The 144,179-nt window shown below is 37.3% G+C and overlaps 5 protein-coding genes across 8 annotated transcripts in view; 4 read left to right on the top strand and 1 right to left on the bottom strand.

The window, feature by feature from the left end:
* Positions 1-22,327: 22,327 nt before the first annotated feature.
* LOC135744627 (TANK-binding kinase 1-binding protein 1) lies at positions 22,328-83,217 on the bottom strand. Of its 2 annotated transcripts, none has more exons than XM_073815422.1 (10): positions 83,060-83,217; positions 54,223-54,464; positions 49,194-49,319; positions 43,069-43,173; positions 40,352-40,496; positions 35,105-35,304; positions 33,971-34,032; positions 29,582-29,697; positions 26,142-26,926; positions 22,328-24,930 (listed from the first exon to the last, which is right to left on the bottom strand). In XM_073815422.1, exons 2-10 carry the CDS (start codon positions 54,445-54,447, stop codon positions 24,799-24,801), a joined length of 1,896 nt encoding a protein of 631 aa, XP_073671523.1. In that variant the 5' UTR covers positions 54,448-54,464; positions 83,060-83,217; the 3' UTR covers positions 22,328-24,798. The 2 variants fall into 2 exon arrangements, with proteins under 2 accessions (XP_073671523.1, XP_073671521.1); XM_073815420.1 differs by having other exon boundaries at positions 33,971-34,035.
* On the top strand, positions 56,514-64,166 carry LOC135753889 (uncharacterized). Of its 2 annotated transcripts, none has more exons than XR_010533851.2 (2): positions 56,514-63,903; positions 64,063-64,166. XR_010533851.2 is itself a non-coding variant. In XM_065271699.2 (2 exons), exon 2 carries the CDS (start codon positions 57,511-57,513, stop codon positions 63,418-63,420), a length of 5,910 nt encoding a protein of 1,969 aa, XP_065127771.2. In that variant the 5' UTR covers positions 56,514-56,739; positions 56,899-57,510; the 3' UTR covers positions 63,421-64,166. The 2 variants fall into 2 exon arrangements, 1 of the variants encoding a protein (XP_065127771.2); XM_065271699.2 differs by having other exon boundaries at positions 56,514-56,739; positions 56,899-64,166.
* Positions 83,218-89,959: 6,742 nt separating the features above from the next.
* pdk2a (pyruvate dehydrogenase kinase 2a) lies at positions 89,960-96,196 on the top strand. The gene is made up of 11 exons (XM_065262928.2): positions 89,960-90,216; positions 90,704-90,845; positions 91,617-91,688; positions 92,189-92,373; positions 92,460-92,549; positions 92,714-92,791; positions 93,003-93,079; positions 93,163-93,261; positions 94,134-94,244; positions 94,516-94,629; positions 94,738-96,196. The coding sequence occupies exons 1-11, from the start codon at positions 90,099-90,101 to the stop codon at positions 94,879-94,881; spliced, it is 1,230 nt and encodes a 409-aa protein (XP_065119000.2). The 5' UTR covers positions 89,960-90,098; the 3' UTR covers positions 94,882-96,196.
* A 7,387-nt stretch (positions 96,197-103,583) lies between these two features.
* On the top strand, positions 103,584-107,257 carry LOC135744466 (uncharacterized). 2 transcript variants are annotated; one of them, XM_073816256.1, is made up of 8 exons: positions 103,584-103,827; positions 104,083-104,157; positions 104,278-104,343; positions 104,428-104,490; positions 104,624-104,693; positions 105,274-105,720; positions 105,808-105,903; positions 106,001-107,257. In XM_073816256.1, the coding sequence occupies exons 2-8, from the start codon at positions 104,083-104,085 to the stop codon at positions 106,402-106,404; spliced, it is 1,221 nt and encodes a 406-aa protein (XP_073672357.1). In that variant the 5' UTR covers positions 103,584-103,827; the 3' UTR covers positions 106,405-107,257. The 2 variants fall into 2 exon arrangements, with proteins under 2 accessions (XP_073672357.1, XP_065118685.1); XM_065262613.2 differs by having other exon boundaries at positions 103,600-103,827; positions 104,624-104,702.
* A 442-nt stretch (positions 107,258-107,699) lies between these two features.
* myo1d (myosin 1D) overlaps positions 107,700-144,179 on the top strand; it is a 79,570-nt gene continuing 43,090 nt past the window's right edge. The window contains exons 1-15 of the mRNA XM_065262970.2: positions 107,700-108,185; positions 121,013-121,221; positions 122,214-122,307; positions 124,652-124,817; positions 124,993-125,046; positions 125,372-125,467; positions 127,774-127,890; positions 128,056-128,259; positions 128,556-128,701; positions 128,795-128,909; positions 129,063-129,233; positions 139,520-139,590; positions 143,130-143,204; positions 143,296-143,428; positions 143,532-143,698. Coding sequence (XP_065119042.2) covers positions 108,091-108,185; positions 121,013-121,221; positions 122,214-122,307; positions 124,652-124,817; positions 124,993-125,046; positions 125,372-125,467; positions 127,774-127,890; positions 128,056-128,259; positions 128,556-128,701; positions 128,795-128,909; positions 129,063-129,233; positions 139,520-139,590; positions 143,130-143,204; positions 143,296-143,428; positions 143,532-143,698 — 1,913 coding nt within the window. The 5' untranslated portion in view covers positions 107,700-108,090. The remainder of the gene's footprint in view (positions 108,186-121,012; positions 121,222-122,213; positions 122,308-124,651; positions 124,818-124,992; positions 125,047-125,371; positions 125,468-127,773; positions 127,891-128,055; positions 128,260-128,555; positions 128,702-128,794; positions 128,910-129,062; positions 129,234-139,519; positions 139,591-143,129; positions 143,205-143,295; positions 143,429-143,531; positions 143,699-144,179) is intronic.

Raw genomic sequence — 144,179 nt, forward strand, 5'->3', positions numbered from 1 at the left:
GGGAGCTAGGTTAGGTTAGGTACTGATATCTAGTGTCCTCATGTCATTTCAAAAATGTTTTATTTCTTTATCGAATACAACAGTGGCATGTAATATAATGTTGTTTATTGTATATGATAGTGGTTGACATGCAATGTTCTCGCATTTCTTGCGATGCAGGGATCAGGAGGTTAAAATGCTTGAAGCTGCAGACTGTTTGGCAGCGTGTGTAAATTAAGAGGGTCAAGACCCTGTTAAGGGGTCCTTCAGGGTGGTTCTAAGCACAGGCACGTTGGGTTAATATTGTGTGTGGCGAAGCTTGAATGTTCAGGTCAACCGGTCCGGTTTTACCCTGTGTTACGCTACAGAGCAGGCTCTCCCAAGAACTGGACTGTCGTTCATGAGAATAAAGGTTATGCAATCATGGAATAATCTTTGCGGTGTAATGCTAATGGATGGAATACTCAGAAGTAGCCTACCATCAGACAGAATAAACTCTGATGTCAGACCAATGACAGGTTTGGCCAGTAATTATCTAAGACAGTGTTATCAAGATGCACACAACGTTCTGATCTGTTACAATTGACCTTCTAGGAAGGCACACACATACTGCATTGCATGAACATCACACTCACCTAAAGGATTATTAGGAACACCTGTTCAATTTCTCATTAATGCAATTATCTAATCAACCAATCTAAACACATGGCAGTTGCTTTAATGCATTTATGGGTGTTCCTGGTCAAGACAATCTCCTAAACTCCAATCTTAAAGTAACACTAAAGAGTTATTGCTCTTTGCTCCCCCTACAGGTTAGACGTGTAATTGTTCATTAGCACTGTCGTAAATACTGCAGCATAGCTGGCTCTGATTGGATTGTAGGTCTGCCGTAAAGCAAGTTTTTGTAGTTTTAACTAGAACTACAGGACCACTACCCGACGGTTGGAAACTTCTTTAGTGCGGTTTTGGCCGATAGAGGGCTGCAAAGCGAATGTGAAAGTGCCATTCACCCTGTTTTGAGTGGATGAACCACTGAAACTTTTTTGGAAACGTTATTTTAAGGTAAAAAAAAAACTCTTTGGTGTTGCTTTAATGTCAGAATAGGAAAGAAAGGTGATTTAAGCAATTTTGAGCGTGGCATGGTTGTTGGTGCCAGACAAGCCGGTATGAGTATTTCACAATCTGCTCAGTTACTGGGATTTTCACGCACAACCATTTCTAGGGTTTACAAAGAATGGTGTGAAAAGGCAAAAACATCCAGTATGCAGCAGTCCTGTGGGCGAAAATGCCTTGTTGATGCTAGAGGTAAGAGGAGAATGGGCCAACTGATTTAAGCTGATAGAAGAGCAACTTTGACTGAAATAACCGAGGTATGCAGCAAAGCATTTGTGAAGCCACAACACGCACAACCTTGAGGCGGATGGGCTACAATTTGCACAAGCTCACCAACATTGGACAGTTGAAAACGGGAAACATTTTGCCTGGTCTGATGAGTCTCGATTTCTGTTGAGACATTCAGATGGTAGAGTCAGAATTTGACGTAAACAGAATGAGAACATGGATCCATCATGCCTTGTTACCACTGTGCAGGCTGGTGGTGGTGGTGTAGTGGTGTGGGGGATGTTTTCTTGGCACACTTTAGGCCCTTAGTGCCAATTGGGAATCGTTTAAATGCCACAGCCTACCTGAGCATTGTTTCTGACCATGTCCATTCCTTTATGACCACAATGTACCCATCCTCTGATGGCTACTTCCAGCAGGATAATGCACCATGTCACAAAGTTCAAATCATTTCAAATTGGTTTCTTGAACATGACATTGAGTTCACTGTACTAAAATGGCCCCCACAGTCACCAGATCTCAACCCAATAGAGCATCTTTGGGATGTGGTAGAATGGGAGCTTCGTGCCCTGGATGTGCATCCCACAAATCTCCATCAACTGCAAGATGCTTTCCTATCAATATGGTCCAACATTTCTAAAGAATGCTTTCAGCACCTTGTTGAATCAATGCCACGTAGAATTAAGGCAGTTCTGAAGGCGGAAGGGGGTTAAACACAATATTAGTATGGTGTTCCTTATAATCCTTTAGGTGAGTGTACACTAATATGTTTACACACAAGACCCCAAATGCAATTCAATCAAATGCCTTCAACATTTCTGAGATCTCTACTGTATGTTTTTTGAGACAGTGAAATCATGGGGCTGTTGAATGCTTTATTTTGATAGGTTGAAAATGTTTCCATCAGTGTTGATTATTTTTCTGTGAAACACACACCTAACCTGCAAATTTCTTAAAATAACCACCATATCATGTCTTAGCAATTTCTGTGGTATAACCGCAGTGGAATAATTGATTCTGGTCTAAGGTGTAACCCACATTGGGTGTGCATTATATTTGAATAAGTCAACGGCGGTCATAAATTATTCTTTATGTAGTATGCAGACTACTTTGGAAGTCACATTTATTTTTATACTACAGCTTGAAAGGAGTTTTGATGTTGGTTTTGAAATCAAATGAGGGTGAGTGCATACATTTTTGGAAGAACTATCCCTTTAACGCAAATTCAAGATATGTTTTCGGAATGTCGTGTGTGTTGCTTGTGTTTTCAAAGTATGTGTTTGTTGCATCATGTGAACCATGTGCATCACTTGTTTTGTCAAAATAAGTGCCTGCTGCAAACACGTAAAATCTGTTTGTGATAAAAGAGACGCTCACGTTCACAAAATACACGCGGTATAGTAAACTCTGATTATGCATGAGATTATGTGAGTATCTGGCAAACGCGAGCGTCTCTTTTTTTCATAAACCCTTTAGATGCGTTTTATTTTGACAAGACATGTGATGCACATTGGTTCACTCGTTGGTTCACTCAATGCGCCATACACATATTTTGAAATTACGAACCACACACATGAGGAGGTACATACATGTTGTTACGAACTTCGCGTTGTGCGCCCTCGAAAAAAGAAGTCACCGGCCGCCACTGGTATTTATGTAAGCAACAAGGTATGAGGGTGCTACAAGTCCACTCCGTGTCATGCCTAACACGCCCTTCAGCTTCACGATTCCCTAGCCTCCAGGACCTTATTTTACAGTACCTTTGGCTAGATCAGTTTACGCATTTTCCAAGAATAAAAAAAACATTCCAATCATAAGCCGTTTGAGCTACGGCAACACGGATTTTGTTGTGTTATTTCAAATGATGTCTTGAATATGCACTGGTGAGATCTCCGTTTATCACCATGCACAACAAAACCAAGTTTATAATAAACAAGGTCGATTTTTAGTTATGCCTATGAGGCCTAGTCACGTAATGAATGAAGTGTTGTGTTGCTGTTTTTGACAAGAAATATTTACATATCCTCATGAGAATTCTGATAGAAACGTGTTTCATAGCACCTCAGATGTAAAGCACACCTGAAGACAGCTTTGCTTCCTTCTGCTTAACACGTAGCAGCTGTGCAGAGGGAAGGTGAGGAAAGACTGCGCTAATTTGGGGGCTGTTAGTTTTCATGTGACCAGACGGCAAGATTCATGTTCAAAGAAACTTCTGACAAAGGCATTTTGACGTCTGACTTATGCTTTAGTATGGACACCGGTGAAAAGTTTAAATGCACCTGAATGAACTTTTGTTTCTTGAGACCTTAACATTTTCTGGTTTTGGTTTAAATGTTTGAAATTAGCTTGTAGCATATACACTGCACATATGAATTGTGCCTTTATGTAAAAAGTCACATAAAAAGTGGAATGATAGTGAAAGAAAAGCAACAACAAAATGTTCAGTATATTATACGTAGCAACATACGATCCTCATTAAGTTGGTTATAGCTGTACTCTAAAAATAGCTGGACTTTTTTTTAACTATATTGGGTAAATATTGGACAGAACACACCGCTGGGTTAAAATTGACCCAATGCTGGGTTGTTTTAAAGGGGACATTTCCCAAGACTTTTTTAAGATTTAAAATAAGTATTTGGTGTCCCCAGAGTGTGTATGTGAAGTTCTACCTCAAATTCCATATAAATAATTTATTAAAATATAACATGTTAAAATTGCACTTTGTAGGTGTGAGCAAAAATGTGCCGTTTTTGGGTGTGTCCTTTAAAATGCAAATGAGCTGATCTCTGCACAAAAAGCAGTGTCGTGGTTGGATAGTGCAGATTGATTAAGGGCCGGATTATCCCCTTCTGACATCACAAGGGGAGCCAAATTTGAATGACCTATTTTTTCCACATGCTTGGAGAGAATGGTTTACCAAAACTAAGTTACTGGGTTGATCTTTTTCACATTTTCTAGGTTAATACAAGCTCTGGGGACCCAATTTTAGCACTTAAACATTCAGATTTTCATGATATGTCTCCTTTAACCCAACTGCTGGGATAACCCATGGTTGCATAACAAAAACCCAACATTGGGTCATTTTTAACCCAGCATGTGTTTTGTCCAATATTTTCCCATTATGGGTCAAAAATAACCCAGCCATTTTTTTGTGTGTGTGTGCAATCCGGAACTTTTGCCTGACTATCTATCCCCATCTCCATCTAAACATAAAATTACAAGTTACTTTACATACTTATCTCTGCGTTTGTTGAAAAAACTTAAATTTTCTACGAAATCTGAACCGATATAACAACTTATAAATCATTAATATAAACAAAGTATTGTGAATCATGGTAAGTCAACGAGACACAATATTTTTAAGAGCGCAATTGTTTAATGTCCAATTATTGCCAGTTTAAAGAATCTTAAATATAAAGTTTATTTAACATTTTTGGTGTCATTACAACAATTTATAATTTTCCGGCACTTTAAATGACTGTGGTTGAGCTTGTGTGTCCGATGTGTCCAGTGTATGTTTTCAGTACTGTGTGCATATAAGTGTGTGTGTGTGTGTGTGTGCCTGTCGGCTCAGGTTATGTTAATGTTGAGTACCCGCTCCTCGAGGGACCGTTGGCCTGCAGGGCGGCCCTTCTCTAATCAGCAGCATTAGGGTCCGGTGTATGATGGGTGCTGACCCCTGGAAGGGCCATAATCAACCTAAGATTTCCTTCTGCCACCAGCACTCACATGCTGGCACCAGTCACTCATGCTGTGCGCTATATAGACAATGCGCAGGCTCCTTTTAGCGCTGTCCTGTTGCTGAATGTGTTGCTAATCTGAATTAAAGAAAAAAATTCTATACTTCCACCAAAACATCACCAAAACATTCACAAAAAATGCTGAAAGGAGGAAGATTGATTCATGTGGTCCAGCAAGTAACTGTGTTTCCATATAATTTTTTTTACTTTGAACACTTTGACCAGCTTTCCCTACCTGTGCTGGGCCAAAGGTGGGACTGAGGCCTGTTGGCAGATTGACCCTTACCATAAAACAACAGTAAGACAAGGAAAGCCTGGATATGTGAAGTGACAAATGGTGCCCTTTGTGTATGAACTGATGGGGCGGAGGGCTGACAAGGTGCTCCCTCTAGGGGTTAACCTTCCAGTGTGGATCAACTGCTAAATCTAGGTCAAAAAGAAGGGTGGGGGAATGTGCTGGAGGGTCAGAGAGAACAGAGGGATATGTTGGGGAAACAGTAAAAAGAGGAGGGAAATAATAAGAGGTTGTAACAATCTTTAAGGGTTATATGAAAAAAAAATATTAATTACACTGTAAATACAATTGCTGTAGTTATGCAGCTGTTTGCCAGTAACTTACTGTAGATTTACATTTATGTTATTTACCTGCAACAGTTTGTTTAAAGTTAAATGCATATTAAACACTATCAAGTCTTTATCTTTACAGAATAAATCTAAAATTAAAGCCTCATGCAAAGCATTCTGGAAACCAGAAATCCTCATAAAATTTTCCTTCAGATTTTGGTTTTGCAGAATGCTTTGCATGAGGCTTTTATTTTAGATTTATTTTGTAAAGATTAAGACTTGTTAGTGTTTAATGTTCATTTTGAAGAAAACCATTAAATAACATACATTTAAATCTACAGTAAGTTACTGGCAAACAGCTGCCAGTAATACTGTAATTTAAACACTGTTAGTGTTTAACAGTGTCCATTTAGGGTGTGAGTTGTGCACATGGGGTCACAAATGGATGCAAATGGATGTCTAGGGTAACCAGGTGCATGAGGGGTTGACTATAGGCTGTAGTTTTGTTTTGCCAGACTTTTAACAGCATTGTAAAAAGTCTGATCCACCTCTGTGTCTTATTCTGGACAAGAACCGCCCACTTGGATAAAGAGCTGTCTGACTGATATGTTAAATGACCACAGTTTGTTTTTATATGCTGTTTAGGAGTGGGTTTGTCAGACATAGCCTACCACAGCAGTAGAATGTGGAAAAATGTATTTAAATAATGACACAGCATTCTTTGGCAAAGTTTGTACAGTAAATGCATTTCAAATAATGGGGAGACTTTATAATAAGGATCCATTAGTTATTGCATTAACATTCATTAACAATGAGCACAGCATTTATTAATTTTTATTAATATATAACTTAATACCAATACAATTGTACATTGTTTGTTTGTGTTAATCCATTGGGCATTAACTATGTTAACAGATACATTAAAGAATGTATTAGTAAATGTTGTAAATGTTAACATCAACAAAAGTTAATAAATGCAACAGATGGGTGATTCTTGCAAAATTAGACTTATGAGGTGTCATGAAACATTTTGATTAAAAAGTAAATGCGAAGTAAGAGTATTAAAAAAAGAGAGTTACAAACATCTCTTCATGTACTATTTTGCACATGATTTCAAATAACATCATACAAACCAATTTTGTTGTTTTTTCCACATTTAAGGGGAAATTTTTCATTACCGCAACTTGCATGACTGGATTTGGACTCTTTGACATGGAAATATTTATAATTAAAAAATCTAAAAAATAAAAAGCTTCAGTGCATGTTATACTATAAACATTTACAGTAAAGAAACATGTGGTATTTGGTGATCATTGGGAAATGTAGAGACAATAATAAGGAGTATAAATGTGAACAAGACCAATTTTCTCATCCTCCGCAACAATTTTCAATCATTATTCAAGCCCTAAAGCTTGAAAAAAAATTGAAAAAAAGTTCTTATTTTTCCTCTCCAGATAAAAGTTTACATTTTGTTTGTCATAGTAGTCAACTTTTTAGGTCTCATTACCGAAACATGGATCTGTAAATGCATATATTTAATGTAATATCATGTTGCGGTAATGATAATTTTTGATAATCTAAAAAATGTAAATAATTCTATAGGAAATATTTTTTAAATCCTCTAAAAATAATGGTTATAGTGAGTTCAGAACTTAATCTTATATGTGCAAAAATGGCTTTGAGGGCTTTTTAAAAATTCTGATGCTGGACACCTTCTAAATCTGGATTTCGTGAGAATCACCGTCATACATTGTTCACTGTTAGTTCACAAAACTAAACTAATGTTAGCAAATGCAACCTTATTGTAAAGTGTTGCCAAAAAAGCTATGGACATTACATAGAGACAATGGTAAGTGATTGGTCTAAAGTGAGTGGATGTGCTATCTAAAAACTATTTTGGAACTTGTTATCTAGAATTGATCAAGAAAGCTTGGGGTGTAGGTAAGTACTAAATAAAGCTTTTCTCCAGAAACTTTTATTTAGTGGTAATAATATCACAGTACATTCCAAAGCTCTGTCTGTTTAATTGGCAGTGGGTGTAACGCATCCATCTAAGCTCCACAAAACCCCTCAGAGCATTGAGGCTCATACTGAGAAAACAAATGAGGTTCGAGACAAAACAATACAGCTATTAAGGGCACTATTTGCAATCATGTAGATTGAAGTCATGTCAGGCCACAGCTGGGTTTCTCTACACACACACACAGAAAGAGAGAGAGAGATAGTCAGCAGGCTCTTACTGCACCATTACACTGACTTGATCTTCACATTCATCACACAGGTTTTATGAGCTGAAGGAGATGAAATGGAAAACAAGCCAATATGCTTAAAGGGATAGTTAAAAAATGACAACTTGGTCAAGATCTTTTTATGATCTCAGTGTCTTTCAAATTTGACGATGCATTCTATCTTGCCTGTTTAATAAAACCCATGTAAACCAATGATATTTGGCATTAAATAAACAAGCAAAATACATAACTATAACTAAGCTAAAAGACATAAACTAGGCCAAAAGCTGTGAAAATATCTCCTTTGATATTTATTAAATTCTGTAAAGAATGCATGCACTCTGAAAAATGCTGGGTTGTGTCAAGCCATGGTTGGGTAAAATATGGACAAACCCAACCATTGGTTTAAATTTTTATAATACTTAGGGTTAAATTAATCCAAACAGTTTGTTTGTCCATATTTACCCAACCATTGGCTGAAACCCACCGTTTTTAGAGTGTTTTAAACCAAAATGTGTAGTTAAATAATCACAAAACTTTAATTTTGGGGTAAACTGTTCCTTTACGGTCCACATGATATACACTCACCTAAAGGATTATAAGGAACAGCTGTTCAATTTCTAATTAATGCAATTATCTAATCAACCAATCACATGGCAGTTGCTTCAATGCATTTAGGGGTGTGGTCAAGACAATCTCCTTAACTCCAAACTGAAGCTTGGCATGGTTGTTGGTGTCAGACGGGCCGGTCTGAGTATTTTACGATCTGCTCAGTTACTGAGATTTTTATGCACAACCATTTCTAGGGTTTATAAAGAATGGTGTGGAAAGGGAAAACATCCAGTATGTGGCAGTCCTGTGGGCGAAAATGCCTTGTTGATGCCAGAGGTCAGAGGAGAATGGGCAGACTGATTCAAGCTGATAGAAGAGCAATTTTGACTGAAATAACCACTCGTTACAACCGAGGTATGCAGCAAAGCATTTGTGAAGCCACAACATGCACAACCTTGAGGTGGATGGGCTACAAGAGCAGAAGACCCCACCAAGGCATGTGCAGGCTGCTGGTGGTTATGTAATGGTGTGGGGGATGTTTTCTTGGCACACTTTAGGCCCCTTAGTGCCAACTGGGCATCGTTTAAATGCCACGGCCTACCTGAGCATTGTTTGTGACCATGTCCATCCCTTTATGACCACCATGTACTCATCCTCTGATGGCTACTTCCAGCAGGATAATGCACTATGTCACAAAGCTCGAATCATTTCCAATTGGTTTCTTGAACATGACAATGAGTTCACTGTACTAAAATGACCAGATCTCAACCCAATAGAGCATCTTTGGGATGTGGTGGAACAGGAGCTTTGTGCCCTGGATGTGCATCCCACAAATCATATACACTCTAAAAATGCTCGGTTGTTTAAACCTAAAGTTTGGTCAAATATGGACAAACCCAACCATTGGGTTAAAATTAACCTATCACTGTAAAAAAAATGCTGTAATTATGCAGCTGGTTTGCCGGTAACTTACTGTAGAAGATAAATATTGAAAATGTCTCATGTTCATTTGAACAAAATGTTGCCAGTAAATAACATAAATGTAAAATTTACAGTAAGTTACTGGCAGCTAGTTGCCAGTAATACCCAATAATACAGTGAAATAATACAGTGTGGGTTTGTCCACATATGACCCAGTCATGGGTTGAAACAACCAGCATTTTTGAGAGCATAGAGAAGTTGTTTAAGCAGCTAGTTGAGGTAATCATCAACAGGTTTTACTGTAACTTCTGTAGACAAGTAGTCACAAGCTCCTAGACTGATGTATTATATTTTCCGTTGTGGGCAGTTTTGATGGTGATTGTTGGTGTTGTGGTTTACCTCTTGGTAATTTGTTTGCAATGCTCTCCACTTGCGCTTTAGCACAAACTGACCCTTACGTTTCATTAATTAAAATTTGCATCCCCTTAGCATTGACTTGTTACGTCAACTAGAATCAACTTTGTGCCAGCAGGCCCGGGGGTCTCAGACCCTAACAAGCCCAAGATCCTAATTAGGGACAGATGACTGAAAGAGAGCGAGGAGGGGGGCAGAGGGACAGAGAGGGTCCTGCTGAGATGAGTGTGACCACGGGGCATGCGGTATTTATACTTCATGCACCTATGGTACACATGGTGCGGGTGAGACCAAAATGAAACTGGACCGGGGCAGCGCCTCACGACCCAGCCATCAAGACCACTATCAGTCCAGATGGGATGATGGTGTGAGCATGAGAGAAAATGAGCGTGAGAGAACTGTGGGAGGAGTTTTACGATGAGAACAAAGAATGAGACAGTGGGGACGAAGAGGAAGTGAGAGAGATGGACATACCGCAGGTTGCCTATATATATTAATACGATCATGCTTATGGGAAATTTCACATGTAGACCAAGGGTTAGTGGCTTATAGTGTCTTTTGATAGCTCTGTGAAAGGGTAATGAAGATCTGATCTACTATATCTGTTCAAACAAAATATTTTTGGCATGAGTGTTTCAGCCACAGTAAATACAAAATAATACTCATCTCATATTCCTCATATCATTCAAGATATTTTACATGCTTTTATTGTTAGGATTTCACCAAGACGATCTCATGTTATTATGAGGTAATTTGTATTAATTCTTATGACCACATTCGTTTATTTTTGTACAATATGCGCTTGCCCCTATAACGTTGGGGTTAGGGGCGGGGTTTGAGGTATAGGGTTTCATTATTGTTTTTTTATAGTAATCGTACGTACTTGTACGATATCCGTACGAATTTACACAAATTAGCCAGCTTGTAAAATATGCAGTGGCGGCTCGTGACTGCTCATCCGAGGGTGTGTGTGCTTGCGTTTTCAAAATATGTGTTTGTTGCGTCATGTAAACCATGTGCATCACGTGTTTTGTCAAAATAAGTGCCTGCTGCACACGTGTCAGAACCGTTTATGATAAAAGAGACGCTCACGTTCACAAAATACATGCAAGACACTCCCTTAACACTAAACTCTGATTACGCATGAGATTATGCGAGTATCTGGCAAACGCGAGCGTCTCTTTTATCATAAACCTTTAGACGTGTCTGCAGCAGGCACTTAATTTGACAAGAAACGTGATGCTCACACGATCTCTCGATGCGCAGAACACATATTTTGAAAAGAGGAACCACACACATGACGGGCTACATACACGTTTTGACGAACTTCCCATCGAGTGCCCTCGAAACAAGAAGTCACCGGCCGCCACTGAAAATACGTATGAATTCTTGTAAGATCAGTCTAAGTATAAGATTTATTTAGAAGTGATTTATGCTTATTCATGTATACTAGTATCTCATTCCTCTGTGTAACACTATCTGTTACAGCAACTGAAATCTCAGTTATATCATCTTTTTTTATACATGCAGTTGAGTGTTAACTTTGAATGTGATGCATCGTTTTGCTCCAGCTAAGCTGAGCGTGGTGATGTGGATGCGTCCAACATGAGCAGACGGGCCAGATAAACCAGTATATATGAGCCAGGACCTGAAAAGACATGTGTCAGTAACACAGAGGGTGACATGGCCTGACACCCTCTGGTTCAAGTGGATGTTAAACCTGTTTGAAGGTCTCAGCCTGGATGGATGATGCTTCTGGTTTGAGGCTGACGGATCTTTGGACATTTCAGTTGATAGCTGAAGACATCTCCAGATCTTCACCGCTGGTGTCTTCTGACTCAATCAGGCATGTATGAAGCACATCCGTGAACTGGGTTTGGTGAGGAGGGTGGCATGGAGGTGGAGGATAGAGGAGCGTTGTCAACCACAATGAACTGCATCTCTTCATTGTCTCTATTTTCGGCATACACTTTAATCACCTTTCCTGTTTATTTTATATAACTTCTTTCCTACTCTATCACCTCTCACTTTTATGCTTGTTTATTTTGACTTTTTTACATGTTTTTATACACAGTAAGTACACTCTCAATATTAAGGTACTAAACTGTAACTGGGGCAGTACCCATTAAAAAGGTCATAATATGTACCATTTAGGTACAAATATGTACCTTTAAACTGCCAATATGTACCTTTTGAAGTACTAATATGCACTCCTTTTTGAAAGTGTACTCTCCCAGTGACAACTTTGTACCTTTAATTCTGAGAGTGTATACACTTTATTGTGTAAACAAAAATCTGTAAAAAAGTCCCTAGGTGTCACTGGGCTGGTACCCTTTTTAAAAAGTACACATTTGCATCTAAAGAGCACATATGAGTACCTCAAAAGTACATTTTGGCTCCAAATCTGTACCCAAATGGTACATATTAAGACTTTTTATAGGGTCCTGGGACTGCTTGAGACCATTTTTTGCCCACTTTGTCTGACAGTGTGTATAGCATTGTCTTTATGTGCACTGTAAAAAATGTCTGTAGAAATTACAGTATTACTGGGTATATACAACTAGTTGCCAGTAGATTTTACATTTATGTTATTTACTGGCAACAGTTTGTTCAAAGTTAAATGAACATGAAACATTTTCAGTCTTTATCTTCTACAGTAAGTTACTAGCAACCAGCTGCATAATTACAGCATTTTTTATAGTGTACTTTCTATCTCTTTGTATACCTTTAATAACTTCATAACTTTTATATAATAATAGTTCATGTCAGTATTATCTTTATTATCTTTTGTTCTGTGCTTTTAAAATACAACCCGATTAGATTTAGCCCCAGCAAAGGTTAAAAATAAAATATATGTGCATGGTAGTGACAGAAATGGAACATTGCCTGTTGAATCAGTCATTTTTAAAGTTTCATTTGTCATACAATATCGGTTTGGGAGGAAAGTGGAGGAAGATGCATACAGGGGGTCACCATGATTTTCTAGACCCTAGTTGGTGGAGGCGGTGCAAAATCACCTTTTTGTGGTGACTGAACCCCACTCCGAAACACATCCCTCACCCCCAGCTCAATGTTTCCGAGGTCAAACCCACTCTTCCTGTCATAAATGGATTAGTATTGTTTTTCTTTGTTTCAAAAGAATAAGCAGATCAGAGATTACTGATATTCAAAGACTTTCTTGAGGTATGTCAAATATAATAAAAATAAATGTTGTGCTTTCACACAAGGAGGTGTGTTAAAAAGTGTGAACATTTTGGGACGTCCTCAATGAGAGAAATGACTCATACCCTTAAAATGAGATGGTGCTTTTTTAATTCTTCTGTAGAAAAATGTAAACATTTTTTTATGGTATCTATTTTATCATAATTATAAAAAACAACACAAATATATGACATGCCATCATTTGTGTGTCTGGCCTGTCTTACTGCCTGCGTAGCTGCTTGGACCTCGTGTTTGCCAGCCAGATCTCTCAATATAAGAGCTCTAATTGCTCAGAAAATTACATGTAATGCTGATTGCAGATGACATGGCCTGACGGTACAGAGACATTATGACGCCTTATGTCTTCCCCCCTCCTTTTCTCCTAACCATCTCTTCCCTCCTATAGCCCCCTCCCGTACACCGTGTCATCCTCCGCTGACCGCAGCGCTGCCCCTGGTGACCGCCCATTGCCCTCTTCTCGTTGAAGCTGTCGAGTGCAGAAATGTCCCAAAGTTCAATCTTGTCATACTCAGGCATCGCTTTCTGCCACCCCCTATCCATCAACCGAGCTGTTTATGAACCATTACGATATGTGTGTGAGTATCCATCTCTACGTGCATACAACATGCGCCCTGCCTTCCGGTACATCTAGCAGCTGCATGGCTCACCTGCAAATAGAGACAGTCTGATTTTTGTTCCCATTTCTGCATGAGTTTAAGACTTTGTCCTGTGAACTTGTTGGTTTTGGAAAATTTAAGGAAATGAATGGAAAATGGGGTTATAATTTTTGATATGGGAGCTGTACTGTGAGATGGATTTTTATAGCAGGCTGAAATCAACTGGAATTGACCTTTTGAAGCCTTGAGGGCATGTACAAATATATTTATTACTCCCAAATTAAGTAAAATTTTTATGAATAGTTTGTTTAATTACATTTATTTTTTAGTATTGCATATACTTTCCAACCAAACATGAAAATTGTGACGGTTCTTATAAATGCAATGCTCTTGAACATATACTAAAAGCTAAATGTAATGAAAAAGCTGGAAAGCAAAAATGAATTCAAAAGAAACAGAAAATTTTAACTCTACACTCATTAAGTGAAAACTAAATAAAAAGTCAATTAAAAAATGTTAAACTAGATTAACACTGGATTGCATATTCACATTTGTGTGTTAATAAACGTGTGTGGTGTGTGGGTCATGCGCTACCTCCCTCGCGGGTTGGGACGTGTCACCCTGTTGTCTCATCACTGTTAATATGAACTTGAGCAGCCAGGCGTGGAGCTGTCACAGATCAGCTCACAACCCTGCCCCCTCACGCTTCTGCTCCCAGCATGTATTCATCCCTGCTACCTCACTTTATCTTAAATTAATTTCAGGTCAAAAAACCAACCTATCCATGGCACCTGTCTATGATACCTCACCAGCCACACACCTGCCTACTGGGCACCACTGTAGTTCAGTAGAATTGTAGACGTCAGAATAACAAGGTAGCACATTGTGGTAAATTTTGGGATGGTTTATGAGGTTTATTTATGAGGCCTAATTGGTTAAAACTGTAAAATGCATGTGCAATGCTAAATATTTGTGTATTGGCTCGAATGGTGTTAGATGCACTGCAAAAAATGACTTTCTTACTTAGTTTTGTCTTGTTTTCGGTAAAAATATCTAATTTTTTTTTAAATTAAGATGTATTTTCTTGATGAACAAAATTACTTAGGAAAATAAGTTTAGTTTTTAGACAAAAATTATAAAATGTAAGCAAATTTTTGCTTAAAGGGAAATTTGTGAACTGGAAAATGAGCATCTTTTCAAAAAAGTGGAATATCCCTTTAAAACAAGCTAAAAAATTGTGTTTATGAAAAAAGTAAACTTTTTTCAGAAAATGTTTCTTATTCCATTGGCAAATTATTATTTTTTTGCTTGTTTTAAGCACTAATTTACTTAAAGTTTATATTTTTTTGTCTAAAAACTAGACTTATTTTCCTAGGTCATTTTGCTCATAAAGAAAATGCATCTTAATTTAAGATTTCTTTGGATATTTTTACTGAAAACAAGACAAAAACACTAAGTAAGAAAGTCATTTTTTGCAGTGTGAATAAGTTATTTGTCATTTTTCTTTCTCTTGACTGTAAAAGTTAACAGTTAACTTAACTCAAACCATTTTAATTAAGTAATCTGGTTGCATTAGACCATTTAAGTTTTAAAACACATACATTTAAGTACTGTGAACTTGAGTCATGTGCAATTATGCACTTATATTTAAGTAGTGTGAACTTAAATATAAGTGCATAACTGCATATGAGTCAATTTGTTTAAGTTCACAGTACTCAAATGTATGTGTTTTAAAACTAATGCAACTGGTTTACTTAAATAGTTTGAGTTGAGTTGACTTTTAGGTTTTACAGTGTAATATTGCATGAGAACCTGGAGTGTTTCTGCTCCGTAATAGTTGAGGATTAAACCTAGGATACTGAGATTAGGATCTGTAAACTCACTGGCAGGCACTTAACCTTTTCACAACATTGTCTCAGACGTAAACTGTAGTGAAGCTCCATGCGTTGGTTGGTGTTAACACAAATTATTTAAAATGATTTATTGACAATGTTATAGTTTTAACACTTTTGAATACACCCTCAATTGTACATTGCTTTGGATGAAAGTGTCTACTAAATTAATGAATGTAAATGTTAACTAATAATACAGGTTTAATCTACAGATTACTTTTGGGGCATTTCTGTGTTACTTTCAACCCAGCATTGGGTCAAAAACTGATGAATCCAACCTTTTGGGTTGTAATTTAACCTATGCTTATATATTTATGTTTCTGGTAAAATGCGTTGTTTTAACCCATTGTTAGGTCAAATATAAACATTTTCTGAGTTCATTCAACCAAACTGCTTGTCCCTTTTTCATCCAGCCCTGTTTTGAAAATGACCCTGCATTTTTATAGAGGATACATTACAGTATCTCTTTAAAAAAGGAAACTTGAATAAGGTGAATAAGAAAGTGTGTATGAAAATGAATCAGGATTGGTATGTATTGTGTTTATAGCTGTCTGCCTGGGCAGTTGATGTCGAGCTGATGTGGAGTGACAGTGAGCCCCCTGTCTGGCAAGCCTAGAGTGCGGGCCACCATATTGCCCGACTCCCCGGGGACGATAGATCAGCATGCCTGCCTTGCCAAAAAGTGCTAATAGGCGCAACACGTCTTACTTTCACACATTAAGGCGAGCAAAGGGTGACAGATCAGAGCTGTGATACTGCCGCATGGAAAAAAGGGCTGCGGCACCCGTTTGCCATGCGGCAACGGCTAATGATGAGCGCTGCTAAGTTGCGGTACATGTCTGCAGAACACTGGGCAAAAATGCATCCTGACAGATGAACACTGCCTCAATACCAGTTGCAAGAGCAAATGAAGCCAACATTTTAAAGATTCGCAAAAATACCTGGGAAATAGCTGAGAGGTTCTTAAAATGTGAGCAAACGTTGGTGAAAGTGTCAATTTATGTGCCTTGTATATAATATTATTTATAATTTTGGTTTTAACATGAATTGGGCGTGTGAGTGGAAACTAACCTGTGGTCACACAACTCCCTGCTTAAGTGTACAACCAATGTGCTACTAAAATAGGAGGGTTTGAATATAAACCACAAGCTCTACCACAAAGCATAATGAAAACATGCATTGTTTGCCACAGTTATGGATGCAACCAATGGACCTCCAACAAATTGAATTTGTTGCTTTTTAGTTAAAATGCCCAAGTTAGGCGTTCAAAGTCAAGCAATTATGCATTGACCCATGCCTGTGAAACAATGCCACTGACAACATATTTTGCGGATATCAGAGTCACACACACACTGAAATTTCAACCCTCAAATCTCTTTGATGAGGTCAAATTGCTCTCAGAAAAATGGGGTCACCTGGGCAAAGGTTCCACCATGAAGAAGCAGGCGTTTCACGGAAGGCTTTGCAGTGACATACTTTAAAATAAGTATGTTGTGCAATATTCGTAGCATTTTTGCTGTAACATACTAAAGAAACGAAAATGGTGTCATTATTCAGTCATCCTCATATTGTAAATCTGCTGACGAAAGACCCAGATATTCTTTTAAGAAAATCACGAACAATATAATTTTTTTTTTCAAATGAAGAAGGTTCTGCAGGAAACTATATTGTAAGGGTGAAAAATGACTTCATCTTTTACTTTAATGACTGCCCAGTGCCCAATAGGCCACATGACTAACACATAAAGCAACCAATTAATTTTTTTTTTTAAATAAAGTACATTTTTAAGTACATTTGAAGTTTTTCTAACTCTATTCTTTACAGTATTATAACAGACCGGTGTGCCACCATCATTTTCCAACGTCTCGAAAGTTTATACTGTAACAATTGCAAACACATTAAAGGAGACATTTTTCCTATAATTTTTTAAGATGTAAAATAAATCTTTGGTGTCCCCAGAGTACGCATGTGAAATTTTAGTCATATAGATTATTTATAATAGCAAGTAAAAATTGCCACTTTGTAGGTGTGTGCAAAAATGTGACTTTTTTGAGTGTGTCCTTTTAAATGCAAATGAGCTGATGAAATGCAAACACTGATCGCCATAATGGTGCTTTGTTGAAATTGAAACTCAATTGTGCTGTCAATTATTTCCTTTCTCTCTCTCGCTCTCTGCACTAAATGGCAGTGCCGTGGTTGGATATTGCAGATTAAGGGACGGTATTATCCCCTTCTGACATCACAAGGGGAGCCAAATTTCAATGACCTATTGTTTCACATGCTTGCAGAGAATGGTTTACCAAAACTAAGTTACTGGGTTGATCTTTTACGCATTTTGTAGGCTGATAGAAGCACTGGGTACCCAATTATAGCACTTAAACAAGGAAAAAGTCAGGTTTTCATGAAATGTCCCCTTAAAAATTTTAACTGATTGCTTTAGCAAAACTCTTGGACGACTTTGTTGTGAACATCGCATATTTTTAAAAATGCACTGTTTATTCAGTGTTGATTGAAATTGTAGAGAAATCAATGATTGAAATCAAACTTTGATGCTCCTAATATGATGCTCCATAATTTGATTATGAGACTTCAGTCTGGATTTCACAGATAGGGTCTAACGTTTTGTTATTACTGTGATTGTAAACCTGAAAAGAACCAACAGCATTCATTTTTATTACCCCTATTATAGTACCACCGGATGTTTAGTTGTGTGATTGGGGTCAAGGGACATCAGTGATGGATGAATAACTGAGCCTAAAAATAACTGACACATTGCTAGAATGATTGTCAATAATATTGTACTCCATGTCATTAATTCTACACACCATTGTCATTTACTAAAAGGCTTTTGCTGATATTTCCTATGATCACAGAAGTATACATAATTGTATACTATGAGTACAGCATGATTTTTATTTCAAGTTAACTCTCAATAATTATCTCATTGTAAAATCCTGCTAATTGTACTCAGTTTACATTTTACTGCCCTCCTTGTCCCTCTTGCCCAGGGTCACGCTGTGCTTGCTGAAGCGTTGTTTTGTAAGTGTGGACTGGAGAGCATGTCCCATCATCAATAGGGGTGAGTTAAACAGGTCAGCGGTTCAAATGCAGGTCATACAAGTTGATGCATCGAGCTGCCCTGATTGGCTTATTGTGTCAGCTTGACTGTTTACAGATCAGGTTCACTCTTGCACTCTGTTTGATCCCTGCCTTGTTTTATTTTATTATTTTACCTGCACTGGCATTTTAAAGGCAAATCTGACCAAAGTGGGACAAAATCATGGTCCACGTGGGATTGTTAGGGAAAACACAGCATCCGAAAATGGTCCTATGCTGTCACTGGGGCAGAGTCCACCGGGACCGAAGTTGCCCATCCCTGCCATAAGGCGAAGGTCGGAAATTGCCTTGGACCCACAAGTTATCGTCTCCAACGTAAATCTCTTTCTTGGACTACAACAAACACACAGATTGTAGGCAACAGTTTACTTCCAGGGATTGGTGATGTAGACAAGACCGACATTATCATAATTCCTCCCGCTTGGACTATAAACCACACACACACACATTGTATTATACCAAATACACAAAATAATGTTGTTTTTAGCAATGAAATAGGTGCACTTTAAACTGTGAACCCAGAACAAGTGTATTTTTCATATACTGTAGCTGTATAAATGCGGATGATATGTAAGGTAAATAAGTAGGCCTATATGGCAGGTCATGTATTTAAATGTGTTGCCAAAACAGTGAATTAATAGTTTCAATGTTATCTACTATGTTAACATTTGTGTTGTTTTATGAATTTTTAGTATTTTATAAAATAAGTCGATTTGTGCATTTCTTGACAGACACGATATTACCGAAAACCAGCCACGAAGCCGCATTGGTTTAGCACTGTTAAGCTGCACAGGCAGTAAGTTGTTGTGTATGACAGCAATGGATGATGAAGTCTTTACTGTGATCTCCCTGGCCATCTAGTGGAAAATGTAGGATACACGTGGATACTAAGGCAAGTGGGATTTAATGTAAAAAGTGAAATGCTGATATAAAATTCTGTGCTAATTGTGTTAAGACAAAAGTGATGTTTCTGGCTGTAGTTTAAGGCATATTATAGATTCTGGGATTTGGATCTTGGAGGTTTTGAACACAAATGGCCTCCAGCAGGTACAGTATTAAACTAAGGTTTGAACAAAACCCTAATTTGTTTTTTATAAAAAGCCAAACTAGTTAAGTAATAAGTAATATGGCATTATTATATATGTATATTACATTTACACTTAACAAACTCTCTGACGTTAAATAACTTTCTGCCATTTACCAAAATAAGTCCTCTTTGACTAAACTTAAACCACAGATATACCTGATATGTATGATATTTGCATGATGATATGATGTTTTAGATGATCGTCCAACCCAGTGCACTAAGGTAAATGAGACAATCACTTATTTCACAGTTTTACCCAGAAGCGATTTGTTGAAGGGTGGATAATGTGCAAAAACCATCTCAATTGGACACTAGGGTTTGGTTTATCAGGGTCAAGAGTGATGCTGGTATGAGGTGTTCGTCTTTTCTATTTTTATTCCTTTATGTTGATAAAGGCGAAATCAGGTTTCTGGCTTTACTTGCACTACTTGACAGGCATATCTTGTGTTCAGTTAGTCATCCAGTGTGACAGTAATGCATTGGCAGATTCACCCTCACAGTTGTGAAATTTTGAGAGCTCTTATGATTTTGACTGAGGCCAAAACAAATGTGTGAAGATGCCACTCGCAGCACATCAGGAAAGAGAAGAAGGTGTCAACCACTAACACTTTTTGCTCTTATCTGGTTGTTACTATAGTATTTTCCCAGGAACATTACAGCTACTGACGTCAGAAAGTTATTTAGTTGAAAGTGTCAGTTAATATACCAGTTAACACTATTTGCAGTAGTTCTCTAGTGAAACTGAAATGAACATTAAAAATAATGATCTTGAAAGAGTTACAATTTGTACTTAATGCTTCAGTTGTAATAAAAAAAGTAGAGCTGGGCATAGATTAATCTAGATTAATATATTATTGTGTAATTATTATGTATATATAAATACACACACATTTATGTATGTATTTAAGAAACATTTACATGTGTATATATATTTATTTATATTTTATATATTCTATATTATATACATTTTTTTATATAAATAAAACATTTCTTAAATGTGTGTATATATATATATATATATATATATATATATGTATGTATGTATGTATGTATGTATGTATGTATGTATGTATGTGTGTGTGTGTGTGTGTGTGTGTGTGTGTGTGTGTGTGTGTGTGTGTGTGTTTAAATATAAATACTATTTACACACAGCACAAACTCATATATTATGCAAAAAATTACTTTTATTTTGTATGAGATTAATCTAGATTAATCTATGTCCAGCACTATAAATAATATAATTTTTTTTATAAATTAATAAAAGTCTTATTCAGTATAAGTTACAGTTTATTTAAAAAAATAATAAATACATATATTTTTATTTATTTATTTATTTATTAATCTCTTATTCAGCATAAGTTAAATAAATAAATAAATATATATTGTTGGTAACGCATGTACAGTATGTGTTGAAACATAATCAAATGTTAATAAAATGTGACATTCTGTACTTTTGCCTTATATTCATATATATGTATATATTTATTTATTTATTTAAACAAATTTAAATAATTGTAAGATGAATATAAGGCAAAAGTACAGAATGTCACATTTTATTAACATTTGATTATGTGTGTTGTCCTTTCACTAAATGCAAGACTCAGAATGCAGAAGCAATTGATCAAACTGATACAACACATTCTCTGTTTTTTTTATGAGTAAACTATTGCTCGGAGGCACAGCTCATCACTTAACAACACTTGTCAGCCAGTTGTCTGAATAGGATCACAAGATAGAAATATAAAAATCTAAATGTATTGTTCCAGTAAGTTGATAAATTGTATATTTTACAACAGGTGAAAAACAAAATGTGACATTCTGTACTTTTTGTCTCACATTCACCTTCTACTGTTTAAACATTTCTTGACTCCACATCAAATAAATTTTCCATTATTGTTCCAATATATATATGAAATCTATGCACGAATGTATGTTTGCACTAATAAACATGCACAAATAAGCACCTTTATTAAAGTATTATTTATCAGATAAAGTCATTGAACAGCTTTAAATAGCTTCACTTTAACTTGGCCTATGCTAAATTGCCAATTGCCTGTTAGTATGTATGTTTTCGTGTCTGTGTAGAGAAAGAAGAGGGATAAACCGAGAGAAGAGCAGAAAGAAAAAAAGACGAAAGTATGAGCACTTGATGAAGAGCATGTGGTTTGGAACGGATGGGCGGGTCATCCTGTGAACTTGAGAAGTGTATCTCTCAGTCAGTGTGTGTGTGTGTGTGTGTGTGTGTGTGTGTGTGTGTGTGAATGTGGCAGAGAAATGACACAAAGGATCGGAAGTGGGGTGGGGGTATTAGAGGAAAACATAAGAGAGCTTTTAAACAGTACTTTAACAAAACACTCTATTATTTCTTACATTCAAAGAATACAGCATGATTGGTTTCGGAAAAAAAAATCTTGGTTTAGAAGATCTTAGATATTCCAGATTATGTAGAAATGCCAGTTATAGTTTTATAAATACGCATAAAAAGGCTTTGAAAAATGAGTTCTGAGAAATAGCATGATTTGTTTGCTGTTGCACTTGCTCTGTATGCAACAATGTGTGTGTGTGTGTGTGTGTGTGTGTGTGTGTTCTCTATTCATCCCTGCACATGAATTATTCTAATGTGAGATTAAGTTTCCCATATGTTAAAGTCCATCTACAAAAATATGACAAACGATCAGTGCATGTTCCAGTTTATTTCACATAGTATTTACAGAAGAAAATCGTTGACACAATATGCATTCATTATTCAGTGTTCATAAATCCCTTTTTCTTTAAAATACCTTGTTGCTATCACAAAATACCATATCTCCCCAAATACAGTACAACCACCCAATATGTCCTCTTGGCTCTTTAGGAGATTTGGCGAGTTGTCATGTTGTCCCTGTGGAGGTTAGTCGTGTATGGTCAAGGAGCCATATTCACAAAGTTTTATCCCCTGAGTTATTTAAGAATATCACAAAAGGTCACACACCAAACTACAGGGCAAATGAGAGACCATATATAGAGCATCCAGAAAAGCACTCGGTCGATAATTTGCCATTGCATGAGAAAAACATGAGCGAGAAACAGCGGTAGCTCTTTAAATAACTCCTGAGGAAACTCTTTGTGAATAGTGGCTTACTTTCTCTTTGCTTCTGCTCTGCAAGTTTGTGGACAAAGGTGCTAGACAAGTTAGATTAGGAAAGGTGTTGTGCACACATCTGTGTGATTATGCAGAAATGGTAGCTTTTCTACATTTTGCATTTAAAAGTACGCATTTCCAATCGTACCATCGATTCTTAAGTGGTACCTGGTCAGCATCCTAAAAAGTAAAAGAAGAAACAAGCAGGCTTTGTCTTTGGTTGATTAGATGGTTTCTGGTTGACTTCAGTATATCCACATCTGTTGTAAGTCTTGTATTGTATATTTAATGATGCTTAAACGGTTCTTCACAGAAAAGCCATAGAAGAATCAGTTTTGGTTCTTCAAAAGATGCCTAGAAGATACATTTCTTTCATATCTTTTTATAATCTAAACAACCTGCTGTTTTTCCGTAGGTTACCATTCAGACAAAATGGTTCTTCTATGGCATCGTGAAGAACCTTTATTTTTAAGAGTGTATGTTGTATGCCATTAGACTATAACCAGATACCACATGTAACTAGACAACCGACTGGATGAATCTTCCACTCATTATTTGACAGACAGCATATCCTCCCATTAGCTCTTGCTATATTTGGATGGCTAATTTTGGACCGCTTTTCTGGCCACTTTCCCATTATAGCTCCTTGGTACCTGGGTTAGTAGCATATCCAGTGCTCTCACTGTCACAAAGTCTGCAGAATCGGGAAACATAAGAAGACTTAGTATAGCACATAGTATAGGGTACACCTGAAAGGGAATAGGTTAGTTAGCTAATCAACCCCTCAACTGATGCCATTTATACTCGGATTATAGTAGTACAAAAAGTTGTATTCGGCAATCCATTTTTGTTCTTATGTGAGCTTGCAAAATGCATATCTATATATGATGTAGCTGATTTTACATATTAATACAGATAATTGGCTTTAAATACAGTTATACATTTACAATACTTACATTTTACAAAAGCTTTAAACTGATCGAGCTCTGTATTGTGATCGAGAGAATACATGGTATATTATTTTGTCCAAGAAATTTTGATAGATAACCTGGTTGATCAAAAACCATCCACGAAACCAAAGCTGTCAACTCGAAGTAATAGTACTGAGATCAACAAGCTTAACAAATAAACTGTCGAAATTGACTATAGAAATCACAGTATTACTGTCTTGAGAAACAACACAGTAACTGCCGTTTTGTCAGTGATCGTCTCAAACCTTTTGCACAGAGCTTCGTTCATTTGTACTGTATATAAGTCTTTAAGAACATATTTATGAAAAATCTTCCCTTTTTGTACATCCAAACACCCCGGAAGACCGACAAAATAAGCGTAGTTGTAAATAATTATGTTAAAGGGACGTCCTATCAAATGAAGATATTTAAGGGAGAGTATTAAAAAATAAATAACATCTGTAAGTTGTTCCTTTTTTGCCTCAGTGTTAGTAATATTGGTAAAGGTAAACTGGATATTAAGTGCTTATATAAAGTGCTGATTTCATAGGATATTTATTGACCTAGAAATTGGCTGTGTGTATAATGATCTCTTGATATTTCAGAATAATGCCACATCCTGCATGAAACCTAAATCATTTACGCAGCTCTTCTAATAATGCCCGCTGACCGAATGGCCCGCAAGGCATTGTGTGGCCACGCCAAAGCGTGAATGCAAAAGATTATGGGAACTGTGACTGAAAGCACAAATGACAGTCTTAATATTGCACTTTGCCTCCTTTAGAGAGTCAGTTTGGCTTAGTGTATATAATTAAAAATGAATGTAATAAAAAGGTACAGTCTGTGTTTAAAGGAAACCTGATGGAGATATTTTGTGGATGCTTATAAACCTTCCATGGCCTCTCTTTGGGATTCTTGACATGTATGTGTTTTTGTAGTGAAGGTAAATTGATCTTTTTCAGACCGGCCACAAGTTCGCCTACATTCTTTTTGAAGGCACCCAGCTTAAAATAGTGGGAGCTCTGAAAACATGTTCCTGTGGAACAACAGAAGGTCATGGTGTAAATGTGGGTGTCAGATCTTGCTATTCTCCAGGTGCGAGTCAATGTGCTTGATCAAGGCATCATCAGGGTAACCGACAGGAAAGATAAGTTGGCATAGTGGACAGCTCCGGACGTCGCCCTCTTCATCTGTCTCCATCCACAGCTGTGAAGAAGTTATTGTTAGTCTTTCATGGCAAAAAAGATCATCATTAAGCTATTTACAAATTTTCATAGTCTATACCAGGGTTCCCCAAATCTTACCTTGGAGGGCCGGAGCACTACAGAGTTTAGGTCCAACCCTAATTAAACTTTTCCACCTGTAATTTTCATGAAGACCTTAGCCGTTTCTCAATATGCGTTCTTGTCTGTACTTGTGTTCTTGTGGACTTGTGAAACGTCATCAGTCGCGGCCCAAGTATTGTTCCAATTCAAAGTTTGCATCAAGCCCAAGTTCACATAAAATCCCCAGATGTGTTGTTGCAACATGATCTCACAAAGTTCCGTGGGATAGTCACGGAATTTTTTGCTCATTTTTCCGTGGCATTCTCACGGATCTCCGCATATTTCCGTGGCCCTGCCATGGACTTTCTTTTCCGTGGCATTCTCACGGATTGGTTACTCAACTGCTTTTTCCTATTTTCAAACCATTGTCGCTTCGGTTTAGGGTTAGATTTGGTGTTTGCGTTAGTATTTCACTTTAAGTATTGGTTTATACTATTTTTTCTGATGTATTCTTTTATATTTTCTAAACTTTAATCAATTGTCGCCTGGCGTTGGGGTTAGAGTTGGGTTTGGGTAGTGATGTCATTTTATGTAAATCTAACCCTAAACCGAAGCGACAATGGTAAGAAAATAGGACAAAACAGTTGAGTAACCAATCCGTGAGAATGCCACGGAAAAGAAAGTCCGTGGCATGGCCACGGAAATATGCGGAGATCCGTGAGAATGCCACGGAAAAATGAGCCAAAAATTCCGTGACTATGCCACGGAAATTCGTGAGATCAGGTTGGTTCTTGATCCGCCCATTTTATCGAGGATGCATCAGAGGAGACTTGTGTGGACTTATGACAGCGAAGTTTCCCAGAATGCATTTCGCGTCAGGAGTTCATTCTTCCGAGTCTGAACTTGCAAGTTCGAACTACGAAGGACACAAGTCCGAGTTCGGCATACTTGGTTTTGAGAAACGGCTCTTGATTAGCTTGCTCAGGTGTGTTTGATCAGGGTTGGAGCTAAACTCTGCAATGCTCCGGCCCTCCAGGGTAAGATTTGGGGAACCTTGGTCTATTCCAATGCCAGTTCCTGATCACCATGCCATTAATTTAGGTGCCAATATATTGAAATCTAGAATAACTTTGAGCAACAGTTGCTACTCACGTTAATCGACGGCCAAGACTGGGCATGCTCTGCGTGCAGGTATCCAGGTGGGTGGCAGCTAAGGGTGTTGGGGCGTGGTGGAATGGGGAATGCGGAACAAGAGGCAGGGCCTCTGGCACTAGGCGAAGGACTAGACACACCCAGCGTTCGGGAAGGACTGATGGGATGAGGGCATGACCACTCCTCCTCATCCTCTGAGGACTGAGGGGGCTGTGGAGACGGGTGCAGCGATTTCGGGCTGGGCTGAGGCTCAAAGTGCAGGTGGGACACGTCAGAGTGGTGGAAAGACAGCTCCCTGGACAGTCGTGGAGTTTCCGACAGGCCCCCGTCTCCTCCCACCCCCTGAGAGCCCTGTCTTTGGAGTAACATGTGCTGGCTTCCCCCGTGTTGCTGCTGCTGCTGTTGTTGTTGCTGCTGTTGCTGCTTGTGGTAGCTGTCCACATACGGCCGAGGTTTCGGCAGGGTCGACACCGGATCCAGAGTGAATCGCGGCGGCCGTTGGTAAGCCGAAGGATCGGCCACTTCGGAGTAACTTCGTCTGCCCTGGAAACTTGCCCTCAGGTGGTGGGATGTGGGCCTGCAGGAATACGATGCGGGACCGTCGCTCAGCTCAGGCAGAGGTGAACGGCGGTGCATGTCAGGTGACAGACGCTGCAGCACAGGGGAGCGGCGCTGGGGCACAGGAGAATGACGCTGTTGTATTGGGGAATGCCGTTGTTGGATAGGGGAATGTCGCTGGGGAACGGGAGAATGCCTCTGATGAGGGACGGGTGAGTGGCGTTGAACTGTCAAACAAACACATAGGAGATAAGCGAAAAAAGAAAATTTCTTTAAAGTTATTTTATAGTCTGTCAAACCTTTTTCTAACAGCCCATATTATGCAAAATCCACATTTACAAGGTGTTTGGACAATAATGTGTGTTGGCAGTGTGTAAATAGATCCGCCCTACAATAAAAAAATGAGACTGTTCTCCAAAAAATAATGACCTCATACTGTAAGTAGTTTGTGCAAGCACCTTATTAAGACGTAAAGTGACGTATTAAGGCATTAGTGTCCTCTAGCGGCAGTAACTTATAAATACAACCTGATGTTACGTTTTGAGTTTTTTGCCTAATAGATCAGATTAGACACATTTAATTTTATGAATTTGTAAATGTAGAAATGGTTTCATGAACATTTATGGTTTTAAAGATATTTTGGAGAATCTTACCCCACCCCCACCCTCACCCTTACCCTAAACCCAACCACTTCTCAACCATATAAAACACAACACACAAGTAAAAGTACAGTCAGGTATTTATTGCATAAAACAGTATAAAAGTATTACAAACCATTCTTGTTGCAAACCTTGCGAACTGAACCATACGACTACTTTATATGAAGAACTCATTCAAACATAAACCAGAATGACGTAGTCGGTCACAAGAGCCAATAGCACTTCACATTCTTAGCTAACGTAATGATGCGATTGGTCACGAGACACACAAGAGCCAATGCCCTTTTCACAATCATAGATGACGTTGCATTGCTTCTTCTGGTGGCAGTTTTTGAATCAGTCGGATCTGATATTTACAGCGGATTGTCATCACTTTTGCATCTTTTCTTCAAATAAATCGATCGTTTGACATCGGTACACTTGGTATATTTTAAGTACATTTTTAAAAAGTTGTGACTGTTTTGTATGCTGTGTTTATATCATAAAATAAATAAATGGGTACGTTATTCCCCTAAATGCCTGAATAATGTAATGTGTAAAATACAATTAATCCTGGAAAATGTTATCACATATTTCATCATAGCAAAATTATACCTCAAAATATCATTTTATACCCTAATATATTAAGTTTCACCTGCTGCAGGTAGAGGCGCTAATTTAGGAAACGCATCTATTGGTCGTATTTGGTAAAATGGACAAATGACCAAAGCAATCGTATGGGTTGGAAGATATGTTGAAAAAAATCCACCCACTCTTTTTAATCCCCATTAAACCAAAGTCTCATTAGACATGCTGTTTTGATACTCTTGTTAATGTGATGTCACACCAACAAAGCCCCGCCCACAGCCACTGACTGACTCGTTAACTTTACCCAAAAGCTTTTCTAAATGTGCTTCTTAGCATGTTGTAGCAGTAAAACGGCTAAAGATACTAGCCCTTCAAATGTCCTATATTTATTTAATGCACTGTACAAATGATTGAGTATTCTCAAAAGAGCAACATGATATTTGATCTTACTGCTGTACCAGAGGAATAGCTTGAAAGGAATATGACAAAAAAATATATACGTGCGAATGAAACCCACCATGACTTTAAGTACAAAGTCTATAATCACTTCCCCCTTTTCTCCTCCTGTTTCCTCTTTAAGATATTTGTATTTACTTTTTTGTGCATTCACCCTCACCATCTGTGCAACATGCACTTCCATTTTTGACTGCTCCCCTATAGGGCATGCAGAACCTTGCATTTGCCTCCCTCTATTAAGACTAACGTGCATATGATGAACTTCCTGCAATGGTGAGATTGCAATCAGCTATTTAGAGAAATCAGTCCCTCTATCTATGAATCAGTAAGTTTTTTTCCCCTACATCTCCGCTTCTGGTCTGGTTTCCTATATTAAATAGCTTGTGTGGTTAAGTGCAGGGTGCTAAAACGATAAGGAGGAAGGTTGTTTATGTTCTCAAAGTCTAAAGAAGAAACTTGTGGCGTGACAGGCAGAATCATGTCAGCAAAAATAATCCTTGTGGAATTTAACGAAATGCAAACAAGCGCACAACGCTCAAAAGCATGTGAATGTTGTGAGTTTTATGTAAATGATCTGTTCTGTAAAAAAGGCTCATTAAAGTACAAAAACACTTTATTACTTCCTAAAGCCTGCATTTTGTAGGCAGCCGGGTGAGTTACCAATTTGCGTAATATTTGTTTAACAGTAAAATAAATAAACAAAATCCTGACAGGCAATAATTAAAACCTCAAGTATTACTTTGAGATAACTACATGAATAATGTTTTTAAAATTTGTTCAAGTGCTAAAGATCAAGAGATGCAAAATCAATAGGCCTTTTGGTCTCCAACTGGCCCTAATGTTTATTATTTTATATATATATATATATATATATATATATATATATATATATATATATATATATATATATATATATATATATATATATATATATATATATATATATATATATATATATATATATATATATATATATATATATAATTATCAAAATTCTTTGTGTTAAGTCTTGGGTACTGTATTTTTATGTTAAAAACTGTTTAAAGTATAAAAAAGCTAAAACACCCCCTGAAAAGTTCAAGACCTCAGCATAAGGTTTTCCCCTCACGCCTCCAACTGAAGACTTGAACATCAAGCAGTGATATTTGTGTTTCAATAATGTAAAATATAGATAATAGAGATGAATGTTAAGGCTGGTACCTTGGCTTGCCGGCTCCTGTGAGGCCTTCTGCAATATCTCAGTCTGTTTGGCGGTCAAAGTCTGTAACTTGCCCAACTCCTCTGTTAGTTCAGTGTAGGCCAAAGCCAAATTTACCCTGAGGTAGAGTGGGTGAGAGACAGCGAGCAGAAGTGAGAAAGAGAGAGAGACAGACAATGTTGACTGCATGTACTGTTTTAAAGTTTAGCACATTGCTGTACGACTGACAAAGACTAAAATATCACCATCATATCCTGTAATCACATAAGTTCGTAGCTGTAAAAGCAAAAATAAGGCGATACACTTACTGTACCCGGCTAAAGTTATTGTTTTGTGATAGTGTTTTCTACATAAGATCCTCATACATAAAGAACATTTTGTGGAAATATAACTTTAATATCTTTAATATTGACTGAGTAAGGTCATGATTGAAATGAATGATGTCAAACTTTAGCCGCCATCTTCCATCTTTCAGCAAGCTACATGAGATGTCTAGCAGTATTAGCCAAATAATTGATTACAGAACATTGTACTCATTCACCACAGCAACCAGGGAGTTAAAAGTAATCATTTGCATGTTTCGTATAAGCTATTACCACAAAAACTCATAACCTACAGTACCTTCCGTCTTCTGCTTATATTAAAAACTATACTCTTGACTTTAACTACACTATTAAATGATGGGTTGTTTTTAATCTATCATTTCAATCAGACAAACCTCGTTGTGCTTAAATGAACCTATCAACCCAAAATTCTGGGTTGTTTTAACTTTTAATTGGATGAAATATGGAAATTTTTAGGTTTTTAACAACCCAGCAGTGATTTAATGTCGCACAATAATTTTTAGATATGATCAGGGCATACATCCTAAATCAAATAAATGACATACATGAGTAAGTTTGCCACAGATAAGGGACATATTTTTGTTAGTTACTAAGTTTTAGTAACAGTGAAATCATGCCAGCTCACCTTGATGCAGTAAAACAGAAACTCTGACTTCTGATGCACTTTATCTGATGTACGTGCACAGAATTTACAAAAACCTCCAAATGTCTTATTATAAAAACAGTCATCGCATTTAAGATGGTGAAAGATAAATCAGGACATGTATTTCAGTTTTACTTGGAATGTGGGCACGTGAGACCGCTTGTTTTTTAAACTTGCATACGTTGACATGAATCTGAGAGCCACAGAGGGGCCACTTGTTACTGTATAGTTAAAATATAACTGTGAAGCAAGTTAAGACTACGATAATCACAACTGGCACAGTTTTCAGATATTGTATAATACTATATGCAATAAAGCACAAATGTAAACGAAAAGTAGTAATTATATACACATTATAAAACAACAAGTACCATTTTAGTTATTCTCATGTTCTTTATATTGCAAATTACTGACTAAATGTGGTGAAACATGTAAAGGGACATAAAACACAAGATGCTGACAAACTTAACAATAAAGTTTCAATAAAAAAGAGTTTATATGAGTCACCACACAACAAGCGTTCTGTCTCTTTTTCAACCCCCCACACATGCAAATCACCACACAGCCCCAATAAACCTGCATTAGAGACAGCTGAATAATTGAAAACCTGCTGAACAGTTGCATAACCGTACCTTCTGTTCATTTTAATTGAGACTAGTTACTGTAATACTAACATTTGATTCTATACAGGCAATCTTTATTTCAGCCTTGGTTTGTATTTATAGAATAGACGTCAAATCAAGCCACTGGTCAGTCATTACCAGCTTACAGTATCCTGCTATTTTCTGCTTTGTTGAGCCATACAGTAGCAGGCATCCTTACCGTACTGCTTAATGCGTCCTTCACTTGCCGTCCAGCGACCGGCTTAAACAGCCGCAGTACTGAACGAGAGTCAGAAGTAATGAGCTGCCTTTGTCATAATCAAACACTGAAGTCTCAACTCTCATTTGATAGAGACTTTCTATCAAAGAGGTATTCACATCAGATTTAGGCGATGTGTGACAATTTTTTTTCTCACCTTCACACGCACACGTAAACACACGACTATAAACTTATAAAGCGATTTGCATCACTTCTTGCACTGAGCAGAGACGCTCAAATGTGTGAACATCTTTCGATGCATATTAATCATGGGTCAAAACACAACACATCATTGTCAGATGAGAAACGAATGACCAAGCGATTTGTGGTGTGTTGGTAACGTGGACAAATGACACCTCAAGTTTGTGCTCTTTTTCAAAGTACAGTACTGCTGTTTTCATCATCAATATATGGTGTCTCATTTAGTAATAAAATACGAGATTTAATTTCGCATTTGCATTTTTCAATTGAAAAAGGAGTTTGTGATTTACGATCCACGAACTTTCTTGCAACATCACCTGCAATACAGGACACAAATCAGGTTCATTTTTGTCATCTGACACCTTGCCTTTTGGGGTTTCTTTATTTTACCAAAGGTAAAATATCAGCCCTTGAAGTTTGAAAAAGTGATTTTGGTGAGCAGATGTAGAAGGAGAACAAAATGTAACAAAAGCATGTGTGGGAGGATGTGTGTTTTCTTTTATGTGAATATTAATAGTGATGTAGTGTGCGTGCGTGTGTAGGTATGGGGGAGGAACGGTGTGTGGGTTTGCTAAGCGATGTCCGACCTTTGCTCTGAAACTCGAATATATAATAATATTTGCTTTTTTCCAATGTTAGCTTTGGGGCTTCATGAATTTATCTTCCATTTCTCTGTAAACCATTGTCATAAAACCTCTAACTAACTTAATCAGCACATCCCACACTGCACATTATAAATGTCACAAAGAAATATGAAATAAATATCCCGGAGAGAATTATAATAATAAAATCCTTCTTAGTTATTCAAATTAAAAAGATTGAAACAAATATGGTAGGATTTTAAACATCAAACCAAATAGCCTGTGGATGCATGTCAAAAATACATGCTAGCTATCTTTAACACCTCAAAGGCCCCTTTGCGTGTCAAGGGTTTCGCCGTACTTCGCAGTAACTACCCTGGGTGTAAACTTTTAAATAAGGCAATTGCTATATATACGCTGCTAAAATTAATATAATCATTTCCTTGCTGCTTAGAAGGGCCACAAAGTCAAACGATGCATCACCAGTCTTTCGGGTTTATGACTGATATGTCATGTCAACAACTTTATACACAAGATAAACAGAATATCTGATCACAGTTATGCTTTAAATATGAATCAGCATAGCATATTTAATCGATGGTGAGTTACTGGCAGTAAATAACTTGCAGGTTATTCAGATTCATCAGTAGGTGTCGAAAATGCTATGATTTTTGTTTTTGTCTTGGGCGGTGTGACTTTCTCTACTCTATCTAAAACTATTTAAAACATCATTTAGCAAATTCTTTTAAAGATAATATGCATTGAGCTTTTATGATCTCATAATATTTGGAATTCATTTAAAATTCACGTTTATGGGGCAATGAATCATTTCTAATAAAAATGCTGCTATAATCTTTACTAACTTTATTTGTGTTGGCCGTTTAAGATTTTCAAAAATGTCTCATTATTATATATTAATATTAGATATAAAAAATATATTAAACATTTAGGGGTGCCATATGCAATCTGAAAACAAATTAGGCGTCGCGGAAACAGATCTGTCAAACTGCACATTATTTTCATCTATCAATGTTTTTAGAGACTGTATATGAAAATGAAAGCAAATTGAACTATTTTCCTAATAGCCTACCCATCAGAAAAAAGACAAAAACTACCAAAGTATCTGAGTAACGGCATGGTAAGTTTTGGCCTTTTTCTGTTAAATCACGGCTTTTACAAGAATGAGCAATTCAAACAGAGAGGGGGAGTGAAGTGTGAAACTGTGAGGTGCAGGGAAACGCAAGCATTACTGCGACCTTCCTCTCCAATACTCCCCATTTCACTTAAACACAGGCTACTTTCAGTTCACCTGTATTCTCTTCATCTTCAGTTAGACCTTGACGTGTCATTGAGATAGGGGAAGTGGGTTGGAGGCTTGCCAATAGTTATACTGCCCTCTACTGGCTGATATTTTTCCCTTAACAACATCTAAAGAAAACTGAAAACCTTTATACTTTGTTATTGATCTGTACATCTGAATATCACGCAGTCTTAATAGTTAAATTATTATCAAAATTTACCTTAATTTTTGAATCATATTTAATCTAATTTAATCTAATCACCTATACCCTGGATACAACTGAATGGATGGGCAACTTTTTGTTAGACCTATTTATATTGTTGAGCACCTTACTGGGTTTCACATTTACACCCCTCTTCAATATATTTTGTGTAAAAACTAAACATAGCTAAACGATTTTAGGCTGTACAGCTCACGTTCTGTAAAGTGGTTCTCTTGAAATCAAGGAAGTAGACACTTACTGTTCATCTCCAACTTTCTTTATCCATTCCACATCACACTGTCCACATATGGAGCTCACCACCTCCTGTGCAAAAAAGAGACATGTGATGTATTAAACCTACTTTAAGCAGTGAACAGGTAAATTACAGTGAAACCCCAGAGGATGTTATGTCTGGCGGCATCTGGAAATTACAGTAACTTCCAGAAACACAGGACAAAAAAGGTACAAAATTGTAACTTTTGGGTGGTACCCTCAAAGGTTCATTTTTGTACCTTTATGGGTATATAACAAAATGAATGTTTTATCTTTTGGGGTACAATATTATATCCTATGGACTTTAAAGGGACTTTCCATTTTTTCTGAAAATATGCTCATAAGTTAAACATTTGACTTTTACTGTTTTGGAATCCATTCAGCCGATCTCCGGGTCTGGCATTACCACTTTTAGCATAGCTTAGCATTATCCATTAAATCTAATTAGACCATTAGCATCGCGCTTAAAAACAAGCAAAGAGTTTCAATATTTTTCCCATTTAAAACTTGTCTCTTTTGTTTCGTTACATCGTGTACTAAGATGAAAAAGTGTCAAATTAAAAGTTGCGATATGGCTAGGAACTATACAGTACTCTCATTCTGGTGTTATAATCAAGGGCTTTGCTGTCATACCATGACTGCAGGAGGCGCAATGATATTTCGCAGCACCCGAAAATAGTCCCACTGGTAACTTTCAATAGCTTTCAATGGATTATGCTAATCTATGTTAAAAGTGGTACCGCCAGACCCGGAGATCAGCTGAATGGATTTCAAAAAGGTAAAAATCAAATGTTTAACTCTAGGGGAGCTGGAAAATGAGCATATTTTCAAAAAAGTGGAGTGTCCCTTGAAGGAACAATTTTGTACCAGTTAAATAATTTTAAAACATGTAACTGTACCTTTAAAGGCACACAATAGATCTAGAAGGTATAGTAATGTACCCAGTCTGGTACAACTTTGTATTATGTTTAGCATACCTGTAACGGATCCTTAGGGTAACCCCAGCAACAGAATTAATTGTTTACAGTTTTGTACTTTTTTTCTTGTGTTTATATGACACAGTCATATGTTTATTTGCACCTGTGTGTGCTTTTGTTTATAAGATGTTTGTGTCACTGACCCGCTGTCTATGATTGCTTTGCAATTCTCTGAGCTCTTCCCGTAACCTCTCGCATTCAGCCTTTAGCTCCTCCTCTCTCTGACACGCACCTTGAGCCTCATGCCGCACCCCCTCTAACTCCGCCTCCAGGCGTTGTAATTTTAGGTCAGAGAGGGTGTCCAGGCTTCGGGAGCTCTGTAGGGTCATGGGGCAGTCAAGCACTGGGAATGGACAGTAATTATTATGAGATTATGTTAAAATAAAGGGCATCAGAAAATAAACACGTTTGTCATAGTCATAATAATATTAAGGGGTGGGTTCCTGGACAGGGATTAGCTTAAACCAGGACTAGGCCTTAGTTTAAATACGAAATATAAAACATTACTTGTGTGCATTTTGATGCAAAACAAAGGGCACTGATGTATTTTAATATATATCAGTGCAAATTGTTTTCAGTTTTGACAGCTCTTACATTTATTTTAGTCTAGGACTAGTCTAATCCCTGTCTGGGAAACCGCCCCTAAGACAAAATAAATAATGCTTGATTAAATCTCAATTATTTGCAAAAAAAAAATGTTACATTTAAGGAATATCAACATTGTAATGCCTTGAAAAATATAGAAAATATATTATATATATATATATATATATATATATATATATATATATATATATATATATATATATATATATATATTAGGGGTGTAACGTTACGTGTATTCGAACCGGACCGTTTCGGTTCAGGGCTTTCGGCACGGTGCGCACGTGCACCGAAAGGCCGAATGCATTTTGTGTGCGCCTGTGCGGAACATAATACGTGCGTTTCCGCACGAACATATTAAGTGGCGGAAGTCTCCGCGTTCAGCGCAAGTCTTCTGTCAAACATATAACATAATTCGGCCCGCAGAAAGATTTTTATTTTACTTAGTTGTATATCCGTTTGATTATTGATGTAAACGTTTACGTGTCGTATCTAAAAGCGCATGTTAAACGCGTGTCAACGCGCTGCTTTGTTCTTTCAAAAGTGCATGAGAGGATGCACGTCTTTCGTTGCTACGCATCCATGAAACGCGCTTTCTGTGACAGCAAGAATAAGGAATGCGTGATCAGATTTTTCATCTGCATATCACGTCAATCATATCATTGTCACAATGCGATCAGCTGGTCGGGACAGAGAAGAGCTGTAACCCGGGCTTACTCAGCTGTTACTCAGCTGCGGAGGGGTTCGTAAGTAAAGTCACAGCTTACATTGATGACACAAGCAAAGATTAGGAGAAACATGCAAAAGATCAAAGATGGCTATGTATGCAGCTCACTAATCTCAAAATGAGTGTATAATAAGTATATCATCATGTTGCTTGGTATGCAGTTACACATAGAGCAGTAATATTATTTTTATACAGAGATGGTACATAGCCAATTCAATTCTGTGAGTTAAACAATCCAAAATAAATCAAAACAGAAAATTTTTAGTGGCAAAAATGTAGGCTAATAGTTCATAAATGTATTCAGGAATTGAATTTGTTAGTTCAAGGTTTTAGTCGAAAAAGTTTAAGAGAAGGTTAAGATAAGAGTTACCTTCTGTTATAAAATAATGTAAAAAATAACTTTGCAGTAGTATTTTATTTATTATTTTTTCATTTTATATATATTTTATCTGTTATATTTTAATAAAGTGTTTAAAAAAGTGTAAACAAATTGTAAAAAAAAGTTTAAAGTAATAAACAACCTGCAGTTTAATGTTTGCATTTATCCCTTACTGTACCGAAAATGAACCGAACCGTGGCTTCAAAACCGGGGTTCGCACCGAACCGTGATTTTTGCGTACCGTTACACCCCTAATATATATATATATATATATATATATATATATATATATATTAATTTTTATAGAACTGCGGGTCCTAACTGTCAGTAGAAATCCAACCTAGCCATCCAAATTTTAGTTGACATGCACCTGGCCAACTGCTGCCCTTTTTACTCCTCCTACGCCAAAACAGGCAGATGTTTCTGAAAGGGCCTCAGCTTGCCATCTCACAATATCCCGTCTGATCTACACTGTGGACAAATTGTCTATAAACATGACTTTGAAGTAAAAGACTTCAAAGACCGATCGCTCTCTGACCTCATCTTTCTCTCAAAACAGGATTTAGCGAGACAATAAGGCTTTGTCAAAATTAATCTAAATATATTGAAAATAAATTATGTTTTCATTTTGTGTGCACCTCGTGTGTTTTTTATAAATTGCTTATCCACTAACAATATATGATAACCCTTGAGAAATTATATTGAAAAAATTTGATTCAGTTGTCGCTGGACAGGTGTACTGTCTCAATTTGGAGAAATGGCAAATGAGAAAACGTCCGTTTAATATTTATTATGAATAATATACCAATAGAAACTTCACTTTAAAAAAGTAAGTTGCTTAAAAATAATAGTTAACTCAAAAAAGTTGTGTAAAATATGCTGTGCAAAATAGTAATTTTAAGACAACCAGGTAGCATTTAAAGTTTTTTTTTACAGTGGAGACTAAAGATGTTTTTTTGTTTTTTGTAACCATAGTTTAACTACTAACCATACTTTAACTGTAGTAAATTAGTATCTGTAAGGGGTTATCAGAAATGCCAACAAAAACTGTCACCAAGTTAAAGGTCTAGTAGATGATAGTAGAAGCTTGGCGATTGCTCCTGGGCCAATAAGGCAAAGTTTTAATCTATACTCCTCCTTCACTCCATGCACATCTGAAACCTTGAAGCAGAATGCAAAATTGAACTATTTACTGTCAGAACGTCCTGCTTCTCACCCCCGGCGTGGGCACCGTGATTCAGCAGCTCATAGAGAAGCCGTCCTTGAGCCAGCAAGTATTCTGACAGTTCAGCAATAAGCAAGCAAAAAGCAACACAGCCCTGCACGCCTACATCTCACACCAAACTACAGTTTACGGTGAAATGGATTTTTACTCCTCCTGCTACATTTGCATGTAATATTAGTATTCATGTGCGTGCAAACAAATCTGACATCATCCCTGTGTTGTTATTTTTTCTGGCCTACACAACATCTCTATTGCATAATTTACAAAATGCATAATTGGCTATAATTCTCTGAGATTATTTGGCTTCTGCTGTGTCTCCGAGCACAATATCTCAGCACAACTACTGTATAAAGGTTGACTGAAATGTTTTACATTTAAAAAGGGTCATAGTTGAGCGTTTACACTCTTGCAATTATGCTTTCATCTCAGTTAAGAGTCATTGCTGTAGTGGGCAGATGCACTTTTGATGACCCTAGTTTAAGTCCTTGCTCAGCGTCCCTTGCAAGTTCCGTCCCTGTACTTTCCTGTCCTTTATAAACTCTGTCAATTAATACCCCAAAAATAACCAAAAAAGTCACTGCTGAACTCTTGTCTGTATCAAGAAAGCACAATGAAAGTGAGAAAAAATGATGACCAATGCATTGGCCTGTTTGAAGTCCTTTATAAGAAATTATCTCTTTGAAAACTATAAGGCTTGATAGAATACTAATCTGAAAATTTGAAGCATATTTAATGAAAATGGACGCTTCAAAGACCCTAATACAAAATGGTGTTATGGTGGCATACAAATGAAGAAACTATATAAAGTAGCAAATAATGAATGAGGTCAAAAATGATATTAAACCCATGATTTACTCACCCTGAAGCCGTCCGAGATGCAAATGTCCATTATTTTTCAGACGAACACATTTTCAGTTATTTTAGAAAATGTTTTAGATCTTACAGTTAATCAAATGTAAAGTTACGGGGTCCACGTCCTTCAAGTCCAAAAAAATGTGCATCCATCCTTCACAAAATAAATCCAAACGGCTCCACGATGATAAACAAAGGCTTTCTGAGGGTAATCCGTGCCATTTTGTTGTAGAAATATCCACTTTTAAAACTTAATAAATGAAAATTACTAGCTTCTGGTAACGCAGCCATCTTAGTCGCGTCCGCAGTTTACGGAGGGTTTTGTGCTGCTGCTCTGGGCAAAATAAAAGTGCGTACACTCGCGGATACTCTAAAGTCTTAAGGCCGCGGTATACTTTTTCCACGTACACGTCCGGCTCATGCGCGCACATGTCTGCGCAGCTTTATAAGTATACTCCCCGCGGCTACAAGCAGATGGCTGCGTTCGACACTATACGCAATATGCACAATATACACAATACAAATTTCTTATTCAAATTATTACTCTACCAGGCCATCAGGGCACCACTGATTTGGCGACATTTACAGTATATTAAAACATTAGGATAGGTGAAGAAAAGTACCCGATCCACCATTGCAAACACAGTTTAGAACAAACAACAAAACAACAAAGAACAGGAATCAAACATTATGGTAACGAACGTGCTCCACAGCTTTCTGTTATTGGAAGAAGTAAATATTAAAAAAGAAAAACAACACTGCAAACGCTGTCTATTTCCTTTGTATAATTGTTTGTAGTGGAGTATCCTGTCTGAATATTTTCACACGCATGCGCTGTTGTACGTGGACTGTACGCATACCGTCCGCGTGGTCTCAAATTTTGGGCTGCACGTGTACAGTCTGTACGGATGACCGGAGACCCTGAAGACGAAAATGACGTCATGCGGGCGGCCTAGTATACTTTCGGCTTGAGATGGGAAATGATATATGCACATTTTTTGGACTTGAAAGACGTGGACCTCGTAACTTTACTGTTTAGCAGCTGAAAGATATAAGACATTTTCTAAAATAACTGAAAATGTGTTCGTCTGAAAAATGATGGACATATGCATCTCGGACGGCTTCGGGGTGAGTTGATCATGGGTTTAATATCATTTTTGGCCGAACTATCCCTTTAAGCTTCTTAAAAAACTTGCCTCAAAAAGGAACTGGAAGTCTTTAATTTTCAATGAGAAACTGCAATTTCCTTCGTAGTTTATAACTTTAATGTTTTTTTTATGCATAGGCTTAACTGTAAGCAATTGAGTTATAATGCGATTCACGCATACTATCAGCAATGCATCTCATTTCTGGCCATTTTCACAGCCCCTCATTAACATTATGGCTTCAAGCAGTGAGAATGCCAACAGTACAATGATGTGGCAACCCTCCGAGATAAAATCACTGTCAGTATGAATGGCTGACAAACTACTGTAATAACTCTATAAAGCCATTGGAGCGAGAAACTTCTAGTCATTCAATATTATTTCCATTATATTATTATAACACCCCCAAGACTAAAACATAAAGACCATCTGTGTGTGGAAATACAACACAAGACTTACAATGTGGGTCAGGGCTGTGTAGCTGCAGATATTGCATGTCTTTGTTGTGTAGCTGTGTGTTGAGTTTGTGTATAGAGCTCTCCCTCTGCCTTAGAGCCGATTCTAAACTGTGGATCCGCTCGACGTGTTTCTCCACCATAGACGTCTGAAAGATGTGAAGCGAGAAATAAGGGACAGAAATTTATGTTGTAAAAGATTAAACAAGAAACACCCGAAGAGATCACTAAAGAGAGTAAGAGAGGCAATGGGGGATTGATCAAAAGACATACAGGGCTAAGAGGCCATTACTTAAACCATGAAGATTTCTCTCAACGTTCAGGTCTGTGAGAGATTTTACCAGCAATAAAAGATGAGAACATGTACAGACATACAGTAACAGCTGTTGGGTGGCTGAGTGTTTTAGAGAAGTGGAAGGCAATCATGCAATTTTCAAAAACCAAGTCCCTGGGTCACATTCAAATCAAGACGTCAGTGTTTAAGGATGCGAGCATGCATACTGTATATCAGGGTTCCCATGGGTCCTTGAAAGATTGTGAATCTGGGGGGGGGGGGAATTCAAGGCCCTGGGAAGTTTTTGAAATATACATACGACCAGATTTTTAAAATGAAAACCGGGGACAATTTCTTGTTAAATGGTCAAAATATCATTAAAATCTCATTTGTTGTTATCTATGAATTACAAAATGGGGCAAAATGTTTTTTTAAAGTTTTCTTCTTTTTATTGTTGTGGGTTCACTGCAAAAAATGACTTACTTCTTACTTAATAGTATTTTTGTCGTCTTTTCAGTTAAAATATCTAAAAAATCTTAAATCAAGATGCATTTTCTTGATAAGCAAAATCCCCTAAGAAAAATCTAGCTTTAAGAAAAAAAATTAAATGAATTTGTGTTTACAACATGCTTGTTTTAAGCACCAAATTGATATTTTGGTCTAAAAATTAGACTTATATTCGTAGGTCGTTGAACAATTTCTGTATCCTAAAAATCTATTTTTTCCCGTTTTTTACAAGAGACATACCCCATCATCAAAAATGACTTGTAAGGTACTACTTCAGCTGATTTCATAACATTGTAAACGTGAAGAACAGAAGGAATAATGCAAAATGTAAACATATTTAGCCTATACAAAACAAATGCTCCGTAACATACTGTGATCAGTTCACTTCATTGGTTTATTATTTTATTTTAACATGAGTAGTTAGTACCTTAAGCCACCATAACTTTAACTGTTTTCGTATCTAATGATAACTTGATTGATGATAATGACGCTTGCTTTCTCATGTGTCTCCTAGTAAATTCTTCATCGCGAAATCAGTGGCGTGCGCAAGTAATAAGTAGCTCGCGGCCCCCTCTGCTGGTGAAAATAATCATTACATGATTATTCCGATCTGTTTTTCAGTGTATTTGCTGGTTGTTTTGGACATGCTGTAAAACGGGGACATTTCCGGGGACAGCTTCAGTCGGGGACAGAACACCAAAAAACGGGACTGTCCCCGGAAAACGGGGACGTCTGGTCACCTTAACAGGTCATTGAAAGTGCTTATTTTATGCAAGAAGTTTTCTGGGGAAACAAAATCCATATTATTCCCTGTGTAGTGTAGGATAATATCATAAAAATTCTAGACTTTTTAAGCACACGTGCTAAACTGTTCGCTTTAAAGCAACACCAAAGAGTTTTTTTTTTACCTTAAAATAACGTTTCCAAAAAAAGTTTCAGTGGTTCATCCACTCAAAACAGGGTGAATGGCACTTTCACATTCGCTTTGCAGCCCTCTATCGGCCAAAACCGCACTAAAGAAGTTTCCAACCGTCGGGTAGTGGTCCTGTAGTTCGAGTGAAAACTACAAAAACTTGCTTTACGACAGACCTACAATCCAATCAGAGCCAGCTATGCTGCAGTATTTACGAAAGTGCTAATGAACAATTACGCTTCTAACCTGTAGGGGGAGCAAAGAGCAATAACTCTTTAGTGTTGCTTTAAATGCTTATATCTTCTGTATGCGAATGTTGATTCATACTAAAATGCTTTTTTTAATTTGACACATGAAAACGTCTCGTGTTACATATGTAACTGTTGTTCCCCGAGTAGGGAATGAGACGCTGCGTCTCCCTTTGCATTACTTCCTGCGACCCTGTAACGCCGTCTTTGGCTATATTTCAGATAGCGATAAACTTCCTGGCTCCCGCATTACACTGTCTTTGTCATAAGCCTCACCATTGGTTGAATTTGATAAACACATTTAGACGCATATACCCCTGTAGGCGTCCCCAAATGTCACCGCAGTGACGCAGCGCGAGTTCCCTCGAAAGGGAACTGTAACAATGTATCTTAAAAGGAAACACGATGTCACCTTGCTCTCATTTGAAATGTGTCCCCACATTTAGTCCTTTTTTTTAGGGTATTGGACCTGGAAAGTCCTTGAAAGGTCCTTGAATTTGAAGTTAACTAAGGTGTGGGAACCATGTAATATGATTAAGAGCTTTTATTTCATGATTCATTATTATAAGGGCTATTTTGGAACCAAATCAAATTCATACGACCAGTTAGAAACGTATGAATGGTACAAGATTCATCATGTGGACACCTGGTTGGATTAAAGTCTGTTGCACACAGAGAGGCTAATTATCACAACTGCCCATTCGCTCTGCAGCCAAACACAGCATGAATGGATGTCAGGGGAGGGTGTGAAGCATTAAATGATTCAGGAGAACTCTCACCATCTTGTCGAGGTCACGTTGAAGACTGGTCTTCTCCATGTGGATCTTCTCATAGGCTTGAATGACATCTTCCAACTGTTCCTCTCGTTCTTTGCTCTTCTGAAGCTGAAGAACACACATTTATAAAAAGTTGCTTTATGGTACAGTAGCGTACCATAATCCTCAAGACCTTCAAGAACTTCACATCATGTGTGGAAACTGTTTCTGTGTTTTTCTTCTTTTTGATTTTCCTCTAATGTATGAATAGTAAGCATGCATATGTATACCTCGTTGTTCTCCTGCTATACTGTATTTGTGACTATTTAATTTACATTTTGAAAGTTTACAGTAAATCTGGTACCTGATATGTAGCAGGCTAGCCTGACACGAATCAAACAGCAAACAAGCAGTTTACTTAGCAAAGGAAAATCCATCCAGATTTCACTGGCTCATATCGGCATGAGGAGGCTGTGGGGGTGTCCCGTATGCCACCAACCCAAGCCTATTTCATTCTGGAATCCATCTGGCTACAAAAGTAGCAGACTATGTAATAGAGGATAAAAAGATTTATACTGTAGACACAGAAACATATCACAAACGTTTACAATATCACAGACACGCTTGTGTTGTCGCCTGACACATAAGCATGTACTCCAGTTGGCACTCCCCTGCACTGATCCTTTGGCTTTGTAGATAATAGCTGGTTTTAGTTATACAAAAGCTTCTGTACATAGAGAAAGAACAGAGCAGGGTTTTTATTTTCAATGTTCTGCATCTGATCTCAGTGAAAGCTCATTACTGCCTGGGAGTTATAAAGTAATGATGTAGGGGTAACTATGTAAAATCAGTTCAAATGGGATCAAGTACAAATAATGGAGATTTAACACTAACAAGACAAATTTGGATTCTAACTCGTATTAGAGCAAGGGTTCATTATGTTATTAGGACATAAATGTTTTAGGCAAACCCAATTGGTGCATATACATTGACATTGTCCTCAATTTAACTAACCTTACATTTACTAACGATTAAGCAGTGGCGGCCGGTGACTTCTTTATTTGAGGGCGCATGATGCAAAGTTCGTCACAACATGTATGTAGCCCGTCATGTGTGTGGTTCGTAATTTCAATATATTTGTTCGGTGTGTCGATTAAGGGAGTGTCTTGCATGTATTTTGTGAACGTGAGTGTCTCTTTTATCATAAGCGGTTTTGATGTGTTTGCAGCAGGCACTTATTTTAACAAAACACGTGATGCACATGGTTCACATGACGCAACAAACACATATTTTGAAAACACGACCAACACACACTCCGAACACTATTTAGTGTTTTGGTCTATAGACCAATTTAGAGTAGACGTCACAGTTACGTCACTGCAAGCTGCGCGCGCAATGCGGTTGCAGAAAAACAGTGGAAATGAATTAGACACGAATGAAAAGAGCAAGATAACTCACTAGAAAATGTCCTGTTGTGCTGTTAAGTGTCAGAATAAGAATGCCAAAAAGATGGCTTTCATTTTTATAAAATACCATCGTCGAAGACATCATTTGAAGATAAACGTAGGTGTTTATGATTACAATAAGCCCTTAAACGGACAGAATGGAGCGAGGAAATCATCTGGAAATCTTTTAATAATTAGAATAGAAAATAAGTAGAGAAGATGTCCGGTGTTCTGTCGAAGGCTGTTCCCTCCATGTGTCTCTCATAGTGTTTTTATCACGTTACAATTATAAATTATTCAGAATAAATGTTTTTTTATACTGAAAAAGCAATAATATCACAATTTTTTAAAATGTTTTTATAATTTTGTCGTTTTCTATTATTTCTTATTACTTCCTTATATCTTAGCTTATATCTTCTTCCTGTTTGTTCTAAAATTATTATGTTTACATACTTAATAAATATATAAATATAGCACACACACACACACACACACACACACATTATGTAAAGTGTTATTAATATATAAACAGGCCTTTTTAATGTATGTTTAAACATAATACTTTTATAATAGTTTTAGAACAAACACGTAAGATGAATATAAGGAAGAAATAGAAAACAGGAAAATTATGAAATATTTAATAAACGCTATTATATATAATACATGATAGTATTGCTTTTATATGTACTTTAGCGATTCAGACTGTAAAAATAATTGATTTAGAAAAAAAGAACAATACATATACATTACATACATGCATATCAGTAGCCAAGCCATTTAAACTTTTTATCTATCTAAAAAATAAACGTTACGTGATTAAAATGCTATAAGAAACATTGCACTAAAGGGAAACATAGGGGAATCAGACTTCGACAGAACACCGGATCCATAAAAATCACGGTTTAATGCTAAAACACTTCACAACCCTACTGCGGAGCAGTCACTTTCTGCAACCAGTTTGGCTCCGCCCACAAAAAAACGTCATCTCTGTTTGCAAACACGAAATTGGTCTATTGGACCACAAGTGGATGAGGGAGACACATTCCCGTTCACACCTGGTGTTTTAATTTGTCTCTTTTGTCCACTTTCAACGGCTTCTGTCCTGAGTATTTTGAGGGGATGGTCTATGGGCGAGTCGTTTAAACACGAGCAGGAAAAAAGATGGGTTTATGCGCACTTACATTAGGTCAGAGTACCGCTTCTAATATTGTTATCTTATACAGTATATGTAAGGAATTTTAATGCAATGGATAAGAAAATCGAAACAAAAATGAGAGGCAGACTGCAGCCCATTTTGTTTTAGTGATGGCAGTTTAAAGACCACGCCGAACACTGTGGGTCTGCGCTAGATGTCAGGACAGATGGCAAAACTTTGTGCTCAGTACATTACACAGAGCACATGAGTACATGAATGCATTTTCAAAAGTGGACGAGTTCAGAACTCTTTAGACCCTGTTTATACCTCTATTTATCATGTGATCCGATCAACCAAAACACATCTGATACCAACTGTAAACAGGGCCTTAAGGGGGTCGCACACCGGGCTCGCAGCTCAGCGCCGCGCCAATCTAAAAAAACAGAACACATTTTTTCTATGAGTGTACACACACAGGCGCCACCTGGCGCCTGGCATTTTAAAGTAGATGCTATCTGACTAAGTTTATGCTATTTAATGTACACTTCCGGTGTACGATACCTCTGAGTTCTCCTAGACGCGACTCGACACGGCGCTGAGCTGCGCGTCCAGTGTGCGGAGTACGTTCATGGTATGCCTTTTATCAGTACGTGTGATCGCAGGAAATCAAACCCTTTACTATTTGCGCTACTTAAACAATGCTCTACCAATTGAGAAAGCTTTATTAAAGGCAGGGTCCATGATCTCTGAAAGCCAATGTTGACATTTGAAATCACCTAAACAAACACGCCCCTACCCCAATAGAATCTGGACCTTCTTTTGATAGACCCGCCCCATACATACGCAACCCAGGCAATGATATCGTTTAGTAGACATGCACCTTACTGCTGATTGGCTACAAGTGTGTTTTGGTAGTCCGATTCCCTTTTTCAAAGCGTTTTTCAGAAATCGTGCACTCCGCCTTTAATCATGTTTATTTGTCTCCTTTTTTACCCCAAGAAAAACAATTTAAAAATGTAATTTATGTCGGTTTTTCATGAAAAGCTGTTTTTGATAGTCAGCGTTCACAGTTTGACAGGTCAGCAATTTTGGATAGATCAGCTGTTTTTGTCAATTGCTTGTGGTTTAGCTAACCAAGGTACCGTAGCCTGACTGTCGTTTAATGTAATTTTATTAAGAGAAGTTTATTGCATGGGAAGCTACAGTTTTCAAATAGTTTTCCTAACACTGTTAAAGGATAGAAAACAATGTAAAGAACAAAAAGTGAAGAATGAAACGGGCAATCAAGGAAGGCAGAGAAGAAGAAGGAATATATACACAAAGCACCAGACGTCAGCGAAAGCGAGGGAGGTGTGGGAGAGAGAGAAGAACAGATGACAAAGAGAAATCTGGCTCTTTAAGCAACGATGCTGGGTGGCTATGGAAACACATAGCAAGCATCATTAATTAATGAGATGCTTCGCCCGGCAACAAGCTGACTGATGCAGAGAGAGAGAGAGAGAGAGAGGGAGAGAAAGAGAAAGAGAGAGAGTGTATGATCATCACATATACACTTCACATCACAGCTAGTTGAGAGAGAGACTGCTATGAGTGAGGTGTTTAGGAAAGCAAAACCGAATACATTGTGGTCCATGTTATGTAAGGCTTTTGTCATTAATGACTGGGCATCTGAACGAGTCCGGTTCTTCTTCATTACCCTACAAATCTTGTTTTCCCTCTAATCTTTCCATTTAGTGTTGTGTAGTCCAGATTTTCAACATAATAAAGCTAAATTACATTATGAAAAGGCATTGGTTCAGTTAGCAAAACAACAGATGGAATACACTCCAAAAAATAATGAGTGTATGTGTATGTGTATGCATTTGCGTATTTAGCAAGATTTGGGTAAAATTCAACATTTAAAAATTGTCTGCATTTGGATTTATGAATTGAAAATTGATTGAACTGGCAGAGCCCCTCGGGATGTTGAATTGGACTTTAAATTGAAACGACAGAAAGAGAAATGTACTAAATTGCATTTCCAGGACATAGACATCTATTTACAGAGGACATTTATGAGTCCAAAACAACAACGAAATGGGAAAGAGCAGAAACCCTCTTGAGTGTTGTACAAGGTCTTGTAAACCTGTTTTATGTTTTCTGGCTCAACTTTTGGGTAAATAGTTGCATTTACGATTCTGAAATCTTATTTCCATAGCCATTACTGAGTTGAATAGGTAGTATAAAATATAAAGTATATATAGTGAATACAAATTTCTGTAACTGGCATGTATTTATGGGTAATTTGAACACTACTTTTCTCAATTTAAAGCAATCAGCATGGTAAGTTCAAACATGTAACCACGTTGTTAAAGGAACAGTATGTAAGAAATTTAAATCAATTAATCATAAAATGGCCCGAATATGTCACTAGACATTAAGAAATCATCTTCATTTCAAATACTTATATCACTGACAACAGTGGTCCGGCCAGGATATTGTCATTTAAAAAGTGGAGTTGCAGCCCTCAACTGATGTTTATGTTGTCGTTTTGTGTATTGGCCAACAGTTGTGTGATTGCAGTACCAGTTTTAGCCACAAGTTTTGTGATTGCAATACCAGTTTTGGCCAGAATCCTACATACTGTTCCTTTAACATCGATTTTCTATGATGACTAGTTGTAATATAACCATTTCGTCATGAGACACAAGAATCAACAAGATTCCAATTTATCTATATGCTGATCAATATTATCCCATAGCAACGTAGTGGTCGCTAAATCAACTCAAATTATGAAGTTTTTTTTCACTTCAAAAGACTGGAGATTTCTTTTAAATGGGACATATCATGGAAATCTGACTTGTTCATGTTTAAGTGCTATAATTGGGTCCCCAGTGCTTCTATCAACCTAGAAAATGTGAAAAAGATCAACCCAGTAACTTAATTTTGGTAAACCATTCTCTGCAAGCATGTGAAAAAATAGGTCATTGAAATTTGGCTCCCCTTGTGATGTCAGAAGGGGTAATACCACCCATTAATCTGCACTATCCAACCACGGCACTGCCATTTAGTGCAGAGATCAACTCATTTGCATTTAAAGGACACACCCAACAACTGCACATTTTTGCTCACACCTATGAAGTGGCAATTTTAACATGTTATAATAAATTATATATATGGTATTTTGAGCTGAAACTTCACATACAAACTCTGGGGACAGAGTAGAAACTAACTGTAGAAGAGAAGTTGTATACATCTGGGGTGGCATGAGGGTGAATAAATTATGAGAAATTATATATCCTACAAGTTTTCTGTTTCCTGTAATTCAGAAATTAAATTATGAATAAATAAAATATGTTTTTCCCATTTAGTTTTGAATGTACACAACTATTAAATATATAATGTACACACTGCTAATATAGTCCCACATAGACACGTTCTGGTATTTATTCTGCCAGTGTTACTGAGGTCTGATTTGGGGATAAAAAGTGTGTCATTTTGACATCGGTTTGCATTCATTGGATGTTGCTATAGAGAAAGTGTGTGTGTGTTTGGGTGTGTGCATTTGTCTATGTTTGTGTTTGCCTCACCTCAACGGTGAGCATGTTGACTCTCTGTTGCAGGCTGCCATTTTCTGACTGGAGCAGGGCAGTGTCCTTGGGCTCAAAGGAGCAGTAGGAATTTCTGTCATCTCCAAACTCACTTATCATGGGGAACTGCATGCAAAAACAAACACACACACAGAAATATTAATCACAATGGTGATCACAGGCACAAAGCATACAAATTAAAATAGATTTAACTTAAATAGTTTAAAAGTATCATGTTTTTAAAGAAAAAACATCAAATTCATAGCATAACATGGAAGGTTTAGCGCATTGCATTGTGGGATATAATAATCCATGTTGTAAATTTAGTGAATGTGGTAGGAATTTCCGTCTGCCATCAGTCTGCATTATCAGTCTGTAAATTGTATGTATATTATATAATCAGTCCTTAAAGAAAAACGCAGAGATTTTTTGTGATTGTTGCTGGCAAGAATCCTTGATCTTGCGGCACGTTCTCTTAAAAAATGCGATGGAATATGTAGGATATTTATGCAATTTTATGCGATGAAATTGCAGAAACTTGCAAAAATTGCGGGAACTTGCAAAAACTGTGACAACTTGCAAAAACTGCGGAAACTTGCAAAAACTGTTTGCAGCTTTTGAAGCTTTTCAATGATGTTCACGTCACATAATCACGTCACTTCGTAACTTCCCATGGCAACAGTGGACATGGCTGCACTTCTGTGAAGTACATGCAACATTTTTCAACTTTGTGCTAAGATTTTAGTGACTTTTTGCTATGAACATGCGGGGATTATAAAATCATGCAAGCCCCGCATATTTTGCCCCCAGAGAATCTGCCATTTATGCAGTGAAAGTGTGGCGTATTTGGAAAAATGCGGCCCCGCAAAAATATGCAGACTTTGGCTGATTATGCATTGAATCTTGCAATTGCATAATCGCGTTTTTGTCACGACTGTTATGTAGATATAGTAAAAGTAGAATGCTGACATGCGATACTAAAAATTGCTTATTTGAAAAAACAGACTTTTCCTGAAACTGCCCTCAGCAATATGTGATCAGTCACACAAAAGTCGTGTTATAGACCAGTGGTTTTCAAACTGGGGGCCGGGAGATGGTGCCAGGGGGGCCCCAGTTTTATGACATTTTATGAAATACATTAATTTATCATGAATTCTGTGTAATTAAACATAAAAAATAAGGTTACTAACCAAAAGCACTACTTTTTGTATAATTTAATGTTTGTTTTTTATTAAAATGTTGAGTTTTAGAATAGTTTTTGTCACAAATTTTCTTTGGGGGGCCGCGAAGGAATGCACCGTACACAAGGGGGGCCGCACGCTGAAAAAGTTTGGGAACCACTGTTATAGACAATGATCAGAAATCAGAAAAAAATTAAAAAACAATACATAAAATGACACGAAAAAGAAAGTCGTGCTACGAAAAAAAAAAAAACGTTTTTATAGAAATTCCTGTGAGTGACACGAAAAAGACATTTGTGCTCAAGGCATGTAAAATAGCTGAATTCGTGCCATAGACACGAAAAAATTTATCAAATTCTACGTGACTATAACACGACTTTCTGTGAGATCATGTTGTTATAAACGTATATTTTTTCTTTTAAAAGAAAAAAGAACCCAACAGTCCATTTTACTGCATAAACGCAAGTGGGTGACTCAGTAATTTCGGGGTTTTAACTCACTTAGCCAGTCAATTTATAGCAAACACTCCTTTTCCATTTAGAGGGGCCTGCTTTCATAGGCTACAAGTTCATCTCCTACATCATCATTTATCGCACTATTGGCATCAGCAGACGCTATGTGTTTTGATGTAATGCATATATATTTTTCACTCCTACATGAATCTTCCACATTTAGCCTTTTGCCAGGCAGGGAGCCATAATGAACGCAGAACCCTGGAGGCACTTATCCCCTCGCCTTATGCGAAACCAGGTGCTCTTCAGAGGACCGCCTTAGAGGGTGTATATACATGCATATGTTTGGGCAGGGCTAAACCAAAAAGTTTGAAAAATGCCCAATCTGTTAGATCTGCCCAATCTTTTACCTTCAGCTCTCCCTATAGAGGTCAAACAGCTGCCCAACGTGCCAAGTCATACAGTAGGCAAAGATCACATCAAATGAACCAGCCGGAAACTGAATAAGGAACATTTTGTTGTGTAATGCAAGATAAACACGTTTATGTATTGGGAGGACACTTTATTTAAAGTTACTTGCAGTGCATTGATGCCAAACACGTGCATGACCTTGGCAGAAACATGATAATTTCTATTCTGTTCTACTTTATGAAGAGTAAAATCTATGTGAATGAAATGTTAAGAAATAAACTATGGCTAAATGTACTGTTCAGCAGCCTCAGGAAAATCTTCTATTGTGTTTTTGTGTCCCCATCCTCCCTGTCTGACCTCCTCATTAAAAACATACTTGTTTATATTGCATGCCATCTGGGATATAAATAAGCATTTCTCATACATGAAATCCTAGGCACAGCTCTTAATAAAGGCTCATTAATCAACCCCCTCTTGAATGCTTAAGCTTAAACTATGCCAACCGTTTACATCAGTACTAAGCTAATATATATTCATTGTTTTACATGGGAACTGACTGTAAAGCAACTCTACTGTACAATAGTGCAGTTATTTGAAGTGCTTGAGCTCTGCCAACATTAGTGACATAAATAGGATCTGTGGGAAAACAGTGGCCACCCCCATCCTCTCAAAGACTACTGTATAAGAATGAATTATGAACCTATATTTAAAATGTATTGTATTGATTATGCTAAGTTTCTATTTCTATTTCTCTTTTCCAACAAAACATTTTGTTGAAATTGGTTAATTTAATTTTATAAGTTAAAGTAGCATAAAAATACACTCACCTAAAGGATTTTTAGGAACACCATACTAATACTGTGTTTAACACCATTTCGCCTTCAGAACTGCCTTAATTCTACGTGGCATTGATTCAACAAGGTGCTGAAAGCATTCTTTAGAAATGTTGGCCCATATTGATAAGATAGCATCTTGCAGTTAATGGAGATTTGTGGGATGCACATCCAGGGCACGAAGCTCCCGTTCCACCACATCTCAAAGATGCTCTATTGGGTTGAGATCTGGTGACTGTGGGGGCCATTTTAGTACAATGAACTCATTGTCATGTTCAAGAAACCAATTTGAAATGATTTGAGCTTTGTGACATGGTGCATTATCCTGCTGGAAGTAGCCATCAGAGGATGGGTACATGGTGGTCATAAAGGGATGGACATGGTCAGAAACAATGCTCAGGTAGGCTGTGGCATTTAAAGATGCCCAATTGGCACTAAGGGGCCTAAAGTGTAGCAAGAAAACATCACAGACATCATTACACCACCACCAGCCTGCACAGTGGTAATAAGGCATGATGGATCCATGTTCTCATTCTGTTTACGCCAAATTCTGACTCTACCATCTGAATGTCTCAACAGAAATCGAGACTCATCAGACCAGGCAACATTTTTTCAGTCTTAAACTCTCCAATTTTGGTGAGCTCATGCAAATTGTAGCCTTTTTTTTCCTATTTGTAGTGGAGATGAGTGGTACCCGGTGGGGTCTTCTGCTGTTGTAGCCCATCCGCCTCAAGGTTGTGCGTGTTGTGGCTTCACAAATGCTTTGCTGCATCCCTCGGTTGTAACAAGTGGTTATTTCAGTCAAAGTTGCTCTTCTATCAGCTTGAATCAGTCGGCCCATTCTCCTCTGACCTCTAGCATCAACAAGGCATTTTCGCCCACAGGAATGCCACATACTGGATGTTTTTCCCTTTTCACACCATTCTTTGTAAACCCTAGAAATGGTTGTGCGTGAAAATCCCAGTAACTGAGCAGATTGTGAAATACTCAGAGTGGCCCGTCTGGCACCACCAACCATGCCAAGCTCAAAATTGCTTAAATCACCTTTCTTTCCCATTCTGACATTCAGTTTGGAGTTCAGAAGATTGTCTTGCCCAGGACCACACCCCTAAATGCATTGAAGCAACTGCCATGTGATTGGTTGATTAGATAATTGCATTAATAAGAAATTTAACAGGTGTTCCTAATAATTCTTTAGGTGAGTGTATATGGTGATCCAACAAAAAAGTGCATAATACATTTTAAGTTGCTCTTTGGAAGATTATCATATCATGCAGGGATCATAAAATTGATCATTAGGTTTTGAACACATTTGATATCAAAGCCCACTAAGTTTATGCTGTCACTAAAGACAAAGAAAATACTAAGAAATTCTTGTATGTAGATTAAAGTAAGCTTTTCTATTATTTGTTTTGTTTAGAAAATAGTTTGTAATTAACATTTTTGTATATATTTTTTTAAATATAGTGTTTTAATTACTATATTTTAATTATTAAAAAAGGTTGCTTAATGTGCAAATATATACAGTTCTATGCAAAAGTCTTAGGCCACCACCATCACCAGCTTTGTTGTTTTCGCAAAGTTTTAATGTCCGTCCATATTTATTTTTCACTCTTTTGATTAAGATACAAACAGAAAATACTGGAAATGTGAACACAAAATTCAAAATAAAACCATTTTCAGAACTAAATGTCTTCTTTAGGCATCAGTCAGTATTTAGTGTGACCTCTCTTGGCACAAAACACATCTTGAGATTTTTTTTAGGGTAACTGAAGTCTTGAAGTCATTCGATTAGAATTTGTAATTAGGATTTAATTTCATTTAGGTTTAAGAGATCCTGCAGTTGGCAACTATTTCTCAAGTGAAAGGGGAGTTTACCCTAAATACTTGACACTTCAGCTTATACTTTTATACTGTTTTTAATACTACATACACATTTTCTAGTTGTATTCTACTAAAGAGACTGAGAAATAATGATATGATCACTATACAATTGCAAAAACAACAAATCTAATGCTAGCATAGTGGCCTAAGGCTTTTGCACAGTACTGTCACAGCACCCGCCCGCACTACCCGTAGTTACCTCCCTGACAGGCATATAAGGTGACCGAGCCGTTATCTGAGGATAAATGCTCTTTTGTATGTTTTATACCTTTATCTCATAGATCTTGAGTTTTCTTTTGATGTCTGTATTCTCTCTCTCGAGTCCCGCCAGTCGGGTCTTAATGTCCTGGTAGGCGCTGATGAGCGCAAAGTGGGAGGCAGAGTACATGTCTTCTGATAAGGGAGAGCTGGACCAGCCCACCCCGCATCCATCTTCTTTGAGACCCTCGTTACCCCCCAACAAACCCAGCTGGCTCCCAAAGAGAGACTCCATAACTCCCGACCCTCAACCTGTGAGACAGATAGGGACAGAGAAAGAGGAAGGTTGTGAATTAAAGATTTGTGCTAATTAGCTCTGGGAAATCGGTTCTTTCATCTTTACCATCATTTTCACTCTAGGGGTTTCTTTTAATACTCATGATAACATGTTATTTCTCAGCTACCCTGATCATTAGTATTGACATCGACATCAATGTTCATGTAAACTGCCAAGCAGCACTGAATCAAAGTATTTCCACCACTGTGCCGTGAACCACATGCCCTTCTGGGTACATGTTTGATCTTTTAATGGACAATGGGGATTGTTCTCTGTCAATGAAACATCATAAATTATTAAAGAAGACTACTTCACAGAGCTGAGCTGCGTGACCTAACTCAAGTACATGCTGTGCTGCTAAGTTGATGACATCACCACCTAGTAACAGTGTATGATGCTGAGATCACCTGTATGGTTGCTATTTGTTATGTGGTGATAAAATTAAACTTGTTTTAAAGGGGACAGAGAATGAAAAACCATGTTTACCTTGTCTTTGTTGAATAATGGTAGTCTACCCGCATTCACGAACATAAAAAAAAGTGCTAAACATGCTAAACATCTCAATCTGATAGAAATTCCTCTTTTAGAAATGTCAGCCAGAAAACGGCCCAATCTGAAAAACTGATGCTTATGACATCACAGGCATCTCACTGCCCCTCCACTTTAAAATAATTGGCTAAATTGTTTGAGTGGCAGCAAAGTCAGCCAATCAGTAATGCGATTGCAAGTTAAGAAAGTAGGGGGAGCCAAATGGGTGCAAAACCACTTGTTTAAAAATCTCCCACCCTAATAGAGCTATCTGAGAGAGGTTTTTAGGAAGCTTCTAAGGCATAACAGACCCAAACAAAATTTTTTTGTCTACATGTCACATCACAGAACAAGGATAAATACCCCGTTCAATCATTCTATGTCACCTTTAATGCATATTTTTAACTATAAATTTTAGAAACCAGAATCACACGAGTCCGACCCAAACCAGTGGCATTTATTTTTAACTCAACTGGACCCGAATGTAAACGTTACAACTTTTGTGCCGTCTGCAGAAATTTACCCGACCCGAAATGATCCGAATCACTTTTTACCCGAACCCGACGTGCGTAAATAATTTTATTGAAAGAAAGAACAGATTTGAGACAAACTCGAGATAACAAGACCAGAGTACAACCCAAACGAGTGGCATTTTTTAAACTCGACTGGACCCGAATGTAAACGGTACAACTTGTGTGCAGACTGCAGAAATGTTCCCGACCCAAATCTCTTTTACCTGAAACCGGCATGCATAAATCTTTTTTTTTTAAAGAAAGACCCGACCCGAGACAAACCTGAGAAAATAGGCCCGAGTCCGACCCAAACCAGTGGCATTTTTTTAACTCTACTGGACCCGAATGTAAACGGTACAACTTGTGTGCAGTCTGCAGAAATGTACCCAACCCGAATGACCCAAATTACTTTTTATCTGAAACCGACGTGCATAAATCTTTTTTTTAAAGAAAGACCCAACCCGAGACAAACCCGAGAAAATTAGACCCGAGTCCGACCCAAACCAGTGGCATTTTTTTAACTATACTGGACCCGACTGTAAACGGTACAATTTGTGTGCAGTCTGCAGAAATGTACCTGACCCGAAATGACCCAAATCACTTTTTACCTGAAACCGACGTGCATAAATCTTTTTTTTTAAAGAAAGACCCAACCCGAGACAAACCCGAGAAAATTAGACCCGAGTCCGACCCAAACCAGTGGCATTTATGTAACTCGACTGGACCCGAATGTAAACGGTACAACTTGTATGCAGAATGCAGAAATGTTCCCGACCCGAAATCACTTTTACCCGAAACCACGTACATAAATCTTTGTTTTTTTAAAGAAAGACCCGACCCGGGACAAACTCGAGAAAATTTGACCTGAGTTTTTTTTATTTTGACTGGACCCGAATGTAAACCTGACAACTTGTGTGCAGTCTGCAGAAATGTACCCGACCCGAAATGACCTGAATCACTTTTTACCCGAATCTGTGTAAAGAATTTGAGTTTTTTTTTTTGTGTATAATCTATGTTTTTGATGCATTATTTACTTGTATTTTGTCATGGTAACGGAAGGCTTTTATTTTGAAATGTATGGTCATGACCGCATATAGCACGAGTACGTGCTAATCAATTCAGAGTGAAATGAGACCCAGATGCAAACGGTTGTGGCCTCGAAGGTTTACGGTTTACCAAGGCTTAGTTCCTGGTTTAAGTGGAGAACAAGGTATTGTAACTTGCTACCTGTTGTTATTGTTCATTTATTTTTCATTGTGATAAGTATTCATTTGTTATTTGGGTATGTTAAGTTATTGTTGTGTTTGTAGTTTGGTTTCGATGTATGTTTACTTATTCAAATGTTTGTTTGATTTTCCCTTTGTCTAAGCTCTTACGGTGATCTTCAATAATCTCACGGTATTTATGATGAGCATTAAATAAAGCTTGAGGATCATCAGTTGAAGAGTCAGTATTTATTAAACTAAGGAGCTACAGTAAGAGCTTATCCATCGTCGACCCGCGGTGCTGCTTAAAGAGACTCCATGGTTGGTGAAGGAAACTTTTAATGCCAGCGTGCTCGTTTGAAACAACGTGACTGACTGTTCTCTTAACGCCACAAGATTAAAGCGAACTCTCAGCGAATGATTACGGGCAGCAAATGGATCGACTTAATGGACTATTTAAAGGAAGAGAACTGTTACAAGTGTTTGGTGGATCGCAGTGAGTACCAAAGGCATAAAGTTAACTTTCAAGGGACAGTCGTCTTCGGTTGTTACGCGTGATTTAAAGAGTAACGGACATTGCTTGCGCTTACAATTTGCATATTAATGAACTAACGTTGAAGTGTATTGAACGAACCAATTTGTATTGAATGAATCAATTTCACTTTCAAGAGTTAATGTCTCAGAATATGTGGTTAAGTGTGTTTGCTGAGCACATGCTATGTATTAACTTTGTGAATGATGTTATGTGATTTTAGTGAATTATAAATGTAAGAGAAATGTCAAAATCAGATGCAGGTTTAAAAGAGGTAAATAAGCAAGTTGATAGTCAACATATGGAGACTCAAAGTGAAAGTGCACGCCGCTCAAAGCGTACTCATGTTCCAACTGAAAAAATGTTAGCCTATCAGCAAGAAGAGTGGCAAAAAAGGGAGAAAAAAATTGTATCTTTATATGATCAATGGAAAATAGAAGCCCGTAGTGCACGTGAGCGTCTTAAATTAGATGCATCAGATACTCAGTTGGCTATTTTAATTGATACATTGGAAATGGCTAAAAGTAAGGTCCTTGGTGCTTATGATGAATATAGGCAACGTGTATCTCCTACTGTTGAGATGAGAAGGAAAATGGATGCATGTGTAGCAGTCACAGCTGATATCATTAAAATCGCTAATGAAAGAATAACAGGTATAGATGGAGATTTTGATTCAGATAAAGAGAAGAGACGTCTTCGTACTTTATTAGATCATCAATATGCCCGTTCAATCTTTGGTTCAACTGCTTCACAAGTTAGCCAAGAAGCTAGTAACGCTAGTCATTGCTCTGTTACATCAAGCTTAGAAGCCAAGCGTATAGATGCTGCAGCGGAAGTAGCAGCTAAACAGGCTGCATATAATGTTCTGCTGGAAGAGTCAAAGCAAAAGGAAAAAATAGAGCAGCTAGAAGAACAGCATAAAAGGGCTCTTGAAGTAGAGTTAAAGGAATTAGAGCGAATTCATGCGCAAAAGGATCTGAAAGCAGCTCAAGCTAAACTGGAAGTATACAGTCAAGAAGTTGAGAAAGAAAAGGCTATCTTATCCAGAGATTGCACTAGTGCAGAAGGGTCAGAATCAGAGTTTTCTGAAATAAATGTGAAAAAGAAGCAAGAAAACCATCAACATCTGCACCATGCAACTGCAAAGCCGTCAGTTAAAGCACCAGTGACTGATATTCACCTTCTTGTTAAGGCATTTCAAGATGGCATGACTATGAGCAAACTGCCAGTTCCAGAGCCTCCTGTTTTTACAGGTGACCCCATTCAATTTATTGAGTTTAAGCAATCCTTTATGGCACTTATTGATCAGAAGAGCCTCTCGTCTGCTGATAAAATGTTTTATTTGAAAAAGTATGTCAGTGGTTCAGCCAGAAAAGCCTTGGAAGGCACTTTCTTCAGAGCAGATGATGTGGCCTATCAAGATGCCTGGTGTAAATTAAATGAACGTTACGGTCAGCCGTTTCTTATTCAAAAGGCTTTTAGAGAAAAGCTAACAAACTGGCCTCGAATTCATCCAAAGGATGCCATGGGACTTCAAGCCTTCTCTGACTTTCTGAATGCATGCCAGGATGCAATGCCTCATGTAAAAGGCCTTAAAATTTTGAATGACTATCAAGAGAACCAAAAGCTTGTGCAAAAATTACCTGACTGGACTATTGGTAGATGGAATCGCCAAGTTACACAATCCCTTATTGATAAACATGAGTATCCTACTTTCAGAGAGTTTGTTATGTTTGTATCAGCTGAAGCAGAGGTTGTTTGCAATCCCGTTACCTCCTTTCATGCTCTTCATAATGCAGAACTTGCTGTTGAAAAGGTAAACTTGAAAGAGACCAAGAAAAGCAGAGGTCGAGTTCTTTCTACTCAATCAAGTGTACAAAGTCAAGTTGAGGTTAAGTCCATGAACAAAGTGCCATGTATATTCTGCCAAAAGAGTAACCATCAACTTAACAACTGTTACAGTTTTCTTAGTGAACCGCTGGAAGAGCGCCGAAAATACGTTCAAGAGAAGCGTCTTTGCTATGGATGTCTGAAGTTTGGTCACAGTGCAAAGGAGTGTCGTTCCCGTTTGGTTTGTAACACCTGTAAAAGGAAGCATCCAACCAGTTTGCATGATAACAACTTTGTAAAAATTGTGAAAACTTCATCTTCTGCAGTTCAGACCCAAAGTGATCCTGGTGGTACAATGAATGCAGTGGCTTTGAGCGTAGCTGGAGAAGAGCGCAACGTGTATACCTCCATGATTGTTCCTGTCTGGGTGTCTGCAAAGCAAAATCCAAGCTATGAAAGATTGGTATATGCATTGTTGGATTCTCAGAGTGATACCACATTTATTGATAAAGGTGTGAGTGACGATTTACAAGCGACAACGTTCCCAGTAAGATTGAAACTTACAACCATGCTTGGGAAAGATGCAGTGCTTCAAAGTGAGAGAGTGTCAGGACTTCAGGTGAGAGCATACAAGTCAAGTAATTATATCGATCTGCCCCCTGCCTATACTAAAGATTGCATACCAGCTAATCGTAGCCATATTCCTACTCATGAAGATGCTGAAAAATGGAATCATCTTGCAGTTATTGCAGAAGAAGTACCTCCTTTACAGGACTGTGATGTCGGCCTGTTAATAGGTTATAATTGTTCAAGGTCAATGGCTCCCAGAGAAGTGCTGATAGGAGGGGATGATGAGCCCTACGCTATTAGAACAGATCTAGGATGGAGTATAGTGGGTCGTTCTTCACCGCATCCTGACTTATCTGATGTCAGTAGACTGTGTCACCGTACGACAGTTAAGGAGCTTCCTCCTATCACACCAACCAATGTACTACGGATCTTAGAAAGTGATTTTAAACATCTTGAGGAAGAAATCACAAAGGTATCGCAGGATGACATTCTTTTCCTTGAGAAACTAAAACAAGGTATACAAAGAAATGTTCATGGTCATTACCAAATGCCACTTCCCTTTAGGCTAAGACCCAATTTGCCAAATAACAAACAACATGCGATGATCAGGCTTGAGCACCTCAAAAGAAAGATGATGAAAGATGAGTCCTATAAGAGACATTACAGTGAGTTCATGAGTGAAATTCTTCAGAGAGGAGATGCTGAGGAAGTACATGATGATGGTAAGGAAGGAGAAACATGGTACTTACCGCATCATGGTGTTTTTCATCCAAAGAAGGCAGACAAACTGCGCATAGTGTTTGATTGCTCTGCAACATATGAGTGCTGCTCCTTAAACGATCATTTACTTCGGGGCCCTGATCTGATAAATAGTCTACATGGCATCTTGATTAGATTCCGTCAACATCCCATTGCACTTATGTGTGACATAGAGAAAATGTACCATCAGTTCCATGTAGATGAAACTGACAGAGATTTCTTGCGCTTCCTTTGGTGGAAGAATGGAAACATCAACCAACCAGCTTGTGAGTTTCGCATGAAAGTCCATTTATTTGGTGCTGCTTCATCCTCAGGATGTGCAAACTATGGCTTAAAACATCTTGCAGCTGAAAACAGTAAGTTATATCCATTAGGCTCTCAGTTCATACTTAAAAACTTCTATGTTGATGACGGAGTAATCAGTGTAGCTGACGCAGACCAGGCCATCAAGATTGCCAATGAGGCTCGAAAACTCTGTGCTATAGGTGGCTTAAGGCTCCACAAGTTTGTATCAAACAATGAAACTGTGTTAGAAAGTATCCCTGTATCAGAAAGGACCACTGATGTGAAAGCCCTTGACCTTGCATTTGATGAACTGCCTTTAGAAAGAACACTTGGTATGCAATGGGAGAGAGAATCTGACTGTTTTAAGTTCAAAGTTCAGCTGAAAAATCAACCTGCCTCTCGCCGTGGCATATTGTCTACGGTTGCCTCTGTTTATGATCCCTTGGGACTTATAGCACCTGTGCTCTTGAGTGGAAAGAAAATATTGCAGGAAGTGTGTAAGCGTGGCAGTGGATGGGATGATCCTTTATCAGATGAATTCTGCCTAAGGTGGGAGCGATGGAAACGAGACTTGATTGATTTGCAGAAAGTAAATGTGCCACGTACTTATGCACCGACTGACTTTGGGAATCCTGTCGAAGCTGAATTACATCATTTTTCTGACGCCAGTACTTACGGATACGGTCAGTGTTCTTACTTGAGGCTTAAGAATAAGGAAGGAAACGTTCATTGTGCTATAGTGATGGCGAAGTCAAGAGTTGCACCTCTTAAACCTATAACAGTTCCAAGATTGGAGTTGGCAGCTGCAGTGGTTTCTGTTGGAATGAGCAGTGTTCTCAAGACTGAGTTGGATTACACATTTGTCAAAGAAATGTTCTGGACGGATTCCAAAGTAGTGTTGGGATACATAAGCAATGAAGCACGTAGATTCCACACTTTTGTTGCAAATCGAGTGCAAAGAATACGTCACAATACAACTGTTGAGCAGTGGAGATACGTTTCAACGAAAGAAAACCCTGCCGACCATGCATCCAGGGGTCTGACCGTGAAGGAACTTCTTGCCTCAAACTGGTTTACAGGTCCAAAATTTTTGTGGGAGAAGGAGATGATTGTACCAGCAGAACCTGTTCCTGAGCTTTTATTTGGGGATCCAGAAGTGAAAACCTTTCATACTTTAAGTACAAGGTGTATGGAAAGCTTCAGTTTGGCTGATCGTCTTTCAAAGTTTTCCTCTTGGTCAAATGCAGTCAGAGGTATAGCACGTCTCTTAAGAAGAGTTAACAAAGATAAATCTAGTCATCTCAGTACTGTATCAGAAAGACAAAAGGCAGAACTCCATATAATTAAATGTTTGCAAGGAAGTTCCTACAAGGATGAGCTGAAAGAAATAAAAGGTGGAAGGAATATCTCATCACACAGCGCATTGTATCCCCTTGATCCTTTCTTGGATGAAGATTGTATACTTAGGGTGGGAGGAAGGATTGGTCGTTCAAGGTATTCAGATTCTGTGACACATCCTATAATCATCCCAAAGAATCACCAGATCACACAAATGATTGTTGCTCACTTTCACAACAAAGTCGCTCACCAAGGAAAAGGATTTACGATAAATGAGATCAGGTCTAATGGCTTTTGGATTCCAGCAATCAATAGAGTTGTAACATCCTATATCAGAAGTTGCGTCATTTGTAGAAAGCACAGAAGGCCTGTGGAGGAACAAAAAATGGCTGATCTTCCTTTGGAAAGGGTGAACCCGTCACCTCCATTTTTGCATACTGGTATGGATTGCTTCGGACCATTCTTCATTAAGCAAGGACGAAGTATGCACAAAAGATACGGCCTTCTCTTGACTTGTCTCTGCTCTCGAGCTGTACATATTGAATTGCTCAATGATATGACAACAGACTCTTTCATAAATGCTTTGCGTTGTTTTATCGCCATAAGGGGCACTGTCCAACAATTAAGATCCGATCAAGGGAGTAATTTTGTGGGGGCAAAAAATGCACTCAAAGTTGCACTCAAGGAAATGGATACTGAAAGAATAAAGACCTTCCTTGCAGAGAGGCAGTGCGAGTTCGTCATGAATGCACCCCACGCAAGTCATGTCGGTGGCGTGTGGGAGCGTCAAATTAGAACTGTACGATCTGTGTTAAATTCCATTCTTGCACAACATCCAGGCATATTAGACGATCCATCTTTAAGGGCCTTCCTGTATGAAGCAATGGCTATTGTAAATAGTAGGCCACTAACTGTTGATTGTCTGAATGATCCTAAAAGTCTAAGACCCATCACTCCAAACCATCTGCTCACATTAAAGTCAGTCACTGCCCTGCCTCCACCAGGTGAATTTGTCAAAGAAGATGTTTATGCACGAAAGAGATGGAGACATGTGCAATATTTAGCAGAGCAATTCTGGAGTCGCTGGCGCAAGGAGTATCTTGCGAATATAACTGCTCGACAGAAATGGAATGTATCTAGGAGAAATCTTCAAGCCAATGATATTGTGATGATTAAAGAGGAAGACTTGCCTAGAAATGAATGGAAGCTTGGAAGGATACAGGAAGTTACCTTTAGTGATGATGGGCTTGTAAGAAAATGTAAGGTAGTTATAGGAGATTCAAAACTTAGTGCAAAGGGCGAGCGTGTAAACAAACAGTCCATAATTGAAAGACCAATACAGAAACTTGTTCTATTAATGGAGGGACATTAGTGGTTTGGTTGAAAGGTTTGAAATTGTGTAAGGTTATCACAAACGTTTTTAAATTTTAAATTTTGTATAATTATGAATGTTTTGTATGTTTTATTGCTAATTTAAGGTCTTGTAAAAAGGGTGCACAAAAAAAAAAAAAAAGGGGGACAAAAAAATGTTAAAATATTGAAAAGAAAAAAAATTGGGAAACAAGAGTTTGCAAAGGGAAATTATGTGCTTGTATATTTTGCACTCATAATTTGGTGGGAGTGTAAAGAATTTGAGTTTTTTTTGTGTGTATAATCTATGTTTTTGATGCATTATTTACTTGTATTTTGTCATGGTAACGGAAGGCTTTTATTTTGAAATGTATGGTCATGACCGCATATAGCACGAGTACGTGCTAATCAATTCAGAGTGAAATGAGACCCAGATGCAAACGGTTGTGGCCTCGAAGGTTTACGGTTTACCAAGGCTTAGTTCCTGGTTTAAGTGGAGAACAAGGTATTGTAACTTGCTACCTGTTGTTATTGTTCATTTATTTTTCATTGTGATAAGTATTCATTTGTTATTTGGGTATGTTAAGTTATTGTTGTGTTTGTAGTTTGGTTTCGATGTATGTTTACTTATTCAAATGTTTGTTTGATTTTCCCTTTGTCTAAGCTCTTACGGTGATCTTCAATAATCTCACGGTATTTATGATGAGCATTGAATAAAGCTTGAGGATCATCAGTTGAAGAGTCAGTATTTATTAAACTAAGGAGCTACAATCTGAAGTGCATGAATATTTTTTTGAAAGAAAGAACCAAACCGAGACAAACCCGAGAAAATTAGACTCAAGTACGACCCAAACCACTGGCGTTTTTTTTTAACTCGACTGGATACGAATATAAACGGTACAACTTGTGTGCAGTCTGCAGAAATGTACCTGACCCGAAATTACCCGTATAACTTTTTACCTGAAACCGACGTACATACATTTTTTCCCGACTCGAACCAGTGGCATTTTTTAACCCGAATGTAAACGGCACCGACTTGTTTGCAGTGTGCAGTCTGCATCCCCGCATGCACCAGTCAGACAGAAAAAAACCCTGTTGGCCTTGCATGCAATTTGGTGGCCTTGCATCCAATTTGGTCCACTGCTCCATTTATTTTTCTTTGTTTTCTGATGACAAAACCAAGGTTACCACTAAAATGTGCATTCAAAATTGATTGACAGGTCTTTCTCAACAAAAATTAACCTACCTCCAGCCACACAATGTCGCAAGCGGGGGGGACTCTATGCAAACACGCAAGTTAAAGTAGTTCGGGTCGCCCCGGGTCCATTTTGCAAAACACATGCATTTTAACCCTGGAGAACCCACGGGTCAAATTTGGCCAATGTTAATTCATTCTAAAAGAAGGGTTCTTGGGTTCTCCAGGGTTAAAATGCATGTCTTTTGCAAAATGGACCCGAGGCGACCCGAACTTCTTTATCTTGCGTGTTTGGATAGAGTCCCCCCCTGCTTGCGACATTGTGTGGCTGGAGGTAGGTTAATTTATGTTGAGAAAGATCTGTCAATCAATTTTGAATGCACATTTTAGCGGTAACCTTGGTTTTGTCATCAGAAAACAAAGAAAAATAAATGGAGCAGCGGACCAAATACCTTAGACCCAGTGGCGCTATTATTATGCCCAACCCATGTCCGAGGCAGATGTGGAACTTTCAGTCCTCCGGTTTTCCCATCTAAGTAAAGATCTCTAGTATAAAGACCTTACATAATGAACTGTACTATTTTTATTACCTTAGAGTGAGTCGTTTTTATGTACGTATACCTCGGGTCTCCTTACATGGAAGTTGCCATCATGTTAGTCCTAAACAGAACCCCAAACTGTTCTACAGAGCACTTTTCGTCCCTATGTCGTCTCAGACAATGACATGTTTGTCCTGTCGCAGCTACCGAAGCTTTGAAAATTGACGTTGGTTGCAATTCGCAATTTGACATCAAATATATATTCAAAAATCTAAGGAGTTAAGTTGTTACAGTTGACATTACCCATTGACTTCCATAGCAGTTTAAACTAATTCTATGGAATTCAGTAGGTATTGTTAACTGTGTGCATCATTTTAATAATATCTTCTTTTATAAATAAAGAAACTCATACATGTTTAAAATAACACAAGGGTGAGTAAATGATGACAGAATTTTTATTTTTGGGTGAACTATCCCTTTAAATGACAGTTTTTAGAATTAACTGTGCTGTGGGCTGTGTGATACAGCAGAGTCAGACAGCGATGTTTGTAAATGTCTAACTCTGGTCCCGTGTGAGGTGTTTTCATCCCATCGGTCCTCTGGGACCGCTGTCTACACCATGATGAATCACCAGCACCCATTCACTGGAAATGGCCATGCACATTGCGCAAACATAACATAAACAGGAAAAATGTAACATGTTCACTGTTAGCGCTTTATAAAACATAGTATGGAAAGATGCATATAGCATCAGGTCGTCCATCTGATAAACTATGGAGGTGTGAGGAGGTTTTACCGCACACAGAATGAGTCACACACTGCTTTCTTAGCAATGCTATTTTCGATTGCTTGCATGCGTATGAATGTTCAAAAATGTACTAAGAACCCTTGGACCTCTTCCTGGGTTTTCTCTCCGTCCTTCTCTCTCTCTCTCTCTCTCTCTCTCTCTCTCTCTCTCTCTCTCTCTCTCTCTCTCTCTCTCTCTCTCTCTCTCTCATTCGTTTTCTTTCTCCTCATCCATTACGGTAATCCAGAAAAATACACACCCACACTGATACATTTGCTCAGGAATGGCACAACCACGGGAGGAGAGGGAGAGATTGCTGTTTGCTGATGAAGGTGCGAACGTGTGTAGGTGGAAGAATATCACTTCAGAGACATTACGACCCACTACATTAATACAAGTGTTTTCTCACCCATCTCTGTGATGACACGAGGCTGCAACCCAATGTAATTGTCTCATGTGATGTGTAAAGCATTTTGACCTCCTCTGGACATGAGCTATGTTCTCACACAAACATTTGGCTTTCTGAGTCTCCTCGAAAACAAGGGATTATAACATGGATCTGACAATTTGTCATGGCTCAAAACCCTGGCAAGATACGAGGGACGACAGCAGAATGATGCGCTACTCGCATAGCAGGCTCACCAGACATCGCCCATCTTTCCCTTTTCCATCTCTCCTATTGTCTTTTTCTCCTTTTCTTCTCTCCTAATTTTTGTGAACACTTGCACTATGTGCTCACCTATTATGAATTCTACAGCTCTCCTCCCTGCTTCATTATGGCAATTACCACAGGAAGTCATTTGTTACCTTGGGGCTGGAAGGCACTGGCACATGGACGCGCACACACATATATATTTCCTCAGAGATATTTTCAGCAACTCAGATAGTCATTATTAATGACAACAGTGTGGTTGCAAAAAAGACATTGTGTGGGTATTTTTAAAGAGCTCTTCTGGATTATAACACCTTGTACCATCTGCGAATAATGCTGAGGTAGTTAAAGGTAGCTTTTGTACTAAATACAGTACACGATTTTAGGGTTAAAGGAATAGTCTACTCATTTTCAATATTAATCTATGTTATTACCTTAACTAAGAATTGTTGATACATCCCTCTATCATCTTAGTGTGTGCACGTAAGCGCTGGGGCGCGCTGCGACACTTCGATAGCATTTAGCTTAGCCCCATTCATTCAATGGTACCACTCAGAGATAAAGTTAGAAGTGACCAAACACATCAACGTTTTTCCTATTTAAGACGAGTAGTTTTACGAGCAAGTTTGGTGGTACAAAATAAAACGTAGCGCTTTTCTAAGCGGAGTTAAAAGAGGAACTATATTTTATGGCGTAATAGCACTTTTGGGAGTACTTTGACTCGCCTGAAAAGTCCGCTCCCCTTCTCCCTCTCATAATGGGAGAGGGAGTGTTACTGCGCCGAGTCGTAGTACTCCCAAAAGTGCTATTACGCCATAAAATATTGTTTCTCTTTTAAATCCGCTTAGAAAAGCGCTACGTTTTATTTTGTACCACCAAACTTGCTCGTATAACTACTCGTCTTAAATAGGAAAAACGTTGATGTGTTTGGTCACTTCTAACTTTTTCTCTGATTGGTACCATTGAATGAATGGGTCTAAGCTAAATGCTATCGAAGTGTCGCAGCGCGCTCCAGTGCTTACGTGCACGCAGACAGATGATAGAGGGATATATCAACAATTCTTAGTTAAGGTAATAACATAGTTTAATATTGAAAATGAGTAGACTATTCCTTTAAGATATGTAAAATATGACGTTACATTAGAAATTCAAATGCACTCATTTTAAGGTCATTAAAATCATACTGATGCTTAGATTCATATCATCTGCTTTAATGATGGGGCTGGGAATCATATTTTGTTGAAGTGATGTTGTTCAAGCCAGAACAAGAGCGAAATGACACGTACTATAATTATACAAAAACATCTGAATAATTAAAATATCGACCAAACCGTCCAAAATTTAGGAACACCGGCATCCAGCTCTCTCCGTTGATCACTGCTCTTCAGCAGACATTGCATAATTTTTTGCAGTCTCACTTGTTCACAAATTGGCTGCCGTCCTAAACATTTACCACAAGCCCAGACAGCAGGAAAAGTCGTATCGGACACAAGCCCATTTTATCCTGTGGATTTGGCTCCTGTAATGCAGATATAATGGCACAGATACACAGACACAACACCTGTTATTTCAGTGGGGTGTGTACAGGTATGTGTGCTTGTGTGTCCCTGGCTTTGTTTAAGACACTTTCTTGGTAGACTATTGGCAAGGCTGCAGGGATAGTGTGACTTGTGTATGCAAGTGATAAAACATGACCACTGCAGATACACAGGTGAGCAATACATGGGTTACTTTGTCTTTACGCACATACACAAACTTAAAAAAAATAAATGTGTGTTTGTGCATACACACATACATATATGCATCCCCATCCCATGTCTTACGGACTCTGGTTAGTTTTCAATACAGCAATTTTGGATACGCACGACTGCATACATTTCTGCATGACTAGCTTGAGTAGTGCCACACTCATATTCAAACTAATTTATGCTGAATATTTGTTAATAGTCATTTGCATGTAGAAAGAAAGATGACAAGGAAAGAAACATGCAAATCAAGCTTTTTCAAACACACAACCCCCAATTTCACAACAATGTTTATAAGATTGGTTAAATTTGTACCACTGAAACGATTCGATTAATTTACTGTAGGAAACGCATGCTAAAAGCATATTTTTACTGTTCCTAACCTATAAACAGGCTGTTGTAGAGTAACTGCTTATACAATGGGCCACTGTGTTGACTGCTGTGATAGCAGAATTCAGGGCAGGCCCATGGGGTTGAGGAGCTCTAGTCAAGATCATGAATATGGGGCCCAATAGTAGCAGTGTAATTCTGTTATCATTATTTTCAGTGAATTTGTCATGTAAAAGTCAGACTGACATCAAAACCCAACGTCGAACTCACATCAAAACCCAACATCGGACTCACATCAAAACCCAACGTCGGACTGACATCAAAACCCAACATCGGACTCACATCAAAACCCAACGTCGGACTGACATCAAAACCCAAGGCCCAACTAACGTCAAACACAACGTCCAATTGTTGTCAAAACCCAACATTGGGTTGGCGTCAAAACCCAATATCTAATTGTTGTCAAAACCGATAAAACCCAATGTCGGCTTGACATCAAAACTGAACGTCAATTTGTCAGACTATCGTCAAAACTCATCATCGGACTAAAGCCCAAAACCCAACATCAAATTGTTTGGCAACATCAAATTGTTGTCAAAACCGATAAAACCCAATGTCGGCTTGACATCAAAACTGAACGTCAATTTGACGTCAAAACCCAATGTTGGCTTGACATCAAAATCCAACATCAATTTGTCAGACTATCGTCAAAACTCATCATCGGACTGAAGCCCAAACCCAACATCAAATTGTTGTCAAAACCGATAAAATTTTAGCTTTGTTACCAATCTTAGCAATGTTAGCTTTTGACGTCAATTTGATGTCAAAACCCAACGTCAAATTGACGTCAAAACTCAACGTCAATTTGACGTCAAAACTCAACGTCAATTTGACATCAAAACCCAACGTCAATTTGACATCAAAACCCAATGTCTGACTATAGTCAAAACACAACTTCGGACTGATGTCAAAACCTAACGTCAAATTGTTGTCAAAACCCAACTTCCGGTTGGCGTCAAAACCCAACATGAAATAGTTGTCAAAACCCAACGTTGGACTGACGTCAAAACCAATGTCGGACTGACGTCAAAACCCAACGCTGACATCAAAACCCAACATCAAACAGTTGTCAAAACCTAATGTCGGACTCACATCAAAACCAACGTCGGACTGACGTCAAAACCCAACATCGGACTGATGTCAAAACCCAACACTGACGTCAAAATCAGTCAGTCTACGTATTACTTTGACATAATTTTGTGCAAATTTTCTGCTTGAGAGCATGAAGAGGTAAACTAGAATTAATTGTGCACTGTCACAGATGCGGCTTCCTGGGAGCATGCTTCAGATGTGTGTGCACAGAAAAGTCCTACAACTCATGCGTTCTCCTTCACATTAAATTTGTAAGCCTTAAACAGTGACAGTTCTGTAAACTGTCCCGTGCGTAATTCATGCTGATCATAGACCATTGGGCAGTTCTCACCATTTCTTGGATTTTCTTGTTAAATACTAAGGTCTCTGCATGGGTAGTAGTTGCTTCTGACTCAGCACGTCCATGAGTATACTGTAATACAATTACTAACGTTGTGTTGTGTAATCGCGTGGGCCCCCTTGACAAGTTGCCTTGCCTTGCATTGCCTGTAGGATGGGTCGGCCCGTGCAGAACGCCTCCGTTTTGAAAAGAAGGTAGGCCTGCACAAGTTGGCATGAGTAGCGACACAGCTGAGTGGGTGCTGTGGAGGGACCATAGTCGAACCTGGTGGGCAAATCGAAGCATGTGTATTTTTACCATAAAATAAAAGAAATGGAAAAATGGTATAGTACTCACAAATGCAAAAAATGCTCTTGTGCTCATTTGGGGTTATATCCATGCTGGAGTGTTATATCTTCTGGATGCACATGATGTGTTCATGCTGGTTGAGCAATATAAATGTGCTAAAGGGGCTTTTGTAAAAGTCGATGTATTCATGTGTGTGGATCATACAAAGGTCTTACAGTGAAAGTTGCTGTTATGTAACATAAATTACAGTAGTGGCCAGCTTTAAACAATTGACATCTTTATAATATTTAAATATTTGATTAATTAAAGATACATCAAAAATGTTGTATGCATTGGTGTGTTTGGAGGACAAACGAAAGCTCAGCTTTGAGAAGAACTTTAGGAGGCTTGGCAAAAAATTACATACGGCACATGTGCAAAGATTATAAAGACATAACCCAGGACAATGACTATATTATTGCCACAACAAGAATCTCCAAATATGAATAACAGATACAATTGTAGGCAGTATATGCTTTAGTTTTTTTTTTACATTTGCTGTAATTATACAACTGGTTGCCAGTAACTTACTGTAGACGTTAAAGACTGAAAATGTTTTATGTTCATTTAACTTTGAACAAACAGTTGCCAGTAAAAACATAAATGTAAAATCTACAGTAAGTTCCTGGCAATTACAGTGTATTACAGTATAAAACCGGGATTTTGTTTTGACTTCTTGCCAAATTATTTTGGCCAATAAATACTTTAAGGGGTGGTTTTCCGGACAGGGCTATCCTAGTCCCTGAATAAAATGCATGTTTGAACCGCCTTAATTTAATTTACTCTTGCACTGACCTATCTTTACATATATCAGTGCCATTGTTTTGTCTAAATATGCACACCAGTATTGTTATTTGCATGGTATGTTTGTAAAAACTACTTAAATGTCTTAAAATAACGAAGGCCTAGTCCTGGATTAATAATTTAAACCCTGTCCAGAAAACTGCCTCAAAAATGTAGTATTTTGCTCTTTTTCTAGCCTACACCTCATTTGATGGTTTAATTTAACTTGAGGGACCATTTAAAGCAAATATTATACCCCCCAACACACACACGACAAGACTTTGGGTCACTACTGGATGTAAATGCATACGAGTTTGGCACTTTAATTAAGAAATAGATACATGAACACATAACCAGATATCAAAGACATGACTTGTTTAATGTGGTCTTTATTAGAAGCTTTAAATATGGAGGCATTTAAGGATTTACTGGTATAAACATTAGAAACCCAAGAGAAGTCAAACATGTGTTGTCAGGGCAGATGGATGAATATGGTAGATGAGTGGAGTGAAAGTGATGAAGAACAGATGTGGGTGATGCATCTGTAGGTGGAACTAGAGATGCATGGAGGGGAAATATTAAGTTAAATTGCACAGCTCACTACCTCTCTCTCTCTCTCTCTCTCTCTCTCTCTCTCTCTCTCTCTCTCTCTCTCTCTCTCTCTCTCTCTCTCTCTCTCTCTCTCTCTCTCTCTCTCTCTCTCTCTCTCTCTCTCTCTCTCTCTCTCTCTCTCTCATAATCCCATTCCTGAGTTTAATTCTACTCACATTCAGGGGCGTTGCACAAGATCTCGGGCCCCATCCCCATAATATATTCCAGACTTTTCAAGGGCCCTCTCTTCTTTTGGGGCCCTGGTAATCAGTACTGGTATTACCCCCAGTCTGACGCCCCTGCTCAAATTTGCCAATTCATCTATTGGTGTCTCAACCAAAATCTCATCTTTCTTTCAAATATAAACACAAGCCCAGTAATTTTTGCATTAAAAAGTGTTATTTTTTAATTATTATTATTAAATTATTTATCTATGTCTCTATCTATCAAGTCTGTTTAACAGGATGTGAGACTGAAGCTTACTTACAGTATACTGTAGATAACAGAGCACAATTTATTAGCGAGAAACACACAATGCCGGGTACATTATTCAAACTGGATGTAAAATTGAATTTTGTAGACACACATAAATGAAACAAATGTGCTCGATCCACACCTGGCAGAGAGTCAGATCTGTAATGATTTAAATTTGATAATAAAAGTCGGCACCTTTAGCACTCAATGGCTGTTCATCTTCATTGTTCAGTCACACAGCAACTTCAGCAAACGTGGAGGGATGAATTATCCAAAAACATTGGTCCACTCTCACTCAATGCACTTCATATATATATGTGTTGGTTTTTACACTCTGTTTGTTGATATATTACTGCATTACCAAAATGAAAGCTCTGAAGTGTCCTTGGCAAAGACATGTAGCACTTCCAGTGAAAATCTCATTCATGCTGGAAATCAGGTTTAGGGGGATATACAGAAACAAGGTCAAGGTACTGACAGACTGATGGAGAACGACAGAAAGCGAGTAGTTAAACACTTGGCTCTGCTTAAACAGCCATAAACTGGGTTTTACAAAAGGGATGTTATAGTCTCACGCCCACACCACAAAACCTAACGGAGATGAACGGATTCCAATACAGTAAATGCCTCAGAGACAATAAGAGACAGGCAGGCAAGTCTATGACGTCACTCGCACGCATGTGGAACGACTGTGATCAGCATCTGCTCTGTCGTTCTTTCTTAAAACTATGCATCTGAAGGAGAAGCCCAGGGAATTAATTGATCACGCAACACTTTGAGAAACATGAGGAACAGAAGAGAAGAGTGGAGAAGATCTCATGCAGTGACTGGTGAAGTGATGGCAGTCTCATGATGATAACTCTCTGTTTCCCACGCACATGCAATTCAAACAAGCGTGACAGCAGTTTAACAAGAATGCATTTATATATTTTTTATTTTATATATATATATACAAATCTAAATAAATATATATACACATGTAAATGTTTCTTAAAGGATTATTCCATTTTCTTAAAAAAAAAAAATCCAGAGTTTTTACTCACCACCATGTCATCCAAAATGTTTATGTCTTTCTTTGTTCAGTTGAGAAGAAATTATGTTTTTTGAGAAAAACATTCCAGGATTTTTCTCATTTTAGTGGACCCCAACACTTAACACTAAACTCAACACTTAACAGTTTTTCAAAGGACTCATAACGATCCAAAACTATGCATAAGGGTCTTGTCTAACAAAACGGTTGACATTTTTGACAAGAAAAATAAAAAATATGGACTTTTAAACCACAACTTCTTATTTATCTCTGGTCCTGTGACGTGCCAGAGTGACCTCACGCAATACATTGTAATGTCAAGAGGTCACAGATGATGTATGCGAGACACTATAAATCTAATTCTGGCATGGTTGCCTAAAATTTTTGCAAAGTACTGTATATATCAACTCATACTTGTCACCATACCTGGGAGGCATAAGGTCATAGAGTGCTACAAATTAGGAAAAAAATATTAACCTCCTAAGACCCGAGCTTTGGTTTAGCTTGCATTTTAGATTTCTTCCTGAGATTTGGGGTTAGGAAGAACCAATAAATATAATAACCAAATATTTTTCTTTGAATATGAAGCAGTGTATCTGTCCATGTTTGTGTACAACAGGTTCCAGTTACACAGAAATTTTATGGTGCAAACAACAAAAAATGTGATGTCCACATATGTGGACACACCAGTGCTGCGTCCGAAACCGCATACTGTATAGTAGGTACTGAATTAGATGAAGTGCCTACTTACTTGGCGTTAAAACAGTAGGTACTGTATAGTATAAATCCGGGTAGTATGAATGAGATTCGGACGTACTACATCCGCCATGTTGCTACATCACGTGACATACGTCGTCATCACGTCATGTCATTTCAGCGCGAAAACAGCCGCATGCCTCTTCTTCTTCGTTGGATAACTCCTCGTCCGGGGCATCATGGGATAGTGAAGCGTCCATCGTATGCACACTGCAAAATCTAACCGGAAGTAGTAGGTCATCCGGGTACTTTTCGCATACTGTTTTTCGAATACTATGTATTCGGACATACTACTCGCCTCACCTACTGCTTTTCGCGTACTATATAGTATGTAGTAGGCGGTTTCGGACGCAGCACAGGACTTAGGAGGTTAAAGGAATAGTTCACCCCAAAATGAAAATTGTGTCATATTTTACTCACTGTCACGTTGTTACAAATCCCTATAAATTTAATTGTTCTGGGGAATACGAAAGATAAAAAGATATTTTGAGGAATGTTTGTAACTAAACCAATAAGAGGCACCACTGACCTCTTATTAAATATAAAGATATAAAATATCTTCTTCATGTTTATCAGAACAAAGAAATGAATACAGATTTCTAACATAAAAGAGACACAATTTTCATTTTTGGGTGAACTATCCCTTTAAAAGTTAGTCAAAACTCAAAAGCTCTACTAAAAAGAAATGCTTTGCAATAAGCATCCACAGTCTATGGGGTCCTCAGATGGTCGGGAAGAGCATTCCGCAGTCTCTGAGCAGAGCATGATTTCCCATTTTTTACTTAAAACACTTTTAGAAACGTATTTAGTTACATCTTCAGTCAAGTGGAAAATTTAACATTAGGGGGATCTTACTTCAGCAATTAAGTATACTCCACAACCCTTAAGTCTTTCTGCTCTCTGCACTTGCTCTTAAACCACAGTAATGATTGCTACAAAGATAACATCCTATTGCACTGAGCAGTTTTCCAGCCGCTGCATTCATGTTAGTGACTTTGAAAGGCACAGCTGCCTGACGCTAACAACGTCAGTCACACCCCTTTCTTTTTATCCAGCTATAAGGCAGTTGCAAATAACTCTGCTACTATATTAGTGGCGACGATGGGGTGTGCGAGATTGCAATATCCTTCGTTCTCCTGATAGCATCTCTGTCAACAACAGCCCTGCCAGAGGGGACGAGGAGAGAGGGAGAGAATTCTGTGGAAATTGCTCTATAGGAAAAGTGGACTCTTGTTATTTTTAGGGACACCTGGGGGAATTTGAACAGTCCAGTGCCGAGTGCAATGCAAGTGGGTAACCTGGTTTTCCAGAGAATCACAACGAGAAAATTTTCAAGGCTAGATAGAAGGGGCGTCTAGCATGCACACGCTGTCTAGAAAACGCCCCACTCTTTTATCTTGTTATGTCCCCACTAGTCATTTTTCACCCTAATGTGCGTCTCATAACCGGCACCCGCTCTTTTTCTATTTCTTGCTCGTTTTCGATTATAGATACATAGCTGTACTACATTACGCCTCCGTGGTGAGGTCTCGTGCTGTGTGAGTGTGCCACCAAAGATATCACTTTACAGAACAATTACATCAATTTTACACGGTCAACCCTTCAGCCACCTGTTCTTTACTGATAATTGCAAAATCAAAGGCTTGGGTTTCCACGCATGGGATAGAAAATGCTACCTGACATTATTGAGGGCAACAAACTAACCAACTCGAGTAACACTTAGCAACCACTTCCAAAGAAACCACCTTTAAAAAGCTTTGGTTGAAAACAAGTCTGAAAGCATTTTAAAGGTCATGCAAGGAACAACACAATCCATACCTCCCGTGATGCAGCACAAAAGCACATAAAGACCTGTGGTGTGTCATTTCTAAGTCTTAAACAAGATTCAAATGAGGAATCAAATAGAAAACAGCAGTTCCTGTGGTATCCTTATGTCCAGCCATTACCTGAGAGGAAATGTGAAGGTCAAAGCTATGTTTTGCAGAGATATGGTACACTTGTGTGCCAAAACTTGTTTAACCATTAAAGGGGAAGTTGTGTATGCTTTAATACTTTATATTTGCCATCTACCATAGATAGAAACACATTAAACTTTTTAATTCTTTCAAAAATGTAATAATTATTTTAATCCTGTGGAGTCCGCCATTATGTTTCACGCATAGTGCATTCTTGGTCGATGATGTGTAATGATTGTTGTGAGATATGACTACAGTTTACTACAGTAAATACTATGGTATTTACAGTACTGTAGTTTTTGTCTAATGTTTTATTCCCTCACTCCCACATTCGTACCTCTCAGGTCATCTTTATTTCTTATCATCTTTCATTTGTTTGTTTTCTGTATTGTTCATCATTAAAGTTACTCTCCAGGTTTTTATTGAAAGGATTGAACAGAATACGTTGAAGCAACTGGCATTTAATAGCATTCAGGTGTCAAAACTACATACCTCCACCAACTGTCTGTGTGCATTTATAATTTTGTTTAAAATCCTTTAACAATCTACAAATTAAAGACTTGTTTACCATGTTTACCTCCCTGTACAGTAGTTAACAGGTTTTGATGGCAACCTTTTGACATCATGTATTGTAATGTAAAAAAAGGGGCGAACTCTGAGTGAAAAGATATTTTCAAAGTTAATTAAAACTATGACATTTGTACTGTTTCTAATTCATATAGTTTTAAGTGCATATAGCCAATCCCAGTGTAAATCTATTATGCCTTACATGTGCTCAGTCGCGGCTGGTGACTGCTCATCCAAGGGGCGCTAATTCAAAATAAGTGTTCGGAGTGTCATGTGTGTTGCTAGCTTCTTCAAAATATGTGTTTGTTGCATCATGTGAACCATGTGCATCACATGTTTTGTCAAAATAAGTGCCTGCTGCACACGCATCAAAACCATTTATGATAAAAGAGACGCTCACGTTCACAAAATACACGCAAGACACTCCCTTAACAGCAAACTCTGATTACGCATGAGATTATGTGACTATCTGGCTAATGTGAGTGTCTCTTTTATCATAAACCCTTTAAAGGCGTCTGCAGCAGGCACTTATTTTGACAAGACACATGATGCGCACAGGATCTCTCGATGCGCAGAACACATATTTTGACCAACTTCGCATCGAGCACCCTCGAAAATAGAAGTCACCGGCCGCCACTGCATGTGCTTATAGTTTTGATACCCCCTTCATTTTTTTGTTTATCCCTGGAAATAATAATTAGCCTAGCAAGAAAAAGTTTAAATACATCAAATGGTGCTTTTAATCTGTCCCATCTCAGATGTTTTGACCTTCTTGCCTTCACACAAAAGTTAAATATTTTTTACTTATAGCTTATAGTTATATAAAATATATTATAGTTTTAAATAAAGCTGTCAAAAGATTAATCGCATACAAAATAAAAAAGTTTGTTTTTGCATTATATTACATATATAGATAAAAAATATATACATACATAATATTTTTCTTAAATGTATACATGTATGTGTGTATTTATATATACAAAATAATTACACACAGTGCACACACATATATTATGCAAAAAACATTTTTTTGTTTTGTATGCGATTAATCACAATTAATCTCTTGACAGCCCTAGTTTTAAACCATACATACCAAGATGCCCAATATTAATATTAATATTTTAATATTAATTATTAATAATGTATTGTTGTATAATTAATATTAATTATTGTACATTTACAAATAAACTCTATATGAGTTTATCTCTAATGAATACCAAATAAAACTCAAAACTCGTATAATATTTAGTTTTATAATATTTAGTTTGATGATCAACATTTTCTTTTTGTACCCCTATTGGAGCCTTGTTTTGTACGCTATTCATGTAGGTGTCAATTTCACAGATGAACCATGAAATAATAAGAACAGAAACTGAATATCAGAGAAATACAAAGTGGATCCTGTAGCAGTGTGGATGGAAATAGAGAGGTATAATATATTTGCAACAGCGTCAGCACTTTAAAAGGTAGAATACAAAAGGGCATATGTCCATTCTCCAGAGGTCATTCTAAAGTGAGCTTAGACGGCGAATCTGCTTCGACTGCCCCAGCATGATAAATGACTACCTACAAACAACAGCATGCTGGAGCATTTGGTTGGGCTTCAATCAGATGACCGTCACCTTGCTATTGACCCGCATTCCGCATGTGTGGACACAGCAGTACGGTGACGGGGTGATGGATGCGAACCCCAGGGACCGTATAGTGATGGGGGCAGGATGGGGATGTCATTTTTGAAAAATCACTTAATGTGCTTAACTCTGATATGTTGAGGTTCTCAGAAATGCTACCTGCTAAACAGCCAGGTCTCTTATAATCCGACAATCGATCAATCCAAAAAGGCTTCAAACTGCAGAAAAAGAGCCAATTAAGAGGGAAGTTAGCCAAATTCATAATTTAGCACATTTAAAGGAACACTATGTAAGAAATGTATATCAATTAATAATAAAATGGCCCTGATATGTCATTAGACATTAATAAATCATTTTCATATAAAATACTTATATCGCTGACAACAGTGGTCTGGCCAGCATATTGTCATTTAAAAATTGCAGTTGCAGCCCTCAACTGATGTTTATGTTGTCATTTTCTGCATTGCCCACATTGGTGTTATTGCAGTACCAGTTTTAGCCACAAGTTTTGTGATTGCAATACCAGTTTTGGCCACAATCCTACATACTGTTCCTTTAAACTATTGTACACCTGACAAATGCTAGTTTTTTTTTTTTAATACACTCTTTGCAGTTTTCTCCATTGAATGAAAGTAAATGAATGCATTTACAATCTGCATTTCTGGTTTAAGTTTTGGTATTTCTTTTTGGTTTTACTCACTAACAAGCTTGAGTCTTGAAATAGACTTCCTACTGCCAAAGCATCACAGAAATTATCGGAAAAATCCCCGGTAACTATAAAAAGCCTGTGTATACTTAATGCTAATTGATGCTCTGCATTTAAAACCAGGCTGTGTCTTCCAAACACCAAAGCATGTTTGTGATCAATACAGTCCGAAAAATCTTGAAACCTGAAGAGAAGATCAAAAGGAACATTTTATTATCTGTTCTGTGCTAAGGGACCTTGGGCTGATATTAAAAAGGGAATGTGAACAAAAGCCAGGAAGAACGTATTGAAATCTCTGGCAGTTTTGCCCGGTCTGTCAAATACCTGAATGAGATGGATCAAGAGCAACATATCACCTTGGGCTTAAGCACTAAGTCTATTTCAGTGCTCTGTAACTATTATATCTCCGTGCACCTCTCCAGCTCTCGTATTGGTCAAACTGACCTGCCCGGGTATTGTAGGTACCCAGTTGGAGGGCTCATTGTGAGTTGCTGTGGCCTACGAACAAACATTTGTCAGTCTGCGAGTGCCTTACATAAACCTGCTTCTCTCTAAATTATGCATGGGAGGTATGAAACTAGAGAAAGTAATGCAATCACGCTAGTTTGGCCGTGAATCACGATTATCGGTCTACGGGGTGCTGAAGTACTTTGTAAGTGTGTTACAAGTGCACACGGTAAAGTGCTTTGTTCCGTTTTGCTCATAGCTCAGAAAACTGAATCCCACTGGGAATGATCTTAAAGGTGAAAAGTTTCACTTTAATGAAATCATTTTAATTCTGTACAGCTTTCAGAACAGCTCGACATAAGAAGGGTAACCAGCCGAGACCTGGCAATACAATATTATGTCGATTATGTTTGATTAATGGCTAAATGTAAATGTGAATGTGGGTCATTTAAAGCCCATGTACACTGCACTGAATTCATCTGCACTGAATTTTGAGGCTTTATACAATTATATAATTTTCTAATTTTTATGATTTTTTTTGGTTAAACAGGAACAATCGGGTAGGCAATGATCTTTATAGACTTGTTAAGCTTTCCTTTAAATACTGTCAATATCTGCTTAACCAAAAATGTTCATGCAAACCGTGAGCCCCATTCACTTCCATAGTATTCTTTCTTCCTACTATGAAAGAGAATGGGACTCACAAACAGTTTGGTTACAAACATTCCTCAAAATATCTTCCTTCGTGTTCATCAGAACAACGAAATGTATACAGGTTTGTAACAACTTGAAAGTGAGTAAATTATGACTAAAATCATTTTTGGGTGAACTATCCCTTTAAATATTGCAAGATAAAATACCTTTTGGTTCAAAACTTATCAGCATGACCTCAAAATGCATATGAATGTGAATGACAATAGAATTATCCAGTAAAACTGATTAATAATTTGTTTAAAAGATAACATTTTGTAAATGTGAATGAGTGTAACTAAAGACAATCAGAGCCTTAGGCGACTGAAATAGTTTAATTGAGACTAATGACAGTTATTACAGTCGTCCTCTGGGTCACACCAATAAGCCATTCAACTTCTTTCTTTTGCTCTCAGTGCAATATTAAGCATTTGGAAAATTCCCCAAAATCCCTAATTAATCTGCAAAATAACAACTTAAAGCAAAAAGAAAGCCACAAACTTCATTCCGTATATAAAAGTTTATAACGTAATATTAAATATTAAAAAAGCCTAGCTTGGAAAATTGTGTTTGTGTTCAGCTTTATCAAAAGATAAATTTTTTTGTCAGTATGTGTGTTCCCTGATTTTAAATCTATGACCTTTTACGCTGCTAACACAATGCTCTACCAGGAGCTACAGGAACACTGTCAGAAAATAGGTACCCCAGCTGTCACTGAGGTGGTACCCTTTAAAAAAAGTACAACTTTGCACCTAAAGAGTTTATAGTAGTACCTCTGAGGTACATATTAATACCCCAAAGGCACATATTGGTGCCAAATGTGTACATATATGTCCCTTATTGTACAAATTAGGTCCGTTTCAAAGGGTACTGCCCCAGTGACAGCTGGGGTATATAATTATACTATTTTTGTATTGATCTATTTAGCTCAATTTTAAACTGAGCCATCTGGTGATATAAGCAAAATGAGGCTACATCCTAAGCTTCAAGGGGTCTAAATGTTCAGGACTAAGGATTCATAAAGACGACACACACAGGTCGTGAAATCTCATCTCTTGACACTCATAAATGACCCTCTCAGAAGATTTTTCTGGCACTGTTTTTCCAGCACAGCAATAAATTACACTGACTTTTCAGGTGACCATCTCTCATAGGTCGAAACAAAGAATCCAGAAAAAAATATTTAATTTTATATTCTTTTATGTGTTTGATTACAAAGACCATTTCATAGTCCCAGGAAAAACACAATGCATGTAGATCATAATTACATGTTGCAACAATGACCAACATAAGAAGGGCTTTGTGACTAGGAATAGCTGTGAGGCTAACATGATTCACCTCCCAACGTCACACTCTTAAATTAGATCCCGCAGATAGGCTCTCACTAGGAAAAAAAGGCTGTGCTGCTAATTAAGTGCATAATAATCAAGTCAAGACTCTAAACATAAAAGAAAGAATAAAAACGCAGAGCGGTTGCTGAAAAACTACAATGTCCAGTTAGTTCTTGACAATATTTCCTTACACGGTATTCTTAAAGCGTGACGTAGACTGCCATCCCACGCTTTTCAATAAGCTACCCGACTGAGAAAGCATAATGCCTGTCAGGAGTCAAAATCAAGCTTTTGACAAACAAAGCTTGTTCTGAATCTGTTTCGTAACATACAGTTTGTATGTGTATGCAGTGCTTGTTACATTAAAATCATATAAGTTTTAAGCAACTAAATTCTATGCAGAATTAATGATGATGATATCAAAAATGTAATCTATTAATACAGAAATCATTAAGTAGTTACAGAATAACAACGCACCAAACAGAAAATTTGTCTGTAGACCTTTACTCTTCGCTAAAACAATACCATACTCGAAAGCTTACATAATGAAATAGCCTAATTGATGGATTTGCTATTTTTATCATTTTGCAAACATTTATGATAAAAAACTTCAAAATCACTGTTTCAGTTTTGGATATGTTTTTATAAATATATTAGCCAGGTGTGAGAGAGAGCACACCACAGTCTTTAATCTGGTTCAGCACCTGGAGCTGTCCACCATTCAGACCCACAGAAAACACTGCTTACCAAAACACAACAGACGATCATAAAAAAAACTTTATCACCCTAACTGTTTTAGGATCTCACTGAATTTTAGCACATTTACACGGCAGGCATAACAGTTAATGTTAATGAATGGCTGCCAGTCTTTAACAATGCAACGCTTTAAAGCAATTATATCTTTAATTGAGATTTCCTATTCACTTGCCACAACACTTCACTATCATGTCGTTATGCATGTAATATGATCTTCTGGTTACACAACAGAGCTTGCTAAGGATGACAGCGATATTTCTTTGATTATTAAAGCTCATTTTTCCTAAATTAAAAAAGGCCAAACTGAGTGATAAATGCATAAGTAGGAAAAGTTATATAGCCTATATATGTAGCGTTGCACGAGGCAAACCTATCCACTGCGTCCGCATTGTTATTTACTGTCATGTGCCGGTTAGCCTATTTATTCCGATTCGGTCTGGTATTAATCTCGTTGATTTGTTTAAATATTAATGAAATATATTCGCATGGTTTTTCAGTTTGCTTTCATATCGATTTTGCAGTTTGACGATCCGCTTGCAGCGGCTGAGCAATGCTGATGTCAAACCTCCAGCGTCTCCTTTAAGCCCAGGCTTTTGTTTCAAAACTGCCTGTATTTATTGCATATGCACCAACGAACAAAAGCTTTAGAGAACTACTACATACAAACATCAAAATGCGCTTTCAATACATGCTGAAGACGCAACGCTATTCGTGTCCTCTTTCCATGTAATTACACGGATATTTGTAGAGCACGCTGTAAAACATGGCTGTGCGCTGTTTGCCACTGTATATGTTGGAGATGTAGCCAGCACTGCAATACTCCGATAAAAGCGAACTGAAGATATAATTCATTCAAATGAAAAATAGAAACACTCACGGTATTTTGTCGATCGCTTTTTTGCTGTCATGTCTTCAGTTAAGGGCCAGGCACCCCAGAAGAGCTGCTGAATGCCCGCTGTTCTCCGCTGCTGGTGTTGGGTTCAGTTCCTCTCAACTGAGATCCGAGAGAGTTTGCGCGTCTCTCGCAGCTATGCGAGCGTCATTGTTAGGAGGTCAACATAAAACATCATCATCACTGTGGCTGTATAGCATTTCCTAACGATCATAATCTGCTAAGATTGACTTGACCTCTTTGCTGTTTGGGCTCCTGAAAATAATTTATAAATGAGGCAATTTCTTTATGAATATATTATTTAAAGCTTGTGCTCTGACCTAATTTAAACCAAGCTGATTGATTTTGAAGCATTAACCATTTTACCACAGACCTTTAAGAATGGCGATTGTATTTAAGTACAACTAACATGTTTAAATTTTATTTGTCATCAAATTTCATGATTTTATTTCATTATATCCATTAATTATCAACCACATTTTTTCTTGTGTAGTCTTTGGGTAATGTGTATAGCTTATTATAATGTTTAATTATTTTCTTTTGTACAAGTAAATGCACGATATAAAGTGTGTCTTGTGTTGTGTTGTCTTGTCCAGCACAAATATGTTGTCTTCTGTTAGGGTTAGGTTCGTAGAACCATAGTCTTGGAGAAACATTGTTTTGTTTCACGATGTACATGCTCTGTATGGTGGAAATGACATTGAAGCTGCATTGACTCTCATAATTACTACTTAATTGCTAAAATTATTTTTGAGCTATTTTATGTTTTTGGTTGGTGAACATGACAAGACGAGATCTTCATTTGCAGGAAGTTTTTTGTTTTTGGAATGGTACACTGTAAAAAACATATTGTGAAATTCACAGTAATTAACTGGCAGCAATTGACAAGTAACTTACTTTAGAAAAAGCACAGTAAGTTACTTGTCAATTGCTGCCAGTTAACTACTGTGATTTTTCCGTACAGTAAGTTACTTGTCAATTGCTGCCAGTTAACTACTGTGATTTTTCCGTACAGTAAGTTACTTGTCAATTGCTGCCAGTTAACTACTGTGATTTTTTCGTACAGTAAGTTACTTGTCAATGGCTGCCAGTTAACTACTGTGATTTTTCCGTACAGTAAGTTACTTGTCAATTGCTGCCAGTTAACTACTGTGATTTTTCCGTACAGTAAGTTACTTGTCAATGGCTGCCAGTTAAATACTGTGATTTCTTTTCCACAGTAAGTTACTTGTCAATGGCTGCCAGTTAACTACTGTGATTTCTTTTCTACAGTAAATTACTATTGTCAATGGCTGCCAGGTAACTACTGTGATTTTTTTCACAGTAATTTACTGGCAGTCATTGACAAGTAACTAAGCAGAGATTATATGTTTTTAATATATAGTTCATTGTGGTTTTCCCTACAGCATTTGATTGGTTAGTTATTTTCTGTAAACATTCATCAATGTTAAAATAAAGTTGTAACGGCCAGCCTTAAAGGTTGAGTTACAATTATTTAAAAACTCAAGACTGTTAAAAGAAGGAAATACAAAAAACAAATCTAAAACAATATAAAAGTCCAAGCGTGTTAAAAGTCCAAATGTGCAAAGTTTCCACTGTGTATATAAAATCCAAGAAAGTGATATCCAAAGTCCATAAAACGTAACTGGACAGGTAAGCCCAAATACACAAACTCCACACACCAGCAACCGCTTGTTTTAGCTATAGCGTCAGCTTACCATGTGCTCCTGCTCCTTCCTTTTATACAAAGTTCCATGTCATGTGACCCCTCACATGACAGGCAGACGAAACAAAATAAAAGACATACACACATAAAATAGCAAAAGGATAAAATGGCTAAGAAAACATGTAAAACTAATTTAAACTCAAATATACATAAGTCACAATATAATGAGTGGTAAAACATGTATCTTGTGTGATCATGTCACAACGTTAATGATCTAATTTAAATATGCTAAATTACAAAACAATACAATAAGTTTTCTGATTTGAGGGAAAATGCTACTGTTTCACAGATATGTACTAAATTAAAAAAATTTTTTTACAGTCAAATACATTCAATAATTGCATGCTAACATTTGTAAAATAACATTTTAATTTGGATGAAAAAGTATGAATTCCCAAGAAATGTATCTTAAAACATCTTAAACTTTTGTTACAATCTAAAAATATCTAAATATAATTCAGTACAATCTGTAAATAAAACTAAATAATTAATTATAAATCAAAAGTACACTACAAGTAAACTTGTTGTGTATAATTTGAGAAGACCAGCAATGATGGAAGTAAATAAACAGCGACATCACTGGGCTGTGACGAAGGCTGTCACAATTCTAAGGCTCCTTCATATAAAAGCCTCTTACTGTGGCCTTTTCCCCACTGAAACCGAGTTAGGGCTGTAACGCTATAGCTTGTCCCATTATAAAGACCTGCCTGATTATGCATCAAAAATCATAATCATTCAAAATAAAACAAAATCATTCAAAATATTCTTTATTATCATGAAAATACCTGAAACTATTTGAAGAACAGCAATATAAATATTCCTGTAGACATTTCCTGGAACAGCGTTTGCAACGCTAGCCTACTTCTTCTGTGATACAAAGTTAGTTTCTGCACGAGAGCGCCCCCTGGCTTTTGGATGTGGCGGCATTTCACCGTAATTCATGCAAATTCATTAATTGAGAAAACGTGCATTTGCACGATAAATCGTTACAGCCCTACCGAGGATCCATAGATGTATCCTTCACAGCCTTGGCTATCCCAAAATTCAATATGAAGTCTGGGTATTTTGAAATACACATTCAAAACTGTAGTTAAATAAAATTGTATATTTTGCTAATTAAAGGTCCTTGTGTCTGTTTTAATATTATAAATGATGTTTTAGTGATGTAAATTAATATTATTGCTGCAATGTTGTGTGTTGCGTTTTGCTTTTGTATATTTCTAAGGTTGGTGAATTTTACATACTGTTGGATAGTTTAATCTGCATTAATGTGTTATATTTTCTAAAGTAAAATAAAAAAAATCTGCCACCATATTTATTTTTAAAAGTCTGATAGGTCTCAGCTTTTGTGTCCCAGTGACAAGCGTAGTGGGCGGGAAAAGCAAGTGATGCCCCCGTAGGCTAGACCGTCTCATTTCATTTCACTCCGTGGCGTTTAGAGGCTGCTGCCTTCAAATATTGAGCCTTGCCTTCAAAGTCCGCGGCCTTAAAAGGATCAAGACGCTGAATTGGGATGCACCCTCAGTTTGTTCAAACTAAACCAGTGCTCACACAGCAGTCATTGGCCAGTTTACTGAATGACAGTCATATTAACCAATTATACTCAAAGCAACATGACGAGTCAGCCAATACAATTTGGTAACACTTTTTTTCGATAGTCCACTTTAGACATTTTACTAATTATAAGTAACTTTGCAACTATTTATCCTACCAATCTTTACCGTATTAGTAGACTGTCTGCTTAATATCTATTCACACTTTATTGTGATGATATTGTGATAAGTATCTTTGCAGGTGCATGTCAACTTATTCCACTAACCCTAACCTCTTCCCTAACCCTAACAGTCTACTAATACTCTAAGGACAGTTAGACAGTTAGTTGAGATATAGTTGCAAATTGGTGAAAGTTGGTTGACATAATTGAAAACTTATTTATAGTTGTATAAGTATTAAGTGTAACCTACAATTTATTTCAGTGTGGTAGCATATTTAATGGAATGTTGTGTGTACCATATTGTAGACAAAACAATAATCATAGTGACTTTCTCCTTTAAAGAAATAGAAAATAAATCTATTTTGTCATTACTAGCATAATACTAAAATATAATATAATAAATGTACTTTAAAATGTATTCCCAACAAAGATTATTGAAGAAATAATGTTCTTCAATTTATTTTGTGTATCATGACATCAGCATGTTGCTAACAAAAATTGTTGTTGACTGGACTTAAATACATTTACTGTAAAATGAGCTGTAACACATCATGAAGTTTGATTTCTCAGAGTTTTTAAAAATAAAACTCAATCGGGTTTAAATGTCAGGAGTTCCTGTCGGGATGAAAGTAACACTTGTTCCTCTTCTCCTACTGCCAATACTGTTGCATTATGTTGAAAATGTATATTTTTTTATTTTATTTAATTTTATTGTGTTCAAACTGTTAAAAATGTTTGTTTTTTTCAACAATTCAAGTTTATACTGTCAGGTTGCTTTAGAAACATTTGATGAAACCAAAATTTAACCGAAAATACATATAAACAAGATCATAGTCATGTTTATTTACTAAAAACAAGTGTAACACAAAAATCTATCTTGTTCTGTTCTGCTTTTGAGCCACTTGTGTGTTACTTTCGTCCCTGCTGACAGAGTCTAAGGCCATTTTGTTTCCAAAATTTCACCTGGAATTCATAGTCCACACTTGAGTTACTGATCACAGCAAAAATATATCTGTCTAAAATCTTTTAAAATTAAGTTTTTCTGAAAAATTTTACTTTCGCCCCTGCTCACCCCTACTGTGAGTCTCTACAGTACAATGTTGGTTACTGTGAGTCTCTACAGTACAATGTTGGTTACTGTGAGTCTCTACAGTACATTGCTGGTTACTGTGAATCTTTGCAGGATATTTTATTTACTGTGATTTTCTACAGCACATACCTTTTTACTGTGATTTTTACAGTTTAAAAACACTACTGTGATTTCACACTGAATGCACTGTAATCCACTGTGAACTTTATTACAGTTATTTGCTGTGCATGAACACAGTTAATTACTGTAGATTTCACAAGCATTTTTTACAGTGTAAATAACTTAAAGAGCACCTAATTTGTCCTTTTTACAAGATAAGTTAGATGTGCCCAGAATGTGTCTGTGACGTTTCAGCTCAAAATACCCCACAAATCATTTATTATAGCATGTCCAAAATGCTCTTTTAATGTCTGTACCTTTAAATGCAAATGAGCTAAAGCTCCTCACTTCCTTACAAACAGACAGTGAGTACTTTCAGTTCAAATAGATCTGATTTATACAGTCTGAGACAATAGTATTTAGTGGATAGGGTACAATTCACTGAGGGTGGAAACTATGGTAATGCAGGACTGTAAGTGGGCGGGGCATTATCAGTGTGACCTCACATTGATAAGAGAATCAGAACGGCATGTCTACTGAGACTGCTTTGGATTAATTGGGATTAAAAAACAAGGAAGGGTTTTTGCAATACATTATGTCCAATCACCTTGTAAAAGTGAATTTTGCTGGGCATTGGATAGAGGCAGTTGTAGCTAAGTGGTTGGAGCATTGGGCTCGTAACCTGCGAGCTGCTGGTTTGAGGCTCATGGCTGGTGAGTTGCAAGTGTGGTCCTAATTGCTCCCTGGGCGCTGGGATAGCTGCCCATCTCCATGTGTGTGTTCGTGACATGCTGTGTGTGTTCACTACTCACTGGGATGGGTAAAATGCAGAGGTCACATTTGTTTTGCATGCTTGACACTTTTACTGTAATAAAAATAATAGTGTTATCATTTTTCAATTATGGATTGCATGGTTTGGATGAACATTCTGGACTTACACTTGACATTCATGTGGATTGGGCAACAGCAGCAAATTTTTTTTAAATATTACTTGAAATGGCTATAGAGAAATAGTAGTTTGGATGCTGTAATAAATGCAATTGATCTGAATGTATCAAATGTCTTCTATTTGAAAAGAATGCAAAACAGGACACCGATGACCTGTGTCTGACGATAAAGGAAGTTTCCACTGGGAATGTTTTCTTCTCCACATTCGTGTCCTCCTGTCTGAATAACAACTGTATACAAAAACTACTGCACAGACAGAATTCTTCAGGGTTAACATAACAGAGTCATTTGAGTCATTATTTAGGATTTAACAAAACATTAAATATTAATGTTTTCCACAAAAGGGACAAAAATAAACAAGAGTCTTTTATGTCTTTATAGTTTTCATTTTAACATTTTTGATTTTATAATAATAACATTAAAGAAACATGAATTACAAAAGGAGGAAACGAATGTTCTTAAATATCAAGTGTATATAAGCCTAATTTAATAACATTTCATAGGTATAGAAAGTTGTAAAATATTCCCACATTGAGCACAAGGTGGTGCAGTTGAGCACTGCTTAAGTTGTATGCTTGGGACATGATTTAATAATGTAATGAGCAACTACATATTGATTTATTAAGGCCTCGATTGTAAGAAAACAAGCTTATGATGTTCAATACATACAATTACTGAATGCATATGTGAATCTCCCAAGGTATCTCTATACATTTATTTATGATAATCCTGCTCATAGAAATGTCGACACAGATGGGTATTTTTGACTCGTTTAGCCTACTGATGACTGTCTGGAGTTGGTAAATTATGCATGAGTGACTTCCTCTTATCGAGATTGTCCTGGTTATGCAAGAATGTGTTTGGCCTGCTCTTGTTCTTGGAGTTTTTGATGGAACATAATGTCCTCAACCATGCATTCACAGTTCATAACATTAAGCCTCTTCAGGTAAATTATACATGAATATTTTATGAATGTGTCCTGATAAGATTACAGGGGTAAAATTAGGTTTAAGTTTTGTGTTAAAAAAAATTAAAATGTTAACACAAAGCTAAATGAAATAAGACACAATAAATAAAATACACTGAAAACCAAACAAATATGTACCAATAGAGATTTTATTAAATTAAGCTTATTGTCTAACATTCATTGCCGTTTATAATGTGAAGAAGTACAAAGAGTATGCACGTGTTGTTTATGTCCTCAACGTACTGTATGAACATGAGACGCACGTACGTTGCTCCGCCTTCGCGCCTCGCTATTGGACAAATCTGGAGTAGTAATAGTAAACTTGGGGTCTGATTGGTTGTTGAGTGTTATGGATGAACAGATGCTGTTTTAGAAAATATCGTACATCGCAGTATATGCATTATAAACAACGCCATAGCTATTGGAAATATTGGATACCTGCATCTGTGGTTTTAAATCAGTTTAAGACCAGTCATCGAAATGAAGTTCGTCAGGTTTATTATGAAGAATGCTGCTTTGGCCAATGCGCCTCAACACATCGAGCACTTTTCTAAATTTTCGCCTTCACCACTTTCTATGAAACAGTTTATAGATTTTGGTGAGTAATTATTCTCCTGTGTTATCATTTCGGTGTATTTAAAATGTTGTGTATTTTCGGGCTGATTGACTCATAGCTTACAATGCTGCAGTTGTCAGTAATCGTGGTGCAGTCAGCCCAGGGTTTATTTACGTGGCGCTAATACAGTAATGTGTTACTACTACGATGTACATTATGTACGTTTATGATTGGGTGCGTTGCATTGCATGTGCTGTTTGCATGTGGACTGCATATGATCAACCGAAATAATGCACCGTTCATATCAGCCGAGTGTTGCATCATTTAGCTGGTGTGTCGGCCCTGCGATATATATTTGTTCATGACTTGTATGAAAACTGCGAATTTCAGATCCAAGGTTACTATATACCATCGTGTGTTGGCATGTCTTAAAATATCCTATCAAAGCATTAACATAAAAATTAGAAATTAAAATTAATATAATTGAATAAAAAAAATTATATTTGTTGTTTCTGGTTCTACTAACCAGGTTCTACAAACGCATGTGAGAAGACGTCTTTTGTTTTCTTGAGACAAGAGTTGCCTGTACGTCTTTCCAACATTATGAAGGAAATCAACTTGCTTCCCAAAAGACTCCTTACAACTCCTTCTGTGCAAATGGTTCAAGGCTGGTAAGTTATACAGAACGTTACATCATTAATGAAGTGATTTGCACAGCTAGTGTATTTGTACAAATAACACTTTTGTTAAAAATGACGATTAAATGGTCGTGTTTTCAAACTGGATATTTATAGCATTACTCCGTGATCTACTTGAAACAAGGCCAAAAACTGACGTGTGTTGTCTTCATGCGGCGATGTGCAGACTGTTCGGTGTATGACATCAATTTACTGCAAGAGCGATTCAAAAGCATAGAGAGCAATGCACTTGAATCGCTCTCGCGTTACTTTGATGTCATAGGGCGATCAGTCTGCGCAGCGCCAAAACACTTGCTGACGTAGAGCGCGTGAACTTTGTCCTACATTTGTTGTCTGGGTGGGTTCTTCCAGTAGGGTCTCTGTGTTATGAACTTTGGACTATTTTCACTGCCTCGTGGAAACTTGGAAACTTAGACACAGTCAAAACAAAACACTCTTCCATTAATATGCATAGAATGCACGATGTCAACATTGTTGCACTGGTGTTTTGCAAGAACATTAAGTCAATGTTTTTGTGTATGGTTCCCTTTTCTAGCTTAAGCTTTTTGTCATCCATCTCAAAAGATCCAACACATTTATAATTTATATAAATTGTGTGTGATTTCAGAACATGGACAATTATAAGTGATTTGTCATATTACAAAAGCGTGTCAAGAAAGTATCTAAAATGTTAACAATTTTTTTCCTTCTTACCTAAAATTCTTAATGTAAATACATATCCTCTGCTTTTTTGTGTGTGCCAAGGTATAGTCAGAGTTTAATGGAGATCTTGGATTTCTTGGATAAAAGTCCAGATGACCACAGTGCATTAGAGGAGTAAGTACGAAAATGGTTAAAGAGTTGCATGTTATGAAAACAGTTGAGATTCACAATCCTCCCTAAAAAACATTTTTTATCAGACTCTTATGTTTAGGTTCAGTAATTTCACAATAAAAAGAGGCAATACAAATTGTATTAGTCAGTAACTAATATGTTTTATTTTCACAAATGGCACTTTAATCATTTAGTCATGTAGCCAAGGTATTTGATGAACAAATAATATGTGTCAATGGCATTTGGTCAGTATCATTATCAAAATTTTTTTGCATCTGAGCTTTATTTTTATAAATATAATACAATTTTTATAATAATTTTCCAACAGCATGAAGATATCTGTCGCAATTAAGCACATTTATGTAATATTTCTGTTTCTTATTTATGCAATAAAATATGACGTTGGTCTGCAATATGTTCTTGACAGGTTTTGTGAGATTCACCCAAACATGGGTCCATTTAGCAAAAGCGACATAGTTTAACCCTCTTGACTATGCACACAGGTTTGTGGCTACTCTTGTCAACATCCGAAACAGGCACAATGATGTCGTACCCACTATGGCGCAAGGTGTGATCGAATACAAAGAGGTTTTTGACCAAGATCCAGTCACCAACCAGAATATTCAGTATTTCCTGGATCGCTTCTACCTGAGCCGGATATCCATCAGAATGCTGATCAACCAGCACAGTGAGCACAATATTTAACCATTAAGTACATATGAGTTTCATTTTTTGAATTGTTTAATTAATTCCTTTTATTATAACTGTTTTCAGCTCTTGTTTTTGATGGTACCACAAATCCAGTTCACCCCAATACCATTGGCAGTATAGACCCTCATTGTCGGGTGGCAGAAGTTGTAAAAGGTACGGTATAAGTAAACAAATCAGCTTGAAGTCTGATAAAAAACTTGCTGCTGAGTGGGTGTTTGTAACACCCTGCTTCAGATCAGTGAGCGGTTTGTTTAGTCAACACATAACAGTTTTATTTGTTTCTAAAAATATTGTGTCTCCACATATGTTTCATTTAGATGCCTATGAAAGTGCCAAGATGCTGTGTGATCAATACTACCTCAATTCCCCAGACATTGTGCTTCAAGAACTCAACAGTAAGGAAAATCATCATTTTTAAATAAAGTGGAAAATTTATATGTTACTGTCCAGAGCTCACCAATACATGCAATTTTACATTAAGTTACAATATGAACTGCTTTAAGACATTATTAAAAATGCTGCTGTGCCTGTCCGTTTACAACAATAATTCTAAACCTTTTAACAAGTTTATTCACAACCTTTTGGATTTTCTGTTTTGTTTTACAGCAAATAATAGGAATCAGCCTATTAACATAGTGTATGTGCCTTCCCATCTGTACCATATGCTGTTTGAACTGTTTAAGGTGAGCTCATATTCTGTCCTCAAACAATGCTGTTTATCCAAGAGAAACTGAATGTTGTCATGACAATGTGCCTCCTTTTACAGAATGCTATGAGAGCAACCATTGAAAACCATAAGGATGGTTGCAGTCTTCCACCTATTCAGGTTATGGTGGCTGTAGGAGGAGAGGACCTCACTATCAAGGTGACTTGAATGGAAAAGATCTGTATTATAAGAAAAGCTCCAAACTTATTTTCTTTCACATTTTATCTTAGTTGGATTTGATTTTATGTGTTACTTTATGTGTAAACTAAGTACAAAGCACCATGCACTGGACTTTATGAAAAGTGCAGCAAATTATTCAATCCCACTTCAAAGACAGATAATGTAATTGTAGCTAGGCTTTGTCCAGCATGTACATTGCATTACTGTGCATTATTTAGTCTACAAAACTATTGCACATATTACTACACTGTAAAAATTCCTTGTTCCACTTACATTTTATGAATTTACAGTTCATTTCAACTTTCTTTACTAAAAAGGAGTTGTTATAAATTATAAAAATTACATTACATTCAAACTTAGTTTTTATAATTTTTAGCAACTTCCACTGGTCAAGAAAGTTGCAATTATTTGTAATTCCAAGTTGATTAAACATAGATTTTTTTCCTATAGTTAGTTACCCGAATATGCAACTGTGTCATGTGTACTTGGATTGTAGCTTGCCTATCCAAAAATCCCACGGTTTTTATAGCTCAGTCGTTACTGCCTATTTAAACAAACTTATCGGTTGCATAACCCAGTCTTGACATAACCGTATACAGCAGCGAATTTTCCCTTCAGCGAAACTGTACAAACCAACGCACCTGCTGTTGTGTAACACACTAGATTAGAGCTGAATGACCTTGTTGTTTGGTTACCTTGACAATATGCTGATTTAAGGCCTGTGTTTGTGCCAACTTTAAGTGATCAGAGGTCAAAGTTTTGACCGAAATCTGTTTGTCCTGTATGTCACACTGTAACCGAGTCTGTCTATGGTTTCTTTTTTCCTAAATATGTAATCTTTATGTTTGTAGATGAGTGACAGAGGTGGTGGAGTTCCCTTTAGGAAGATGGAGAATCTGTTTAGCTACATGTACTCCACAGCACCGACCCCTCAGATGGACGCGATGGAAAGAGCTCCATTGGTCAGTCAAGCTTTCATTTTTTAATCCTTCATAAACCAAAGCTACTGAACTATGAATTCATTCATTAAAATTATTAATGCCATTCTATAGGAATGTTTCAAGCAATAGCCATCATTTCACAGACTAGTGTAACCAATGAATAACCCTAGACTAGACGTCTATTAAACTTGGACGGCTAATAGACGTCTTTTAAGTTTAAAACTGCATGCTGGGTAGAGTCTGATGATGTCTCAGTCTACTTTCAATAACATTAGCTTAATTTTATCTGCAGGCTGGGTTTGGTTACGGGTTGCCCATCTCCAGGCTCTATGCCAAGTATTTCCAGGGTGATCTTCAGCTTTATTCGATGGAGGGCCACGGCACTGACGCAGTCATCCACTTAAAGGTACATTTAAAATGTGCTTAGGAACACATGGGAACTGGAAACACTTTAATTGCTGTGAATGAAATTATACTTACTTTCTTAATATTATGTAATGTGTTCTCTCCTCAGGCTTTATCCACTGACTCAGTGGAGAGACTCCCGGTTTTTAACAAGACAGCTCGGCGAAACTACGAAGTCAGTCAAGGGGCAGATGATTGGTGCGTTCCCAGCAGAGAGCCCCTTGACCTGGCTGTGTTTCGGCTGGCAAAGTGAAAAGAAATTCACCCTTGGAAGGAATCTAGTACAGTTCCACAACTGACGGGAACGAAGGGCGATCGGAAGGTTGGGACCGGATGGTGTCCACGTGGCCTGGTCCCCATCTCTGCGCTCACTTTAAAGCTGCGTAATCTCTTCGCAATACTGTAGTTGTCGCATGCAATGGATTTCTTCTGCATCATGACTATATCATTTACTTTTTGGTTTGAGAAAGTAGGTTTTGTCATAGTGTTACCTGCAGACAATAGCAACTCATATGAAGCGTGACTCTTAGTGCCAAATTATATATAAATCACCCTTTCTTCTATGGGAGATAGTGATGGGGAAGTTTTCGGGCCAGAGGAGCAATGGACAACAGTGTTAAAAGAAAAGAGAAGTGGTCCTCTACGCTGTTTTTTGGAACTAGCATGTAACAACAGACCTGTGCTAAGAAACTTGATTAATAGCCATGGTATTGTTATAAATCAGTATGAAACGAATGTTGGATCATTTACGTTAATGGATCATTTTGGGGCGGTTTTCTGCAGAGTTTAGTTTATTAGTAGGACATGTAAGTAGTTTTTACAAACATACCTTACTAAAGCAATACTGGTGTGCGTCGTGAGACAAACAAGGGCACTGATATATTTTAAGATATGTCAGTGCAAATTTAGGCAGCATTTAGGATAAGCCCTGTCCGAGAAACCACCCCATTAGGGAACTTGAAGAACCGAATGTTAAATCTGCATTAGCAGCACTGACATCACATAACACTCCTTATTAAATGATGAATGTTAATATAAAGTATTTCTTTATTTGGGATCTGAGCGTGTGGACAAACATATTCACGTCATCACTAGTTTTGTCTTCGAACTATGAACTATTACTAATGTATAATATATTGGGGATCACAGATGTGTTTAGAACCAATAAGAATGTACTGTACCAATAATTATGTTTAAACTTGAAACACTTACTGCATGTATTTGCCGAGCATTTCAAATCCAGAGTATTGGGCACTTGTGTTGTTAAACGAGTTAAAAAACTTTAGATTTCTCATCTAGAGTTAGTTTGCCAGATCTAGGACCTCTGCTTAGTCTTTTTCAGATTTAGTTTTGCATTACTCAAAATTGTGCATTTGTTATGATATATATATATATATATATATATATATATATTGGGGGGGAGCACTTACATGTAAGGACCATGTTAAATGTATGTTCTGTTTGTTTAACTAAAACATGCTAACATCCTAAAAAGACTTATTTTTGTAATACGTTCTCCGTGTAAAATCGTGTGTACAGAATGGAAATAAAAACTTGTGTTAATATTACACTGTGTAGTGTAGTCATTTGTGAGTCATTGAGGTCATTGTGTTGTACTTGAAAGTTTTATTGATGCATATAATCGGGGCGGATGATAAACTAAATAGATATCCAATCCATTAAACTTTAAAAAAATCATACAGGTCTAAAACAACATGAGGGTGGGTAAATGATGACAGAATTTTTATGTTTGGATGAACTATCCATTTAATGATTAAAGGGATAGTTCATCCAAAAATGAAAAATCTGTCATTATTTACCCACCCTCATGTTGTTTAAGACCTACATGAATTTTTTTCTGATGAACACAAAAGAATGATAAATTTTGATAAATGATGATAAGCACACAGCTGGTGAAAACCATTGTCTTCCATAGTAGGATAAACAACTACTAATGGAAGTATTGTGATAAATGATATTTTGACAAAATATGGTACGCACAGAGTTGACGGTTCCCATTGAATTCCATAGGATTTGTTTTCCTACTATGGAAGTCAATGGTTCCCACCAGAGTTTTCATTTTTGGGTAAACTATCCCTTTAAATAATAATGGCTTTCAAGCATTGTACTGTATGTGATTAAAGCAACTAGAAAATAATAAAAGTGAGTGGAATGTTGAAAAATATTTGGGGGGTTAAGGGTTTGCGCCCACCCCAAAGAAAATTCATGAAATTAAACAGGCGTCTTTAACCTTTTTGTAGGGCTACCACAATGTATAAAACAACTGGAAGGCTACTTTTTTACTTGTTGATTTTATTTTACTTTACTTATCTACTTATTCTTGGGAATTCGGATAAAACAGGTTAAAATTTTGAAAAAAAAAAAAGTTAGTTTAATTACAAAATCTGAAGGTATATCATTATAGACCAAGGTCTTGGCTGTTCAGCAATTTACTGGTGCAACCTCCCCTGTTCGTATTTTTTTCATAAAATAGGCTTAAAGTAAATGTTGTATGAGTAATAACTGGAAAAACGACTAAATAGAAAAAGTAATGATTTTTTTATTTAATAAACATATTTTTGTATTAATAGAGTCACTCAAGTCAATGGCTCCTTGCTTAAACTTTATGTAAATATTTGGTCCAAAAAATAACAATCCTGAGCACTGTGATGAACAAATATCAAATCATAACTTCCGAAAATACATAAAACCTGACAGAAAAGACAGAAAGCCTGACGGTGGTGACAAAAACCAAATATAAAAAAAATAGATGAGTTGTTCACATTAGCCATCTTGTTTCCCCTCTGTTGCTAGCTACTTCAGACCTCTTCTTAAAAATTATACATTTATTTCATAATCTAATCTAATATTATTTTTACAAAGATGACGGTGTTGACATGTTATGGTGATCAAAGTAGCGGTGTCCAAAAATATGAACAAGTTTAAGAGAAAATGGCAAACATTCAAGAGCTTGAGTGATCTTGAAGCATGCAGTAAAGCTAAAGGTTTGAAAATGGGGTCCTCAGGAATGGAGTTGACCCTGTAGTTATTTGATTTTATTGCTTTTTATAAATATCTGACGGTGGTGACGAATATGTGGTACAAATTTTGAGCAATCACAAAATAATAGTAAATATTGTTCAAACCACAGTGTTTGTAGTTTTTAATACATATTACAATGTACCCTTTCATCTGGTAAATATATTATTCAATTCAATTATTAGTTTTGGCTTTTTTAATCATGTTGAAATGATTATCTCTTAACCGAGGACAGCTGATTTTGTAGGCAATGGGCCAGCATATAATCATTAAAATAATAAAAAATGAAAAAGAACCTTACATATGTGCAAAGGACCCCCTGATTATAACATTGATTCTTTTTCTTCATGAAAATGTTATTAATTTCCAACAGAATTAGCACTTTTCTTAGTGGGACATGTTTTTGCCAAAGTTTCAAGAATCAGTGATAAACTAAAAGAAGACAAGTTTAAATAAAAAAAATCTAAATAAAAAATTGTAATTTTATGTGCTTTGGCGTGCAACTCACAGACTCTGTGCCTGCGGGCACCATGTTGACATAAAACAACCACTTACTTAGAATTTGAATTAAACAAAACAATGTAATGCTGTTGGTTAGTAGCCTTATTTTGAGGTTTAATTACACAGAATTTACAATTAATTAATGGGTATTATAAAATGTCATACAACTTGGCCCACTTTGCACAATCTTGCGCCTGTCCCAGTTTAAGAAACACCTAAAGGAAAACACCACTGTTTTTCAGTATTTTACTATGTTCTTACCTCAACTTAGACAAATAAATACATATATCTTTATTCAATGCATGCACTTAATCTTTGTACAGCGCATCGTGAATGTGTAAGCACTTTGCCAAGCCCCATTCATTCCTTAGGATCCAAACAGGGATGAATTCAGAAGCCCACCAAACACTTCCTATTTAAGCGTTTTGAGTTTTAAGAAGTTTGAGCGAGATGGGGAGTAGTCAGGAGTGAAGATGTAACTGCACCCCGAGGTGGAAGTGCTGCAAACTAAGTGTTCTTCCACCATACAATAAAGATCTTATTTTTTATTCGCTTAAAAAATCGTTTAAGGCTACGTTGACACGTGGGCGGCTATTTTCATAAACGGACATTTCAACCTCTCCGGTTTCAAAAATAATATTGTGCAGACATGTCAGTTTTCATAAAAGTGTTAATTTACACGTACCCGTGCATATATGCCGTCAAGAGAAGCTCAAGCCCACGTAAGCCAATCACTGGCAGCGCTGGTGGTGACGCGGACTGGTTCTTCGTATTGGAGGGAGGAGTTGTTGCAGTAGGTGTTCGGTGACGTCACAGTACCGCGAGAGCGATTCAAAATTAGAACTCTTTGTGTGATTTCTCAACTCGCTCTCACGGTACTTGACATCATCCGTCTGTCGGTTTTTCCAGCACCGCATGAAGTCGAACATGCGTAAAATTGCTGACCTCTGAGCACTCGCCTCTGCTCCTCGACATAATGGAGAAGCTGTATTTGCAAATACAAACACGCCAAACGAGTTTGCACGAACATAAATGTGATCTTGAAAGCGTTCAGAGTAGCAGTCACATGTAAACATAGGTCGGACTTTTGATGTAGGTGCGAGCTCTGGCGCATACTCTGTGACGTTGCCTGCTTAAACATCCGTTTGTCTCAGTTAACATGCCACCGTGCAACCGAAGATTTTCAAAATCTCCACTCTGGCCGGAGTTTTTAGAAACAATCGGTTTCAGAGGCGAGTTCTCCGTTTGCGTGTAAACGAGGGGCACAAACGAAGGTAAATCTCTCCGTTTTTTTTTTAAATAACCATGTACGTGTAAACAGGGCCTTATTTTGTGCCACAATACTTACTCTTGTAACTACTCATGTAACAGTCTTTAAATCGGGAAAACATGGAAGTGTTTGGTGGCTTCTAAATTCAGCCTTGTTTGGATCCTAAGGAATGAATGGGGCTAGGCTACATGCTAACACATTCATGACGTGCCGTACAAAGATGAAGTGCATGCATTGAAAAAAGATAGGGATGTATTCATTTGTCATTTTGAGGTAAAACACAGTAAAATATTAAAAAACTGTGGTGTTTTCCTTTAACACTTATTTATTTATAGGAAATTGTCGGAAGTTAATACTGTGCATTAATATTCATGCATTTGTCATCTTTTTCATTTAAAGTGACTTACGTTATATTATGCCAATATAGGAACCACGACCATGACCTTGATATTCCTAGCGTCATGTTCTAACAGTTACAGGAACCTAGAATGACAATGATTGATGTGTGGAGTGAGGTACTACGTGCTGTTCTTTTGCCCAGTGAAGCAGAGGTTAAATTCAATAGTAAACAACATCCTCTTATAGGTCACAGGTTATGAAAGTGAGATGCCATTAAGTAACAATAAGGCATGAATGGAAAATAAGCATGGGCCAAAGTAGATGAGACATTTAAACAAAGTAACAGATTAACAAAACTGTTCAGTAGTTGGCTATAATGTGCATTTTAATGATGTTAACTTAAGATTAACAATTTTCTCTCCATGTAAGTTTGTTCTTGAAAGAAGTTTCTCAGGTGCTACTTGATAAACAAGTGCTGTTGTGAAAGTCAGCTTCCTTGATATATCACATACCATAACACACACGGCACATGGTCCTCCATATATAAATGGATTTCTTGTTTACACCCAGAGTTCATGCAGGCCTTGCTGATGTAAAAATCATGTGATAAGCTTTCCTATATATGGAAAACATCATCCCATTTTTAATAATATATAGCATTTAATATTTCCTATTAATAGATACTTATGCACTCACTGGGACGTACCTTTTAAAACAGTCCCAATACCAAGTAAGTACTGATATAGATACCTATACAGTAGTCCCTTTCAAGTACTAATATGCACCCAAAGGTACCACCCTGGTGACAATATTTGTATCTTAAATCTGACAGTGCTGGTTTGTGTATCCAAGCGTTCTAAATGAACAGAATGTCCAGAGATCTTTGGTAAGGGCACCTGCGCCTCTGACGTGGTAAAACTTGCACAGATGTGCGACTATAGCCATGACGAACTGCAGTGGACCACTTCCAGGAATCCTGATATGATGAAGCACAGTTCTCAGAGCAGGCCATATATGATGGTGTGTACGTGTTTGCCTACGGGTGAGTGGACTGGGTGGGGGTGTGAGGTCATGAGGTGGTCTTGTGGTGAGCACAGGGTTTGCAATGTATGCAAACATATCACAACCCACAACAGGTTCTGATCTATCTGCCTTGCTTGTCATTCCCCAGGGCTGTTGACTAATTTTCCAATTGCGTATGTAAAAAAGATTGATGGCAGTGTTGCACATGTAAACAAGAACATTGCATTCTAGAGTTTATTGTTGTACTCAATCGACTCTTCTTATCTGTATGCAATCAGCTGCTCGTTGCTGCATTGACAGTGATAGCAGAAGTGGCTGCCAGATGCCGTTACACGTCACATTATGATTTGTTATTGTATGTTTACATACTGTTCACACTAGTATCCTGCTGGTTCTGTTTAAAATCATATTTCCGGATCAGACAAAAGCAGTTTTTATGTATTAGGAAGAAGTTTAAGCTAAACCTAATTTAGCCATTAATAAATGCATATGATATAATATGCCCATCATCACAAAGTTTTATTTTAAAATAATACATGAAAGTGCACATAAATATACATTATCTCATAATCTCATGTGTGTACTGTTAGTTATGTTCTATAAAACCAGGCTAGTGTAACTGCTGTAGCCCAGTTCTGAAATAAGGTCGCCACTATGTGGTGATCATTAGTTACTGCAGATTCTTATTATTCAAAGGTATTTACTGAGCAGCATCATTTACTTGTCACAGCGTCTTTAATTTATGGTACATATTTTCTATAATTTATACCTTATTTTGACTCCTTACATTTTCATAAAAATGAGCACCAGGTAATTCTGAACCCTTTTTTCAAAAGTTATTTCTTCCCTTAGCGTGAAAGTAATCATATTAAAGGTCCCGTTCTTTTTGTGTTTTTGAAGCTTCGATTGTGTTAACACTGCGCAATGTGTCCATGTTTCACGTGTAAAAACACAGTATTTTTCACATAAATTACTTATCTGTATAGCGCTGTTTTCACTGTCCTAAAAACGGACTGGTGTCTGTCTTGTTCTATGAAGTCCCTACTTCAGAAATACAAAATGAGTTCTGATTGTATAGTTTGTTTAGTGTGTTGTGATTCGATAGCAGCTTAGCTTGCCGTTAGCTACTTAGCTTAGCTGGCGACTGACGTATTCCTGTGGGCGGAGTTTAGTCAAAAAACTGTTCTACTTACGTCATTAAAGCAGGAAGTAGAGTGCTGTAGTCCAAAGTGACCATTCACTGAAAGCTTTGAAAGAAAATCTATTGCCTGGCAGTGAACTTTGAGCGCTATCATTTTACAGGTATTATTTATGCTATTATAGCAACATTACACACTAACTAGGGTTTAAAAAAATGGGATCAGAACAATCATACAATCTTAAAAAGGCTGGGTTATTTTCAACCCATGAGTCCAGCCTGTTGGGTTGTAATTTAACCTATGCTGGGTTGTTTCGACACAAAATTTTGGGTAAAATAATACCTAATTTAACCAAACAGCTGAGCTTGTCCCTTTTTGACCCAACACTGGGTTAAAAATGACCCATTATTTTTTTACAATGTAGGATGAAATATTCTGAAAATTAGATCAAGTATTGTATAAACTGTGGTTGGTTGCATTAACATAACCGTTAAGTTAGGACTGTGTCTTATGAACTACACTCTCAGAATAAAAGGTACAAAAAGATACAAAAGATGTCACTTGGGGATACCTTTTCAAAAAGTACTCTTTTTATACCTAAAAGGTGCATATTGGTACCTCAAATGTACCTTAGAGGTATATTCGGTACCAAAATGGTACAGATTAGAACCTTTTTAAAAGGTACTGTCCCAGTGACAACTATCTTTCATCTGTGAGTGTATTTTGATCAACTGGCAATTCGTTCGCGGTAATCAGTTTTACTTTGCTAATTCAAATTAGACCAGTCCACCTTTTTATGTAACTTAAATGAAAAATCTCAATAAAATAAAAGTTGTAAGACTAGTCTAAGCAACTGGTTCTCAAACTTTTCGGCGTGCAGCCACCCTTGTGTGTGGTACATCCCTTCGTGGCCCCCTTTAAGAAAACGTATGCCATAAAACATTCTAAAACTTAAAATTAGAATTAAACAAAACATATTAAATGAAGTACTGTTGGTTAGTAGCATTATTATTCTGAGGTTTAATTACACAGAATTTATGATAAATGAATGTATTTATAAAATGTCATAAAACTGGGGCCTGTCACCATCTCACGGTCCCCAGTTTGAGAACCACTGAGCAGTTTATACAATCGGTTACTGATCTAATGTTACATCAGACATCAATTGTAGGCCATTAACATTGCACATAAAAGGTCTGCAGTTACTGTTCGTGCCTTTGCAGTGTCGTTTTTACTATTGCGCTGATAATGCAAGAATTGTTCTTTGCACTAACCATTGACTTGACGTGTGGTTTCTGAATGATACTTACAAATGCAAAATTTTCAAGTCAAACGACTTGTTAATGTGCTATTGGAGGGAACAGATGAAACTAATGACAAAAAAATTGGTCTATGTCTGATAACAACCATCTATAAGAGTGAACCTGTTCAACTCATTAAGCATTAATGTCGCACTTTTTCATACCCTTATAAACTTAATGTCTTAATATACAATCCTGTTTTCTTGTTGACATGTTTATTTCTTATTTTTTTTATTTCATCTTTTTTAATTACTGTAAGTGCACAAATGTAATGCATCAACGTGATGTACCTTATGGAACCATATATCTTTTCTGATCAAATTTTTTAAATATGCAAAAAATTTTTACACAGAATTTTTTGCTGACCTCATGAGCTCAAAAACTGCCAATGGCAATTTTAACGTACATGTTAACACCCTATTTGTGAACAGTGTGACCATAATTTCATGCAAGAGCATACTGGTGTGAAAGTCAAAGTTTTAAGTTCCTTTTGCATGGCAATAGTGTCCACCCTTAAACAGGGGCAGTATATAAACTCTGTACTGGTTCACTTGCATAAAGGATAGAGATCAGCACTCTGTGAAAAGGTAAGATCTAACTGACTATCATTTTTGACACAAACAGCACACATTTATGAAAAAGGAAGAGAGAAAAAAATTTAAGCACGTCAAAAAATAAAGCACCTCAAAAATAAAATAAAAAATAAGCACGTCAACAATTTAATTTGTTTTAAATAAATGTTTTTATTTTTTCAATTTTAAATTTGTTACATTATTTAAAAAAAATAAAATTAAATTCTGTTATAATCCAATGTCTAATGCAGTTTTTACTCTTTCCTTTAGATGGTTGCCTTGTGCATCCAACTTTTGACCCTGTTGGTGGTTTGTGCAGCTGCCAATGAAAATAAATATATTACAGTAAATAAATACAATCAAATTGTCACAATTCATCATTCATTATAAATATTTAAGACTAACATACAGTTAATGTGCAAAATAATTTAAAATGCATTATTTTGTGTTTGCCTTGCTTATTAGTATACATTTAAAGCTTGGAATATGGGGGACAAGCCTTTGCAGGAGCAGCTTGCTATTGTGTATAAGGTAGGGGAACATTTAATATAATTAAATATAAATTCTGATGAATGAATGATGCAAGCATTGCGTTTCCTCTGTGTATTTATGTAGGAGATGGAAAACTTGAAACATGAACAAGCAGTGATGAAGCAAAAGCAAGATGCCATGAGTCAGGTATAGCCAACAGTTTTTTTTGATGGATGGAAAAAATGTATGTTCAGCTCCAAATTTTAATCAGACCTATTAGGACAAATACAAATCTTTATTTGTATTGTAAAACATTAAACATCGTCTTCTTTTAATGCAGGTATTACCACACTGTCCACAAAAGCCTCTTGATACAGATGTGGAATTGAATGTGACGTCTTTGCAAAGCGGTCAGTCAGGTACTGTAAACTATTAATTAACGTGTAGTTTTGTAAAGAATTTCATGCATACCCACGAAAAAAAGGAACAAACCCAACCCGCTGGTTTGTAATTCAACCTATGCTGGGTTGTTTTAACAAAAAATGCTGGTCTGTTTAAGCACATTGTTGGATCAAATATGAAAATTTTTTGGGCTAATTTAACACCACGACTTTTTGCCCTTATTCACTAAACGCTGGGATGCAAATAATCCAGCATTATTTATGTACACTCTTAAAAATAAAAGTAATACATGATGCCATAAAATAATCTATTTAATTTTTACTTTTTTTCAAGCATTTAATCATAAGCAGTAATATACCGTAAAAATATTTGTGTAAATCATAAGAAAAATGTCTTCAGTTATTTTCAACACTGCGCTGGGTTAAAAATGGATGAACCCAACCTGTGCCAGATGATGTTAGGTTATTTTAACCTATTGTTGGGTCAAATATAAACATTTTCTGTGTTAATTCAACCCAACGGCTGGGTTTGTCTCTTTTTGTGTATCCGATACCTTAGTGACACTATTCTGTTTTGTGTCTTTGATAGGCAACCATCTGGTTAATAAATGGCTCAGTGAGGTTGAGGATGATGAGGGTTCTGGTGATGATGAGTTTGATGCGGGCTTAGACCCCTGCAATCACTACAAAGCGTTGGACCAGGCCTGGAGAGCAACTAACTACACCACCAAGAGAGTTGTTTGTGACCGTAGTATGAAATGGAGGGGCTGGTACCGTCTCTTCTACCGTGGGAAAACCATCCAGATGCCTGAGAAGTGTGTGAAGAAAGAGATGTGTGGCACACATTCACCTCTGTGGCTCGCCGGCGGTCATCCACGGATAAGAGACGGAATCGTCACACGCAAAGTATGCGGAAACTGGAAAAACAACTGCTGTTTGTTTAAATCTCATCCAATTCAAGTGAAAGCATGTAGAGGAAATTATTACGTCTACAGGTTCGTCAAACCTGTAGCCTGCCATATGGCATACTGTGCAGGTAAGGTGCTTTTAAAATAATGTATACATTTTTTTTTTTGCTGGGTGGAGTATAAACTCTTACATAAACTAATATATATCCTTTCAGACATCAACACTCTTGTTTGTGGAAGATGCAGGAAAAGTGAATCTTGTATCAGCAGAGACAAAATCACCTGGATGTGTAGGAGAAACAAACGGAGAGGTGAGGTCTTTATAAAGTTAAAACTGAATCCGTATCATTACAATTAATCTGCCTTATAATGATGAATAATCAAATGTCTTTTCCATTATCCCTGCAGTAAAAGCAAATGTCCATTTCTTTGCCTCTTACCCGGGTCGAATCTCAGGAAAAGTGAGCAGGATCGTATACAGGAAAGTATATGTGAATCAGGGCAGGGCGTTTAACAGTCGCACCGGAATATTTCGAGCTCCAGTGTCAGGGGTTTATCAGTTCTTCTTCTCCTCACAGACTTGGGGTGGTGGGGTGACAGACCTGTGGCTCGTTGTTAATGGTTATTGGGTGGCTGTGTCCCATAACAATGTTAAGGGCCCAAACTCTGTTGGAAATCTCTCTACATACATGACGACCCTGCGCAAGGGTACTAGGGTTTATGTGACCCATAATCGTGGTCGCTCTTGGGCCAACTCTGCATCCAACAACATCGTTTTTGGTGGTTCTTTACTTATGGTGAGAAAAGTCTAAAGAAATGTCAATTTTTAATGAAGCAGTAGTATAACATTTTACAGTGAGAAGCTGCTGTAGTAATACAAATATATGATTTTAGATTATTCACTCTTAAAATAAAAAATTTAGTTGCAGCAATGCAATAATTTTTAGATCCCCAAGGAACTTTTCAGTTGAGGGGGATTCAAAATGTAAAAACAATGTGCCTTTTTATAGTGTGTAGACCCTTTCTCCACTATACAAGGACCCTTGTGCAACATAAAGGCTCTGTGGATGTTATAGGGTCTTAATGAAACCACAGGCAAACAAAGAATATTAACTTTTTTTTTTAACTTTTATGTTATGCTATTTCTGCTATTCATTATTTTGGCTTTAATAGATGTGTTTTTTTGAGAGATTTGTTGATTTAAATTGTCATTTTATTTTTTAAACATACTTATTTTTACTATACAGTAATTTGTACATTTTAATTATACATGCATTATTATTACTATTATTTTTATAAACTATTTAGCACTATTTAACTATGAAAAAATACTGTGGTAAAGTAAAATTATAAAAGTCTATTAGACGTATATCTTCTAAGTAAAAGGTAGGGGGCAGTAGAGGTATCGTGTTTATTATAGGAGGATGGCACAATGGCCATAGATAACTGCGCATAGAGCAACCTCGTGCCTCATCTTCAATCCTCATTCAACTTAAACACGTTCCCGTGTCTTGAGGTTACTGTGTAGACATTTTCACATCACGTGTCAATGATGTTTTAATACCAGATTTATTTTTCTTTTTTCAAGCAGAATTTTTTTTTTTAACAAATAACGTGCTTACCTGCGAGCACCTGTACTGTATAAATGGAAACTTGGGTATTGTACTTTTGATGTTAAGTTACTATTAAAAGTTAACTAATTATCGTTTGCATTATTCTATTTTATTCAATTCAATTATATTGTATTATATTCTAGTTCATATTTTTGAGTTATTAATTTTTTATTCAAGTTGCTCGTGATATAAACAGCGGAGCTGTACGTTAGACCGTTTGTTTAGTGAGAGATGTTATCCATCTCCTTATATGGCCAAGGGACAGACGGACGGACATTCCTGGGATATTCGGCAGCTATTTAACAATGAGTAACTGTACTTTTTTCCACAACAATTGTAACTGCACATTGCAAATGTTAGTGTCAAGATCAAATTACAAATAATCATGAGGCAAAACTATCCAACTTTTAAACGTTGCCATTCAGATGTAGATAGCATAGGTAAGCTCGTGGCGAACGGTTCTCTCTCTGAAAGAGGAGGGGCATGCGCGCTAGCACGTCGTTACCGAAGCCACCGTATGATAGAGACGAGAGAAGTTCACGGAAAAGGGATGAGTGACTCGATGTAGCGGACTATCGCTTGTCAAAGGTTGCGAGGCTGTAGAAGGTTGTGTTGAAAGTTTCACGAGTAGTTTCATGTGCTGCTTTGAGCATTTTAACTTTTTAACACGAATACGCGGCTCACAGTCAACAGGCAGTGCGTGTTTATATTGCTGTTAGATACTGACATGAAACAAGCCGACAAATCGCGGTTTAGGCAAATGTAAACAAATTTATTGCGATGCGCTATCGCTCCAGTTTTGTGTCGTCGAATTGATTTGTGTATTCGTGGGAATTCAACACGGCGTTTTAAAGTTTTGCATCAGTATATTTTTAACGCGTTATTATGGCTGAACACGAAAGTTTGGAGTTCGGCAAAGCGGACTTTGTTCTTCTGGACAATGTGTCTTTGGAGGAGTTTATGGCCAACCTGAAACTCAGGTAAGAGAGTCCCCATTTACCAAATCCCATTTTTTCTCAGCACAGCAGACTGACCGCCCAATGAGGTCTAGCACGGGGGCACAGGTTTCCCCTAATGATGATTTTTGTCTCATTTTGAATAAAACTTTAGTAATAAAATAAAGAGAAGTGTATGCAAGTTGTTAAAAATGAAAAATATTATAAAATAATATTTAAAAATATCTTACAAATCGGAATCATTTGCATAAATTTAATCACTTACAATCTTCTCCATATACACTGGCTTTGTTCCAAAAAGTGAAAGTTTAGTGACCGATACTTGTGGAAGTTGTGGAGTAACTTAACTTTCTCACAGGTACAATGATGCAACCAATACACCTCACATTACCATTATGAATTCACGTCATTGTTGTATTGTTGTTTTCTGGAGTTATTAGCATTATACAACTGGATACACCTGCTGAACCAGAGCTCATGGTAACACGCCTCCCTCAGATCGGCCTTATTGTTCAAGCAAATATGCAGTGGAAATCCTGCCTTTGTGTTTTTTTGCAATGGAGATTACATTTCCTTATCAACATAGTGTCAATAAATGACTTAATGGCTTTGATAACATGGGCAATGTGGTTGGGGAGTGTAACTTACTTTTTGGTTAATGTTTAATTATAACCGTGCTATAAAGGTTACAGATGGTTTTTGTTTATCACTCTTGGATGCCAATTAACTGACCTATATACTATTACAGGAGGAGAGCTAAAATTGCTTTGAAATTTGATGTGTTATTTTTATAATGGCATGGAGTTACACATTTTTTAATGCGATGATGTTGGATTAATAATCTGGTTTTACTTCTGATTTTATTATTATTATTTTATGATTTGATTGTTTTATCTTGGATAAGAAGCATGCAGGTCAAAGAGCTCTATAGCAGAGTGTAATCTTATAAAATCATTATGTTCATCCATATGAACTCTCTTGTCAGTGGAGCAAAGTTATTTCTGGTCATTATGTTACATTTCAGTTTAGGGATGCTTAACGATTAATCGCGATTAATCTATAGCAGAATAAAAGTTTTTGTTTACATGATATATGTGTGTGACCTGTATATAATACATTTGTAAATAAATGCAGACACATGCATGTATATATTTAAGAAATGTTTACATGTGTATATACATTTGTATATTTATGTATAATTTATATTATATATAAATACCTAATATATAAATATATATATTTTCTTAAAATTATAAATTTTGTGTGCATGTGTGCATATTTATATATACATAATTATTATACACAGTTCACACATATATGATGTAAACAAAAACTTTTATTCTGCTATAGATTAATCACGATTAATCGTTAAGCATCCCTATTTCAGTTATTTGTCATGCATCTCCTCTTAAATATTGTAAATATTTGGTATGTACATCACTGAATTTATTTTTCAACCCAAGTTCATGGAATTTGCAATGATAGACATCCTGTCAACAAATAGCAAAAGATGCTTCCAGGTTTCAGTTAGGGGCTGTTTACACTTGGTATTAAGATGTGTTTTCATAGATCGGATCACAAGTGGACGAGAGAGACACATTACGTTTACACCTGGTATTTAAATCCGTCTCTTTTGTTCACTTTCGACCGCTTCTGTCCTGAATACTGTGAGGGGGCGGTCCGTGAGACGGTGGGCGAGTCTCTCTGCTGTCATTCAAACGCGAGCGGGAGTAATTATGAGTTTATATGGATGCAAACTAATATTATGTCGGAGTCCGCTGCTTGTTTAGCAAGTATACATGCTGCACAGTGTTTTGTGCGTTTATATGTTGGAGCTTTCTCTGAATTTTCAGCGCAATTGATGAAATAGGATCGCACAACTTTCACGCTTTCAAAACGAAACTACGGAGAACACCCGCAGTAGTTTTATCAATGAAAGGCTAAAAATAGCGCTGTTCACCGTATGTTCACGCCAGTAGTCAAAAAAAGACGTAAAACTTGTGTTTAATACCTCAGATTAGATAAATGGGCGGAGAGAAGGCAGTCGCGTGTGGCTGTTCGAACACATTCAACCACATTTGCGTTCCACAACTCCAAAGCGATCCGATCGTAAGTGGTTTCGACTACCTCTAGATGTGGTTGAAAGTGGTCGAAAGTGGATGCGTTCAAAATGTTTTAAACACCGCTTACACCTGACATTAACGTCGTCCACTTGTGATCCGATCGTCGAAAACGCATGATAATGCCAAGTGTAAACAGCCTCTTAGTGGCACAAGCTGTTTTTCCCACCTCTTAGCCACAGAAAAATAAATGTGCTTAAAAGGTTCTTCACATCCATGCCATAGAGAAGAACCTTTTTTGGTTCCTCAAAGAACCATTTCGTTTATACATTTTTATAATCTGATGATCATTATTTTTACATTAAAGATCCTTTTGTGAAACAGAAAACCTTACAGAAAAGTCACGTGAATTTCACATACGCAAATTCACATGTGAAATGTGTGTTTTTTTGTGTGTGAAACCCATGTGAAACCCATGTAAAACCCATGCGATCACATGTAAAAAAAAATGTCACCAGATTATGCACATGTTTCCAATGGGATTCACATAATATGTTTTTCTGTAAGGGAGATGTTAAAGGTGCTTTAAAGAACCATTTAGACAGAAAAGGTTCTTCTATGGCATCGTGAAGCACCTTTATTTTTAAGAGTGCATGGCCTTGGGTATAACGTGTGCAGTTGGTTATTTGCTGAGGGTGTGACCAGGCGAGCTTCCTGCTTCTGCAGTCTCCACATCTGTGTCTGGGACCTCAGCTGGAATAGCTGGTGCTATGTAGTGCCAGGACACATCCTGTGCCCTCTGGAGTGACTTTTTTTGAAAGCCCTTTAATTTGAATTTTGAAATCAGGAAGACCATTTATCATGACCAAGCACAGCTTTGAATAATTTTTTCCTCATTAGATCTGACATTGTAGATATATCCACTATTTATTTGAGATAAGCTATTTTTCGGTGAAATCCGCTGTGTTTACACTGTGATTGTTCCGCCAAAGAAACTTTTAAGAGTTCCAAAGTTGAAATTCAGCCTTTATTAGCAAAACTGTATGACAAAATGTTTTGCCAAGAGATTTAATGTAAATCTGTCAACTTACCAACACCTAGGCCTAATTGTAGGGGGCTTAAATGATCACTCGCAGCTAAAGCGGTAAAGTTAAACAAGTGTCAGGATTGGTGATATACTGTACTGTACATTAAAGTGCGATCTAAACAGTGTTTACACAATGCCCGGGATTTATGTGTAGTACTCTGGATTCACTGCTTGACTGCTGTGTGTTTGGGGCTTGACTGTATATGGCAGTTTTGTTTTGTCTGCCCCTAGGATCTTGGGGAAGTTTTTGGCAGTCCTCTGAGCATTTCCAAAAACAATTACATGTACTGCTCGAGACATTTTCCAAATTCTTCCAGACACTGGCTCTGATACTGCAGATCAAATAGTTGATAACCAGTATACCATGTCAGCGCCTTTTAGCTTGCTGCTTAGACAGTTTTATCAAACGTTGTTCTCTTAAAAAGATTGTAGATTTATACACCACAGTTCATTTCAGTCCTCCAATCAAATTTCAAAAGTGCTCATGCCTCCTAGAACAGCACTGGTATGCTTTACTGTTTTGTATTAATCAGTTTCACAGAGTAAGCATTGAAATAATACTATGGCTAAATCGATATTCGCAGTGCATTTTTTTGAATTAGTAATGATGCGGCATTTATTTGTGTTTGTATATAGTTTTTTGTAAGGTCCTGAACTTCTGGCATATTACATTAAAAGGGGACATTTGTTCTTTGCTTATAGATTTAGATGCTTTTTATTTTCTTATAACTGCTGTGTGAAAGCGGTATCATATAAGAGTGCTGTTTTGGCCATATATCAGATTCTGTTGTATACAGGAGCCATACAGTATGGTTAAGTGTTCCCTTGACAGCATGACATTTTCACTTCATTTAGACTATGTGTTTAACCTTTTACTTTCATGTAGCTGTATTGTTGTACCGTTCTGGAATTGACAGGAAGAGTGCGCTTTTAAAAAAAGTGTTGGCAGCATGTAAAGCTTTACCGCTGTTCCTATTGATATTTTCCTGCACTGGAGAGGTCACCTTTGACCCTCACAAAGTCCTTGCCATGCAATACACAGTCAGAAAAAGTAAAAGAGCCGTCACTGGGACGGTACCCTTAAAGGTCTTAATGGGTGTTTCTCACAAAATCCAGACTTAGAAGGTGTCCAACATCAGATTTTTTTTTTAAAGCCCTTGAAGCCAATTTTTTTTGCACATATAATATTAAGGTCTGAACTTACTATAATCATTTTTTAAAGGATTTAAAAATATTTCCTATAGCATTATTAAATTTTTTTTTAGATTATCATGATCAAAAATTATCATTACCGCAACATGATATTACATTAAATATATGCATTTACAAACTCATGTTTCGGTAATGAGAACTAAAAAGTTGCAACTTTTATCTGGAGAGAAAAAATAAGAACAGCTTACCTGGTAGTCATCTTGAGTGTCATTTTTTTTTTTTTTTTTTTTTTTTTTTAAATATTAGTTCTTGAGGGCTTAAACAATGATTGAAAATTGTTGCGGAGGATGAGAAAATTGGTCTTGAACACATTTATATTCCTTATTATTGTCTCTACATTTAAAAATGATCGCCAAATACCACATGTTTCTTTACTGTAAAGTTTTATGGTATAACATGCCCTGAAGCATTTTATTTTTTAGATTTTTTTATTATAAATATTTCCATGTCAAAGAACCCAAATCCAGTCATGGACACTTTGCGGTAATGAAAATTTTCCCGTTACAGGAAAAAAACAACAAACTTGGTTTGTATGATGTCATTTGAAATCATGTGCGAAATATTACGTTAAGAGATGTTTGTAACTGTATGCTTCTTATTTTGGTACTCTTACTTTGCATTTACTTTATCAAAATGTTTCATGACACCTCATAAGTCTAATTTCACGAGAATCACCCTAATATGTACCATTTAGGTGCCAATATGTAAAAAGGTGTGCTTTTTGCAAGGGTACTGCCCCAGCCCCAGTGACAGCTTTTGTACCTTTTTTCTGAGAGTGCAATACATGAAACTGCTCATTATACTTTTAGATTATAGCTTAAAGCTTTATTAGTTAGTCATTACCAAATTTGTCTGGACAGCTCTGAAACAAAGGTTGTAATATCAAGTCTATAAAGTCACATTCGTTTGCATTGGCACTGGCAGCATGGGCAGGAGTATTTAACAAAGGCCATAAATGACATAATCGTATTTGTTCCAGATGGCCAGTGCCTCCTACAGTATTAATGATATGAAACTCTGGACAGCAGTCAATCACTTATGCTGACATTGATCTTATTTTGTCTGAGGGTGCCTCTCCACTACTCCTTTATTTTGTAACAGAACCCATGCAATGTGATTACCACTGTTTAAGTTTGTAGGCTCTACAGTACCTCTGTTTTTAGGAATGTGAACTGCTTATGATTGTGACAAAGAATTCAATTTTAATACTTAAATACAGCTACACTGCTAGTATTTCAGGGCTGTAAAACTTTTTGTTGAACAACCACAAAGCCTCGCCCCATCAACGGTGTAACAAGCCACTTGTTGCCTTTATACAGTAGCTGGATCATGTGGAGTCCAGCTGTGACACATGGCAACCCGATTCCAGTCCGACAAAGCAAATAAGAGGGATCAAAGTCTTTACAGAGCTCAGGTGCACTTTGCTAAACCAGACATAAGGTTGTAGATTTAAGAATGAGAATATGAAATATAAAAAGTATGCCTAGCAAGTGCCATATTTGTACATTTAGGTACAGGTGAACATAATCTAAATATTTAAAGCTCACGTAACACACGCTGTTTCTGCATTTCTGATATTAATCTGGAGTACCTATGGAGTAGTATGACATCTTTTATATCTCTGAAGAGTCTTTAGTTTAGATTTATAAAAGAAAGATTAGCTTTACCGAATCTTTCCGATAACGTACGAAAAAATGAAGAAGGAGGAGTTATAACACGGGAGGAGCGAGTACGAGTCATGCAACACTATACAACACTGTTTTAACTTATGATTCACTACATGTTCGTGTCATTTATATAATTTACACGCGCCTATTTCCAACATAAGACAGAAGTCTTACTTACCACGTGTAACTCGTCATGAAAATCCACCGCATCAAACACACACTCAAAACTCCGCTGCTAATCCGGATAATAAACTATATCCATTGTTTCCATAAGGCTGGATGTCTTCTCCTTACATCCAAAAACACACTTCTTGTTGTGCCATTGTTGACTTTTGAAATTAAACAAAGCTGAGTGGCGTGATAAGCTGTTAGCAAGCTCTAGCGTCTCCCGCTGACTGACGGCTGGGCGGGGTTTTCCGGGGGAAGTTTTCCGGCGGAAGCCCATATAAAGAAGTGATACATATCGAAAACCCCTGAAACGTCAGTTAGAACCGTAATCGAAAAAAATTAGCCGAAACTTGTACGAACCCTGGCGAAGTGCATTCGGCACAGAAATACTCTGAAACACGCCCAACTGCATTTTTGACACTTTGCCTACGTTTAGCATGAGGAAACAACTCTATAACTGTGTTAATAAGTCAGAATGCTTGAAATACCATTAAACCCCCCCTTTAATGGTTTACCATCTGAATATGTGACACTAAGACAAGTAGAATCTTTACTGAAGTGCAGCTAATTGAGTAGCGGAAGGCTGAAAAAAATTAAGAATAATGGTTTTATACAGCTGTATTTTTCAGACTGGTCTAACTAAATATTGTGGTATAATGGAGCTAAATGCTTTCTGTGCTCCCTTGATGTGCATGCAGCCCATTTGCTTAGCCCACAATGATGCAAACTCAAGTGTAGACTCAAAGTAGGACACCTCCACTTGTTAAGTTATGAGGTAAGGAAAACTGTTTCCGGGACCAAGCCTCGACTCATTTCAATAGAAGATATTATATGAGCACTATTTATTTATTTATTCATGTTACATTGCAATAAATGTATAAACTCAAAGACATGTGTGTCAAAAAAGAAGTCACCGGCCGCCAATAGATAAATTCCAAGCCCATTTCTCTCCTGGGGGATGATTTTCCCATAAGAACATATTGTAAGCTTGCCTATAAAAACCCAGCTTAGAGTCATTTACTGTTTTCTTCATAAAATCATCCTACATATGGTTGAAATGAAAGTGAAATCAAACTTTGATGCTCATAATCTCAAAATTAGATTTGGAATTAGCCTGGATTTTACAGACAGGTTCACATAACATATCCTGTCTCTTGCTCCTCAAAGCAGACGTTTTCATTTGAATCATTTCAGTCTCGTTTTTGCGAAAGGCTGTTGCATCGATTGCTCCTACAACAGCCTCTTCTTTAACTTAACAGCAAAGAAAGGGAGCCGTCTGCCCTCAAGAATTTCCATACAACCCCCTGTAATCTGAAACATATCACCAGCCTTACATAAACAAGGCTTTGCTTTTTTACCCTTTTTCCCCCAGAATAAGCTATAAGCTCCACAGACGTCTCATTTGTGGACTGTGTGACTTGGCGACGGGCACTGAAATGATGAAGCCTGTCAGGGGAGCTCCCACTTTCCCTGTCTTTAGGGTTTATGGTCGTGATATTTTTACAGTAACCCTTTTTGTACCCCGTCTCATGTTTACAGCAAGCTAGAATTATTTGCAGGTTTGTATTTGAAATGGAAACCCAAAGCACCAAATTTAATTTTTGTGGCCTAATGCACACAAGTGACTCCTAAATAAATTGTGTATCTGCCACACCCATCACCCAGAGAGTCCATTTCCTCTCTCTAGCAGATGACGTGGTTTGATTACATTACATAGACTAATAGATGATATTATATATCCTCTGTTTTGTCTAATAACATAATTTAGATGGTACAGAAGAGATGTGTCATGTATTTAATGAGCTGTTTCTGTTGTGTTTAATACATGAATGAAATCATATTGTAGTCTGCTGTGTGTATATGTATGTCTTTGTATGAGGCTATTGTGTTGGTAAACTTTTTTAGATATTTTTAAGCAGGTCATTGGTGCGTCATATAATCCTTGCATAAACGTTTATACTAATTTCCCCTTTTTCACTTATTAATTCATTTTTCTTTTTGTTGTTGTTTTAACAACCTCATTTTCTGTATTTCTCTCTTTCGTCTGTTTTTGTACTTTCCCTCCTTGCCCTCTTTTTACCCCGACGGAGATCACTTTATGAAATAGCTTGCTGAGTAACGTCTGAGTCCCCTTGGCTGTTCTTGTATTTCTGTCTATTTTCTTTCTCGAGTTGGCCGTCATCTCGTCCGCTACCGCTCAGTGACATCATATTGGGCTCAGAACCATGTGGTAAAAGCACAGAAGCGTTACATATGGGCTCGGGGCCAAGTCTAGCCACTAGAAACCCCTCTTACGCTTTACCGCTGACCTCTGAAACGCAATTGTAGAAACACGCGTGCCTATTTTTTCCATCATTCCCTTCCCGTCATCCTGATGCGAGAACAAAACATTCCTCTGATCTCAGGAAGACAATGAAGGGAGTGGTCCAAAATAACAAAAAACCTCAGCCCGGCATTTACACCTGGCTCTCATTTCCTGAATAGTCAGTGCAAAGCTAATGAAAGTTAGTGTGAAGGCTGAACATTTCAGATTGTTAAACGTAAATGTTTGCCAATTGGGACACACATTTTCCTTTTCAGACTTTGTCTACAGTAGCATGTTTGTAAAAGAGGTTAGTTTAAGCGACAAGAGCGAGAAAAAATGAGCGCATTGGGATGGCCGTGAACAATTTATCTTACCAGAAAAATGTTTGTTGAAGGATGTGTGTTGGGGTTTAAAGGATTGTCATCAGTACAGAAGCAGCTGGGGTTTAACAGTAAACAAATGTAGTAAAAGATACAGAAAAATTTATTTCAAATGTGCAAATTGAGTGTGGTGTTCAAGAGGTGGGGTTTAACATTTAAAGACCTATATAGATGTTTTTATTTTTATGCTTTAGAGGCATAAGAATGACTTTAATTTACAATGAACCAATGGAAAGATACATAATTTACATCTACATGTATGCATTTGGCAGATTCTTTTATCCAAAGCGACTAACAGTGCATTACAAGGTATACACTGAGCTATATATCAGCCTTTAATATCTCACTTGTTTATTTTAGATGGAAATGAGATACAAAAAAATCTTTTAGCGTGCACATTTCTCAATTTTCATCAAATGTTTTCAAGAAAAAATGATCTAGGATAAGCTATCCACTTAGAAACGTCAAATCTGATCCCCAGTGAGTCTCAAGTTTTACATATCAAATTATGAGTGATGCAGTTTTTTTCTGAGTGTGCTGCAAAAAAATCAGACATAGGACAGCTGATAAACAATCCCGAGGCTGAATCGCTATCAGGTCATACCCAGCATGCTTTGTGTTAATCTGTGGAATAACTCTGATTGCTTGATGGTAAATTGTATGCAGGGATAACCATGGATCAAGGACAGATTATCCTCTCATTGCTGAGGCTGTGAATACTTTGATGTGTTATCTAGGGGGTGGACTATCTCAATGCTCCACACTTTAGACATGGACTTTATAAGATAAAAGTTATAGGGCATACAAGGACAAGTACTGTAGAAAAACAAGGCATAGTCTGTTGGAACCTTAATGGCCAAATGAAAAAGTTTTTTTTTTTAAATAACACCATATTCATTTTAGTATATGTAACCTTGTAACTTCTGTCCAGTAATTTTCTGTCCAGTAACTTTTTACTGTAACTTGCCACTAGAGAATGTCATAGGCTACACCCCACCCCGGTCAACCACAGGCAAATAACCACAAGAGACCCACCCAAACAAGGATGAAACCAGTAGTTATACTGTGCAAGTGATCCCATTCTAAAAATGGTTATTGTCTTAGTCTTTTAAAGGGTTTTAAAATACACATCCTAGCTTGCTTAAAAAAAGGGCAGAACTTTTCCCTTGCTGTATGCGCTTTGGATATTTCAATATTGTTGGTGTCAATATGCACAAGTCTGATGTACACAAATTCTGAGGTTTCACCTGTGGACCAGATTCAGCCAGAGCAAGTGGCCAGTTGTTGCCTGACACACATCCCTATTCTCCATTCAGTAGACTTTTTGGGAAAATGTGAATATGGGATGACAGAGCCACTCCCTGCATTCTCTTACAGTGATTTCTGACAGTCCTACTGAAATATCTAGCTCATGGGTCTCCAACCCTGTTCCTGGAGGGTCCTATCCTGCAGGTTTTAGTTTCAATCAAGCACACCTGAACCTGCTAATCAAGTTGTTCCTGGCTACCTAAAAGTTATAGGCAGGTATGTTGGAGTAGGGTCGGAACTAAAATGTGAAGGACAGGTTTCCTCCAGGAAAAGCTTTGGAGACCCCTGATCTAGCTAATATCAGCATTAATTTCCATGTTGGACCAGGCTGGTTTATGTGGGTTAGTGCTGGTTTTGTGCAGGTCTTGATGGCTGACAAAAAACATTACTTGCATTCTATGCATTAGCATTATCCACATGCATCCGCCCACCTACCTACCTACCTATCGAACACTAAGGCCTAGTCCACACAGGCACGTATATTTTAATAACCGTGACTTTTTTACGCGGTTCCACGATTCGTCCACACGAAAACCAGAATCAGGGCACTGAAACCAAACATTTTTGAAAACCCCTGCCAGGGTGAGGATTTTAAGAAATGCCGTTGCGGTGTTGTTTTTTGCCTTGCGTCGGAACGGTAATAACTTTTCTGATTGGCCAAGGTGGCTTTACGATTTGGGTTATATCGCCGCCTACTGGTGTGGCATGCTCTTGATAACATGCTTTTGAATGTGGACAGAGATTTCTTTTAAACCGAGTGGACAGGATTTTCTTTTGGAGGAAAAACTCTGGTTATAAAAATATGTGCTTAGGCCTAGTCTGTGTGGACTAGGCCTAAGCACATAAATCGTGCTTAAGGGGTAAATTGGATGAAATTGACACCTGACTGTTCCCAAAAAAGTCACATTGCAAAAAATCTGATACCCGTTTTATTGTTTCCTCATCTAAAAGTGGAACATGCAAAAAAGTAAATTACATCAGTGGACCTCATTTTTATTCAAAATAATAATAGCTTTTATACTGTATGTCTATTTTTGTCAAGGAGATACACTGACTTGCCTTTAAGCTATGATACGTTTACTCATGTAAATGTTCTGTTTATTGTCATCAGCTGACGTTAAGGTGATGATGTGGGTGAGTAAAGCCTGCCTGCTCTGTTGGGGTGTGGAGGTCTGGCCTGCGCTCCGTACACACAGACCTCACATTGACAGAAGTACAATGGAGCGGGTACACCACAGCATCCCACTCCACAGGCTGTCACAATAGACCCTTTTCATCCAAGCTGCTTTGGGGCCGGCCTGGCAGCCTGCTGCCACCCAAGGCACAAGCAGCACTGCCCTGCCACCCTGTCTGCCAGTCAACCCCTGACATCACACTGATATATGACCAGAGCATTTAAACACACAGTGCTGAATCAGTTCACATAAGCTAAAACATTATTTACATTTGCTTAAAGACATTTACTTGATGATGGTTTGGCCGGTGATTGAAATTGTCTTTATATTCAGTTCAACTCAAGTCATTGGTCCCAAGCTGTCACTGGGGCAGTACCCTTTTAAGAAGGTCTGATATGAGTACATTTGGTACCAATATTTACCTGAGGTACTAATATGAACCCTGTAGGTGCAAAGGGATACTTTAATTTATGACAGCCATTCTTTAACCAGTTTTTCTCGCAGTGCATGGTTTCCATTTATATATTGTGTGGGAAAGAGCAGGTTATGAATGACATGAGGGTAAATAGTAATGGCAGAGTAAATAGTGGCAGTTTTTTTTTTTTGGTGAACTATCCCTTAAAGTGAACTTGAAAATAGTATACACTACAAACTTAAGCAGTTTTAAATACCCTTCGGTCTGCGTCCATGGTGATTTATTCTGTTTTAAAGGATCACTGCTCATTTCATAAATCCCTTGATGTATTTGTGGGAAGACCTGAGGGAATTATGGGCTGTTTATGTGAATGTTATTGTGAAATGCAGGGTGTTAGTGAGGTAGGCTCCTTTTCAATTAGTGCAGCAGCTCTTTATACATATTCAGTTTGTAACTTGATGCTACTTTATATTACATTATACTATAGTAAAACCAAAGCATATTAAAAGGAAAAAAAAACTATGAAGTGTTCAGTTTCAGTACTGAGCTGTATGAGTGAACCTTTGATTCAGTATGAAACTATGATGTCACAATTCAAACTTCCAGGGGTACTGACTGGGGCAGGATGGAGCTGAGGGAGGCTTGGCAAACCCACAGGTTGAGAAGAAAGGATGCCTTATTCTAGGCATGACCCAGGTCTGCTTAAAAGAACAGGGAAGTGAGAACTCAGCTCCCCTGGGAACGAGTTCAAAACAGCTTGGCGGAGCGAACTTTAACTACTGGCTTTGTGTGATCTCGGAGTTTGCAATATGGGGTGGATACAAGACTGTTTTAGATGTCCATAATCTTCTCTTGTCGGAGTTCATAAAAAGTCAAATAAAAGCTTTTTCTTTGAAACATGACCCTGACCATCCTATTTACTTTTCATTGCTGAAAGAGATAATTCATCAGGCTGGTCTTTCTTTACATTAGACCTTGAAATATGACTTTACAAACCACAGTGACCACAGAACTAACAAATAGTAGTAAAACAATGTGCACAAATGTGACAGTCTGGTTGTCTCTCTGCCACAGGTTTGAAAAGGGTCGCATCTACTCATACATTGGCGAAGTGGTGGTATCGGTTAACCCTTACCGTGCCATGAACATTTACGGACGGGACACCATCGAGCAGTACAAAGGCAGAGAGCTGTATGAACGCCCTCCGCATCTCTTCGCCATCGCCGATGCTGCATACAAAGCCATGAAGCGGAGGAACAAAGACACCTGCATTGTTATCTCAGGTAGACTCTTTAACATTGACCCATGATTCTGAAGTCTAAGGAGGAACCAGTGATGTGATCTTGTTATAAATAATAAAAAAAAACCCTATTATCTTTTTCATTATGATAAACAATAAGCATAACTGGAATACAGGGTTTGGGAAACCTAGCAGTTTTGGGATGATGTGATTAAATTTGTGGTCAGATGAGAATTGCTCGACACTGACTCACTGTAACGTGTGGTTTCCGAGTCATACTTGACTGTTTAAGCAGAGAGTGCTGACAATAGAGAACAAAGACTTGGTCCCTATTGTGTGAATAAGATTTACAAAAATAGGGTTGGTTCATTTCAACAACAAATCACTATGTTGAGACTGTGTTTGTTTTCCGTCTGGGATTATGGGAAACTATATTGAGGTGGGACACATAGCTCTAGGGAACAATCCGGAGACCGCTGAGATGAAGAAATGTTTCCTTTATAAGAAAACATTGATTGTTATCCAGAGAGTAACCACAGATTGTGACAACACTGCAGAAATATTTGGCATACGTGGTGCCATCTTGTGGCAAACAGAATAACGTGCAAGTTTATTTAGAATGACTTACAATATAAGCATCATTTTATTTCATATGCATGTGTTGCTGCAAATAGGATTTTCTTATTTTTACCCATATTTTTTTCTTTACACCTGACATCTGCCCAAAACTATTTAAATGCAATAATTAGTCTCACTTAAATTTCTGTTTAAAGCTGATGTGTATAACTTTTAGATGTTGAAATAAACATGAATACAACATTTCGTATGTTTGCTGTGTCATAATGTAGATAGATAACATTAAACAATCTGTATTTCTTTCCCAAGAAATGCAAAAAATATTACTGTTGGGTGCTGCTTCCACTTGCACTTTCATTCATTTTACATCACTAATGAGTTTGTCATACTGAAAGAATTCAATTCAAGTTCCTGCCTGTGTTTAACAGTATTACACATTGTATTATTGTTTCTGTGCAGGGGAGAGCGGCGCTGGCAAAACAGAGGCTAGTAAATACATTATGCAATATATTGCTGCTATCACCAATCCCAGCCAAAGAGCAGAGGTGGAGAGGTATGTCAAACAAAAGTTTTCCTGTTTCTCTCTGTGCTGCTGACTCATGTTAAGACTATTCTGTATTGCATTCAGTGTTGAAATAAACATTGAGCATTTCATAATCAGACAGTACTTTATGTATAATATTGTTAATAATCATGCATTTCATAATAATCCTAACAGAGAAGAACAGATTGCCTTTATTGAAGTAAAATTATTAAAATCAAGTTTTATATGTAGTTTTTATGTGAAAGAACTGAAATATAAGGGAGAGAATAAAATAGTGCCGGTCACACTAATAAAAATATGACGGGTCAGAATCAGGACAAGAGTGATGAATAAATAATAAAACTAACTTGGCTGCACGTTTTATCTCTATTGCTTGAGAAATAAACATCTGGAATAAGAATATATAGGACATTTCATGTTAACCTAATCGTAAAACTTATTATATTGCTTTATAATCCAAAGGAGCCTTCAAATGAGTGACCGCTATCTAACATTGCATATGCTTTGTCTTATCACTCCACCATGTGCTTTGGCCTCTGTAGATATGGTTTATTTTCTATCCCTGATGAAGGTTGCTGGTAGAAAATGAATACTGAACATGTATACTGAAATGTTGTGACATGAGCCGTGATTTTTATATTTATCATGTTTATCTGAATAGAAAAACAACTATGTAGCTTCTCACGCAAAGTCAAGCTGAAACACAGAGCTATCCTTCAATGACGTATAGCCATCCCATAGGAAGGAAAAAAATAATGAATAAATGTTTTGCAAATATGAGAAAAATCGAGACACGATACTCTATCAGCTACTGTACGAAGGACCAACTCTAAGCCAAAAATTTCATTTTGCATAAGCTGTACAGCAAAAGTGTAGTTTCGCATGAGGCTGTATATATATGGTATTTACAGTACTGTGCAAAAGTCTTAGGCCACCACCCCCAGACTTGTTGTTTTAGAAGTTTTATTGTCCATCTATATTTAATTTTTTTCCATTTAATTAAATTTTATTTATAAAGCACTTTTCACAATTGTTAATTGTTGCAAAGCAGCTTTACATGAGTAGATGTAGAGGAGAACACAGAAAATCAATAGATAGTATAAGAAGTAGAATATAGCGGCTAAGGATAAACCGTACAAGCGAGCGTATTAATAATGTAACGTATACAGTAAAGTGCTAAGTTAAGCCAAAGTTGGCTGACTCTCCCTGGGACGAAAAAACCCCTTAGGAGAAAACCCGGTGGGAAAAACTCCTAGAAGGACAAAAACCCTTGGGTGAAATTAATATATATTTACATATATAGACACGGTAGGGATAGGAAACGGGTAAGCGGATTAAACTGGTTCAGCCGGTGGTCGTTTGTTGCGCATCGGCTGGGCATCACGTTGAAAGACAGCCAGTAGATCAGTGGTGCGATGACCTTCACAGCAACAGGAACTGGGTCTGTTTGTCTCATTGTCCTCGGGGTCGAGAACGAGACAGGGAGACAAAAACAGAATTCTATTAACGTAGGGGCCGTTCGCATGTAATGCAAGTGTCATACATTATAGTGGTTTAATTCAGCTCGGTTCCAGACAGGCTAACTATTGCGGCAATAGTATATTACCCATATGAGGTATGTGAGTGCTTTGTTCTAGACAAAAAAACACAAACAAAAAATACAGGAAAATGTAAAAAAAATAAATAAATACATTTTCAGGACTAAATGTCTTATTTAGGCATTGTCGGTGTTCAGTGTGACCTCTTTTGGCACTAAACACATCTTGAGCATTTTTGAGCAGAATGAAGTAAAAATAAAAAAATATTTGGATTGAATTGTATTTAGGTTTAGGAGAGTTTACCCTAAAAACTTGACAGTTTACAGTTTTATACAGTTTTTAATATTATATACACATTTCCTGTATTTTCTGGATGTATACTATTAAAGAGACTGAGAAACAATTATATGTGATCACTATAACATTGCAACAAATCTTATTCTGTCATGGATGTCTAAGACTTTTGCACAGTACTGTACATGTGTACATAGATGGCTGTATAAATGTAAAGAACCATTGCTAAGCATTCAATGGCCTGACCCATGCGGCAGAACCCTTTAATCATCTTCCTCAAAACCATTTTAACGACTATGCTGGGATACCGCATGGTGATACAGTATACACTAAAATATCCTGAAATGACCATACAGGCTCGTAAAAGCTTTATATAAAGATTTGCCTTTTTGTTTTAACATCATATGTCGCCAGCAATCAGATCGTTTAGCCTCATATTAAAATAGACACAAGTTCAGCTGTTGTGGTGAACCAGTGGCTAACAAAAACTGTAGAGATGAAAAGAGTCTGTGTTTATACAGGGTGAAAAACATGCTGCTAAAATCCAACTGTGTCCTGGAGGCTTTTGGGAACGCCAAGACCAACCGCAATGATAACTCCAGCCGATTTGGCAAATACATGGATATCAACTTTGATTTTAAAGGAGATCCCATTGGCGGCCATATCAACAACTACTTGCTTGAGAAGGTAGGGGGCAGTAATGATAAGACAAAGCAGCATAAAACTGGTTATCTCTCATTTTGTTTGTTAGTGGTGTTTGCTCAGGTTTACTGGTTTAAGTTTTTTTTAAATCACATCTAAAGTGACTTACAATGTATTCAAGGTTTTTATTGCTTATTTAAAGTTACATTTTTTTCCTTAGTCCCGAGTCATCTTCCAGCAGGAAGGAGAGAGAAGTTTTCACTCTTTCTACCAGGTAAGTAATCAGCTTGTTAGAAGTGAAAATACTTCCTTATTTTGTTTCGACAGCCGTTCTGTTTTTCTACTATAGCCTATGATTATTAATACCAGACAGACGGTGTGGTTATAATTATAGAGTCAAGTAGTTTCGGTTATCGCTTTTATTATTATCCCTGATGTATAGTATCTTAGTGCTTCAAAACATTGAACTATTTTGTCTGCCTGTTAATGCCATTCAAACCATTATTATAAAAACTGTAATTTGCATGCTCCTCCATATCAGCTTTGAAGAAATTTTCCATTGGGAAAAGTTAAAAGTGTTTTTCAATGTATTTTTTCAGCTGGTAAAAGGAGGTCCGGACACTCTGCTGCGGTCATTGCACATTCAAAAAGATCCCGCAGCGTACAACTACATAAAAGTCGGAGGCCATATAAAGGTATTGCATCATGACCAAATTAAGACCATTGTGGGGCGTATGCCACTTGTATAATGTCTTATGGATATTTATAAAGATAATAAAAGATCTGAGAACATCCTTTGCGATTGTAGAAAAGAAAACTTTCACAGTCAAAATCAGAAACGGTAGCATTACTGTAGCTGTTATGTGAATATCATTATCAATATACCTTTTAGAGGTGTTGTAGGTTAAAATGTATACTATTGAAGTACAAAATTAAAGTAATGACTACTGTATCATTTGCTGCTGATTTATATAATGTGCAATAAAAAAAAATATTTTAGGGTGCAATTTCCATATAAGATAAAAAGTCAAGTATAGTTTAATAAGACTCTTATTATTTTAGTAAAAAAAAAGTACGAAGCACCGTGCAATTTTCATGCATTATTTTGGAATAATTAAAAAAGGACTAGAGATAATTATTCTGCTTATACATTTACCACAGTTACCACAGACAATGCTAAGACATTGCCCTGGTTGTTATTTTAAGACATTTGACAGGTCAGGTGTGCGTTTATCGAAAAATAATGCATACCCATGGAACATTTCTCAACCAATCAGAATAAAGCATTCAGCAGCCCTATGGTATAAATTGTTTTAATAGATTATAGTCTATTTATTGGGACAAAAAAGCAATAATACTATGGGGCGGTTCCCCAGACAGAGCTTATTCTAGTCCCATACTAAAATGCATGTTTGAGCTGCCTTCATTTCAAAACACCTTGTACTGACATATCTTAAAGGGCACATTCCACAATTTCACAAATTTTTTTGAGATGTCAAATAATAATTTGGTGTCCCCAGAGTATGTGTGTAAAGTTTTAGCTCAAAATACCCCACAGATAATTTATTATGTGTTTTTTATGCAAATGAGTTGATTTAGCACTTAATGGCAGTGCCATGGTTGGATAGTGCAGATTAAGGGGCAGTATTATTATAATAAGATCCCCTTCTGACATCACAAGGGGAGCCAAAAGTCAATTTTTCACATGCTTGCAAAGAATGGTTAACCAAAACTAAGTTACTGGGTTGATCTTTTTCACATTTTCCATGTTGATAGAAGCACTGGGGACCCAATTATAGCACTTAAATATGGAAAAAGTAACATATTAACATATATCTCAGTGCTATGTTTTGTCTCCGGATCCACACAAGTATTGTTTTTTGTAAGGTTTGTTTGTAAAAACTACTTTAATGTCCTAATATAACTAAGGCCCAGTGCTGGATTAATCTAAACTCTGTCCGGAAAAATCGTGTATTAAATCGTGTTGTCATTTTCTGTGCTTTTCATGTAAAGCTGCTTTTAAAAACAAAAAAGCACTATATAAATAAATGTGACTTGACTAGATTTAAAACCAGTGACTACTGGTGTAATTTTCCCATATGCCTGTTGATTCAGGATGGAAGATTACTCAGCGATGTTCCATTGCCTCTGCAGGGAGTTTAATGAGTGGAAGCGAAAACAAATTTATAGCAACAAACAAGGTTTCGTCATGGAATAGACTGAGCTTACAGAGCTAACAGACATCCTGGAGCGAACTTTTGATGCCAGTTCACAAGTCTTTTAAAAGTGCACATGCAGGCCATACCTCACACTCCATCTAGCACGACAGCGGGTGCAAAAGGTTCCTGCTGTATGAAATCAGTGTTTCTCTGCAGGAACTGTTAGAGATCAGCGTGCCAGAGTAATTAGCAGCTTTAGCTTCGCTCTCCAGTTTTTGAAGTTCAGGGGATGTTTTTGCTGCATATGCAGTTTTTAGGTTTTAATTGCTCGGCTATAAATTTGATGTAAAAGTAGGATTAAAAGGATAGTTCACCCAAAAATGAAAATTGTTTCATCATTTACTTTCATGTTGCTTTAAACCTGTAGGAGTTTCTTTATTTTGTTAAGCAAGATAGAAGAAATTTTGATAATGATGGTAAGCACACAGTTAATGGTACCCAATGACTTTCATAGTTTGTCCTCTTATGAAAGTCGATGCATACTGTCAACTGTGTGGTTACCATCATTTATCATAAAAATATTTTGTTTTGTGTTTAACAGAATAAAGAAACATATGCAGTACAACATGATGATATAATTTAATTTTTTGGGTGAACTATCACTTTAATGACCAGTCAAAAGGATTAAAGTTAATTTACCCAATAAGTTGAATGTAGGGGTCCACATTTGGGTTATGACCATCAAGATGAAGGGAACGTTGTAGGCAGGATGCTTATACTATCAGCATGTGCTTTTGTTTATTTAACCAAAGCTCACACGGTTTCCCTTTTCACTTTTACAGTCATCTATAAATGACAATGCTGAATTTAAAGCTGTCGCTGATGCCATGAAGGTGATCGGCTTCACTGCAGACGAGATACAGACCGTCTACAAGATCCAGGCTACTATCTTGCATCTGGTTTGATATTTCCTGTGTTTGTTGACATATCATGCTTGAGGACTTTTGGGAAATTTGAGTTCCCATTGGGCCATAAGTGGAAAATGTATCTCCCATTGCTTTATTCTAACAGACTGTGCTGCTTAGGTGCTTTATTTAATTATATGCAATGTATTCTTTGTCCAGGGGAATCTGAAGTTTGGATGCGATGGAGATGTGACTCTCATTGAAAATTCGAAGCTAGTATCGGTGTTGAGTGAATTGCTGGCCACCAAAGATGAGAATGTGGAGAAGGCCCTGCTGTACCGCACTGTGGCCACCGGTCGTGATGTCATAGACAAACAGCACACTGATAAAGAGGCCAGTTATGGTCGTGATGCCTTGGCCAAGGTATAAATAGAGACAAAAACACGACTTGCATATGCATTGTGATCCCAGACATTTTTGCCGAAGTCTGATTCAAATAAAACTTCTAAATATGATTGTTTTGATCCAGTATATTGATAATGGCACATGCATATATGCACAAAAGAGAGATTTAACTAGTTTATACTTTTATTAGACTTTTTTTAAGCCTGTTTGGGACAAGTTGTGATATCTGACATGTACCTTTAGTAGGGAAATTGTATTTGTGGCATTCCAAAAAAATGAACTTAGCTAATTCTTTTTCCTTTTGCCCCTGACAGGCCATTTACGAGCGTCTTTTCTGTTGGATTGTGGGAAGAATAAATGACGTCATTGAGGTAAAAAACTACGATGCCCGGGTTCATGGGAAAAACACCGTCATTGGCGTTCTGGACATCTACGGCTTTGAAATCTTTCAAAACAACAGGTGAGAGCACGTACCATGTTTTTAACTCTTTATTGGCCATGTTATTCTGCACTATATTCAGTATACCTATTCTTATACTGTGTTTCTATCCAGCTTTGAACAGTTCTGTATAAACTACTGCAATGAAAAACTGCAACAGCTCTTCATTCAGTTGGTGTTGAAACAAGAGCAAGAGGAATATCAGAGAGAGGGAATCCCCTGGAAACACGTGGGTTTTATTCTTATATTTCTGATTGATGGTTTGCCTCACAAAAACCATTCACAACTTCTCTACTTATATTTCTTGTAATACTACAAGAAACCAATGGTTCAACTTATATAACAACTGTAGTAAAACTGTATTGTGTGTTTTTGGAAACAGATCGACTACTTTAACAATCAGATCATCGTGGATCTGGTGGAACAGCAGCATAAGGGCATTTTTTCTGTTTTGGATGAGGCATGTATGAATGTGGGGAAAGTAACAGATGAGATGTTCCTGCAAGCGCTCAACGGCAAGCTGGCAAAGCATGCGCACTACACCAGCCGCAAGGTAAAGAAAGTAAAAGTGTTTTTAAATCAGTAATGTGCAAAAAGTTATAGCTTTAAAGGGACACTACACTTTTTTTGAAAATATGCTTAGGGGGTCTGTGCGGTAGTAAAAGGTAGGAAAAAGAATCTACCAAAATTAAGGCCCTTGAAAGGTGGTAAAAGGTAACAAACGCAATTTGACTTGGTGGTAATTTTTTTAATGTTCATGTTTTAACTTCATCTAGCATAGTGTGGAAATATATACGGTGTTAACAGGACCTGAGTGAGTCAGAGTTGATAGCAAATATAGTCACCTTATATAAGAGCGCACGCACTTAACTCGTAGTATTTACTCATTTGAGGTTACGCGCCCACTTCACGTTGCTGCACGCGTGGTCACAAAAGCCCAACATTACACGTATTTAAGCACCACAGTTTTATATTGTGATATTTATAAGTGATTTTAAGCCGTTGAAACGCAAACAACAGTGCTATATGCGGACCCTGTTTCTGTCTGAGAGGAGCGTGCTTGCTCATTGAGCTTGTGTATTTTTGCCACTGTATTAGCCTTAAATACACACATGCGTCAAAATTCCTGGCTTTTGCAAGTATCCTCATAAACACGATCATTTAGGTCTTAAAAGAAAGTAAACAGCTAAAAGAGAAAACGCATGTGTAAGAGTATATCAGATTCCGACTTTGGTCTTAAAGGGGAAGTTACCTAATTTTGCTACTGTCTGTCACACAGAAAATCTCTCACTGCTCTTAACTAAGTCACTTTTCTACCTTTAATAAGATTTGCACGTTGAATTGCACATGAGTTTGATTCAATTTGCTCATTCAGGGTTCATATTCATACTGTATTAGAGCTATGACTGTGAACAGAACAGACCCTGAATTATTTGTTTATGTGTACTGAATAATTTAAAATACAAATTGATATAATTGATATATAAACTGTGAAAGTAAGTAGTAAGTGTTGCTTTGCATACCACTCCCACACCAAAGGGCTGCTGCTTGATGTCGTTTTCGTAGTAAAAAATATTGTGGAGGTGGTAATAAAGGTAGTAAATTCATCTCTATGATTCCTGCATATATCCTGACATTGGATTCTAACCATTTTGGAATCCATTCAGTTGATATCCGGGTCTGGCAATACCACTTTTAGCATAGCTTAGCATAATCCATTGAATCTGATTGACCATTAGCATCGCGCCCAAAAATAACAAAAAAGTTTTGATATTTTTCCTATTTAAAACTTGATTCTGTCGGAGCCGATAGTGTAGTGAACAGTGCTCCGACATATGGTGCAAACGCACTTCCGGGCGACCCGAGTTCAAATCCCGGCTTAAGGTCTTTTGCCGATCCCATACCCTTCTCTCCACCCTGTACTTTCCTGTTGTCTCTCAATTACTTACTGTCTATCAATAAAAGGCAAAATGGCCCAAAAAATAACAAGTTGTGTTAAAATTACAGTGTCTAAAAAAACAACAACAAGCAGAGAAGTACAGTTTATAGCCTATTTGAAGCTCCATGGGTGCTGCCATAATTCTCAGACTAAATTTTGCGAGGTCGGGGTAGGTCGAAATATAATCCCCTGCTTTTGAAAGATACTAACTAAGGGGACCATTTTCAGGAGCTGCGTAATATCATTGCGCCTTCTGCAGCCATGTTACGGCAGCAAAGTCCTTGATTATTACGCCAGAATGAGAGTAAAGTTCCTAGCCATTTCGGCCTAGAAAATCAAAACTTTTAATTTTCCGTCAGTCTTCGTGCATGATGTAACTACAGAAGAATCAAGTTTTAAATAGAAAAATTACATGAACTCTGTTTATTTATGGTAATGGTCTAATCAGATTCAATGGATTGTGCTAAGCTATTCTAATAGTGGTACCGCCAGACCCGGAGATCGGCTGAATGGATTCCAAAACTGTAAGAATCAAATGTTTAACTCTAGGGGAGCTGGAAAATGAGCATATTTTCAAAAAAAGTGGAGTGTCCCTTTAACATTTAACAGCATTATGGGAACCCTCTTCAAGATGCTGTGCACATTTTGGCAAAATTAGATTTAAGTGTTCTATGAATGCAGACATTTCTACATGTGTGCACAGCGTACGTATTAAATGTTACACAAAATGTTATTGTTAGTATGCTATAATATTTAAAAGTATCCCCTTAATAGTTGCTTCATTGCATTACACTGTATCAACACAAGGGGGCAATAACAGACATTGATTAAATAATTTTTCTTTACTGAGCCTGGTGATGTCACTGGCAACCAATGGAAGCTAGTGAGACTGTTGTCTCCCAGTCTTGACAAAAAAGTGAGAAAGGGAGTTGGAGAAAAAAGAGAGTGATGGATAGAGACAAAGATAGAAAAAGGCAGTGCTCTTAAAATAAAGGTAAATTAAAGTGTAAGTCTCGTAAACATAACCCAACCTAAACTACAGAAAGACTGTAAACTATATCTCCACACAGGTCTGCACAAACCAAGCAGTGGGTGAATTAAGTTATGACTTTATCTAACTGGGCTCAGAATCTGGCTTACACATGCCGCATTCACATGGAAGGGTGGGTGGGCGAGTGAGAGAGAATTGCAGGCGTAGTCTACCCCTCAATAATTCCTCCGTGTCACACAGTTTGAATAATCAAAAGTCTCCCTGAATGCAGGAATAATAAGTGTCCTTCTGAGCTCATTTGTAATGCAGAGGATTACTCCTCAGTGTGGCAGCATCTCAGGTCTGTTAGCTCAGCAGAGATAAATGTTGTGCCCTTCCCCTGCTGTGAGAGAATGCAGACATGTACAAATCTGCACGTGGATTTGTTTTTAAACGATCTGTAACTACCATGTGATTTATAAAGCTCTTAGTTTAAGCAATTTCTTGATTATGTGGCCGAATCACGTGTGCTGATATTTAGTACGACAGCATGTTGTCAAAAATGAGCTTTGTGAGTCTTGAGTGAAATAATAATAATTTCCCCTTCCTTCATTTTTACCTCATAGCCAATAAAATTAGAAGGCGTGTACTGTAATTATTGTTGTATAATTATTAGGGCTGTCAAAAGATTAATCGTGATTAATCACATCTAAAATAAAAGTTTGTGTTTACATAACATATGTGTGTGTAATGTTTATAATTATTATGTATATATAAATACACACACATTCATGTGTATATTTAAGAAATATTTGCATTTATATACTGTATAAACATTTATATAATTTATATTATATAGAAATATAAATATTTTATATATAAATATAACCAATTTTTCTTAAATATATACATGACTGTGTGTGTTTTTATATATAAATATTAATTATACACACTACACACACATATGTTATGTAAACACAAACTTTTATCTTAGATGTGATTAATCACGATTAATCTTTTGACAGCCCTAATAATTATCCCTTTAGTAAACTCCCAATGCTTGACCAATGCTGATCAAAATGGTTGAGAGAAAGAGAAATTTACAGGAAAACTGTATGATAGAAAAAAACTTTCTTATATGTTTAAATGTGTGTGTGCAATGAATGTCACATCAGACTATATCACTTTCTTTCACAGCCACCTCGCAGATGTTTCCAGTCTTGTTTATGGTGATAGACATCCTTTCTGAAAGACGTGACATATGCAAACCGCTTTCACTACATAATTAATGACTGCTTGTTAAAAATCTGTGGCTAAGAGTCTCCTGCGAATTCCTTGCTCACATTTCTACCCTCTTTTCTTTGCAGTTACTGTTTAAAAGGAAAGGTTTTTGCCCTTGGTTGATTTCAAGTAGCTCTGTGGACAAGATAAACTCTGGCAGTGTCTTCCCTGCAGTTATTTATTTATTTATTTTTCACTTGGACCTGACAGGAAACATGGATCCTGATCTGTCTGAAGCGGAATTGGCCTTTCCATCGCACTGATTTTATGCGCATTTAGAAGTATAGCATCAAAACGAGTGATGGAAACGCCAAATTTTGAATAAGAATCCCTTAATTCGCACTTAAAGGGACATTCCCCATTTTTTTAAAATATGCTCAGAGTTAAACATTTGATTCCTGCCGTTCTGGAATCCATTCAGCTGATCTCTGGGTTTAGCACTTTTAGCATAGCTTAGCACTAGAGCCCGACCGATATGCATTTTTTTGGGACTTTAAACTTTTATAAAACTAAAGCGTCTGCTCTCCGCCTCTTTAATTTAGCGAGGGTGTAATGTTGCGCAAGCTTATTTAATCAATTGCTTTGAAATGAGCATGTTCAGGAACAGCACAAGCAGCTGTACTCCCACAGACTGCGCGGCAGTTTAAGCGCGTCCTTTCTCCGCCTCGCGTCATTTCTTCCGCTTGCGTTTTAAACAAATCGCAAGTGGACAAAAGAGACGGATTAAAAACACCAAATGTAAACCGGAATGTGTCTTTCTCGCCCACTTATAATCCAATCGACCAAAGCGCGTCTTAATACCAGGTGTAAAATGTTGTGAAGAAACCGCGTGGCTTCCGCCACCTGAACTGAGAGACTGACTGAAGTGAAGGGGGGTTGGCTGGTGTCACTACAGTGAGTGACCTGGGTCACCATTAGCAACCAGTAGGGCGCACTCTGCTGGACAAACAAGTACTTACATCTTTCAAAAGCATTTAATGTCTTCTGTAAGGAACGTTCATATCGGCTTCATATCTGCGGCTTATACGCCGATACAGATATATCTGCGACAGGCTCATATCGGCCGATAAAATCGGCAAAACGATAAATCAGTCAGGCTCTACTTAGCACAATCCATTGATTCTGATTAGACCATTAGCATCCCGCAAAAAAAATACCAAAAATTTTGACATTTTTCCTACTTAAAGGTGACATAGAATGATTGAACCTTGTTCTGTAGACAATTTTTTTGTTTGGGTCTATAATGCCTTAGAAGCTTCCTAAAAACCTCAGATAGCTCTATTAGGGTGGGGGGATTTTAAACAAGTGGTTTTGCACATATTTGGCTCCCCCTACTGGCTTAACTTGCAATCTCATTACTGATTGGCTGACTTTGCTGCCACTCAAAAAATGAAACCAATTATTTTAAAGTGGAGGGGCAGTGAGATGCCTGTGATGTCATAAGCATCAGTTTTTCAGATTGGGCCGTTTTCTGGCTGACATTTCTAAAAGAGGAATTTCTATGAGACTGAGATGTTTAGCAGGTCTAGTACTTTTTGCATGTTCGTGAATGCGGGTAGACTACCATTATTCAACATCATTCTCTGTCCCCTTTAAAACTTGACTCTTCTTTAGTTACATTGTGTACTAAGACCGACAGAAAATTAAAAGTTGCGATTTTCTAGGGAGATATGGCTAGGAACTATACTCTCATTCTGGCGTAATAATCAAGGACATGGCTGCAGGAGGTGCAATGATATTACGCAGCAGCTGAAAATAGTCCCCTTAGTAACTTTCAATGGCAGGGGACTATTTTTGGGCAGTGTATAATATCATGGCGCCTCCTGCAGTCTTCGTCGTTCTTAGTACACGATGTAACTACAGAAGAGTCAAGTTTTAAATAGGAAAAATATCAAAACACTTTGGTTATTTTTTTTAGCACGATGCTAATGGTCTAATCAGATTTAATGGATTGTGCTAAGCTATGCTAAAAGGGCTAGCGCCAGACCCGGAGAATGGAAAATGAGCGTATTTTCAAAAAAAGTGGAATGTCCCTTTAATTCTTCACTTAATGCAGTCAGGTCACCTACACTATTCTTAGTGTTTACGTGCTGTACACTGTATCTAGGATAAAAGCATCAGACAAAGTGCATGGTCCAGGCTAGAGCTGGCACATTTATCGCCACTTTCACCTTCTCAGTTTGCTTTATCGGTTTGTTTACTTCTTCCTCCATGTGCCTTCCAGGCAGTTTGTGCTCCCCACAACCTTTCTGCACCCTTAAAATGGCTTTGATCCCTCCAGATGTGTTATAAAAATGCCTCTTTCCCCATCAGATCTTAATTACTGTTATTTGCTGACACGGACGTCTGGGGCTTCGCCTCTCACCCGTTTCTTTGATCACTCATACTTCCACTTTTTCCCCTTTGCTCTGCACGTGCCAGATGCAGGTGTGGCCATGTGAGCAAGTGCCTGGTCGTGTATAGACGATGGCAAGCTCATTATCTCGTCAAGCTTTCCTGCTCTCGTTGCAGGGGGACTTTTAGGACGAAGCAACCAGCCAATTAGCTGTTTGCGTTGAAGAGCCCCGCTTGCCTTCTGTGGCCTTCTGGTTCACAGAACTGTTTATTAGGAAGAGATCATGACTCGTTTTCATGTCAGTGGAAGTAATTGCGTTGTTTTTGCACTTTTGTGTGAAGTGCTGAAACATGTTTAGCACGCATGTTACCAGATAATTGCTGGATGGAAACTCAGTGCGACATACTTTGATATCGTCATTGTATTTTGATTTTGAGCTTTTTTTTAAAAGATGCTCATATAAACATCATAAGTTGTGTTCATTTATTTTCCCGACTCTGCAGCACATGTCAGTTTACAGAAGGCTCCACAATAAAAAATATTTTTTATTGAACATTTTGTAACACATGTAAATCCATTTATTGTTGGCTAGTACACTGAACTGTATAGACCGAAGCGTGGGCTACAGCAGTACCCCACAGAGCAGGTCAAGCGTTATAACGCTGTGCTCAAAGTTCAGACAGTTCCAACTTTGACCCCATTTGCAGCTGACCTTTCAAAGCATTGACTTTTTCGGTCATTTCACATGAAATATGGACAGGCTAAACGTCACAACTGACAAGATTGTTAGCTTAATACATAAACATTTCTGCTTGGTACTACAAAATTATAGTTAAGTAAAAAAACAGCTGAACAGATTGTAAATGCCATAAGTGTAAAAAACAAGATTGAAAAGTTATCGCCATACTGCCATAAATTAAATTAGCACTTACATCTGTTTTACATTAATACACACGTAACACTTTAGAGTAAAATATTAATAGTTTTCACTTACAATCATGTTGTGCTTCAGAAGACATATATTAACCGACATTTGAAACACATTAATGATGGGTATGCTTTTTGGAGGCCCAAATTAGAATTTTCTACATACATTTCTGTACATCACATACAGTAAGTTGATTTTTATATAGAAAACTGTCAAAATAATGACTATAGCTAGATTTTCACATGCAGCGTTACATATGGAATGGTGTAAGACAAATAATATTAGGGGTGTCACGATTCTCCAAATCCTCGATTCGATTACATTTTCGATTGTAATGTCACGATTCAATTTGATTCTTGATTTTTACCTTTTTTTTAAAACACCAAAAAAAATGCTATGCCATTTTTAGACTAGACTTTTATGAAATAAAATATCTGACCTTGAACCCGGAGATGCCCTGCCATGTTAGACGTGCTGCCGCAGTGGAAAAAATATGGTTCACGCACACAACTGATAAAACATGGCAGCATCTATCATTCCATTTGTTTAATTCGACGTTCGAGGTTGTGACTTAATTTTCGATTGACATTCGAAATTGTGACACCCTTAAATAATATAAGAATATATTTGAGAATTTTCATATGTGGCTGATCTATTCGTTTAATTTAGATATCTGATATCTAGATTTAGATACCTGGTGGCTATTGGCTGCAGTGATATGTGAATGGCAAGTTTTGGGCTTGGATGGGAGGTGCCATTTCTGCATCCTGTGGTTATTGGTTGGTTTAATCAGCATACTGTGGTGAGAAGCGCAGGTGTTAGACAAGGCGCTGTGGTCCTGGGGGGTGTGAATAGAACTAAGTGAAGGGAGACGGTTGAGACATCTGTGCGACCAGCAGGATCTAGGCTTGAAACTTTCTGTACAATCATACATTTTATACCCCAGGACCTGGTAGAATCAGAGTCTGTGTCAGTGGCAGCCGGTGACTTCTCTTCCAAGGGGCGCAAATTCAAAATATCTGTTCGGATTGTCATATGTTGCTTGTCATGTCAAAATATGTGTTCGCAGCATCATGTGAACCATGTGCATCATGTGTCTTGTCAAAATATGTGCCTGCTGCACATGTTTCAAAAGGGTTTACAATTAACTCTTTCCCCGCCAGCGTTTTTAAAAAAAGTTGCCAGCCAGCGCCAGCTTCCAGAAAATGTTCTTCTATAAATATATAAACAAACAATATTTCAGATGAAAGAACAGACCCTCTGCTTTCAAACAAAAAAAAAACCGTTTCATCCTACCTTCATTAGTTCTCTTGTAATCACCTCTCAAACATGGGTAGGTTTCTTCAAAAACACCCAATTTTGAGCAAAAAGCTGAGATAATTCAATTTTTGCGAAGGACTTTTGATAGAGATCCCATTCAGATCGATCTTTAAAACATACACAGAGTTCTTTCTCTACTGGCGCTACTTCCGGGTTGTATAAGTTGCGGAAGTGCGCCACCTGGTGGATATTAGCGATATTGCGGAAAGACAGAAAATCTTGTCATTGGCGGGGAAGCATTTTCTCTTAATTGATGAGATATCTTGTCAATGGCGGCAAAAGAGTTAAAGAGATGGTCACGTTCACTCACACTCACTTAACACTAAACTCCAAATACACATGATTAAGTGAGTATCTGGCAAACGCGACTCTCTTTTATCATAAACCCTTTCGACGAGTGTGCAGCAGGCACCTATTTTGACAAGACACATGATGCACATTGTTCACATGACGCACCGAACACATATTTTAACATGACGAGCCCCACACATGACACATAAAGTTTGGGTTTCTGATAATTGAAAGGGTGCTGGTTAAATCCATGTAAGCCACTTGGCTGTAGGCTGTTCCAAGTGTATTTGTGCATTCTTTGAGTTCTTTTGCAAACAAAAGGATGACCAAGCTTTTCTTTTTTTTGGTACCTGAAACTTTGATTGTTAGATTGTCCTACATTTCCAGATTCTTTGTCTCAGACCGCTTTTGATTCATGTTGTGACTCATCTTCATTTGCTATTTTTCGTCTACGCTCTACTTTGTATAATGGCGCATGATTAAGGATTACACAGACTTCAATTTTTGCATTTGCATGTGGGTTCGCATGTGTGCCACTGGCTGTGACTAATTGAGATTTTGTTTTTGTTGAACCAGTAAGGGTGTTTAGAGGTCATTTTGAGGTACTGTCCAATATAACTGTAATGCTCTTCAATTATGTAGTTATGAAGGCATATGATTCAGATGTAAAAATGAGGCATAATCCAATTTTCTTCCTTTCAAATGTTCCATCAAATGGAATCTCAGCCATCCTTGCAATTTCAATCTGGAACATGCTTGAGAACTTTCGACTTTTCCCATCTTTCACTCCACCTGAAATGTTCCTCAATTCCTTTTTCTCTTACTCCCTGTTCAATTTTCTTGCTGTGTGTCACCCATCTCTTTCAATGAGGCTGTTAAGGGGGTGTTTCTAAATTTGGTTGTCATAAACAAGTGAGTATCAACCCATAAAGTAGCACCAGAAGCTGAATGTGGAGGGTTGACATGTCCCTCAATAGAGACCGTGACCAAAGCTCAGGATGTCAGTACTTTAATTAATCCAGTGTGTGGGTATGCGGTGGTTTGTGGCTAGAGGATCATTGTTCTAAGCAGCTTTCATTTGCAGTGGATCCGAGTCGTTCCTTTGATCTCGCTGCGGTGTTTTGTGAATGGCAGTGAGACTTATATAACCTCTCTAGCTGCCCTCATTCAACAAACACAAAGAATCTGACCTAAATAACAGGGACTTTAACACATCCAAGGGCCAATTGTAATTTACTGTGATTTATTTTATGTACAGTAAATGGCATTTATATGTACAAACATACAGATTTTACCATCTACTATGTACATTAAGCGTGTACTCTAACAGAAATAGTTATTATTTGATGGCTTTGATACTACATCACATACACTTTCATAAAGCAGGGAGTCACATATGGAAAGTGTGGTCATTAGGCAGAGTGCTTTGAACCCATTTGTTTTATAACTGACTTTTTTAAGCCAATAGCGCAAGTTTTTTTGTCTGAATAAACTTTTTAACACAGTTCTGTAAAACTGCTGTTTTATGCTGGATATAAGCTCATCTGATCTATCTTTCATATGCTTAGATTTATTTACAGTAGATGCCCCCTCACGTCTTCTTAGCTGTTTTTCTCTGGCACTGCTATACTTTTGCAAGCTTATTTATTGTAGGTTTTTGCTTGCTTTCGGTCTTAGCAGAAGGCATATCATCTCTGGAAAAAGTCACAAATTCCCAAGTGAAAAATCCTTCCACTTTTTGTTTAAAAATATTCTCTTGTTTTTTTTCTCCACAGCTTTCCCCCACTGACAAAAATCTGGAGTTTGACAGAGACTTCCGGATCCGTCATTATGCAGGAGATGTGGCGTAAGTAGTTGTACATGAGCCATGTTTAGGGTAATAACATTTTGTCCTAACCAGTTTGAAGTGATTTAAAAACTCATGTAAGTCTGAGTTGTTCTTAGCAAGGTTTGCCATGTTGACCCCCATGACAGCATTTTAATTAGAGCTGTCAAATATTAATTGCATACAAAATAAAAGTTAAAAGGTAATTTAAGCCATTTTGAGCGTGGCATGGTTGTTGATGCCAGACGGGCTGGTCTGAGTATTTCACAATCTGCTCAGTTACTGGGATTTTCACGCACAACCATTTCTAGGTGTAGCACTTATGTCACTGCAATCGTAATAACTATGCTACTGGACCAGTTCTAGGTTCGTTGAGTGGTGTATGTTATATTAGAAAAGACACATGAGACATGAAAACTTATATAAATTAATTAGCAGTTTACTGAACAGGAATAAAAATGGAATAGGTAAGTTAGTATGATAAATAGAATAATTAAATAAATATATCAATAATATTTACAGTAAAAGATGTGTCAATAAATAATCAATGTAGATCAATAAATAATCAATAAATATTTACAGTACGATATGTATAATAAATAATTTTAAATCCTTTATATTTAATCTTTTCTTATTTAAATAAGTTTAAATGGATTTAACTGGTTTAAATATGGGTTTATTCTGGTTAGTTTTGTTCTTAGACCGGTCTATTAAATTTTAATCAGCTCTTTTAGAACAGTTGCTTTAACTATTTTAAGCTATTTGTTTCTAGTTTTCTTTTGAGTTAACTCTTCTTTCTTTAAGGGAACAGGTAAGTATTTTAGTGTGCTTATGTTAGTGTGATTGTTTCACTTTACAGGGTCTAACTCTTCTTTTGCAGGTAAGATGTAAGGAATTTAAATGTTTCTTTTGTTTATGCAATTGCTACACTTTGGAGTCTCACTTTAACAGAAAAACATAAAAGGAAAAAAAACAATACATCAACCAATTTTCATACATTCACCCATTCACAAATTTCTCTATTCAATAAATTTAAATTATTGCGTTGCAATTTCAGAGTCCAATTCGATGTGTTCAAAAGAATATAGCTCAGTGGTTCACTTTTTTCAGGTCAAACCGTATAAGCGATCAAAGTGTGGTGTTTCAGTTCTTGCAGGTTAGAGATCCTTGGGTTGGCTCGCCATCTGGTATCCAGTTGAAGTATCTGTTCATTCGTATGCTGTCTCGCAATACGCTGATTATCCAAAAGTCCGATCTGTCGTCGAGCTGTCCACAAACTTTTCCGTGTAGGGGAAAAAAACCTGGCCTGCACAGCAGGCCATAAAGAAAATGTCAAATTAATAAATAAAATAAATTATCTCAACAGTAACAACTGCTTATTTTCATTTTTAACACTGATAACGGAGGATTGCGATTCCTCTCGCTACTGACTGTCACCATGGTAACATCAACAAACTTGTTAAACAGTTTCTCAAAACACAAATAAATCAATAAACTCTCAAAGTATAAGGGAATAATCTTAATATTACATACATTTTCCCTTTTTTAACATAAAACATTCATAAGCTGATACACATAGATTGTACACCGATAACTTGTTACACTGTAATATATTGAACTCAATGCACATTAAAACACAGTGAAACTCCCCAAAACCGTCTTCAAAACACTCCTCAAAACCACCGCTAAGATATTATAGGGATGACTCTTGATGAACAAAATATTAAAAATGTTAAATAAGCTTAATTTTGAAGTTTAGTTTAAGGTGTCTGGATTCCGTGTGTATCTTATCGATTTTCCGTTAGCTTCTGCCGTTTATGTTAAAAAAACAAAACAAAACAAAACACCTCGTGCATAACTGTGAAAGTGTCTTAAAGGGACAGTGACATTAAACTAAAGGGATGGTTCAACATCATTAAAAGAATTGAAACCTTTACAAAATCAAAATATTTTAATATATTGTGTTGTTTCTAAATAACTTATGTATTTATTGCTATTTATTAATTATATTATATATTATTATATATATTATTTATATCACTAATATTATTTATGGTTCTATTTGAACTGTGGGTTACATAGGGTTTACAAAAAATGGTGTGAAAATGGAAAAACATCCAGTATGTCTGTCCTGTGGGCGAAAATTCCTTGTTGATGCTAGAGGTCAGAGGAGAATGGGCCGACTGATTCAAGCTGATAGAAGAGCAACTTTGACTGAAATAACCACTCGTTACAACTGAGGTATGCAGCAAAGCATTTGTGAAGCCACAACATGCACAACCTTGAGGCGGATGGGCTACAACAGCAGAAGACCCCACCGGGTACCACTCATCAAATAGGAAAAAAAAGGCTACAATTTGCACAAGCTCACCAAAATTGGACAGCTGAAGACTGGAAAAATGTTGCCTGGTCTGATGAGTCTCGATTTCTGTTGAGACATTCTGATGATAGAGTCAGAATTTGGCGTAAACAGAATGAGAACATGGATCCATCATGCCTTGTTACCACTGTGCAGGCTGGTGGTGTAACGGTGTGGGGGATATTTTATTGGCACCCTTTAGGCCCCTTAGTGCCAATTGGGCAGCATTTAAATGTAATATAACGGTGGATTTTGGTCGGAATCTGACGTTGGAATAACGGTGGATTTTGGTCGGAATCTGACGTTGGATTAATGTTGGATTTTGGTCAGAATCTGATGTTGGATTAACGTTGGATTTTAGTCGGAATCTGACATTGGAATAATGTTGGATTTTGGTTGGAATCTGACGTTGGATTTTGGTCGTAATCTGACGTTGGATTAACATTGGATTTTGGTTAGAATCTGACGTTGGAATGACGTTGGATTTCGGTCGGAATCTGACGTTGGATTAACGTTGGATTTTGGTCGGAATCTGATTTTGGAATAACGTAGGATTGTGGTCGAATCTGACATTGGAATAATGTTGGATTTTGGTCGGAATCTGACGTTGGAATAACGTTGGATTTTGGTCGGAATCTGACGTTGGATTAATGTTGGATTTTGGTCAGAATCTGACGTTGGAATACTGTTGGATTTTGGTCGGAATCTGACGTTGGATTAACGTTGGATTTTTGTCGGAATCTGACGTTGGATTTTGGTCGGAATTTGACGTTGGATTAATGTTGGATTTTGGTTGGAATCTGACGTTGGATTTTGGTCAGAATATACGCACACAGTGCACACACATATATTATACAAAAACAAACTTTATTTGTATGCAATTATAGGCGATTAATATTTTCACAGCCCTAATTTTAATAAAAAAAAATATTGGTTTGTGTTAAGCTGAAGAAAGTCATTTACCCAAAACATGGTTTTAATGCACTAAAACAGAATGAATGTATAACTATTCTGTTGCTCTTTATAAAAAATAAAACAAAATCATTTAACTATTTACTGAAAGTTTGTTTTTAATTTTTTTGCGAATTCAAAAATGTGTTCTCAACAGAGAACTTCACACGATGTGTGTTTGTGTAGTTTTGCTGGCATGACTCTGTTTTGTTATTCATTGTGTTAATAAATTGACATTTACTTTTTCTAGTTACTCAGTCGTGGGCTTCATTGACAAAAACAAAGACACCTTGTTTCAGGATTTCAAGCGGATGCTTTACAACAGGTCAGTATTACTAAACAGTCTTATTTCCCCGTACAGTGTGGCATGACGTCCTTAATGTATATCTGCCCTGCTGCGCCCCTGTGTTTTACAGCTCAAACCCTGTGCTGAAATCCATGTGGCCTGAGGGCAAGTTGAGCATCACGGAGGTCACCAAGCGACCCCTGACCGCTGCCACGCTCTTTAAAAACTCTATGATCTCTTTAGTGGAGAACCTTGCCAGCAAGGTAAGTTGGCGTCGCTATCAAACCAGCTGAACTTAAATTGTTCTACCAGTTATACGCAACTGTAATCCATGCATATAATCCATAACTATGTATTTACACATAGGAGCCATACTATGTACGATGCATAAAGCCAAATGATGTTAAGTCCCCACTCATTTTTGAACCCGAGCGATGCAAGCACCAAGTGGAGTACCTCGGCCTCCTGGAGAACGTCCGGGTGCGGCGAGCTGGCTTTGCCAACCGACAAACCTATCCACGGTTTCTTCAGAGGTGACCACTTTACCTTGTTTTTTTTTTGTTTTTTTTTAAATATTCAGTTGCTATTTTAGATTTAATTGATGTGATCATTTTCAATGCACTGTTTGATGCACATTTGTCACTGCCGTCGTGACAGCTTGCATGAGATCATCAGTTGCGAGTGTCATCTGAAACTACGCAGATTGATTGATTAGATCACGAATGTCTTACGCAACCTTCATATGTCTGAAAGCTGTCAGTTTCTTGAGTGTCATCCTACTGTTATGCTCGCTGAAGGGTTTTATGTAATGATGACGTACTGACGAAGCTGATTTCAGACTGAGGAAGATGCTTTTTCCATAGCCTTGATCGGTTCTGAAAGAGGAGTTTTTATAGCATACACTTTGCAATCCTGCAGTAGTGCTACCAAGATCCTTAAGCAAAACACTTCAGGTGAATTACAGTCAAAACTTGTTGTCAAAACCTCAAGTGTTTCTGTAATTATGGACAAAAT

Source organism: Paramisgurnus dabryanus, chromosome 1, assembly GCF_030506205.2.
Source record: "Paramisgurnus dabryanus chromosome 1, PD_genome_1.1, whole genome shotgun sequence".
NCBI lineage: Eukaryota > Metazoa > Chordata > Actinopteri > Cypriniformes > Cobitidae > Paramisgurnus > Paramisgurnus dabryanus.

Excerpts from the sequence above, each read along its gene's own strand:
- LOC135744627 (XM_073815420.1), bottom strand. The coding sequence starts at position 54,447 with ATGGAGTCTCTCTTTGGGAGCCAGCTGGGTTTGTTGGGGGGTAACGAG. Across the intron at positions 35,305-40,351 it reads ACACAGCCCTGACCCACATT|TGCTTGACTGCCCCATGACC; the intron begins GTAAGTCTTGTG and ends GTCCATTCCCAG. Across the intron at positions 34,036-35,104 it reads AAAGCAATCATAGACAGCGG|GAGGTGGTGAGCTCCATATG; the intron begins GTCAGTGACACA and ends TTTTTTGCACAG.
- LOC135753889 (XM_065271699.2), top strand. The coding sequence starts at position 57,511 with ATGTCAAAATCAGATGCAGGTTTAAAAGAGGTAAATAAGCAAGTTGAT.
- pdk2a (XM_065262928.2), top strand. The coding sequence starts at position 90,099 with ATGAAGTTCGTCAGGTTTATTATGAAGAATGCTGCTTTGGCCAATGCG. Across the intron at positions 92,374-92,459 it reads AATGCTGATCAACCAGCACA|CTCTTGTTTTTGATGGTACC; the intron begins GTGAGCACAATA and ends AACTGTTTTCAG. Across the intron at positions 94,245-94,515 it reads CGATGGAAAGAGCTCCATTG|GCTGGGTTTGGTTACGGGTT; the intron begins GTCAGTCAAGCT and ends TTTTATCTGCAG.
- LOC135744466 (XM_065262613.2), top strand. The coding sequence starts at position 104,083 with ATGGTTGCCTTGTGCATCCAACTTTTGACCCTGTTGGTGGTTTGTGCA. Across the intron at positions 104,158-104,277 it reads ATGAAAATAAATATATTACA|TATACATTTAAAGCTTGGAA; the intron begins GTAAATAAATAC and ends CTTGCTTATTAG. Across the intron at positions 105,721-105,807 it reads CCATATGGCATACTGTGCAG|ACATCAACACTCTTGTTTGT; the intron begins GTAAGGTGCTTT and ends ATATCCTTTCAG.